Source organism: Sceloporus occidentalis, unplaced genomic scaffold (assembly GCF_023333645.1).
Source record: "Sceloporus occidentalis isolate IW3139 unplaced genomic scaffold, rSceOcc1.0.p SCAF_189, whole genome shotgun sequence".
In the NCBI taxonomy this organism is placed as follows: domain Eukaryota; kingdom Metazoa; phylum Chordata; class Lepidosauria; order Squamata; family Phrynosomatidae; genus Sceloporus; species Sceloporus occidentalis.
In genome coordinates, this window is record NW_028317169.1 from 1,200,296 (window position 1) to 1,344,474 (window position 144,179).

A 144,179-nucleotide genomic window follows, 5' to 3' on the forward strand; every position below is an offset into this window, starting at 1 on the left:
CGGTAAAAATATTAAAGGATTTGAGGCGTGGTCAAAGTCTTGTTTTTCCAAATTCAGTTATTCCCAGAGATCTGAATCTTTCTACTCTTAATTCAAGAGACATTTTAAAAATATTGTCCCATAAATTCCAGGATATGGAGCTGCCCTCGCAAAGAGTTAATGTGCTTTGTCAACATTATAGCACATGATTTAACACTAATTGTCTATTCGCTAAAACAAACTAATGCATGTAAATAAAATACATTTAGTATTTATCATAAGATCTATATTTGATAAAAGTTTAGTAAGTGTGCCGCAGGCCACACTAAATATGCAGCAAAACATGAAATCTTTTGTTGGTTTCTTGGAAGATGGTTCTATCCTTTAAGAAATTGAGGAATTGCATTCAGCTTTCAGGAGGCTGGGAAGCAGTCTATCAGATTGTAGGTATCTGTATAGAAAAAGAGGTGTTGTGTACGCTTACAAGGATGATTTTACTTTTCATGCCGTGTTCTTTGAATAATATATGCATTATAGTTTGGTCAAGGGATAAGAGACAGGAAGAAATTGTAGGGAGAGTGAGAACAAAACAGAAGTACATCTATGCTCTGGTAAAACATACTCTAATATATAGTGCTTAGTAATTTAAACAATATTGGGCTTTTTAACGTCTACCAGTCATATATTTCTTATTTTATTTTGGTGCCAATAGTAATTGAAGATTTGTGTACATGCACCAGCAATATTAATCCTTTTCCCTGTACTGGAAACCACATCGTACCCAGCTTTCTTTACACGATAACAGATACTTGGAACATACATTAAAATAACACTTGCAACTAGCACTATGCTACAGCCTTCTCTCGGTCCTGACGATTAGAGCGGGTCACCGATGTAACAGCTGCCGGCAGTGTCCACACACACAATCCGATCCAGTATGCAGCAAACCTTACTTATAATATAAATTGTTTCCTTAACTGTAATCATAACTTTAAAGAACTTTACCGACTCTTTAACCCCTTAAGGACCAGGCTGTGTTTTACCTTTTGTACCATTGGGACCGAGGCTGTTTTAACACTTTTGTGGGGTTCGTATTTAGATGTAATTTTCTCCTCACTCATTTAGTGAACCCACACAAATTATATGTTGTTTTTTTCAGGACAAGAAGGGCTTTCTTCAGATACCATTGTTTTGATCATATTATCTAATTTCCCATAAAAAAAAAAAATAAAAAAAAAAAGATGAAAAAAATGTAAAAAAAAAAATAAAAACAACATTTTCTGACTTTTACCCCAAAAATCTTTTACTCATCCAAAAAAGCTAAGGAAAAAACCTACTAAATATATTCTACTATTTGTCCTGAGTTTACAAATACCCAATGTTTTTATGTTTTTTTTGCTTTTTTCTGCACGTTATGGAGCATTAAGTACAAGTAGCGTTTTGCTATTTCAAAACCATTTTTTCCAAATCTGGTAATTCTTCCCCCCATGTGCCATTTCGGGTATCTTTGAAGCCGGCCAACACAATTTACCCCATCAAGTCATATATTTTTTAAAACTAGACACCCCAAGGTATTTCAAATGCTAGAATTTTAACTCTTTCCATGCACTAATTCCACCACCAGTCTTTGTCAAACTTTGTGGTAGTAATTTATTTTGTGTTTTTTATCGCTAAAATTGCTCTTCAGGTATGGATACACAGCTCCTGGTATACAACACTTTCAAACAACACCCCAATATGTGTTCAGCAACATCTCCCGAGTACAGTCATACCCCCCATGCGTGGGTTTGTCGGGTTGTTTGGGAGGTAAAACGCCACATCAACAGTTCCCCTTTATAGTTTTGTTATGGTTACTAATTGCACCTTAAATAAAAAAGTGTGCTATTGTTTCCTTGGAATATATCCACTTTGCTTTTCAAGCATACATTTGAACATATTAAAGGAAATTGGTATCTTACAATAAGTTATGCTGCGTAACAGTAGTAAGAAACCCATTGGGTAAAGAGAAAGGGGTAAAGACACAGCCATGTAATGCAGGAAACTAGAAGGGGCTGGGAGGGATTAGGGAAGAGAAATGCATTATGATGTCATATCCAAATTAAACATATCAGGCCATACTGTAACCCAAACCTTAGCAGGCCTGGCGACACTTATCAGGTTTCCACCCCGAGGCACACCCACAACAACCAATAAAGAAAAGTAATTGTGTGGACTGATTTTTCTCCATGCTGGAACTAGATGTTTGGCCTTTAGATCTGAAAATCGACATACGAGACCCAAGGCTGTAACATGGATATTTATCCTCCAAAAGTATATATTTAGTGTCCAATTATACCCACTTATGTGTTTATTCTTTTGGCTTTATTTGCTGGAGAAGACTTTATTTTGACCAGAGTAACATCTCATGGATCAGCTTCTGATCTGCTGTTTCAAACCCAAGATTTTTTTTTTTTTTATATCATCTAGACTCTCTTTCTTTTATCTATTTATTTAGTCTGAAAAGAGCCCCCCAACTCGCATGGTTTTGCCAAGTCAGTGCTGGAGCGGACTGTCAGCAAGCATTTCAAGTCCATGGACCTGTGTCCGGCCAAACACAACACTTAGCTGGGGTTTAGGGAAAGCAGAAAGCACATGGGGAAATTTTGCAGAAAAAAAATAAAGGGATGACACAGTTATCTTACAGTGTATATTAAAGTGCATCAAATGGATTCACCATCCCTTTAACATGGTTAACTGAAAACTCCTGTACTATGACATATTTGACATATTTTAAACTATATAATAAGTGTTCTTCTAAATGTCATACGTGCTGACAGGATAGTTTATAACATACCCAGAGTGACATTTTATTATTCTGTTCATAGTCCGACAACAATGTGTTCAGTGTGTTCCTATCTAAACTGTAAGGTATACACTCACCCCTGGTCAAAGGGCCAGGCTTCTGACAGGTCTGTTTCAGCAATTAATCATATTATCTATAGAATATTCTATATTAAATTGATTAGTCAACATAAAATCGACACTCCAAACAGTGCTTGATTGTGTTGAGACACAGAGATACCAGCTTCCTTCACCTTTCACATTAACCACCAAGCAAATAAATGGCACCTTATTAAAGGAAAGGTTTAATGCCCCACCAAAGAACAATGCATATTAAAGTACTTTCAAAGTACCACTCAGCTGCCATATGTATTAAAGTATATATGATGGCTAGAGTGTCCTTTTAAAAAGTAGTTAAAGGTAACATGTCACAGATTTTTTATTACAACTGATTTATTACAACTATCTATAGCTTGCGTTTGGCCAGTCAGTGTAATTTTGGACATATTTAAAAAGTTAACATCATGGAACCAGAGATCTGTCTCTCAGAGTGGACTGCCCTGTCTGATTAATCTCACGCCATGAAGTTCTTCCTAAGGCTGCAATGCTGCAGTCAGCAACTTAAGAGGGAATAGATAAGAACGGGAGTAATAATAATGCAGATCTTGAGAACAGAAAGCTTAAGGGAAAAACACGAGCCATTGTATGCAAGTTAAAGCATATGATCGCTAAGTGGTGCCTTTCAATTATTGTGTTCCCCCCTTGTAAATACAAATAGGGATTTCAATTATTGTGCCCCCCCTATAAATACAATCAGGGATTCTGCATTCCACCACCTCCCCTCTTTAACCCCTTCAATCCCCTAAGGACGTACCGGTGCGTCCAAAAAACGCATTCTAAGAATCCTCTGTGGACGTACCGGTACGTCCAGCACTTCTTGCAGCGTCAGGGACACATCCCTGCCGCTGCACGGGAGATCAGGCTGTCGTTTGACAGCCTGGACTCCCCCTGACAGCAGAAGCCGGCATCGCCGGCTTTCTGCTGTCTGATCTGATGTAACAGCTTCCAGCATGAAAGCCAGAAAGCTGTTACATTTCAAACTGCCCGATCGCGCAGTTTAAAATGCCTGATCGTGCGATCGGGCATTCCCTTCCGGGTTGCGTCACTGCTGACATAACCCGGAAGTTCATCGGAGGACAGCATATCCCCTGCAAGGGATATCCTGTCCACCGATGAGGCACAGACGCTGCGATCTCTATGCAGGTCCTCACAGTGTGATTGGTGCAGGGGGATGTCTCTCACCCCCCTCCTGTCCTGAAACAGAAAAGGAGGAAGAAAAAAAAAACTGTTATTCATTTAAAAAATAAAAAAATCATTAAAATAATAAAATAAAAAAATAATAATGTGAGCTAAATGATGTAATGACTGGCATGTTCAGGAGGTCCCTAAGAGGACTTCTAACCATTTTTTTTTTTTAAATAGATAAAAAAATACAAAAAAAAAAATAATATATATATATATATATATATATATAAAAAAGATGATAAAAAAATAAAAAACCTTACATCCCATTGCCCTAGCATAACATCTACCCAGTATAACCCTTCTTCCCCCGTTCACAACCCCCAAACCCGTTAAGCATAACAATTCTACAAAAAATGTACACCTTATAGTATGTTGCCTGGTGTTGGGAAAGTATGGAAAACCTATATAAATTAGGTATTTCTGAAATCAGGACACCTGAATTGATAAACTTGGAGGGGATTTTCCATCACTTTACCTAATTTTGTGAGGATTCAGACGGAAAATGTAAAAAAAATTGGGTGTTTTTTTTCTAATTTTCGCTAGCTTTTACTAAATTTCTCATTCTAAATTTTCAGCTAATCATCCAACTATGGTATCAAAAGAAAACTCTATCTCACCTTGAAAAAACGATATATAGTTTACATGGGTACACTATTCACAGGAAAAGAGAATAATCACTGAACCGACATAGCGCAAAAATGGCAAAATTGCTCTGGGACTTGAGGTACCAAAAACCCCTGGGATTGAAGGGGTTAAGATGACTGCCCCATGGTATACATATAAGGTGGGTTTTAAATACATACATATATTAACCTGTATACACTAACTGTAAAGCATAAGATTTGGAAAAGGTGATTGAAGCGCACTTTTAAATTTTCCACATCTTATTCACCCTATTTTCCCCAACTATTATTTAAGTATTTTGTTTAATCGCTGAAGTCTTTCCATTTCCACTGAGTTAGTTGAGAAGATTGTTTGCAGGTGTGTAGATATAACATCTGACACTCCTCGACTAAACTACCTATCCTGTTAAATCTTAACATTAGAAATGTAATTTCTATTGCTGCTGAAAGTCTAAACAACTTCTTTAATCAATTAACATATTTGCCTTAATTTAAAATTTAATATGGGATGCTACGATTGTCATGTAAAACAAAAAAAGGACACATTGATCTTTGTTTGCTTTGCTACAGAAACTATGAAAGCTTCGAAAAAGTGTTTATTACGCGATTAGCTCTTTCCTAAAAGAATGTAGCTGCCGACTTGCTACGGTATAAATCGCTTAATGTTCTAAAAGAGCTTAATTAATCTTTTGTCTGAGTGGGACAGCTCCTTTAACTGAACCATGAAATCTCTATTTGGCTTTGCCAGCAAGTGCCAAATGGATCAAAGTCAGTTGGAACCCAACATCCAACTAACATCAACCCAGGAGCCACCCAGGAATTCAATGATGAATTCATTAAATGAAACAGCGATCAAACACGCAGCCTATCTGTATGTCAATTTACCAATTAATCTGCAAAGGAATTGAAGTAATATCAGTAGGAACACTGACAACTTAACGAGCTTTGGCCTTTACAACACAAGGTCACAGAACAGTCTTTAGGATTAACAAAGCATCCTGTGCAGTTTGCTTGTCAAACAGAATAAACTAATTTGAACAATCAACTGAATTCTTTAGTGACCATGGCACATTTGGAGGGGCAAAGGGAATCCAGTGAGATGTTAAAAAAAAAAAGTTTACAAGTTAAACGAAGAACAAGCGACTAACTTGTATGCACTGCACCTTCATCGTAAAAACAAATTAAACGTAAGACTCGGATCTTAAAACATTCTGTTCGTAATCGAAAAACAAACTCAATTCGGTTTCATTTGATAATCAACCCTTGTAGTTTAAACACATCTGCTGTACACTGATCCCCTAGGATCTACTATGTTATTTCCAAATACTTCAGAAAAAAAAATAACATAACAGAACCACATGGAAATATCAGTTTCTTGCTCTGCTTCCAATAATGATGCAGATGTTTAAAAGGGCTCTCCCACGCTCTCTATTAAATAACCACCAGTCCAGGTGCAAGGTCTTGGGAAGGAGACTTGGCTTGATAGCCTCATGCGCTTATCCTATCAGAGACCATCATATATGCAAATTCGCTTAGAAAACCACCTGATTCATCATAACATTGCCACATACAAAAAAGACACAAACACGTTTATACTATTACATATACATCATGTTCACTAGAAACAAAACATGTAGTTATGTGTTAAAGTCACCACTCTTACTTCACTGTCCTTATCTACCTACAACCTGAGCAGTGTGTCACTGATAAATAAAAAAAAACAAAAAAAAAAAAAAACAAACACACACACAACGCTCAGTTACTCAACCAGCCGACAGCTGACGACAGATAGAAAGGATAACCAAGTTACCGTGTATACATTCATGTAATAAAAAAGATCAAACTCACACCATTCCAGTACAGTTCACCCCAGGGGTTAGAATTACCAGTTATTCTAGGGGTGACATGTGTGGCACACTGGTACAGAACAATATTACACAATGCCAGGCAACACTGCATAGAGTTTCTCAGAAAATAGGGAGGCTGGACTATAGCCCATACAAGAAAGCTTACATAAACAAACACACTGATATTGTGGTTGTGAAATCACTAGCAATGCATGTATGTATATTATATACAATATATAAAAATTACACATACACGAGAATATTTACTTCCCAAAATGTTGTCAGCTTCTGGCATTTTCAAATATGGCTGCCGAGGTGCTGCAGAAGTGCAGATGCGCATGCGCCTATACTGCCTTCTGTAGAAAGGATTGCAGGTGCACATTCATTCACCCACAGTTCACCAAGCAGCCATTCTTACAGCTATCTTACATTCTCTATACTGGTGTAATGTCTGACAATGGGGAGTGGAGGGGATTAAGAACAATTTCAAATAATGTATGGGTGAAGTTACCCCCTACAGAATTACATTTTATGGCATACTTGTGTAGAAGTGAGCTATGAACTTGTGATCTTATAGTTTTATATTTTGTGGACTAGTGTCTTGTTTCCTAGTCCAATTTTATGTACTGTGTTCTGGGTTTTTTTCACGCACAGGTGAACATTTCCACAAGTATGACTACTATTTACCCATATACAATATATATTAAACACATATTATATACATACATTATATATGTGTATATACACACGCATCAAATGTTTGGGGTAGCCGTTTTCAAGGGTATTTCTAGCTGTGATATAATTGCAAAAGGGTTTTCTAATGATCAGTTAGCCATTTAAACTTAGCGAACACAATGTGCCATTGGAACACAGGAGTGATGGCTGCTGATAAAGGGCCGCTGTATGCCTATGAAGATATTCCATTAAAAATCATCTGTTTCCAGTTACAATAGTCATTTACAACCCTAATTTCTACACTGTATTTCATGTTATTTTAATGGACACAATTTGCTTTACTTTCCAAAACTCATCAATCAAAAATTATCTGTAGAGTCAACGAGCCGTGAGGTTCACTATTGACCCATGTCACGAAATAGACTAAAAGACAATATTGTTGTCAGAGCAAATTTTGTAAAACAGAAGAGCAACATCAGCTTGTTTTGTGTTCTTATCAGAGTCATCCAGTTAGCTAGAAATTGACCAAAAATGACCTCAAGTCGTTCAGGCAGTGTTTCATTGCTACAACCCAGGTCTCAATTTTAATGGCCAATTTCAGTAAAAATGTAAATTATTTTGTCTACTTGTAATGTTATATATATATATATATATATATATATATATATATATATATATAAACATATATATCTCAACAATTCATTAAATAAAGCAAATACTTAAAAGAAACCATTTTGATGACTGCATGGCGAATATGTACTCTTGTTGCAAACTTTAAGCTGTTTGATCCCACATATTCATTCCCCTCAAGTGTGTGTTAAAAAAGGTACCCTTCACACCTCCCAACTCCAAAATCTTTTCTCACGAAATATGCATAGAAAAAAACAAAAAAAAACTTGCACAATATGACAACACAATTTTGAATAACTTATTGTTTTCAGTAAAGCATATTTATCGGACAAATATTGGACACAAACTGTTGCAAGGTCAAGAAAAATCCTCGACACAGCTCAAAAAGCTAGAGGGACATGAAAAGTCTTACCTGGAAATCATTTGGGCTGCTGCTGATCTGGTTTACGTTTGGCAGAGAGCCACCATAATACTGAGCCCTGGATTGTGCAAGTCGCAACTGTTGGAGCTTCTGGAACTGCACCTGCAAAAAGGAAAGATGGAGAGTCTAAAAATACATACAGATCAATGGAGAGGTCTAAACCTCCAAAATACATACACAGGATTCGTTAAATGGAGCTGGCAAGTAACCAGCTCTACATATACATTATATATATATGTATATATATATATATATATATATATATATATATATATATATATATATTTAAAGTTCAGGAAGACAGCATGCTAAAGTAGCACCAAAAAATTTAATACTACAGTTAAAAACAAAACAAAAAAAGGATTGCCAGATTGCTAACTGCACAAAACAAATCAAGAATTTAGCACTTGCCATTCAAAAAATATTACTGGGGATTCCGTCATACTATATGGCCATAAACGCCTCAGCCCGCCACTACATCAAAGTATCCCAAGCTAGGCAAGTCTTTTCTAGTTTTTCAAGGTTATAATGCTTAACAATGAGCTGAATCTGTGGGACTGCAGTGCATTTTAAAACACAATCAGACTCTCATGCAATGTAAAGCCTTCTCTGGACACCATTAATGAGGCACCTGTGTGGCAGATGGGGCTGTTCAACCCCAAGGTTTGGTCAGAACCTACACATAAGCACGGCAACAAAGTTTCAGATTCCCAGGTTGCCGCTGAATCCGAATGTGTAAGCCTTTTATGCATAAAAAGTTTTAGGTTCTGGGCTCCCCTTTCTGTATATATTTTTTTTTGCTTTGCCTATTAGCAGATTCTGACCAAATCTTAGGGTTGAGCAGCCCCTCATGCCAAACAAGTGCCTCATTAATGGTGTCCAGAGAAGGCTTTGAATTGCACAAGAGTCTCAGTGGGTTAAAATGCAGTGCAGTCCCCTTGATTCAAGTCCTTGGTAAGCAACTTGGCAATGAAAAATTAGATAGGACTCTCCAAACCTTGACGAAGTGGCAGGCTGAGCAATATATGGCTGCATCGTAAGGGTATGCCTTACATAGGTGGGTTTCTTAATGATACTCGCTGGGCATGCGCTGAATTCTTGCTTTGCTTTGTGTACTTTTTGGTCATTCTTCTAGCAGCAACCCGAAAATCTGAATGGATGCCTTTTATGCTTCTTAGGTTGCGCGCTCCCCTTTCGGTATACTACTTTCTCGTAGGACTTTAACTGGTGCCTGCTGCACTTATGAAACCTTGCTAAAAAAAAATTGAGCGAGCAAGCAATTTAATAATGGCCACAATTACACAAAAGTTATACATGCTTTTTCACACAAGAATGTATGCAGTGCTATTAAACATACTAAATTATAATATATGAATAGGGGGGGGGGGTGAGAGGAGTGGATTGCAACCTCCAGATTCCAGATAGATGTATTACATTACATTCATTCCAAATTAAACGTGTGGCTCGAGAGTTTCTGCGTGCATTGTAGTTATTGGCTTGTATGTTTTCAAAAGCAATGTTACTTACAAAAGAAACGATCACTTATACCAGGGGTTCTCAAACTGCGGCCCTCCAGCTGCTGCAGGACTACATCTCCCATAATGCTCCTTCAGCTAAGGGGCTGGCTGAGGAGTATGGGAGATGTAGTCCTGCAGCAGCTGGAGGGCCACAGTTTGAGAACCCCTGATTTATACGTTATAAACTTTGTAATCATCGTAAAGGAGACTGCATAGAATCATTCAAAACATGGATTTTTGGCGTCAGTCTCCAGTAACCCAACCGACAGGTTTTACTCACTATTCCCTGGAAAAGTACAGTAAATATATGCAAACTGATGCAATTTTGCTTTGATACTCAAAAACTATAATAAGCATCACACAAATTTCCCCAAGTTGTAGCGCGTGGGATATACCAACACGTTTCCACAAGCTAGATTTTATGCACTGCTGCTGAGCCAAGGAAGGCCAGGTGAAAAACGTAATAAAACACAACACAAACCTATTAAGCAGTCCCAATTTATGTAGAATTTAGTCCAAAGCACAAAAGCAACTTCAATTTAAAGTTTGAAAACAAAAATACTGAGAGGCACTTAAATATTATCTGATGCCATTTAGTTCTAAAATTGAAGCAACAGGAAGCTGTATAAAAAGCCGCTATCAGCTCCGACATAATTACATTAGAGACATCCTCTGTGCAACCATGATAAAATAAATTCCTATAAAATATCTTAAAAAATGGAAGTAAATAAGCTTTTCCTTCCCGATACCACTTATTACTTCAAGTATGTATATTTATTTTTTCTTCTCAATGCCGCATGCAATCTCTTACACTGGGGTTATTTACTAACAGTACAGTTGAGTTGACAGGGCCACCATGTTTCATCTTCTTCACCATATGATATGAAGGACCAACCCCCAGGGAGCTTCTGCTGCCGAAAAGCTTGGTTGGCCTTGTGTAAACGCTTTACAATTTTACACATTAGATTATGAAGGCCATCTTACAAACTTCCGTTAGCAAATAGATCCTTCTATCATTTTGAGGATATCTTTGAAGTATCCCAGGGGACCACCGGTGATCCATACACAACAATATATGAGCCACTGAATTAAAAACACCCGACTGCATTGCTGGAAAAGCCTGACAAGACAAAACAAGCTGGCCAAATAGTAGTGCGTTTAATATACAAGATGGCAGCCATCAGCATTAACAGCTGCAAACATAAAAAGCTAATGACAGCAGACCAAACACATCATAGAGGTTAATATCTAAATCAAGCCTTTACAAATTGGTGTAGTAGTTGGGAGCCAGCCCAAAATGAGAAACCTGCTTGGATTGGCTAGGAATGTGAAAGAAAAAGAGAGCAATATAAAAAGTTAGGAGCCAGATGTAAAAATATAGGAGCCATGGTCACCTGGCTACTGGGATTTTTCAAGCCCTGGATAATCTTCTTCTGCATCGTTCAATCAAGATAAACGCGCCATAAGAGTTTATGTCTGAAAAAGTGATTATGATTCTTGACAAATGGTGTCACTGCAACAGCTCATGAGTAATGAGAAATGTCATTTAAAACACCTGTGAGCCATAAAATAATAAGTATGGTGAATTACACATTCAGAAAAGTAGACTGTTTACCTACACGGTTGTGCTAATGACAGAAGGACTGAAAAGAAAAAAAAAAAGTAGGTGAGCTGATCTTATAAGCCCTTTTAGCAGGAAACATAGGTGACATATCCTATTTCAACTCCACACCCTCAATGCACGAACGCTCAGGGGACTCATTAAACGCACAAATCAGTGCCAGTCCACAGAAACATTCATTAGCATCCCCTCCCAATAATCCCTTGGGATCCGGGATGTTACAATCATTTTTATTTCCAACGCTTTGTTTCCTTTATGTAATGATCACAGGGAGAGCGGGCTTCACCCATCAAAATATTTGAAACAATTACAACACAACTTTTACGCACGACAAACAAGCTACGGGTAACAAATACTCAGAGTTCAATTAGGAGCATTAAGAGGACAATTTAAACACTACTCTGTCACCGACAGCCTTGAGGAGGACTAATTCCCAGCAGACTCTGAGCCCTTGGACTTTTGCCAGAACCCATTCCTCCTGCCCCACATTTTCATCTACCGAACAGTGTCCAGGTGTCTTTTCTGCAACAATCCCATATTATTGCATTGGTTAGTGCTGCCCCATGTACTATATTTTGTGTCGATAGTTTACATTGCATTACAGACGTATATTTTAAAGCTATATAAAGATTTTAAGGCATAATGATTTTTTTTTTGGTTTTTTTTTATTATCCATTGTACACGTTATGCTGCTATTTGCTTGGTTACATGGCTGATTGTTCTGAGCGGCCGCGCAGTATACCAACTGTATGAAATAAACATTCTTGGAATAAAGTCAATCAAGTAGCATTTTAACACAGTTCACTACTTAAAAATGATACAGACGTACTTATAATCTAACTAAGGCTGGCCTGTCCAGGGGAACACCACTGAACCCTTTATAAAGAATGCTTGGATTTCACAACTTGGAAAACATAAAGCCAGACGATGCCAAACGCATTGATAATCATCTAACCCTTAGGCAGGTTATGCAAAAGTGATCTAATCGCAAAACTGGGTAAGTGTCATCATGGACACACACAACATTATGAGACAAGCAAGCTTTGCTATGCCACGCTGCTGTAATACAGAGTACAAACCATGCACGGCGACCTCTTTATTAGGTCAATAAAAACATGCTGGCGAAGGAAACGTCCAAAGAGCGGACTGGATGCTTAAATGACTACCGGTCAGCGACTAACTCCAGGTGTCAAGCTATTACTCACACGGACCAATCAACTAAACATATATATATGATTTACAATTACTCACTAGTACACAAAACCATCATTCAAGGAAGTGCAGGTTTGTAGTAACTGAGGAAATCGTAACTTCTTACGAGGAAATACTTTTTCCTGTTGTTCCCAACACACTGGAAGTTTAGAAATTGTAACCCCCCAAATATATACGCAACAACACAGAGTATGCGACCTGTTGCTGACGGCTTTCCAACAAACACAAAAACAAGAACTATCACAAAGACTATGTTTTCAGACTACCGAAGGCAAGTCAAAATGACCAAAGTCATCTTAAGGAAGAGTTTTGGTTTCAACTCCTAGAGTGAACCATTCAATATGAAGGGCCAACTGCAGAGAGCTTCTGCTCCAGGAAGAACTTGGTTGGTCCTCTAAAAATACCCAATTAACACATGAATTCTCCAAAGTCTCCTCACCCACTGAATTACGCAGGGCCAGTTCGGCCCTTTTGCAGGAAAACCCTGCCAATGTTGAACCTTCATAACGAATAGCGAAGCGAAGGCGCTGAAACCACAAGCTCTCCCGATAACTTTCCCTTTAATGAATAAACCCTGTGTGTAATTTAGAAACAAGGCATCATAAAACTCTCTCCTTTACCTAATTCACTGCTTTATCAGAAAAAGAAAAAAAACAACAGACTGGGATTTACTAAAGTGTAATCTCTCTGCACTCTAACAGAAGCGATGTGCTTTCGCTCATACGAGGTACTACGTTAAAGTACATCGATAACTGTGAGCCCATTAAACTTTGGACATCTTCAGTGCGTCCACAGTGCTCTTAAGGACTGGATGAGACGACAGACGCAAGTTTCTCCAATGGAAACAAAAAGCGAGAGAGGGAATAGCCTGCGCAGACACTTCTTTTACACAAAGCCTGAGTCTTATTCATTTTGGAGAAAGATACTGTAACCCTACACAGAAGGGGGGAAAAGGGGGGGGGGCGCCTTCCTTGTTTTTGGCTGCAGGATGTACCAAAACAATATTAACCCCTTGGCTGCCACTTCAGGTTTAAAGCTAAATCCCCCAGACTTTTCCCCAAACCACTGTAATTATCTTTAATTAAAGTTAACAGTTATGCGAACACAGACACTTGTTTGATAATGGTATACTCCGAGCTGCGGCTGTCACTGCATAAATAGCTCTCGTCTTTCTAGGAATACAGCATTAGGTCTGACATATACAAGTCTCCTTGTTTCTGGGAATGCCCTGGATTTAACCACTTGTTGTGCCCTGCTGGGGCCCAGCTGTCAGTGGGCCGGTTCTCACCCGGGACATTGTCAGGTCGCTCATGAGCTCATCAAAGGCCCGTGTCTCCTCGGCCTGTTTCTGGTTGTGCAAGGCAATCTTCTCGCTGAACTTCCGCGGATTGGAGCTGCTGGAGGCCGGGGAAGAAGCCATGGCGCAGGCCTCGGCCGTCTCTCCGTCCCGGAGAAAGCGTTTAAAGCGGGGGTCCGACACAGCCTCGGCTGGTACAGTCCCTACGGGACCGGTTCTGCTCAGCCTGTCATGCAGTCCGGGTTCGGCTACTGCCCCCTTCCGGAGCGTTAGGGGTTAGGAGAGGCCCAGTTTGCACCCTGAAGGGAGGCCATCCAGGCGGGGCTAAATCCCGAGCGGGCGAAAGGTTCCGACCCTCCCCCTTCCTAAGATATCAACAGAGCTGTCGCTGTCCGCGAACCGGATGGTTCCAGTGATGGGGCCCGACGACAGCTCCAGAGGAAACCTGCAGCCAGCGACACAGAGCTCAACTTCCCTCCTCGATGTAGACCCGCCCACGACCACCGAGCCTCCCTCCGTGAAAGAAGAAGCACCGTGCCGTCCTACGAGATAAACTCACTCGCTGACTCTCTCTATGTGCGACATAGGCCAACTCACTGGCCACCCATGGCAGCAAGGACCGCCCACCGAGCTCCATTAATGACGAAAACCAACCCAGTCCCAGCCTCCCTCCCTTACAGACAGTAAACTGCGGGCAAGCCAGCCTCCTTCTCGCGTGGCCCTCAGCATTTCAACTACTAGCCATAGAGACCCGTTACTTTACTTTTAGGAGGTGCGGCGAGAGACGTGGTCCTGCTGCTGCATTTTACTTACTCAGCGTCCCTCTGACGCACAAACCCCTTACATCCTCTCTTTTCGTCTTCACGAGTCTCACTAAAGATATATATATAACCAAAATATGTTATTCTAATATTCTGTTCTAAATGCATTCATTATATAAATCGCTATTGTGGAGCTTAAAAAACATCTAAAGTCTTGGTATAGCCCTAGCTCATGTCACACATGTAAACACACCACAACAAGTTTCCCTCCGGCATGTGCAGTGTTGGAATATTAATATTTATATATTGAGTGGGGCATTATGATGGAGAATATTGTATTTTATTTACAAAGTGTACTTTTGCAAATTGTTGTTAACATACAATGCATTTGAGTGAAGGTGAGAAAGCAGTCCAAAGCACTGGCCGGAGGCAAGTTAGACATGTATGGTGTCTGCCATGTTTTCCAGGACAGATCATATGAATTTTTTACCAGCGTGTAGAAAGCGCCACCCTTCGTATGTATAAACTCATCACTTTACTCACACATAAAAGGTATATGTGTCCTTAAAAAGATGGATAATTTGGTCACTCTACCCACATGGGAACCAATTGCCATAAGTGAAAAGACATCTTAAGCCAAAGCCTGGTCACACTCGCTCCAAGGAATCTGGCTTGAGCCAGCATCGATACATTTAGCCATAGTGTAGAACACTTAAATACATGCTTACCCAAGAAAGCTTAGAAACATGAAACAAAGATTTGGGACCAGAAGGAGGGCAAATTTTTTTCAACTATTACATTGCAAAAGTATTTTTTTTTCATAGAGTTTAACTCATCTCCAAATGTACTCGTATCTGGTCTCTCTGCTCATCTGATGACCTTTGTCCTGTGGTCAGATTTCTAGTACTCATGCTTGCTTACATGATTTCTCAAAGGCTGCCCCTATCCTCTGGAATGCCCTCCACGGCCTATGCCTTTCCCCCTGCCTTCGGTCCTTCGGAGAATCCCACAGACGTACCTCCTTAGGCAGACCTGGGCAAAGCACGGCCCGCGGGCCACATCCGGCCCGCTGAATAGCTCGGACCGGCCCGCAAAGAGTGTCCTGGTGACTCACCAATGAGTCCGGTGTCCCCCCCCGCCCCGGTCACTTACCTTAAACTCCTGTGTTGGAAGCGTTTGTCTCGGGTGCCGGCGCTTTACGCTGGGCGCCGGCATATGACGTCAGACGCCGGCGATCAGCAGTGAAGCGCCGGCACCCGAGACAAACGCCTCACGCTTCCAACACAGGAGTTTAAGGTAAGTGACCGGGGCGGGGGGGGGAGATCCTGAGAAGGGGGGGTTAGGGAGTTAGAGGGGAGATACTGAGAAGGGGGGGTTAGGGAGTTAGAGGGGAGATACTGAGAAGGGGGGTTAGGGAGGGAGGTCTTACTGTGTGTGTGTGTCTTACTGTGTTTGTGTGTCTTACTGTGTGTGTGTGTATCTTACTGTGTCTGTGTGTGTCTCACTGTGTCTGTGTGTGTCTCACTGTGTCTGTGTGTGTCTTACTGTGTCTGTGTGTGTCTTACTGTGTCTGTGTGTGTCTCACTGTGTCTGTGTGTGTCTGTGTGTGTCTTACTGTGTCTGTGTGTGTCTTACTGTGTCTGTGTGTGTCTCACTGTGTCTGTGTGTGTCTTACTGTGTCCGTGTGTGTCTCACTGTGTCTGTGTGTATCTTACTGTGTCTGTGTGTGTCTCACTGTGTCTGTGTGTGTCTTACTGTGTCTGTGTGTGTCTCACTGTGTCTGTGTGTGTCTTACTGTGTCTGTGTGTGTCTTACTGCGTGTGTCTTACTGTGTTCATAGCTTATTCAGTTATTGTAATAAATATTTTAGCCCATTTTTTAGCTCAAAATATTTTTTCCTTTTTTTTCTCCTCTAAAATCTAGGTGCGTCTTATCAGCAGGTGCGTCTTATAGAGCGAAAAATACGGTATGCACTCCGAAGCCTTGTTCATTTTGTTCACTTCTGTGCTGTGCTAATAGTTATTCAGGCCTTACTTATTCAAGCACCTCTACCAATGACGTAGGCTTGAATAACTTTATTAAACAGCACATAAGTTAACAAAATGGACAAGGCTTCGGAGTTTGTAGTTTGTAGAAGTCTGGCCCTCTAAAACCATTCCAATTTCTCATGTGGCCCCATGGGAAAATTAATTGCCCACCCCTGTCCTTAGGGATACCTATGAACTGAAGGGAAACTAAATACCAATTACCGCTGCAGAAAGCTGGATTTCACCCGCGCCACACTCCTACTGTGGAAATCCCTTCCCCATTCCATTCAGACTTTCTGCCTCAAACGCAACTTTCAAAACCTCTCTGAAAACTCACCTGTTCAGGGAAGCGTACAGCATCATTGGAACCAGATCAACTCATCCCCATCCAAGCCGTCCTCTCCTATTGTCTCACTTCCCCCTCAACCACTGACTAGATTGTAAGCTCGCAAGAGCAGGGCCCTCCTCTCCTTTGGACCAGTTTGTTAGTGTATGTGTTTTTGTATGTGAAATTGTTCTACTGACTGTAACAGCGCTGCGGAATCTGCCGGTGCTTTATAAATAAATGTAATGTATACTCTAAGCCCTTCTTTCCACATTTGCTCATATTTCCAGTAGCTATCCACTACTTGTTACATCCTGTTTACCCATTGTACAATGCTACGGAATATGATGGCGCTATATAAAACTATATTTTTTTATGGGCATCAGTTGCCAGGATAGGTGTGCCGGCACACCTAGCTCCAATTGCAGCCGATGCGGCTGACAGTTTCTTTCAAAGCGGCTGTAAAACCGCCTCCGCTGGCCGCTTAATGGATTGCCGGCATGCCGATCACTGACTGGGGCTCTTCGCCCCGCCCCTTTGAAGGGGGTGGGCTCTTACGGAACAGATACTCGTCACTGCGTGACAGGGAGAAGATCACGAGGGAGAAGAGCAACGGTGTTACAGTGGAAGAATGAAGGCCAGCAAAAAAGTAAGTATTTTATTTTAAATAAATAGTGGAGGTGACAGAAGGAGGGACATTAACAAGGGGGGGGCTGCATTGGGAAAATTAAATAATACAAAAAGATGGTGGCTGGGGACATAATTACACATCAGGGGGGTTAATACACATGGGTATGTGGGCCATTATATTAACCATTACAAGGGGTTGGTGCATCAATACACAAGGGAGGGGGCTGGCTGGGGGCATCAAATAAATCAATACACAAGGGTGTATTGCAAAAATGCACAAAGGGGGGTGGCTAGGGGGGCACAAATACACAAGGGGGCAATACACACAAACAACAAAGCAATGTGGAAAGCATTTTTTATACTATTAGTAGGTTATCCCATCCGTATGTGGGGGTCCATGTGGCAGCAGAGCCTGCCCTGGGGTATGTGTTTGGGTGTCAGTGTGGCAGACCCTGTCCTGATATGTGTTTGGTCATCTGTTTCCTGGCACTTTACATGCTGTAGGGTTAAATAGAACTTTGTAATTTTTATTTATGCAGATTTTGTGGTCACTTCAGAGGACAAAACTTTCTAGGCCTAGAAATCAGTGAGAGGAAAAGTAAAGGTATTGTGTTATTTACTCTTATTTCAATCTGAATATATTATTAAAAAGGAAACTTAGATGTTGGTTCAGAGTTTGTGAAACTCAATTCTTGATTTCATTATACAGGACGCTATTCCCCTTTGGTTTCACAGTCCTTCCCTGTTAAGGGAGACCAAGTGGTATTCAGCTTAGTTATATATGCATTTTGTTATCTGTGATGAGGTGTTCATTTGGTGACGCAGTGCTAAGAGTTTTGTTGAAGTTTCATATTTCGTTTTCAAGAATATTGTTAAGAATAAGGCTATCACTGTTTTGTTGCGCTGAATAAAACTGGACTTTTTCATCTAAAAATGTTTGCAGTAGCAAATGTTTGATTCCATTATGTATAATCTCCTTAATTTATTTGGGCCTTTTAACTTTTTTGATTTTTGGGATTTTAATAATGTGATAAAAAAGAATGATTTATAGTTGTTTGGATGTCAAATAGTGTGTCAAATTCTGTTGATCTGTATCTGCTATGTTTCCATACATTATTTATGTTTACCTGCAAATATAGGATTTGTATGTCTTATTCAGTTGATCGATACCTGCAGTGCTGTTTCCATGTGTTGTTTATTTGATCTATACCTTCAGTGCTGAGTTTACATGTGATTTCCAGTTGATCTATACCTGCAATGCTGGGTTTATGTGTTCTGTTGGTTTATACCTGCAATGCTATGTTTCCATGCATTATTCATGTATACCTGCAAATACAGTTTTTTTTTGTCTTATTCAGTTGCACGTGCTGTTTCCATGTGTTGTTTATTTGATCTATACCTGAACTACAGGCTGAAAGTAAAAGAGCGGTATGGTTAAGTGAATGAGGGGACAAAGGGACTCTGGGAATGATTACGGGGGAGAGGACCTCTCAATGTCACGGTGCAGTCTCACAGTCTTCCCCTGATCTGCAGTCAGTGTGGCAAATATATTTTTTTTGGTGTGGTAGCGGAGGGAGTGATTGCATGCAAGGGAGCATTGAGCGGGGCCCAAGAAAATGCTTGGGTAGGGTCCAATTTTTTCACTTTAAAATATATTGGCAACAGGGTCTAATATTTATATATGTTTTGGCAGCAGGGGCTAATATTTATTTATCTATTGGCAGCAGGGTCTAATATTTATATATTGACAGCAGGGTTTAATATATATATATATTGGCAGCAGGGTATAATATTAATATATATTGGCTGCAGGGGCTAATATTAATATATATCGGAAGCAGGGACTAATAATATATATCGGAACCAGGGACTAATAATATATATCGTCAGCAGGGTCTAATATTAATATATATCGGAAGCAGGGGCTAATATTTATATATATATATATATATATATATATATATATATATATATATATTGGCAGCAGGAGCTAATATTAACATATATTGGCAGCATGGGATAATATTAATATTTATTGACAACAGGGTCTAGTATTTATATTCATATTGGTAGCAGGGTCTAATATTTAAATAAATCGGCAGCAGGGGCTAATATTAATATATATTGGCTGCAGGGCCTATTATCAATAAATATTGGCTGCAGGAGCTAATATTTATATATATATTGGCTGCAGGGAGAAAAAAAAGGAAAAAATATTTTGAGCTAAAAAATGGGCTAAAATATTTATTACAATAACTGAATAAGCTATGAACACAGTAAGACACACGCAGTAAGACACACACAGACACAGTAAGACACACACAGACACAGTGAGACACACACAGACACAGTGAGACACACACAGACACAGTAAGACACACACAGACACAGTGAGACACACACAGACACAGTGAGACACACACAGACACAGTAAGACACACACAGACACAGTGAGACACACACAGACACAGTGAGACACACACAGACACAGTAAGATACACACAGACACAGTGAGACACACACAGACACAGTAAGACACACACAGACACAGTGAGACACACACAGACACAGTAAGACACACACAGACACAGTGAGACACACACAGACACAGTGAGACACACACAGACACAGTAAGACACACACAGACACAGTGAGACACACACAGACACAGTAAGACACACACAGACACAGTAAGACACACACAGACACAGTGAGACACACACAGACACAGTAAGACACACACACACACAGTGAGACACACACAGACACAGTAAGATACACACACACACAGTAAGACACACACACACAAACACAGTAAGACACACACACACAGTAAGACCTCCCTCCCTAACCCCCCTTCTCAGTATCTCCCCTCTAACTCCCTAACCCCCCCTTCTCAGTATCTCCCCTCTAACTCCCTAACCCCCCCTTCTCAGGATCTCCCCCCCCGCCCCGGTCACTTACCTTAAACTCCTGTGTTGGAAGCGTGAGGCGTTTGTCTCGGGTGCCGGCGCTTCACTGCTGATCGCCGGCGTCTGACGTCATATGCCGGCGCCCAGCGTAAAGCGCCGGCACCCGAGACAAACGCTTCCAACACAGGAGTTTAAGGTAAGTGACCGGGGCGGGGGGGGACACCGGACTCATTGGTGAGTCACCAGGACACTCTTTGCGGGCCGGTCCGAGCTATTCAGCGGGCCGGATGTGGCCCGCGGGCCGTGCTTTGCCCAGGTCTGGATAAGTGCATATTATGTAGTTAAAAATGCACATCTAACGTGTATATATATATATATATATATATATATATAGTGTATATGTACCGTTTTATAATTGGCCCCCCTACTTTGGTCCCTGGCCCCCCATGTGCCCCCCTAAATATGAAAGCTGGAGACGCCACTGCCTGGAACTAACACTTTGCAGGATCATACATGCTTATTCATTGCACTAAAAACATTTATTGCCTTCTCAACATGCACAGTATCTCACAAAAGTAAGTACACCCCTCACATTTTTGTAAATATTTTATTATATCTTATATCATATCCAGAGGTTGTCTTTGGGAAATAGACACGAGTGCTGCCAGCATTGCTGCAGCCTGTCAGTGCTCAGAGCGTACGCCGCACACTGCATCAAATTGGTCTGCAGGAAAATAATGGTGGCCACACAAAATATTGACACTTTGGGTTGACACTAATGGCTGTGTGTTGTGTTATATTGATGGGACAGCACATTTACAGTGTTATATGGGCTGTATGCTCACTACTTTACATTGTAGCAGAGTGTAATTTCTTCAGTGTTGTCACATGAAAAGATATTTACAAAAATGTGAGGGGTGTACTCACTTTTGTGAGATACTGTGACAGGGCCAGGCTAGCTGCCTCATATGTAGTGGATTTCCAAACTGTAGTACTTTTATAGGACTTGCAATGTTTCTGACATAATTGTATCTGCCATAAAGAAGATGCCGAATCTAGCTTTCCATCATTATTTCAAACACGTTCAAGGGGCACTCCAGTGTTTCATGAGTTGCCTACACAAACTTTGCATGTAAAGGTAACATGTACTTATGTTAGGGTGAGCTGAAGGGGGTGCGTCTTCTCACCTTTTCTGCATGTCCTGATATTTCCTGTTGCTGATTGGTAACATAAACATAACATAAACCAATCAGTGGTAGGAAAATGTATGTCAGGTGGTATGGTTGAACACATCTCCTGCCTGGAAAATAGTTGGGGTACAGGGTAGGTGCAAATGCATATGCAGGGATTCTGCAAAGCTTCTTCATGAATTTGCAAGGGGATTATCAAGTAAATTTAAAGCATATGATAGCTGAGAAGTCCCTTTAAAGTGCATATAATGGCTGGGGTGTCCCTTTCTTAGTGCTAAATATGTGTTAATGTGGTTTTCCTGTTGTCATCCTTATAAAGTAAAATAAAGTAAAACAGGAATAACCTTGTTCCCATAATTTGTGTTATATTATTTTTTTTTATCTTTACTTTAAACAATGCTTTTCTAGAATGGGTGAACGCCAACCTTTTTCCTCTCATGTATTCTTACTGCTGACCTTTTATTTTTTTGGCATTGAAACTATGCAGCTCTAGTGCCATTTAAAGTGTAAACGCGAACATGAAAACATAGAAGCACTGACACTACTGTACGCTGAAATGTGTAATCCAATCCCTTTAGTGCAGATAAATATCACTTTCTTAATCTCAGTTTTGAGGTCACAGAATATCTACGGGACCATTTCACAGTTAAAACAGTTTAATATCCCAGACAGCCTTACCAAAGAACAATGCATATGTTGTCGCTCCCAGCCTCCATTGTGTACAAAGCCTTCATTGTGGTCCAAGAATTCTCCCAACCGATTGACCTGCCGGGAAATCTCCCGTTATCCTGGTAGGCCAACCTGGCCCTGGCATATGGTGTTTAAGTGGGTGCATGGGTTATTGTACAGTTTTAGAGCAAGAGTGTATGTGTGTGTGCTAGCGTCTCATGTGAGAGATGCGTGGTGTGCCAAACAAATCACACACCCAAGCACCAGTGATTTTTCATATGAGGTGAACATTTTAGCTTCCTTCTACTGCACATTATGAAGGGGCCAATTCCACTTCTCATGTAAGAAGGGCTAAGCTGGCCCTGCATAATACATATGGCTCCCGGTGACATATATTATGATCTCAACTAACCATTATATCGTTTATACAGTGATGCACACTCTAAAGAAAACACACAAAAATATAAATTCTCTTTTTATTTAGCTATTCCAAAAATACAGATGTAAGCAGTCATTACAATCTGCATACATGAAAGCAGAACTGTAGGTGTTTAACTGAAGCTCATGACATTGATTCCTATTATTTGCAGAAACAAATAAATATATAAAAGTAAAATTTGGAAGAAACCATATTTATGAAAAAGCAATAGTTTCGAAATAGTTCTTACAATTAGAGAAAAAGCCCTGATGTTTAATGATCTGCAGTATATAATAACCTAAGGGAAACATACTTATTGCTAATCCTATAATTGTGGTATTAAACAATCAGAAGCCAATGTATTATAATTTTCCTGCAATTAAAAACACCTATGGTGTATACAGTTCATAGCTTGTGCTCAAAAGCATTTCATATATAGCACATAAAAGCACAATTTGTAAGCACATGCTCTTCTGACAGTTAATATCTCTCTGAGATAATTGTATCCTCATTTATTCAGTTTTGATAACTTAAATAATGGTCAATATCTGTGCCATTTGCATCCCACCTAATTCAGTGTATATGTGCACTGTGCAAGGCCACATTGTCTTCCGGAATGTAAATATACATATATATCTTTATAAATGCATTTTTTAATACAGTTATGTAAAATTTGGACTTTACACAGTACAGTTTATTCACCTCCTTATTTAAATGAATGGATGTTTTTTGTCATGTGTCTGCCTTTCTCCTTGATTTTTATTGTGTATCTGGATGAATATAAGTGTTAAATGCTAATAATAAAACATTTTGAATCAATTTATAATTTTAATATATATATATATATATATGTATATGTATATAAACTCTTCCATTTATTTCTGCTATGCCTATGATTTACCATAAGCACAGGATCTGTCAAACAAACAAAGGAACCCAATAAGGTCTAGAAGAAGAAGAAAAAATGTGGCATTGGGCAAAATAAAAATATTTCTGGACATGTGTAATATAATTCTGGAGTGTGTAAGGGACTAAAACTAAGATGTAGCTGATAGCATTATGCATTAATTCATTCAAATAATTGAAAGAGAATACGCCTTGAGTCCAATACAGTATTGTAACAATAGTATCAGCTATAGTTACAGCTAGGAAAGTCCCAATTATGATGAAAGTGTAAAATCACTACACTTCTCAAAACATCCTGTCTACAAATTCTACATTGGCTGTCAATAGCGCCATCCTTGAAGTCTAGCTCCTTTGTTGCTATGGATTAACTACATGAGAATACATATATAATGTATTAAATCCCATACACACTGTAACAAGGTAATATAGGCACCAATGTAGACTCCTGAGGAGGGTGCCAATGGGCTAAACTTGTGTAGGGGACATGCTTCCACCTACTACACTCTTGGCATTTGCAAATCAGCCAGGATAGTCATACCAACTAACCAATCAGAAACAGCCTCATAATTAGAAGAAATAATTGAATTTGCAGCTTTAAACCTAAAAGCTCCAATATAAGCTTAGTATATACTTGATAAATATGGTTTTACTTTATTTGAAGAAAAAAAAAATACAACACGCATCATATGTATCGAGTTAGTGCAGAAGGACCAGTTCTGTCCTGAGCTAATCACTGTTCTCTATTGAAAATCATTCTTTAACCCTTAAGATACCATTTCATATATAACATTATAGTAAGGTGGTGAAGCCTCCTTTAGTTCCATTAGCAGGATGCTTGCTGAGTTGTGACCCTCAGAAAGGTACTTGGTTTCGATTGTAGGTATTGTACGTCTTTCTTTATCGAAGATGAAACAAAATGTGCAGTTCTCCTCTCTTCTCTGCGCCAGACTCTTGACAGTCACATCTTATTTTCCGTAGAATTTCTTATTTAGAAGGAAGATGAGGAGGTTTACATTGACTTTTGCACGATCAAACATTTTCATGACTGCAACTCCCTCATATTGAAGCTGGAGAAGATCCTATAATTCAAGACACAAAAAATTTACATTTTCAAACCTTATTGTTTAAACAGTTTTGTTTTTTTTCAAATGAAAACAAAGAAAAATAATATTGGGTAAATTAGGCTACAGATTTTTTTCAGGGTTGGAAAAAGTGTAGGGTAACATTGCACCCAGGATAATGGCATTCATTTTCTCTACCATGTAGAAGTATGAAAAATGAGTGGACTTCACTTAATTTTGAAAATATATATTTTTAAATGTTCATTTAACCACAGTCTTGCTGTCGATGCATTCAAGCTATTAACTTTTTAGGGATGTAATTGTCATTCTTAAAGGTTTCACGCCTGATGATGCACATTATATCATCTTTATTCCCTACAAGTCTTATTCCCAGACAGATTGAGATACGGCTTACTAACATGGGTATTCAACAAAACTCTTGAACGTCACTGCTAAGTGGCTAAAACATATGTTTTTGCAAAAGGATCCTCTAGTCTAATGAAGGGGTTAACATCAGTAGCGTAAACTCACCTTCGAAGGAAAAGGAAAAAATAATGCTATCTTGGCTGTCAATTGCATAGTTATAAAAATTATAATGAAAGACAAGTACCACATTAGGAATATATGGTTAATCGATACATTTTGAAGATTTTCTAACTGCATCAATCTGCTTTTGTTACTATACACATTTCTAGACATAGCTATGTTGTAATATAAAATAAAATAAAAAAACACTTTACAAAACAGATTGCATTTATCATTTAGTGCCATGCAGTGGCTTTTGGTAAAATCTTAGTTACCTGATAATGTAACATGAAAGTTTCCATCTGCACACCCATGAACTTGGCTTTCACTTCAAAATCCCCAACTTCCTCTGTTGGAGCAATTTCAAAGATCACGTTTTTGAACCTGTGGGGATCAGAGATGAACACGTGGTTAATGACAACTTAGAATTCAGTGCTTCAGCATCATAGCAGCAACATATTAACCACTCTAAGCTAAAAGTATTTCTGCAGTTTAATGTGTAACCTTGCAGCAACAAACACATAAAAAGTTTTATATCGTTACAATATCCATAGTGATTCAAGTCATTAAGATCATCCAGTAACTTGTATTCTTGAAAACGTCTTTCTAGAGGAGTGGTGTCGAAGGTAGAGGAAACCTTGGAGTCTATTCACTAACAAGAATGGCTGAGCTGGATCTGCATAATTCAATGTGTTAGGAAAATTTGACAAAATCTCAATGATTTAACTATATAGAACACAGGGATCTTCGTATTAACGCTCCTGCAAACGCTCCCTTTAGTGAATAGACCACCATAGTCTCTACAACCAACAAGGTTTAAAATGATGAAATACACTAAAAGGAAAAGGTTACCAAGAGCAGAGGCGTGTGATGCAATACACAGGGGGAAGTTGTATTGACTTAAAGGGAAGGGTGTTGCTTGAGCCTCAAGGGAAGAGTGTACAAATTACGAAATTCTTTTATGTCAGATTTCAAGTTGGACTAGAAAGCCAATCGTAAAATATATTGCCGTAATAGTGACCAAAAGAAACTGCCAAGTTTTTAAGAGAAAGGGAATGATGATGCATAGATTCAAAAAGTATTGCCGTGGATCTAATCTTTCAGCACATTGCACACATGAACATGGGCGAAAGGCAAAATGTGTGACGGGCTGCTGGCGTAGCACTTGGGCACACGTATGATGTTTATTTCTAGTGAGATACACAGCGCAGTGTTTACTAGGAAGTCGTTTTTATTACTATTAGGGGCCACATAAGGGAATATACATACAATTATGCGCTCCTATTTTTAAATGTTTTGATAAGATATTTTGTTTTCCATTTTTATTTTGCCATTTTTTAAAACAATTTTATTTTATTTAATTTTTTTGATGCAAAAACTACAAAAACATATAAAAGACAATAACTTACAATACATTAGCAGCATATGAGATTGCTTATTGCTGGTCATCTATAGGTCTCTATTATATATAGAGGTCTATATAATTTACTTAATTCAGTCTAGCTACAATTTATCTATGCATGCATGTGACAAATATGGACAACATTGTGGACATAAAAATAGCCTATGGTACCTGTAAGGTCATTTCATATATATATTTCCAAAGTGGGTTAATCTTCTCTCCTCTGATTTGTAAATATTTATAAGGTAAGTCTTCCCCATATTTCCCAGTATTTATGCATAAGCCCATTAGCTCTATAATATTCCATATTCTTTTGATTAAAAATCTGATTTTTAACATATATCCAGGAAATTATCTTTTTTTGCCTCCAGTTTCTAGCTATAACTACCAGAATCGCTAGGATCACATGATCTATTAGATTTTTTTTGTTTTACCGGAATCATCTCCCAATCTTGGAGTAGTAATGCTCTAATCGGTGACTTGTCTATCTGTTTCTCTACTAGACAAGATATGATATTAAATATCTTGTCCCAGCACTCCGTTATTTTGGTGCACGACCACCATGTATGGATCCATGTTCCCTCGGCTTCTTGACATCTCCAGCATATATTTTGTTTTGCTGGATTTATTTTATGGAGCCTTTTTGGGATCATATACCATCTATTTACAATTTTAAAATAGATCTCCTGCAGATTTAAACAGTGGACATTTTTCGTAACTTGATTCCAAGATTTTGTCCAGCGGTCTTCTGTAAGAGAAGCATTATCTATATTTAAATCTCTCTCCCATTTTTTCCAAGCAGGTGGAGATTTAAGGTCATCTAGCTCCAAGATTAGGTCTGTACAGAGTTTTAAGGATTTCTGTTTAGTCTGGTTATCAAATATTTTCATAAACTTTATCACGTGTTCATCTTTATTTTCCTTAAAAAAGGGAGTGGAGTAGATAGTTCTCTATTCTCATGTAATACAATATTTCTTTATTAGTAAGACCAAACTCAATACACAAGGTAGAAAAATCTTTAAGTTTATTTCCTATCGTAAGTTCCTCTATTCTTTTTATCCTACACTTTTCCCACTCATTAAGATTTATGTCCCGGATGTTTTTATTTAGGAGCTCTAGCGGGGCCTTTTTAGTTATAAGGTCATTAAAGCCGATTTTCCTCTTAAAGCCTTGCCAAAATAATAATATTGAATTAAGTAATGTCCCTTTGAGATGTTTCATATATTTCTTTAAATCTTTTTTCTGCAGCCAAAGGGCTATGCAACAGTTGCATTATATATATATATATATATATATATATATATATATATATATATATATATATATATATATATATATATATATATGAAATAGCATGGATGAATATCAATAATTAAGTAGTTTAGGAAGACCTAGTCCTCCTCGACTCCTAGGTAAAAATGTATTTTTTTGAATTCTAGGGTGTTTATCACGCCATATAAATTTCATTAATTTTGATTGTATTAAATTAATCCAATCTTTAGACAAAATATCCGGAATCATTCTAAATCTATAGAGCCACGCTGGTAGTATATATGATTTTACAATGTTAATTCTCCCCATCCACGATATAGGAAGAGACTTCCACTTATTTAATTTCTCTTGTGTCTGCTTTAAAAGGGCTTGACAATTCCTTTCCATTATCTTAATGCCTTCTGCCGGAATTTTTATTCCTAGGTAATCTATACCTGTATCTGGCCACAAGAATTGGAACCTGGATTTTATTTGATTTTTCTTTTCTTCCGTCATTGCAATACACATTGCCTGTGATTTCCCTATATTTAACTTATAGTTAGATGTAGTGCCATATAGTTCAATTTCTTGTAGTAGAAGTGGAATCGTATTATTAGGTTTATCTAAGATAATGAGAATATCATCTGCGTAAAGAGACATTTTCATTTCTGATTAACCGATTTTAATTCCAGCAATGTTGGAGTTATATTTTATTCTAGAGGCAAAAGGTTCTAAAGAAAAAATATATAAGAGAGGGGCTAGGGGACATCCCTGTCTTGTGCCATTAAATATATTAAGCCATTGAGATTCAAATCCCTGCCCCACTATTTTAGGTGTGGGAGTAGTATATAATGCCATAAAAGCATCAATTAAACCCGGTCCAAAGCCCATCTCCTTTAAAGTCTCTTCCAGGAACTCCCAGCTGACCCTGTCAAATGCTTTTTCAGCATCTAATGACAGGGCCAGCAAGGGGGCCTGGGTAATATTTGCATAATTACAAATGTCTATTATCTTTCTGACATTGTCACTAGAAGATCTAGATTTTATGAAGCCTGTTTGATCTTTATGTATTAATACCTCTAAATAAGGTCTAATCCTATTTGCTATTATCGCAGAATATATTTTAGTATCTAAATTTATCAGAGATATTGGTCTGTAATTTTTAATGTCCAGGGCAGATTTATCAGGTTTCAAAATAGGGCATATATGTGCTTGTAGCATTTCTCCTGGGAATTTTTTCTGATTTTTTTATTTCATTGAACATATTGCACAGATAAGGAGTCAAACTGGTATCCAAAGTTTGAAAAAATTCAGCAATATATCCGTCAGGACCCGGAGATTTACCCTTTTTTAATTGCATTATTAATTTTTATCACTTCATTTTCTTCTATAGGGCGATCTAAAATTTCAGCTTGAGCTGTCGATATTTGTGTTATCTTAGAAGATCTTAAATTCTTAATTATATCTCGCTTATAGCTATTATCATGAAGATTATATAATTCTGTATAGAATATACGAAAAGCTTCTCCAATTTGTGCTGGTGAAATGCAATTTTTATCTTTATAGATAATTGTATGTATTCTAGAATTAGCTGTTCGTATTGATAGTTGACGGGAGAGAAGCTGATCCGGACGATTCCGCAGATAATACAATTTTTGCTTATATTTAGTTATTAGCCTTTTCCATGAATAGCTCGTTAATTGTTTTTTTTGTTAATTCGATTTCAGATTTTAGTTCCGGATCTAGCCGTACCTTATTTCTCCTACATAGATCTTCAAGGTGAATATATAGATCGGAAAGTGTTTTAGATGTTATTTTATTTAGATGTGCTGCTCTACTAATCAAGTGTCCCCGAATAACACATTTATATGTGCTACTACTTAAGTATTCGCGAAGGACGTCTCACTAGGGTTATTTCCCTCAAAAAATTGTTTAGTAATTTTTTCCAATTCCTTCTTATATAATGCATTCTTTAATAAATTTTTATTTAATCTCCATGGAGGTCTTATACTTCTATTGGTTCCCTTTAGTATTATCATAATTGAATCATGATCCGACCAAGGGATCTCCTTTAATCCATATTCTCTTGCATTCTCTTATTAATGGTGCATTAACTAAAACCATGTCTATTCTGGAAACAATTTATTAAAAGTTACATTTTAAGGCTTTATTATTTTTTTCTAATGGTTCTAGAAGTAACAACTACTTGTATTCATTGTTTTAGTTTTTCTTTTTTGTATTTAACTGCAGTCACCATGTATTCTGGCATAGGTCAACCAGGCCTAGGGTGGCAGAATACCTAGGGACATATCTGACACTATTTACACTATGGACGACCGTCCCGAGCCAGCACTACACACTTTTAATACATGGAGGACTGGGATGTGAGGTCATATAGCACTCAGCAGTGGAGGAAGGGGCTGCTGGGGCCCCAGATCAGGCCTAGGGCAGTGCCCAAGGTAAATACATCACTGTCCATCACGCATTAAGCATTTGCATTTTAAGGAGTTTCTGCATGCTATTATATTGTGTTAATAGGAACACAAAATAACACGAAAGCCTCATCCTATAGAAATGAAGAAACTAGGGTTTAGGCTTAGCCCTCCTCTAGACATACACTGTTACCACAGATTATCTAGCAGGCTACACCAAGAGCACATGATACATCTATACTACCATAGCGATACCACTATTGCTCAGCCACTGTCGCCTAGATTTTACTTCAAAACTTTCTAAAAACAAAATGGCCGCAACTGTCCCATAAAGACAGCAGCAAACCAGTGAGGTGATATTACCTCAGCATCATCACTGCACTCTGCTTATGTTTCCTATGCCAACCTTGCCAGGAATGAGGAATAAGAAAACACTGGTTTGAAATTGTGGCTTAAAATCAAACATTCTATATAAAAGATAATTGGTTCAAAGTTGTATTTAATAATTTTATATTGTAAGCTTGCAATATCAAGTCCACTTCTCTGTCCGTACCAGTTTATTGCAAATATTTATATTACTAGTATCAGATCAAAAATATGTGCAGTTTACTTTTGTTAAAGTTCTAGTTTTCTAATTATTCCATATTAGCCATTTCTGTGTGTTCTAACTAGGGCTGAAACAACGAATCGATAAAATCGATAATAATCGATAACGGAAATCGTTGTCGACGATTTCCGTTATCGATTAATCGAGTGATCGATTCGTTGTTGGAGCACTCGGCTCCTTTTACTTACCTCCGCGAGCGTTCCCCGCTTCCGCTACACGCGCCTTCTTTTAGTTGCGGTTCGCTCTGTGCGAGTGGCTCCGTTCGCACAGAGCGGTTCGCTCTGTGCGAGTGGCTCCGTTCGCACAGAGCGGTTCGCTCTGTGCGAGTGGCTCCGTTCGCACAGAGCGGTTCGCTCTGTGCGAGTGGCTCCGTTCGCACAGAGCGATTCGCTCTGTGCGAGTGGCTCCGTTCGCACAGAGAGATTCGCGGGGGTGGGGTTTCAGGGGATGCAGGGCAGGGTGGGGGTGGGGATGCAGGGCAGGGTGTGAGTGTGGGGGCAGGGCAGGAGACTGGGTGCAGGGCAGAGTGGGGGTGGGGGTGCAGGGCAGAGTTGGAGACTGGGTGCAGGGCAGAGTGTGAGTGTGGGTGCAGAGCAGAGTGGGTGCAGGGTGTGAGTGTGGGGGCAGGGCAGAATGTGGGGGCAGGGCTGGGTGCAGGGCAGAGTTGGAGACTGGGTGCAGGGGCACAGTGCAAAGTGCCAGGGCTGGGTGCAAAGTGCCAGGGCTGGGTGCAAAGTTCTGGGTGCAAAGTGCCAGGGCTGGGTGCAAAGTTCTGGGTGCTTAGTGCCAGGGCTGGGTGCAAAGTGCCGGGTGCAAAGTGCCAGGGCTGGGTGCAAAGTGCCAGGGCTGGGTGCAAAGTTCTGGGTGCAAAGTGCCAGGGCTGAGTGCAAAGTGCTGGGTGCAAAGTGCCAGGGCTGGGGCAAAGTGCCGGGTGCAAAGTGCCAGGGGTGGGGCAAAGTGCTGGGTGCAAAGTGCCAGGGCTGGGTGCAAAGTGCCGGGTGCAAAGTTTCTTGAACAGTAATAGTCCACCTCTTTTCAGAATGTTTGGGGTTATTTTGTTTCATAAATATTGTGTTTGGGTTTTTGTACTTTGAAAATATTGTTTTTTTATTACATCATAACAAAATAAGAATGTTAATGTAAATTTTAAGTTGTTTTTTAACATCCAGTTCATTAAATTATTTTAAATAAACAAAAAATTAGCATATTGTTTTTTTTATCCGATTAATCGATTAATCGAAAAAATAATCGGCCAACTAATCGATTATTAAAATAATCGTTAGTTGCAGCCCTAGTTCTAACGCTGTTATCTAAGCTTAATCTATGAGACAAATACCCTGACTCCTTAATCATACTGGTCACCCAGCCAGCCACCATGGCTAATCAAAGGTTACAGAGGAACAGACTTCATTAGCATTGCCATAAAGAATCAGCTAAGTGTGGTGTTTAAGCAAATCCCCCAAAATACCACATGAACGACAACAATGTCAACCTCCTGGTCTGCAGATAAAGGAAGTCAACAAAATAAAATAAACCCAGTACTGTATTTTATGCTCAAGGAGAAAAATGTTTCTCCACGGGGCTTCCCCTTTAACATGTGTTAATGTTATTTGATATTTTACATATTGTCAGTTTTAATATTTTTTTGTAAAAGCTCTACAGAATGTGCTGGCACGATAAAATGTAATAGTGCCCTGTATATAAACAGAAAAAAAACAAAACTTTCATACATGCCAACTATTCTAACATATGCAAGACTATACAAAAAAGAAAAAAGGTCTTTAATCCAGCTCATGAGCCCCTTGCCGTGTGATGGGTTTTTCATCTGCCACCGCATCTAATTTTAAACATGCATTTTCTTACTTCATTCATTTGTGATGTTGAAAACAGGAAATGTATTGAGTAAAACAAGCCATGCTATTTTTCACGGTTGTTCTTTGTCACACAGTTTTTATCAATGTATTTTTTTTCCACTCCATGCAGTACAATGTATTTGACCTTACTCTAAACTTAAGTGTATACCCAATAAGGATTTTGGCCACTATCTAGCAATAAATGGGCTAATTTAACTTTGCCATTAATTCAGTGCAGTGCCATAAAAAAACTAGTTATGTCTTCATACCGACAAACTGAACATAGAAACATGAAACATTTTAAGCCTTCTAATATCTCTTATATGAAATGGGTATTTGGGGACGAGTTGCCAAATCTCATGTCACCCACACATTACAAAGTGTCGACTGCTACCTTTCTGCAAGAAAGACCAATGTTGGTGAATAAACACCATTGCTACTTATTGTTCTATGAATCAGATAAGGGCCATTAAACAGGCAGTTAACCAGAGAGTCATTATTAATGTAAAAGGGCAATCCTGTGCTCTATTTGTAAAACAGGCTGCAAATGTGTGTAGTCACAAGGAGCATCCCATACAGTACTGGAAGGTACTCAACACTTCATATTCATAGGACTGCCAGTCACCGCGTTTGAGGCTTCACAATCGCTAAAAATAGAGAGAGCAATGTGAATGGGGATGAATCTTGGCACACATGGCTTTTGGTGCTTCTTACGCCAAGTGATCTCCAGGAAACAACATATGCACATAGTTGTATTGGGATTTAGACTTTCTAATAGAAAATGTAATTTGTGTTTTACGTCATGTGAATCCCAGTTGGGTCTAGACTTACTGGTTTACTTGTAAATCTTCAATCTCCAGCAGCACGCCTTTCTCGTGGAGTCGAGCAGCAGAATATTTCAGGGATATCTTCTTACTCTTCTTCCCTTTCGCTTGTCCTGGTTTCTTAGACACTCTAGGTTTAAAATGAGAGAGTCATTCACAAACAGTGATGCAAATGTACACCGGATAAAACTAGACAAAATGGCAGAAGATCAGGTTACCCTCTGTGCAGCATAATGTTAGGTTTACTCTGTGAGGCCTGCCCTCAGCTACAGCAACAGAATGTTGAACTAAGAAGAACTTATCTTTTGGCCAAATATAAACAGGCTGTGTCAAAGGTTGAAAGAAAAAAAAAAACTGCTCTAGAACACTTGTCATTCTGGGAGAATCTTAGTTTACCCAAAAATGGAGATGGATTTGGATAAACGTTAACATAAAAGAGTGTGTATGTATGTATAATAGTGAGACACATCTTCAGCTTATAAGAACCTAGTACACTCCCAGTTATGCATTTTATCTCTCTTTAAACTATGATGACACTAGCAGGATAACAAGACTTGTTGTTACATTACATCACAGATCCAAGACAAAATATGTGTAGCTTGATAAATGCGCCCTGTGAAAAACCATGGTATGCGTAGAATATCATGTTTGGTTTTGCGACCAAGATTCTTGACTTCTCTCACCGAAGCAGGTCAATGTTTTCTGCATACTTACTTTCCCTTGCTTGCCAAGTTGTCTAAGCAAGTCTTTATGTAACTCTTATAATAGTCAACCTGCTCTTCATAGAATACAGTCTTCGAATTCAGAGCTGAGTGAGTCTGCTGAAGCTTCACAAGCTCTGCCTTTCTTCTCTGACGATATCGCCTTTGATTACGGATGTCCTAAGTAATAAAATAGACATTTGCCATAACTACCAGCTGTCTATATAAGAATCTTGCGATCACCTCTACCCTTTAATTAAGCAGTAAGAAAAGGTAAGTATGTAATTCATGGTTGGTTAGGCTGCTGCCCTTTCTTGAGCTAACCTAGATCAAAATATGCATATGATCGCTCTTACATAAAGAAGGCAGTGATTATGTCAGAGCTAAACAGATTGATGCTTTGCAGCTGGTTGAAGAAATTGAGTTGGCATGGTCTTAATGTTGTTTGCTAGCTTTGTTGTTCCTGAATTGTTAACATCTTTGCATTACAGCTTCTACATTGTGAAATTTTGTTGCTCTGAGTAAAAATCATGGTTGCGTTAGAGAGGTGGTATTAACACTCTTGTAAGAGGAATAGAAAGACTAAAACAAGAACAGGAGTGCAAATCTTTGTATTGAGACACAGACTGTATCCAACACCTCTTTCTAGGGACAAAGGTTCATCTTATTAAAGTAGGTGGCATTTATAGGAGAACTAATTTATCTACAGTTAGACATGAGCAGATCGTAAAGTAGGTCTGTCCAATAACATACAGTATATCTAAAATTAAACATTAAGAAGACACAGAGAGATAATGTTTGACTCTCAGTGACTCAAGGCTGTGTTACGTCCTCTGGGCAAGGCAGGTAGAAATCATTGGTAAAGGAGCTCTGTAAACAGTGAGTTGTACACACTCTGCAGTATGAAGGGCCAACTCACACCGTCTTCTAGTTTTCATATTGCATACTTATTTTATATCACCAAATATATGTATTTTTTTATATATATTAATTCACTATAATCCAGTAATGGGCTGTTTTGTGTAATGTGTCCCAAATGAAAGATGTAGTCAAGGAAAGAAAGAGGGACATCTAATGGTGGTTATGTTTAACAAGCACTTGATAAATGTTATTAAACCAGGAATAAAAAAAAAGTTTTTTCCTCCTTCAATCAATTGTCCTACATTAAAAATCTAAAACATATGGTAAAGCAAGCAAAAGTACCATGGAAAGGTAATTTTGACCCAAGTACAAAAGGTCAAGTAGTTTAAGCAGAAGTGGTAATGGAAGCGCATCCAGATCTAACTGCACAATGTTCATTAAGGAGTAATTACCTTGGCAATGTCATTGATGAGATCCTGGTAATGATTTTCTGGGTTCACCATTCCCAGCTCGGTCAGCTTCTTTAATCCTGCTTGTATTTTCTCTTTCTTCTCTTTAAGGCTGAGGTTGTTGTCTTCCTTTAAAGATTTGGCCTTTTTAAGCTTGTCTGGGGTTTTAGCATCCTTAATTGCACGTCTCTGCATAGCTCTCTGGTGATCTGCTTCCTGGTAAATTAAATGCATATGGGCCGGGTTAGATGCCAGCAGATGTTATGATAGCACATAATAGACAACACAGATCTATAGACATAATAGACAACACAGATACATTGTCTCTCATCAGTTCTAAGTCCCACAATGATCCAATTTGCTGGATGGTTGCTTTGTGAAATGTATAAAAGCTCAGGGAAACTGGGATAAAATACCTGTTCATTGCTCGCTGGAGTTTCCAGGATTTCAGTAAGGCTCTCACCAGGCTGAAATCGAATCACATCCACGATAAGACGTTTTGTACTGGGCGAAAAAATAAAAGGAAAACCATTAATAAAAGATTTTAGTGACTATACCTTTAAATATGAGTAATTTATAACCACAGATACCAGGATCTTGTTGCGTAAAGATTATTTATTTAAAAAGCTGTCCCATCTGAAATACAACCATAACTGGTCTCAGCAGTGACAACTTTGTCTATCGTCTCTGCTATGTTCCATTACCACATTATTTAGATTAGAATTTTCCAGCTAAGGCATCACATCTGCCTTTGCCAACTGCATATCCAGGGCATTTAATAGGAGACTTTCTTAGATATTTTCCTTGATCCCTCAGTGATAACTGCATTTATATCCTACTGCTATCCTAAGCAGGAAGCTCTAATTTGGCTACATATACGCCTCTAACTCTTAAAAATCATGCATTTTTTATCATCAAAAACTTACATCAGCACACCCAGCCCCTTTGCACCCTCTTTCACTGTAACACAACTCTCTTTTTCTCCCTTATGAAACAACATTTTAGGTATAGGTCATCTGAATAAAATATACAAACCCTGTATCTGCAGGTATTAATAAATAGCACATGGAAACATAGCATTGCACGTATAGCGCAACCGAATAACACACAAACCTAGACTTGCAGGTATTGATCAACTGAAAATCACATGTAAACTTTGAAGGTACAGATCAAATTAATTATGTTTGGAAATTGCAGACATGGCTTACAGGTCACAGTCCTCATAATGCTAGCCCTGGCACTCATAGGACTTGCCATCTTTTCCCCCAAACAACCTGTGTGTGCCAGTTTTGCCCTCAAACAGCCTGCCTATGCCATCTGTGTCCCCAAACAATCCACCTGTGCCATCTCTGTCCCTACTTACACATCCATGCTATCACATTTATACATACGTAAATACACACAGACTCATTAATTCATATACTCCCTCCCGCACCCCCTTAACTCAACTGCAGATTTCTCTGCGGCAACTTCTCTTTTTATGGCCCAGGGGAAGCAGTTTCCCAGTCCCGCTACATAATGGTGCTTAACATGACCCTGCTGCGTTCCTGCTTCCCCTGGGCGGTAAGAGAGTAGTTTCTCACGCAGTGTGCAAGCAACACATTGGTAAGCTGCAACGCTTGTGTGAAAGTGGTCGCCTGGGCTCCATAGAGTGGTAAACCCAGTTGCAGTTGCAACCCCAGCGACTGTTGTTGCGGGCTTAAGTGGCATTAAAGATGGCCCTGTACATCTACGTTACTGCCAGATGTATTAATAAAAGGGACGCAAATAAGCATAAATGCCATATTCAATGTAAACTCTCATGACATCAATTATAATGCCAATCAGTAGTTACGTCTTGTTAAATACCCAGTGACTGTTGAGTCTCATAACAGAGAGATCTTACTTTAGCAGGATTGTCTTTGCATCTTTCTCTGCATTCTCATCCCCAAGCACATCAAATTTGTTGGTTAACGTCAAGGAAACCTCAGTCTTTCCCAGAATCTCCTTGTTGGCATCAGGTGTAGCGGCAGGTCCTTCACCTGAGGCAGAGAGGAAATATTTACTATTTAGTAACTAGGCAGATAACATAATACATTACGATGGGAAATAATACACGTCTATATAACCTGAAACCTTTGTGGAAAGCAACAGATGTTCAAAGCAGGTAAACTCACCTATGAGAGCCTCAATGGTGGGAACTTCTCCAAGGTCATCCAACAACTCGTGAATTGGGTCATTGTGTTCTGGAGCGATGGCATCCTGGTGATCAAGCAGCAGCTGCAAAAAGAGTGCTGTTATTAGCAAGTATTGTGGGGTCTGAGCATTGTGTACAAAGCACAGAGGGAAGTTTATTTCAAAAGAGGACAAATGTTAGAACAAGAGGTCATAATCTAAAACTTTTAGTAGTGTCTCTCAGCAGAAGTTGTAGAGGCTAAAATAAAGAGGATTTAAACATGCACAGGATATGCAATGTTATCCTGAGACAAAAACGATTAAGGTCTGAGTGTTTAGAGGAGGAGCAATTGGCAGGCTAGATGGGACGAATGGTTCTTATCTGCTGTCAAATTCTACATGAATTCAGTTGTATCTGTGTATCACAGAGAGTTTTGTTATAGTAAACTTTTCCCAGTTACGTTCCTACTAAGTACGCAGAGATGTTAGTAAGAATAATTACAATATGTATTTAGCCTGTTTTGTCTCAAGGAAATAGTTTGGATCAAATCATGTTTTAAATCATATCCCCAAATGATAATTCAGTTGATAAGATCTAATATGAGCTCTGTTACAAACTTGAGTAGCCAACTACTTACAGTGTGGGTATTGACAATTTCGCCAATGGAGATATAAATCACTGGTTTTGTGAGGGTCACCAGATCAGAATATTCATCCACATTAAATTTGTCCTCCGGCTCCGGGACTTCACAGGCCGACTGGAAAAAGCGCCTAAGGACAGTAATATGAAATCATTACAAATTGACACAAGAGGCTGTAGCAACAACTATACAAAAATCAACTGCAGTCATTATAATTTGTCAAACCTATATAGAGAGATTGTGATTTTTTTACCCCACTGGTTTTTGGACCTTACGAGATAAAAATAAAACCCAAGCATTCCAACTCTAACTGGCCACAAGACCTTTCCCCAATTTGCCAGTATCCCAGTACTATCTAATGGGTACATGCAAGGCCCATAGCATTTGCTTATGGAAAGACGTCTTGCTATAGAGCAGTCACAACCTTTTATTAATTTCTATTTCACATAATTAAATTATGTGAAACAAACAAAAGTCATTAGTGATCTTTGGATGTTGGGCTCTGTATAGGTTTTGGAAACTTTGCTGAAACACATTCCCATCCTTTCAGTGGCAGGTACTCTGGTGACTGTTTAAACATGGGCACAGTGAGTATATCTTCTCCTTCCTCACATGTTAATGGTTTAGAAATGTTATTTATTTATTACATTTTATTATTTTATTACAGATAACAATTTCTCAATAGTAGGACAATATAGGAGACCTGAATTTCTGGTAGGATTGTGAGAGATATTCATTGATGATGCTCAGGTGGGCATTGTCTCCAATGAACATCTTGTTGGAAGCAGCATGTTGGAGCATCTTGGCAATAGAACCCAGGTTCCTACGTTGATCTGTGGTCAGCTGTCCTCCAGCAGATATGTCAATGATGTCAAAGGCATCAGGTGCCACAATTGCTGGGTTCATGTAGCGATAATACAGCAGATTTCCCACTATCTAAACAATCAAAACAAGGTTCTGGTTGGTAATCAGAAAAATCTCAACATTTTAATAAATACGATTTCATATATTACTATGGTTTTTGCAAGCAAAACAAGCAGGGGTTGGGAGCTTTCTACTACAGTAAAATGTTTTGTAAAAAAAGTCTTTTTTTCAACCTTTTGCCAGCGAGTGAACTAGAAATGCACACCAAGTGAAAGACAGAGTGGATTGTGCAGTCTTGCCAAGGGCAGCAAACCACAAGGGACAGTGACAAAAGATAAAGCAGAAGATTATTTGTAGATGATTCTGTGGCCTTGTGGTTTAATATTAACATGACATTTAATGTAGTATTAAATAAAATTTAACTGACACCATATTTGTTATATACACTGTGATAACCACACTTAAAAATAAAATGTCACCTGCAGAGCTATTATCGATGCCTCAGTGAACAGAAGCAGAGAACTAGAAGGACAGAAAAGAAGAAAGCAGGTTTCAGACACAGAGAAGCTAGATAGGCAGCTATAGTAAGACAGATACGAAACAATGGCAAATTAAATGAAACAGCTTAGAAACCAACACACAAGGAAGAATTAAACTGCCAATCTCATTGTGACCAGCAGAAGACACGACGCTACAGAAAATTAAGAGTTCAGAGGTTCAAGCATTTTTGTTTTCCAGAGTTTATGCATTCCCCATACTAACTTTTCAAGATGCAATTTAAATATGTGCCTGTTCACCCTGTTCTAAGATAATGAATACATACCAATAACCATATGAAAGAAACAATAAGCATTGTACATACGATCACATCAGGCTGACCACATTGACCATGTTTTTCAGGACACACATTTTTACATATTGCTGACGAGCCTGATAAAATGCTGCCCTGCAGCATGGGGGACGTACAAATGACTAATGAGTTCCCATACTGGCCTGAAAAACATGGTCGATGTGGTCAGCCTAAAATGGACACCTGACATCACATTCCGAAATCATGGGTATTAATATGGACTCCCCCTTTGTGGCTATAACAGCATTAACTCTTCTGGAAAGCCTTTCTGCAAGGCTTTGGAGTGTTTCTGTGGGAATTTGTGCCCATTCAGCCAAAAGGGATTCTTCTAAGGTCAGGCACTGGTGTTGGACGAGAAGGCCTGGCTCACAATCTTCATGCCGAAGGTGTTCAGTGGGGTTGAAGTCAGGGCTCTGTACGGCCTGTCAAGTTCTTCCACATCAATCTCATCAAACTATGTCTTTATGGACCTTGCTTTCTGCACAGAAGCAGTCATACTGGAACAGGAAAAGGGTCTTCCCCCAAACTGTTCCAACAAAGTTGGAAGCATAGAATCGTCTACAATGTCTTTTTATGCTGAAGCATTAACATTAACCTTCAATGGAACTAAGGGGTCCAACCCCTGAAAAACTGCCCCAGAACACTATCCCTCCTCCACCAAGCTTTAGATAAGGCATTATGCATTTCTGTAGTTACGGTTCTCCTGGCATCCGCCAAACCCAGATTTTTCCATCAGACTTCCAGACAGTGAAGTGTGATTCATTACTGTACTACTTCAGAGTCCAGTTGTGGCGTGCTTTACACCACTCCGACTGACGCTTGGTATAACATGTGATCTTCGGCATTTGGGCAGCAGCTTGGCCACGGACACCTATTTTGTGAATTATGTTGCTTCCAAAGGCAGTTTGGAACTTTGTAGTGAGTGATGCTACAGAGAACAGGCAATTTTTATGCACAACAGTACTGGGGCAGATCTAGCAGATATATATACAGTAATATAGTTCTCAGAATATCAGCAAAAAAAAATAAAAAAGCTTTCCAGACCTATAGTACTGACCTTCAACAATTCATCTTCGCCTGCATCAGGAAACTTTTCATGGAGTGTATCTTTAAGAACCTTTGCAATGTAACGCATGCCATATCTGGAAAGAGAAATAATTATTAGATGATAATAAAATAATTTAGCACTTTACTTATTTGGTATACTCACGGGATCTTATCCACTGAGCTGATAATGGCAGCAAGGAATTTGTCTGTTACTGTACGCATGTATTTGACGGAAGAGTCCAGTCTGTTTCTCACTTCCTCGTGTGTCATTGCTTGCTCTGGTGTGACATCATAGGGTAGCTTGCTGTAAAAAGAGAGAGTATTAAACAATTACAGTAGAATTTACCCAACGGTACAAAATTTCACACATCAGGTGAATTTCTACAGTGCAGGAACACACATGGAAAAAAAGTTCTATTTTAAGGACAAACAACATGATAGTAAGATAAACCTATGAAAAATACGGTACATATTTGGTATGTTTTTTATGAGTTTGGATTATAGGGACGTCATCATGGCATGGCTGTAATTGCAGGTTGTGAGGTGTGGCTTGTCTCACCTGGCTTCCCCAGTCTGAGATTCCATCTGATTCACCCAGGATTTGTATATATCCACAGGATCAGTTTTGATATTTAATGATTTGTCATCCATTATTTCTTTCACTACTGGCGATAGAATTTGCCTCAAAGCATTCTGGCCACGTGCTCCTCTGTTAAAACTGACCACCATCTTAATTACTGTGGGGTTTCCAGTGACGATTTCCTGAATCTGATCCACTTTAGATCTGTTTAAAAAAAAAAAAAAAAAACATTTCAAAGATCAGCCTTGCATACTTCAACCAATGAAAGCAGCTGGTGTTTTAATTAGGCACCAAGGTTCACTATGTTGCATATTTACAGTATGTGCATCATTACTCTGTCTTGCAAACTAAAGATTGGTATAAAAATATAAGCATATTCCTACTTTATCTCTTCCTGAAGTGCGGTCTTGAACAGGCGTAAAAGAAGATATTCCTCTCTCTGATTGGAAGCATAATTATAGAGTGTAAAAATGACAGAATCCATAAATTTGGTGGATTTGTTTTGCGGCATCTGGAAGATGAGCTTAGCCAGGTAAGTTGGGTTTGTCTGAAGGAAAACAAGAAGTTTAGTAAGAAACCCATAGAAAAACATTGCATTTATTTTCATGACATTTGTAGATTATCTAATGGTTGACTATTTTTATAGCAGAATGTAGATATCAATATATTCAGTAGTTATCCAACTGAAATCTGTACTATGAATTAAGACATAAATTTGAGGGCAAAACTAAATTAATCTCTAAGGAACATATGTTCCTTAAACAATGACAAAGTATCCTATACATAGGGGCATACATGCTATAAACTCAAGCTTTCAGAATACCTCCTTCCCAATATTCTCTGATAGCACAAGATAATCCTTTATTATCGTGAAACATGTGTTTCCATTTCTGGCAGGTCTATGGTAGCGTCATTAACCGTTCCCTCTCCCACACAGTCAAAGACTCCATTCACTACCTGCAGTAAGTAAAACAGATGCTGATAAGCTTCCAGTTTTTCCCTCTTCTCTTTGCTCAGCGCCTTCAGCCCTCCTTTTTGCTTATTTAGCATCATCATATCAGAAAGCTGTTCCTTGTTTTTCTTGGTTAACTTTTTACTGTGTGAGACAACATCCTATGAAAGAAGACAAAACATTTGAAACATTAGTGCCATTAAAATTACTAGTGTCAACATTTAGCTTTCTTCTTAAAGGTTTTCTCAGCCTATTTATATGCCCAATGCATCCCTGTAGGCTGTAATCCACTAAACTGTACCTGCAACGTAATTTTGTTTTTTACAAGAAGGCCAATCTTGATATCCATGAGGTTGAGATCATTCTCCAGCTGCTGGTTGGACCTGAGCAAGGTCACCACTTCTTCTCGAAGCTTCATTACTTCCATCTCCTCCTGAAAGTCTTGATCACTTTCGTCCAAGAGGTGGACGAATTTGCGGACAACTGCCATGGGTGGATCACTGGCATTGACTACAGACATAGCAAAGTATTAGAATTTTAAAAATGCATGTGACTATTTTCAAATATTCTCACTGATTTAAATATCTGTGTGTTTTCTCATTTAAGGCTGCATCAAATGTATCATGTACGTGGCCTACTTTATTTTATTTTCCTGAGGATATCTGAAATCCTTGTATGCACAGAACATAATCAGTGGTGACCATGAGAAAGTGGACACAAACCACAAAATGCTTGATAGGAGACAAAATGCTTGCGCAACAAACCACTTCTATAGTGATAAATGTAACCATTTAAATGCCTCTATTTTTCTTCTAGAAGAACGATATGAACTGTAGTTCATGATTAAACAAAAATGTTCTGCACATCAATATTTAATCTGAGTACATTTTTATATCTTTGGAGGTGGTGTCTATTTAAAAAAAGAGTTTTTCTTAGAATGCATAATATGTCAGATTTCTTGGAAATGGAATAATAAGCAACTGAAATTTTTCGCCTTAAAATAAATAAATATATATATATATACACATATACATATATACACATATACATATATACACATACATATATATATATACACACACACACACACAATTATTATTGCAGAAACCCATAGAAGTGAAGTAAAGACTTGTTAGCAATCTCCTGTAGTTAGTGGATTATGGAGATTGTTACCGGTAATGTTTCTAGAAAAAAATAAAAACCAACTTTTATGAGGTTATAAAGTTAGGCGATGTGATACACAATCAGGTGAATATAGTAATGCTTTTCCAAGAATAAGTACTATAAAACAAAATGACATTATGTGGAAATAAAATTCTAAAGCTATCACGCCGTGATCCTAAAACTTTTTTTTCTTATCTTGGCATTTTAGAGGACTAATAATGAAGATGGGAACCACCAGTTGTGCTCATGTAGAAAACTCAGGAAAGTCCCATAACCACAGTTAGTGTCTGCGAAAGCACATCCAATGAATGCCGAATGACATCACTTACTCAGGGTTTTGTAGTCATCACGAGCTTTGTTGGCACGAATAAAAGCCTGGATCTTCACAATGTCATTTATCTGGAGAAGATAAAGACGAAAGTACATCAGCAGGCATTCCCTCTCAAGACTGGATACAACACAACATGTCAATGTATCATGTCAAGGCCCTTACGTGATCATTGAAATACTTTAATCTGTCTCTGTACCGTTTCCTGGCTTGATACATTCGGGTGTAGGATTGGATCTAAACAAAAAAATAAAATAAATTCAATGTGTTAGTGCGATGTTACATTGTTATCATTTATACCTGCTGTACTTCAAAAGTGTTACAACTACACAACCTCATTGACATTGACAACATTATACGTACTAAAGATCGGACTTACACTACGTGTGTACACTCCAGATCTTTGTAATTTTTTTGTTTGATTTGGTCTTTTATGTTATGATTGCATGCATGCTTCACTAATATTACATTAGATTCCGTCACCATCCACATAGTCTGTAAATGTGTGGCAATACAGTATGTAATTCACAGTTTTGTTGTCCTGGACTTTAGTGTAAAACTGATTTTTTTTCTAATTAGTACTTTTATAGCTGAGCAACAAAACTAACTCATCGCAGCTGGTAGAACAGCCACATAGTACAGTGAATTATGTGAAGTTTAATCTAAGGATTGTACATTTTTAAAACATAGTACGGGGCATTACGTAATATTTCTTTAATGTTATCTCAGATCTTTTCCCAGTCGGATCCAACAGTTTTAGAGAAGACATACCTTTACAACCTCAGGAGTGTGGTCTTTGAGGTACTGCAAGCGATCTTTGTAATCCTTTCTTTGCTTCTGTCCTCTGTAGTGAGCCTAAGAACATGCATCAAAGATTTATATAATCTATATAAGATTGTATACTAACATTGCAGCTCTCTCATAAGGTTTTTGGTTTTTTTTACGGTGAAAATCTTGGCAACAACAAATCAGGACAGATCAGTCACTTAATGATGGCGGATATAACAGTGCTAATCCCAATTAACCATCTACAGGATACAAATGTTCGTAAGTCCTTATAGAAACAGATTTATAAACAAGGTAAGGCATTTCTGTGATTTACCTGGATGCGGGTAACAGCTGGGATTTGCGACTCTAGGAAGTTCTTCCTGGATGCGAACTTCTTGCGCATAAGGTAGCCCCGGCACCTGGCCTGCAGCTTTGTAATTAGAGTCTCATTGGCCAACCATAGCTGCTCCCTGTTGTATGCCGCAGACACACCGGAAATGGTGCTCTATGAATGGCAGAGGGGACCAAAACAACAATGTTTATGCCAGAACACAAACATGGAGCCGACAGAGCAGTGAAACCATACCATCTTCAAAGAAGGCGCAGAAGATTGTGCGTATTATATGCATGCAGATGTGCATATTATATTGTACACCAACTAGAGTCAGTAATGCTTAGAAAAAAGAACTTGAAATGAATAAACTTAACTACTTTTTATACAGCATTTCCAACCTGTCATATGCAAATAAGGTGTGGCAGTAGTGTGAATAATCAGCATTTATGGCTACATAAATGTATAGAGGTTCTTCTGATTTATGAATGAGATTGCCAATGACACGGCGGCGATGTTAGATCTGTAACAGGGAAGGATGAACATTCTACCTGTATGTGATTCACATCAATGGCATGCTGGAAGCTTATTTGTGCTAGTTTTTTTTAGCTTTCATGTTTTGCCCCAGAATGGCTCAGAGGTAAGTGGCATGTGGATTAATACACTGAGTTTCTATATTTCTCCAGTTACCTGAATATCCTCTTTGGAGAGCTGAGTGTTATTCTGAATGAATCCTGTGGGTTCTTCCCATCCACCTTCATTAGTATTCAGGTTAAAGTAATACTGATAGCCTCCTTTAACCCAGTGCTGCACCCAATCACTTCCATTGTCCCCTTAGAAGAAAAAAGTAGAAAAGGACACATTGGCTACAGAATGCTATGGGACACTCAATGATCTATTTCATCAAGTGTAGATTTTACAACTCAATTAAGATTAAAACTTCAGATGCCAGTGATATAAACAGTACTATTACCTTCTGTGGATTTGCTCTTCTTCAGGTCAGCCAGCTCGTTGTGGTATGTTGGGGCGCACTCTGAGGTTACCCCATATAGTCCAACGTCTGGAGATCGCAGGGCGCTAAGAGTCTGTGCACTGTCGCCTTTTTCCACTGCCTCGTTAATAGCCAGAATACCAACTGAGACTAGAAGAGTAAATGGTTTGATTTAATAACAAAAAAAAAAAAAAAAGTATATGATAAAATGTGTATATTGTTAATAGGACGTGGATCTTCCAAAGATTCCCAGTAGCAATAATGGTCCCACTTCTTACTGTTGTCCATGATGTTTCAGTATTACCACTTACATAAAGGGAGCTCTAAAAGCATGAACTGGTACCCTAAACTGTGCAGTTCCACTTGAAATAGTAAATGATGGATAAACCCTCCAGTCTTTATAAAGACCAACTTCACTATACATTATGACGATCCAACCTCAGTGATTTTAGTGATCAGCTGCACCACTGATAATGGTCTCAAATAATTTATATTCCTCCTGCTCCAGTGGAAGGACTTGTTACAAAAAATGTAGTGGAATCTACTGATTATTAAGTGAAACCCATTTTCTTTCCAGATGCTTACATTTCTGGGCATCTTCAGTTTCCTTGTTGGACCGTACGATTCCATCCTGAATCTCATCCAACCAAAGAACAGCCGAATCATCTTTTGTTTCCTAAACACAAGAAATGTTTACTAGAATTATTTGTTTGTTAAGGGCAGTTCTTTCTAAGGGATCCAGAAGAAGTCCACTATTTCTATGCCTGGTGGAGTAAGCTGCAGCAAAAGTAGTCATTACTGAATCTGAACAGCAGAGGGAGCTGTAGCTTTACAAACCCACATCTAGAACTGAATTAAAGTTCCGATGATGCTGTACTGGAAAAAAATGATTTTTCTAAAATGAAACCTTAATTACTTGTTAACAAAATTAAGATAAAACCAAAACCAAATTAGTCCAATTTTATTAGCACAGAATTTGCAAATGTTGTAAATCTTTTTAAATAGCTTACTATAAGTTGTTTTAAATAATTTATTTTATAACAGAACAGGTAATTTGTAACAAAAATATTACTAAAAAAATGCATTTGTTTTCCTCTTACTGATCAATTTTGGATACCGCCAATCTTGCTTTTTGAGCAAATATGTTTAAACAAGAGGATCCAATGATCATGTTTATTTATTTTTAAACATTTATGGAACATTTAAAATGGCAAAATAATTAACCTAATCCTTTGAACCTAAGCAGAGGTTACATATGTTGAAAGAAGTCTAGATTTTAAATTTTTTTTTAATTCTCATTTTAGTTTGATATCATGTGCATACTGTATTCATTAATTTATGGTGCTCCATCTAAAAACTGAAGAGGAGAATGGTAAAATGCTGTAACACCCCCCCCCACCACCACCAATTTTAATGCAGTTCTATTTCCCATAGGAATCTTTGGTTAAAGGAGACATCTCTTCACCAAAACCTGTAAAGTATTATAGGTATTTTTTTTTTAAATCTACCTATTTACATCATATTCTAACATCACGTAATGTGATTTTATTGTTATTACTATTATGAGAAATATATGTGGACACATGAGGGCAGCTGGTTTTCTACTAAGCCTCTTTAAATACCAAAATCTAGATCTTCAACCTAGATGTGTTTTGTTTTTTTTAAATTTAAACACACTAAATGAGCCATAAGATTATGACAATGTTTTTGGATGGGCAGATATTTACGTATGTTTTAATAATTTGTGGGTATATACAGAAAAGCTTGTATTGTTATGTTCTTGTGCTTATTTTGTATTCTAGACAACAAACACATTGATTTCAGTTTGGTTTCCATATAAAAGCCCATTAACTTTTGCAGGTCATTAATCAATGTTGACTGCAACTTTCTTCCTCAAGATTTTTTCCCAGCGGTGGTCAGACAAGAGCTATACACAGACCGTGTTTAACCCCTTAAGGACAATGGGCGGTCCCTAAACCCATTGAAAACAATGCATTTTGAGCCTGTACATGTACAGGCTTTGTCATTAAGGGGTTAAGAAAAGCAGCCTAAAGCTATAAGCTATAGTCAAACGACAGCAAACCTTATGGCAATGTGGGGGGGGAGTGAAATGCAGTAAGACTATTGCTTTGAATCAGTAGAGAGGAAAGGTTAATGGCCATTGCCAACTAGTATAGTATTAAAGTAGTATGGATGGACATAGGCCTAAAAGCCCAAGAGAAGTTGTAAGAGTTGTTTCTATCAGTGTTTATGTATTTAAAGACTAATGTCTAATATATATAAGTGCTATATTTATCATATAGACCTCATTTAATGGAAGCATTTCATGGCAGAAAAGGTTTAAAGGGACACTCTAGTGTTTCCTTCTGAACAGTGAATGCCTTACACCTTATGGAGAAGCTGCAGTTTCAGGCTTGAGGTTTTGTGCCACTGTTTTTTTCCCAGGGGTTTCTTCAGACCCCTGCCCGGAATGTTCGTTGAGCGAGTGCTGAGAATCGTTGGATCACAGAGGAGAAGGGGAGCTGCATCTTCTCCCTAAGGTTTCTTTTAAGTTTTTTTTTTAACAATGCATAACATGCATTCTTTCTGGTGAGGCTGCCAGGGGGCACTTTATTGCCTCTTTAAATATGAAAAACATATTAAAAAGTATCATTTATTAATATCAGAGCTGCAGATGTTTAATTCTATTTACCAGTAAATGGTTTTACACAAGATATGTTTTCCCAGTATAGATGACACATCTCATGGCTACTGCTTTTTTTTTTTTTGAAACAGGAAGCTGTGGGTTTACTTTGCATTGTAGAAAGAGTATGAAATTATCCACATAAGGAAATACATGGCCGTAATACTGTATACCCTATTCGGTCTAAGAATATATTACACCTAGAATAGCCAAATGTAAGCCACATAAGCCAAAATCACTTCCGATTTTATAAAATAAAAATACATTTTATATTAAATCCTTTGCAGTACGGTAAGGTAGATCTATCTAAAAACACCTTACACAGTCAGTCAAACATTCACAAGGCAATTGCCAAAAAAATCAAACAGTAGAGTTAAGGAATACACACATTTAAGGGTATTATACTCCGTAAATATATGAATATGTATAATTACAACAGGAAAATAAAATGTTGCATTAAAGTCATCTTGCAAACCAAAAAAAAATATATGAAAAAAGGAATGCTGAGCTGTGATAATATATTTACATAGTGTGTTTAAAATAAGTTTTTGCTTTATTTTTTTTTTTAAACTGTTGTCATATCTAAAATTACCCAGTGTTTTGTAAAATGTGCTTCAAAACGCATGACTAAATAAGGCAATTTTACTGAAGTGAGATCAGCAGCCTAGCCGGGCAGCCCCTGAGCTCAGTTAAAAGAAATTGTTATTACGCCCCGGCTCATCAGCAGGAGGAAATGCTTGGACTAGCATTCAGTTCCTGTACAAATTCACATACACCCCGCCGGAGCCAACGTGTGATATGGCTGGGAAGTTTAACTCTTTGGTGATTACACGCGAAGGACTGGCCGTCTCTCTAATGTGTGATATTGCCTTAAAAAGTTGAAATGCTGCAATGCCACTTAGGCAATAAAGAGAAGAAATGTTACACTCTGCGGACACACATTGTAGCAATCACTTGGCAAGACCAAAACACATTTCTAAAGATTGTCTACGTAGAATAGAAATTAATGGAATTGAAGAGGTAGGATATTTTTTTTTTTTTTAACTTAACCATTCCTTTATCAATTTATATAACAGTAACTCCAGGTTTCCCGTGGCAGGGCTTAGGCTTGAGCCGTGCCGGGAGGCTAATGTAACATCACCAGGTGGCTCAGCAGAAGCCATGTTAGCCTGTCTAGATCAGTGCCGTGATGGCAAGCCGGACAGCTGCTCCCAGGTCTCAGCTCTGGGGAGATGTACACGCCAATGTCTGGGAAACAGACCATCACTAAGTAAAGTCTGCTGTATTTAGGAGTAAACTACCACTCATTCAATATTTTTTTTGTACTGCCACTTTAAAAGGAACGCTAACCCTAACATTATTAATGAGCCTTCTTTAGTAATAGTTTTTAATTAAATAGCTATTCAGTTCATGCTGGGTATTAGATTTGGTTTTGCGCTTCCAAAGAATTATGTTAATATTGTTATATTTTTTTTGCATTGTATTTATAGCATTATATGATCCATGCTGGCGTGTTTTAGTATCCTTCTCAATAAAATAGTCTGAGATGTCAACTACTTCTAACCCAAGCATGTGGCAGTGGTCTGTGGTGAAGTCAGTGATAACGGGGCAAATATGACTCCATATTGCAAATCTGAAAAAATAAATATATTAAAAAAAGACATTCCAGTCATTACGTGCAGTAACGCGGTCCCCTATGAATTTGACACACACACATACACACACTCCTTGGCTTTTTAGAGATGTGTTCGGCTATACATATATCCTGCTTGCCACTGCGCACATATCCTATACCCACTGCTACAGCCCTGGCTTGCACAAAAGTTCCAGGGGCACTACCAAGATCCCCTATACACATGCGCAGAGAGCTCTCTTATTGAATTAAATGGGAGCATTTTTCTGCCACTGATTGGCTGGGGGCAGGAATACTACTTGCTCCAAATTGTCTTTTGCATGAATCATTACCACCTATATGAATTTGTTGAACATGTTCAGATACCTAAAAGGAGATACTTAATAGATCATTTTCCCACAAAATAACCAATTGGAAAGAGAAGGCTAGGTAGACAGCCATTAAACCGCGTTATATATATATATATATATATATATGTGTGAGTTGAGACATTTGAAACAATCACTCTTGACATCATCTGAAGTTGCTGAACTAAAAAAAAAAAAAAAAAAAAAGCACAAACCGTTGAATTCATTGATGCGTGCTGTCAGCAGCCATAAACTATAAATATCTAGCCACTGGCATTTTGTGAGTATACATTTCTGATCAGATATGACAGCAATTAAGAGCAACTTGGCTGTGTTTGTCCTCACAATTAAATGTAATAAAAACCACAGATCAACAGTGTAACAGACACAACGCCAGTCAACCCCAGTCAACCCCTAGCCTAAACGGCAAAGACTTTGATGAGATATTCCCCGCAGAGGGGCGCGAGGGGACTACGTTCACAGACATAAACCTTTGGCCATGCATCTTACAAGAGACAAAAATGCTAAAACAGGGAAGGTGGAAATATATGCGATTGTGTTTCTAACAATGCAAAGTTTTTGAGTCACATGCCATTTCCACCACACACAAAAACAAAAAAGACATTTAATTATGCAATTTTCAGAAAAGCTCAGAACGGTTTGCATGAGAATCTGGTGTGACTCTTACAGGCACACAGTGAAGCCGGTGGGATAAACTATTCTATCTCACCTTGAATCATCTGCCACTTGCGATTTAGCAATGTATCTCTTAACACACAACAATATTAAAAAAAATCTAAGATAATTTTCTCTCCTGTTTCAGCTCGAGTTCAATCCAAGATCTTAAGCGTACCTGGGCTTTTTCTCTTTTTGCTCGGACTAATGTATCCTGGTAATGTTGGGCGACATTTGGGTCCACTCCTTCTAACTTTGCTGCTGGTAGCTGTAAAGCTTGCAATGTCTTCTTGGCGTCGCCCTCATCCAAAGCTTCATTAATGACCCCAATGGCTAAAATCCCTAAAGTGATGGAAAGGGTACAAGGCACACATGCAGTTAATATATTATCACAATATGTGCAGAAGAGGTAGCCAAGGGCTGAGTCAAATATTTTACCGATTCATCTTAAAAGCTTGTATACTTGTATAGAGTAGTTAACGATAAGAACATTTTGAGCAAAGCAAAATGTATTTATCTATCCAATATAAAAGAGTAGCCTCGAATACCAGACAATCTCTGAAACATTTACAGTGTTGTGGCAGTCCTGTCTCTATGATGCCCAAGAGTTTTACGGATGTGACATGATCCTACTTGTTAGGGCATCTTCTACAAAGTCATGCAATTATCACTGACACACTGGCGGCAGCCAAACTGGCACTAATTGGCCTGCAGATTATATACCATTCCCGACTGATTCCTGATCTGTAGAAACCAAGCTGCTGCAAAATTCAAGCACAGCTCATCACCCGAATAAGAAGAGACTGAATAACATCAGCAAATTGTTTGATATAGTGCACACATCACAAAAATGTATAAAAGAAGAAAAATGCTGTCTTCTTTAATGTAATCTTTTAGATAACTATGAAATGCTACAATATACCCGATTATGTGTGATTTTCATCTACTTTTATAGTAATTTAAATTTAGTTATATAGATGGTTTCAGTGAATGGACTACCACTGGTGGAACAAAAAAAGACATGCACTGGCAATTACACATGTGACATACTGGAATAGGTGAAAAGGTAAGGTAACAGGACTTACTGGCATGCTCCTCATGTACCATGTTATTAATGTGGTTCACACATCCTTGAATATCATTCCATGTAATAAACTCAGTTCCTTCTTCCCGTGCCTGATGTTTAAGTCTGATCAGTTCATCGATGTACCTACAAACAAAAAATTAATTGTATCAGAATGCATACTACAAGTGGCGTACTTTAGAGGGGGGGTGACAATAGTTGTCACGTGACCCCATGTGCTGAAAGGGCCACCCTCTTCCTCTATGCTGGATCAGTATGCACACAGCATGGAGGAAGAGAGATACACCAGTCCTGCAGGTAAGTGGTGCGGGCAAGGGAAACGGCAGGCTGTTTGGGAGCGAACATGGCAGAGGTAGGCTGTTTGGGGCACTGACAAGCTGTTTGGTAGTAAGGCAGCACAGACAAGCTGTTCAGGGGCATTGATACACTGTTTGGGAAAGATGACACAGACAAGCTGTTGAAGAATACTAACAAGCAGTTTGGGGGCAAAGCCGTCCCTGATAGGCTGCGTAAGGGCAAAGGTGACACTGTAGGACATGTTACTTAGTTAAGTGGGGGAGGCTCGGGGCACTGAGGCCATGTGATTTCTAGAGGTGTATCTGCCTACAGCCTCAAGGAGTTGACCTCCATTCCTGCCGCTGCATCACAGACTCGCATGTCTATGTGCGTCTGCTGCAAAGAGGTGAACATTGAGTGTCCTGGGTAACACGCTGAGCACAGGTGTCCAGTTCACTGCTAGCTAACTGGACTCTGGAGAGTGTCATTTGTGTGTCCCCTACTACATACATCATGTAGTCCTGGTGGTGCAGAAAGGCAGGAGAAATGCTGTGATAAAGCAGGGAAATCTATTCCTGCACACATTACATTTTTGTGAGTGTTTTTTACATTTTAATGTGGGAGGGGGTGCCAAATACAGCCCCGTATACTACAAAGATAAAGCCTAAAGCTTAAGTCTTAAGACAGCAGGCTAACAGAGCTGTTAAAAAATGATTCAGCATAGCAACCATCTACAAACTAGGCAACTGAAAACCAGGGGTTTCACCAGTATGTACAAGATCAACAGGGAAAAGAAAGCCAAATTCCCATTAGCTTCATACAAACCTTTGCAAATTCTCATCCTCCACATCCATTAGTCCAGTTACCGCGTTGGTCAGCTGCCTCGAGACCGTATTGACATCACCTGTATCCAGAGCTCTGTTCATGAGAGCCACAGAGGATAGCATCTCTACAGCAACTAGAAGTTCTGGGTGAGTAAGGTTACCCTACCAGATAAAAAAGAAAAGATTGAGTGCCAACACACATACATCTAACAAATTAAAAAGTGTTTCTTTTGATCTATTAGCCTTTGTACGACAGCTGCTAACTGCTGTATGCATTAAAAACAAAAGCATATGCATTAATTAACTGCATCTAACCTCCAGTTATTTTTTTGGCATAATTTCCCTTTAGCTTGGATCTGAGAGGTGCTTATAGAACAGGGCAAGAGATGAAAATTGGACTGATACGGTCCCTAATTCTCTCATCCCAGAGAAGTCTTTGATGAATTTATATTACCTTTTGTCCACTTCACAACTCTCTGTCTACAGTTCATTACTTTCACTGGTACTTTACCCTACTAACACTGGGAGTCTATCACTACATCATTTAGGACTCCCAAGGGTTTGCTACAGACAAAGTCAGTAACAGAAAGTGAACTAGCTGGACAGCATTTATTTTTTTTTTTGAGGATCCCCAACTGGTGAAACGCGTCAGGTTTTGTTTGTAATTTGAGAACATTGATATTAAAGCATTATAACAAATTGATTTAGTATTGTCAACCTTTGATATTGTTCATTAAATACATATTATTCTTATTACAAACTGTCCATACCTTCATGCGTATATATATCACACACACACAACAGGATAGGAACTGAAGAAAAGGTGTGGCGGTTATGATATGTTGTTGTGTTATGGGGGGGGGGCAAAAGCCACATTGTCCCCAAAATCACAAAAAAACACAACACACTTTTGACAGCCTGGACTCCCCCCTGGCAGCAGAAGCCGGCATCGCCCCAAATGAAACATAGGTCTACTAAAGCAAAATCTGAAAATTTCACGTTTGGAATCTATAACGCGCATGGTCCCGTTTGTGCCCTGTAATGTCCAGAAAGCCACAAAAAACTAGGCATGTGGGGTATTTCCGTAATCAGGAGAGGCGGCTGAACAATTTAGGATAGACTTCTCTGCCGTAACACATACCCTGTACAAAAAATCCTAAGAATACTACAAAATACTAAGACGCGTTGGTGAAAAAAGTGCAGGAACTAATTTCTGTGGCCACCTTTGACAGTGATTGGTGGCCAAATACCTGCATGTAGAATGCCCAAATACCCCTGATAGGATAGCCTGGGTTGTCTGCTTTACAGAAATATATACCTTTGTGGGTGTTTTTGTTTTATTTGTTTAAAATTAGAGTTGCAGTCCCATCATACCTAATGTAAAAATTTTACGTTTTTGTATAAAGTAATGTACACCTTATAGTATATGTTGCCTATATGTGCTGGGAAAATATGGAAAATCTATATAAATTAGGTATTTTTGAAGTCAGGACACCTGAATTGATAAATCTGGATGGAATTTTCTGTCTCTACCTAATTTTGTGAGGATTCAGAGGGAAAATGTAAAAAAAACAGATTTTTTTTTCAAATTTTTGCTAGTTTTTACTAAATTTTTAATTCTAAATCTTCAGCTAATCATCCAACTATGGTATCAAAAGAAAGCTCTATCTCTCCTTGAAAAAACAATATATAGTTTATATGGGTACACTATTCACAGGAAAAGAGAATCATCGCTGAACCGACACAGCGCAAAAATTGCAAAATTGCTCCGGGCTTTGAGGTACCAAAACCCCCCTGGGATTGAAGGGGTTAAGTGATATTTGGAAGAAGAGAAGCCATACAGCCAGCCATTTTACTGCCTTCAGAATCTCACCTCTGGACTTTGTTGTTGTAATGTTGCCAGCTCGTTCTGATAAAGATTCTGAGCAAATGGGTACACCTCCGGCAGCTGAGCATCAGGGTTCATCAGCTCTTGCACAGTCTCTTCCGCAACACCTTTCCGGATAGCATTATTTATCCGAAGCACCGCAGCCAGCCCTGAACGAGAACAGATAATGGAAGCAAAGGTAACATTTTTCACTAAGATACATTCTACTGCGTGCTCCAATTCTTTAAATAATAAAAAGAGGTAAAGAAACAAACGCTCATTTCATTGAAGTCATTAAACCAGGCATTCCAAATTCTGCTTGAGGATGATATTAAATCTCTAGGATACCAGTAGGTAAATTACAAAACCGTTTTATTACTAAGTAAATCGCAGGTGTTGTGAGCATCTCAGCGCTATAGTTACTTTCACAGTAAATATATTTTCTTGGTTTATCGAATTAGCACCAGAGAGTGTGCCATCACTTACAAAGTGCATAAACGTGGTACCATGTGGATCTCTGCTTACAGGATGCCAAAACCTAATGCCATTATCAAAACACTTTAATATAACATTACCCATCTAATGGCATTTCATGAATGTTTTTCATGTTGCACCAGTCATTAAAGCAGGATGGTTTCTCGGTGCATCCAATCAAATAATATACATATCAAAAATACATGAGCGCATATCAGATCTACAAAACAGACTCACACGGAGAGTAGCTTGGGATTATTTATAAGAGTATATCTTAATCAAAATGACTGCATTTTGTGGATACTTTGCACCTTTTACTATTTTTTTTCCATTATTTTAAAGTCTGTTATAAGACATTTTTATTATTTTTTTATTGAAAGCTCTTCCTGAAAAAATTGTTGAAACAGTAGTAGCCAGACTGTTCTTGATAAGAACCCAAGCAGATGGCTTTGGAGATAAAACAAGGAAGCATTGTTTTACTGACGTGCTAATGCAGGCTGCCTACTGGCACACACCTGGAGAAGTGCCATGAGTGGAATAGTCAGGAAGGCCGACCAGGCGATGACTAAAGCCGACTAAACTGACTCATTCCTGCCTTATCCCTCCCTACTACACACACACACACAATATTTAAACACAAAGCTACTTACTCCTCTGGAACTGCTGAGCTGAACCGTTTGCTGCATCAACCCCAGCTTGTAACTCTTCCTTCTGCAGAGGTCCCATCAGGCCATTCTGAAAGTTTTACAATTACATAAGTTATGGTGGGTAAAAGGTGATGGAAACCCTTCTACTTAAATTTAAGGGGTAGTAGAAGTATTATTAAACACTCATCTACAGACACCAGACAAGCCGGGAGGCTTGTTTTTCCCTCAGAAATCTCATGGTGCTTTCACAACCACAAGGGATTCTGGGTAGGCACATGCAAATAAGGTTAATTATCACATTTGCCTCTTTATTCACTTTATACATTACACAAATCCTTAGTCCGCTGAAGGTCAAGTCACAAATTTCATACACAAATACACAATGGGATCAGAAATGAAGGCTACAAAAGGCCCACCACTCTAACAGGAGTAGAATGGTTAAAAGAAGCGTAGCATATAATCAAGTCTGTCCAATTCTTCCTTATGTAAAGCCTCAAACCTAAATCAATAATTGTCTGGTCTTCGACAATATATAGAAAACAGGGTTGATTCATGCTTGAGCTCCCTAGTAAATACAGGACAAGAGGTCTACTGAGGCAGATCGTGCAACTTTACCCACCACCCCTAGAAAAATACATGAACGGGACATTCAACAATCTGGAATTTTTATCTTCTTTTAGACAGCCAAACTCAAATAAGGGTTATGAAAGTTGTATGTTCATGTTCAAGAAAGCTGCAATGGTATGTAGGTATTTTCCAAAATCTTTCATATTATATAATATAAAAATATAATTTATAATTATAATTTAAAAAAAATATAAAACATGTCGGACATAAGTGTGGCGCATCTACATGCAAATTAATTTCCAGTACAGCATTTGCATAAAGTAACATGTTAATTCCAACATTTATTTTGTGGATTGGATTGATACTCTGATCTATATAGCACAACAATTTACACACAACATTCTCACCAAAATCATTTAAAATGGGCAACTAATATGTGCTCCAGAGGCAAGTTTTTAAAAAGATGAAGTGAGCAAAGAAAACACACACACACACACACACACACACACACACATTATATGTATGCATACACCAGGACTCTGGTGCTCGAGGAGTTAAAGCCAACTACAGCAATGTCTTTCATTCACCCTCTCAAAACACACACCCAGATTCCAGCTCTCAAAATACAGTACAGTCTTTTGTAATGTGCAAAAACCTATTTATAACTGCACATACAGGAGCCTTACATGTGTCTGCGGGTATGCAAGCAGGTCCACGCCCTTTGGTACACGCAATGGTGGACATGCCTGGTTTGAATCACACGGTAGAAGGATAGATATAGTAGTTGCAGTCAGGCACACATTACACGTTCACGCCACTCACAAAAACACGAGGCGATGGTGATTGTATCGGCAAAGGTCTTAAGCATCAATGGTGGCTACAAAAACAGAACATCTGTTCCTGAGCATAGGCTGTAACAGTGTTTGTTCTGCACACATCACAGAGGGAAGAAAGAAAAGCATATCAGGAGATCCCATATGCTACAGAAAGCCATGAGAGAAGGAACAGAAAAGTATTTAAACATTCTAATGGCATTGAGATTATATATTTGTATACTGTTGAATGTATTCAGGACTACATCATAAGAGAGGGCAGCCGGACCTCCTCAACAGTGGAATGGCAGGCACTATTTGTGCGGGGATGGCCAGAGGTGATTTTCTAAAATAAATGGTTCCAGGTCATTCAGTTCTGCCCTTCTTTGTATAGGGTAACCTTCTATGTTTGTATGCTAATGTTCAATGTTCACAGAGCTCTGATACATGCTAAGGGGATGTGAATCTGTAGCTGGACTCACCACCTGCAGCCTGTGATAGCTTGTCCATAAAAAGACTTGGGTTATCCTGCTGAAAATCTGCCTTGGGTGACCAGAAAGCTACACAACTCAACTTTATCATTGAGTCACTGAATACAGTCATTGAGATAAAACCTTATGTTTTATGTATTATGTCGGGAACCAAAAAGGGAGCAGTGGGCAAATGAAGTGCATTTAACACCAGCTTTGGTCAGAGTGCCACAAACTATACCAAGCAGCCTTGGCTTTCCCAGCATTGAGCCTTCAATGAACAGTGTTCAATTTTGAAGCTCAGGTCATGGAAAGGTTCCAGGTCCGAGTTGCCAGTGAGTTTCCCAGGAGTAGCTTGACTCTAGGGAGCAGTCAATAGTATTTTTTGTCCCCAGCAGGCTCTAACATAGGGACCTCTCTGAATTTAACCCTTAAACCTTGTCCCAAACAAACATCAGAAATAAGAGAAGGGGGTCAACTACCATTTAACTCCAAGACCTAAAATAACAGGCACTTGAAATGTCTGCCTTTAAAAATACACCACTATCCTACATAAAGCCTAAAGCAAATCCATCGTTAAATTAGTCAGGGGGTGTGGGCTTCTTATTTAATTGTGCATGTCAAGACTACCCACCGGAGTATCCCTGCCCCCTCCAGTAAACCACCTGTTTAAAGCTTTAAATTGCACAACCTGTAACTACCTGCCACCTGAGCCTAATGTTAACGCATCTGTGATAAAAGACTATGTCATCCAGAACACAATAGACAAAGATAATGCTGAATTTCTTTACATCACAGCAGACGTTTCTTTTTATGGAAAACACGTAAACTGAATACTCTTCAGTTTCAGTAAATACATCAGACAGGATATAGGGTCTGTTGATTTAGCTTTATAGTCTGCATTATAGGTAAAATATGATACAAGATCGCTAGTATGTTTTAACTCTTCCAATCAGGCCATGAGAAGGTAGCAAAAAGGAATCTCAAACTATAAAAAGTTTTACTAATAATCTAAGTGTAATTAAAGATGATCCTTCACAGAAATACTTGTAACACTAACCGCAATGCAGGATAGAACAATGCCTGGATTGTGTACAACCCGTCTATGACAAATGGGTTAAATGTATATATTGGTCATTTTGATGGCAAACTGAATTGCAAAATAGGAATTCAATCACTTTTTACTTTTGTTTTATTTAAAAATGAAAGGCCACTTAAGAGGAAGGAAGGAATTTCAAGTAGCTCATTTATTCTTCAGAATTATCAGATTATAAAAGATACCCTACGTCCGGGAATGCTTTGGAGCTCTGTGTGAAACAAACAACTTCACCCCCAAATCTCCAGTATAACCTCTGACAACTCTTCTGATTGTTTGAAAACGTGTTTAAGAAAATCAGAGAGCAGGGAAACACCGAGTTACTAAACTTAGCACATAACCTATGCATCAATACAAACTTTTTCAAGACCTCAGAGGTGTTAATTGCTTTCTTACAGTTTCCCTATAAAAGTGCTTTTGGGACTAGGCAGATCACTAAAACAGAGCATTTCGGTGAAAAGGACAGGGCTGGCATATTGTAATTAAAAAAAGTTCCAAACATAGTATTGTTTTTCTGTGGTGTGGCTTTTTCTGCAACCTCTACCGAGAGGGTGGCAGACACATGGAACAGCCTCCCAGCAGAAGTGGTGGAGGAGGCTAATACAGTGAGGGCATTTAAACATGAACCAGATAGATTCAGGATAGCCATATGCCTAAGCGCAAACCAATTGCTGATTAAGGATTGAGTCTTTACATTAGGAAAAACAGGCAGACTAGAAGTTTCTAGTACCCCTTCCCCCACAGTATTAACCAGAAGAGTAAATCTCTGAAAGGGTTAAACATGCATATCTTGCTATTTTTTTATTTTTGTGGGGTTTTTTTAATAGGAAAAACATCAAATAATTTTTTCCCCCAAATCTACATCCGCAGCCTCCTTGCTCTGCACTCCATGCGCACACACGCGCTCACACACACACACTGAGTATGTGTGTGTGCATGGCTTCAGCATCTGACACATTGCTGTATAGACCATGTAGTTCACAGCCTATCATTATTTTGTCGTACAAACATAGAGGCAGCTTTGTGTAGAAGCAGCTTACCTCCTGTTTCTGCAGCTTCTCACTTTGAAGGTGCTTCAGATACCAGTCCGAGTTGTCCCTCTGTAATGCCCGAAGTGAAAGTGCAGGCAAACTCAGAGCCTCAAACAGCAGTTGTGGGTTCTCCTTCTCCAAAGCCTGGTCAACCCTTTCTAGAGCTGCTTTTACTAGGAGATAAAGAAAATATGCTCCAGATGCACCAAGCAATTCAACAAGTATTTATACAAGTCAATGGTGCAAAATATGTATAAAAGCTGATGAAACCTTTACATGTCCCACACTACAGACAGTTTTTTTTGGTACCATTCCATCCTTAGGCATGGGATGGGAAAAGGATGAACATTCTGCACATCCCTTTGGCACATACCAAATTAGCATCACACAAGAGAATAATTAGGCTACAGGGTAAATATAAGATTTGTGTAAGTGATGACACATGAAACACATTACACGGTTCTAATGTGCAATCCAGCACTCCAGTTTTATTTTGAGGATTTTTGTGCATTTTATTCTAAATTGAGTGGGCATGGTAAATTGTATACCTTTAAGGATGTGTGTGATGTTAGCTAATGTCCTGTGTCTCGTCTCACAAAATTAAACAGAAGGTTCCAAGAAAAATTAGGTGTATAATACTGGCACAGTGTATTGACAGCTATCTGGAGTAAACAACTCCTAGATATGTTAAGTACTCTAGCCAACATAAGGGTGAATGTCTCTGTTATTCAATCCCCAAGCACTTACAATTCACTTTGTTAATGTTGCCTTGGATCTCTGCCTGGGTAAGAAGTTCCTCATAAACATCCCGTTCAGCTCCTGCATTGTCTGCTGTCATCTAAAAAAAAAATAACAGAAAAATTGCCATCAGATAATGCAAATGGAGAATACAACACTGAAAGACACCCATGGCGGCCCTTTGGTGTTTAATCTCTTACCCTTTTTCTTGCATTTTCCATTTTATGCTGCTTTGCTTGGTAAAGTGTATCCTGATAAGTAGTGGCCGAGGACTCGTTAAGGTTTACAAGCATGGCATTGGGATTCTTAAGTGCGGTGAAGGTATCGGCAGCAACTCTTCTGTCAATTGCTTCATTAATGACAATCACTGCTGCGTGCACTAAAAACAAACACAGCATGGGGTAAACAAACAAATCATTTAATTAGAGATAAATACTTCTGATGAGATGGGGGCTTCTGATGAGATGAAGACTCATATAAACGTGGATTAAGCACCTCCATTGGTCTGAGGGGTCTCATCCGTGCACAGTGTTACACTGTGTGTTATAATTATTCTTCCCATTACTTGTTTTAGAGACGGGGACTGTGACATCCCACATGTAATGCCCGGTTGGCCGGTTTCCCCCTGCTCTGCGTTGTCCTGGACGATAAGGGAAAGTCTTCTGGCCCTGTTCCTGCTTATGTGTATTGTACCCCGAAATAGTGACAACCGGGTGGGAATTGTTGACCATAGAACTGTGTGTAGGCGCCGGGCTGTCTGGTAGCTGATGGGATTATACTCGTTATATGATTATGTTTGTGTATAAATATCTGTGTTATTTTCAATAAACCTTCTTCTGTTTGCACCCTACACTAAGTCTCGACTAGTCCTTAATCCTTTGAGCAATTGAGCTTTCAGCAGCAAGGAATATCTCTACGAAGGAGCTACTTGGTTGGGTACAGGTCTCCGTCACATTTGGTGATAGAGGTGGGATCCCGGTGGTGGTTTGAATGTCCTCTAGGCAAGGAAGGACATCCCATCGCTGCCGCCAAATTGACAGGGACCTGTACTCCCACTGAGTAGCTGTAGAAGTTTTCACTTTTTTGTTTTTAGGGTACCTAAAACCCAAAACCCTATGGGGGGTGACTAGTCTTGCATCGTTTTTTTTTCCCTGTAAGTATCATGGACAATGGCCTGGACTGTTACACAGTTGACTACCGACATCATCATCATGCAATGATCAATTAGTATGGAAGAGACTGAGGCCCCCCACTGCCATACCACATGATCAGAATTACAGCCACATCAAACAAAATTATTGTAATGGTCTGTAACAGCCACCTTAGTATTTTTGATCTTACGAGTGTTTCAGAAGTTAGATTTCTGGAACATTTTAACATGTCCCGAAAAGCTTTTATCTGGGCATTTGGCAACTTTCTAATGCAATCAAAGAGTCATTTGCATCTAATGATGCCGATTACTTCCAGGAAACTGGTACCTACCCATATGAAACCAAGCTTGAAGCACCTTCAAGAAAATCCATTGCTAACGAGCACATAACACCATTACTTCTCAGTGTCCAAATACCATCATACCAATACAGTTACCACATCATCTATATCATTTACATATTTTCCTTCCACTACTGCCTAAATAAAAAGATAGTTTATAAGAAAATTACCGTATCTGCTCGATTATAAGACGACCCTGATTATAAGACGACCCCCCAAATCTGAATATTAATTTAGGAAAAAAAGAAAAAGCCTGAATATAAGACGACCCTATAGGAAAAAAGTTTTACCAGTAAATGTTAATTCATGTAACCTATTTTTTTAATAAAAGCTATGATTGAGAAAAATATTTTGGTTTTATTTCCTTCTATTTTCCAACCTGCCCCCCCAGTTATGCACATCTGCCCCAGAAATGCCTTATACCCCCTATATGCAACTGTGCCCCATGATATGCCTTATACCCCTATATGCCACTCTGGCATATTATGGGGCAGAGTGGCATATAGGGAGGTTTAAGGCATTTCAGGAGGCAGAGTGGCGTATAGAGCGTTAAAAAGGCATTTCTGGAGGCAAAGTGACATTAAGGGGGTTAAAAGGCATTTCACAGAGCACTCTGCCTCCAGAATTGCCTTATGCCCCCCATTTAACACTCCCCCCCCAAACTTACCGGTGCTTCTGAGTCCCCTGTCATGTATTCCCCGCACCGGGGAATTCTCTCTGACAATCGGGGAAGGTCTGCGCAATGGACGCAGACAACCCCCGCTGCTAACCACACCTCCTTCCGGCTGCAGTGTAAGTTGTCTACGCGAATCGCGTAGACATCTACACACTGCACCGGCTGCACACCGGGGACTCAGAAGTACCAGTAAGTGGGGCGGGGGGGATGAGACAGGAGGATCCAGGTCCCCTGCAGCTGCGGGGGATCTGGATCTTAGTCGTCTCATAGTCAGACCTATTTGAGGTCTGATTATAAGACGACCCCGATTATAAGACTCTCGTCTTATAATCGAGCAAATATGGTATATAGTTTTCATAATGTTCGGAAACAATTGTTTCATCCAGTCTACTGAATAAATTTAAATACTATTTTAAATACTTGTGTTAGCCATATCTTCAAGTGATAAGCCCCGATAAGTGTCAGCTCAACGCATGGCTCTATATTATATAGGATATATTGTATACGTCAATGGAGATTCAGTTTCTGGTTAATAGGGGGAAAAAAAGTTAAATCCTGAAATGTCAGATATACTGTAGTTAACAACCGATTGCACCATAATGTCAAGCAATATTTTCATCACAGCTGCCCCACATAGAGGAGAACAAAATTCACCATATGCTGAATCCTACATTGTGATATTATGAAGCTCTGTGCCTTATCTTTAGAAGACTCAGGATGCCCTATCCCCATAATTAGAGCAGGATCTCACAATCTGTACTCACATGCGGCTTCATCCACAGACAGCTCACTGGCCAAAATTCCTCCAATTTTACCGAAGGCCGGCATCTGAATGCCATATTTCTCCAGCTCGCTCTTCATTAGGTTAATCTCTTCAGCTGTGAGGAAGACAAATATTACATTACTGAAAAGCCCTTGGAATCCTTGGTGGTACATCCAGCATTTAGTCTAACTGTAGGGAATGTTGGCTACTATTTAAAGATTTTTCACTTTCTCTCCATTGTTTCACAAAAGGTCAGAGAAGGGATTAGCCGCATAAGACATTTTTGCTTGCATTCCCTATTAAAGCTGTGATACAATAAATATATGCACCTATACTAGAATTGTTATGAAGCCTCACTATCCCCGTCTGTCTTTCCATTTTTTTTCCTTTTACCGAAGTCCTTTGGTCCACCTGCCCCTCTCTGCAGAGAATCTTGACCTTTTCCCTTTATGAGATGCCTGCCTCCTTAGCAGGCACAGGTGAGAGACAGAGGTTTATGCTCTAACGCATTAACTTGCAAGTGAGTTCTGCAGGAGAGTTGCAGTTTCAACTACCTGGCTTAATTACATTAAGGGTCAGTTCCCATGAACTTTGGTCCCTGCATATTGCATAGATCAATCTGTGAAATACGAAAGGAAATCTCACCACATTAAGTATGCACTATTCAGGGCCATCATGGCGCATCTTGGGCCAGACGTTTGCTGGACCTGGCATATTGTAATCAGAAACTTGAAGCTGCAACTACCCTGCAAACCCTTTAGTGAAAAACCATCAAATAGCCAGTGATTGGCATTTCTATGTAGCACATGGCTTAATTAACCAGAAAAAAAATAATAAAACTGGAAGTCTACATACAATTAGGGAAAAATAAGGAATCATTTTTAGTTCGGCTATTAACAAAAACCAAACATATGCTCTTTATCTCTTCATACTATAAAACCAGAAATGAAGAGAAATTTAATAAAAATAAACATAAAAAACATGACCAAACAGAAATGAAGAATAACTTCTTACCTGTAAATTCTACCTTCCCGTAAAGGTCTTGAATTTGTGGAGCAAGGCCCAATTTAAACAAGTACAAGCTAGAATACAGAAGGAGCATAAAAATTGGCTTATTTTCTAAAAGAAGAAAAGCAATATGCCAGTTAAGCATTTTGTTGTTTTTGTTCATTTATTGCTCCTTGGTTCTTTAGACCTTCAAATACCAGCATATAAATAAGTATTAAAGCACTTGCATTAAAAAATCAGTGTAATATGACATTCATTTTCCAGTGGTTGAGCTTTATTTCTTTATGAGATGAGCATTATGAGAGTTGGAGCTGAGCAACTACTGGATAATCAGTGCTGCCCAGCTCTGCCTATTAACACGCATCTAATATTTTTGCCTATGTGTGCTTGTTGGGGTTTGGAACCACATGAGACGACAATGAAGACGAAGAAATGTTGATTTGATAATAAATAGAATACTGCATGTGACATACTCCAAAATGTCAAATTGACAAAAGGATATGGTTTTTTTAGCCTGGAGGACTACAGATATATATATAGTTATTACATGTACAGTTAGTTGACTGGTCTGAAAGTCATCATTAGCATTTCTTCTCAATGTAGAAGAGTTTGTGTAATGTGTTTTTTTTTTTCTTCACTGCCATCATCTTCCTCATCAGAGAATTAATCAAAATGAGTATTTCACTGGGTTCCCTCATTCATGTTGCATGTGATTTATTAAATCTCAGTATAAAAAAAAAACATGAAAACAGTATAACTGAATTGCGGGGTTGAAGTGGATACCTTTTATTGAGCCAACATAACAAAACATTTACATATGTTTTTGGGAAATCAGAGGTCTCTTCTTTAGATGGAATAAACTAAGGAGAGGCGAGTATTAAATACACAACACAAACAAAAGCATGCATTGGTTAAAGTTGCCCGACCTGCAGATGCATATACCTCAACGTCGACCAATTTAATTAAAAAGCATCAAGTTATCTCTGGAGTGATAGAACATTCCATCAAAATCTAGAAAGCCAAAGGGCACCGTGCTATAATCTGGGGTAATATCCTATCAGGCTGCCGCTCCCTCTGAGCGCCTTGTAAAGTCTAACAAGTTCCAACAGGATACGCAGGAGACACAGAGATATTTTGCTAACAGCAGAGACTCGCTTCTTTGCAGCAACCTGCTTAATGTCTCACAATCACATTGGAAAGGCAATAAATGAAATGCTATATTGCATTTAATGGGAAAATCTAGCTCCTGTGATTTCAGCAGAGAACATGTTTGTACATAGCGAGATGTATTAGGTGTGGACAAGACAAATATCCAGCTACAGCATATAGAACATAGGAACATCCGAGCAGTAAGTGAAACACCGGATCTACAAACTCAGTCTTTAGAAGCATTTCCCAGTTATAAAAATATGCTTGATGAATAATGTAAGTATTTAAAATACATCTATAAGCACATGTTCCTTTAATCCTATCAGTACTCAATGCTCCTACAGAACACCAAAAAGAGCAATAAATACAGCTTCTTGCAATCTGTATATTTCGGTATAAAACATATGTTATAGCGACGTAATAGCATGCGCTCCATAACTTAAGGGACATATGGAACACAGAAGGCTATACGTAAACGCGTGTTGGAGAACTGATAAGCTACATTGCAGAATTCCAGTCAGGCTTCCAGTCCAGCTTTATAACAAGGCTTAGTTGCTTTGACAGAACATGGCTGAAACGTATTCCAGACGGTTTCACAGACCAAGTTTATTGAAAATATTTACCTTAAAGCATGGATGCAGTATATACAGCGAGGCATGTTCTTCCTGTCATAGATATCTGTCGTCTCTGGGTAAAAGATCTGTAAAGGATGGAAGCATCAATATATGCTCAGTTCACTTCCAAGCAAGTCATTCAAATATCTTATAATGTATTATGTTATTGTACCTTTGGAAGACCTATTTCGGACATCGCATTGAGCCACTGAATCACATTGTCTGTGTGTCTGAAGTGGAGACCAGTTGCCTGAAATATGGAAAGGGACAGGAAGACCAGTATTAAGTGTAACATAGTTGTCCAGAGGCCACTAAATGTAGACATCAACTGAACAAACGCGTCAGCATACCACACTCTTAAACTCTTGCAGCAACTTGGCAAGTGTATCTGGTCGGTGACCACACACTGAAGGACTAGATCTTCTGCTCAAGCAAAAGGTCAGTATGTGTCACCATAAGCCAACATCCCAAAAATGCATTTGACCTGTTAGTCAGTGATTACTTACACAGCTGGACCCATTTGAGCTAGTCCCACTTGAGCTAGCCTTTTCCCCCAACTGAAGTTATTCTCCAAACCCATTATAGTCTTAATCATTTATTCTCAAGAAATAAACAATGGACCCCATTATAACTTTATATTTTATCCATTCAGCCTCTTGGACCTTACAAATAGGCTTAAGAAACATTTTCCTTCTGCCAGTCAGACAGCCCAGAGTATCTAGTGCCATGCCAACTGAAGAGACAAAGTGATTCTATTCCATTACTTTCACTCAAATAACCTCTATAAATAAAATAATTACATTGTATCTGGTTTGTTCCCGGTCATAAATCTTCTTCAGGGACACCACTTTAGGGCTGAAAAAGTTCCCCAGCTTGGCAAGGTAGACTCCATTCCTCAGACCTTCCTCTAGCTCAGTGGTTGGTGGCAGTTCCTCACCCAGACAGGCCTCCATCCACCTGAAAGGAAGACACGGTAAATGAATTCTAGTTCTGTTCTAATTTTAAAAGATAATTCTAAACCCTTCTAACAAAATATTGTTCTAAACAAAAGGCCAACACTCATTTCATTCTTCATCATGCAGGATTTAAACAATATCTTATTGACATACATTTGCAGGTGGTATGGCCGATGTGCCAGCCAACAAATGCTAGACAGATACATTTTAGGCAATATTTGAATACAGTAACATGGATTTGTGGGGGGTATACCTCGTGCATTAAGGATTCAGAAATGATTATGAATTATCACTTTCAATGGACAGGCCAGGAAGGCGGTAGCATTGTTTCTATTAAATATTTTAATTGTGTGCTCCCTGGCATTTGAAGTAGGGGCCGACTTGACTATTGGAAGGGGGATTACAATTATATATGTATGCTTTATTAAAATGAAACTGTCATTGGTGCAAATAAGGTAAAAGGGTCCTCAGAAATACAGATTTATTCTTTTTGTATTTGGTTTCCTTTCTCAAAATCTAATTAATCATCAATATGAATTTTCCAGATTGGAGCACAATTCATTCCAGACCAGTGAAGTGAATAATTTCCGATTTTCATTCAGAAAGGTTATTGAGATCATCTGAATAAAATGCTGGCTAATATGAATGCGTCCACTATTTGACCGAAATTGGAAAGTTCCTGCCAGCATCAAGCTATGAGTCAAACAACAAAAGGAGGATTACATTGGATACAATGCCTAGATCTACACAATGCAGAATTAACCAAGTTTAAAATCCAAGAGAAAAGTCATACAAATGAAGTCATTACATGTAAAAATAATGTGGCAAACAACTATCTTTCCTCCTACGCAGATCACAAGTTAATGCAATTCCCCCACTGCTGCATCAATAGGGAGAACAGAAATATCTTTTGTTGCGCTATCAATATGGATTATAATACGATAATATTGATTTTTATAGTAAGTTTGTTTTACATAGACCCTATGGTTTTTACAGCTTTAGATCATTTTGGCCAAGCAGGGAGAATATAATCAAAACACACAGAACCAAATCATAATGAAAAAAAAGTGTGTATGTTAGGGCCAACTAAACCTAAATATTGAGCATAATATTACCTTCCAACTTTCTGTACAAGCAAGTTAGAAAGTAGTTATATGTTGATATAAAATCTGCCTAAATCTCAGTATTTTTATGTTCTGTGGTTTCACTATGAGGGTATTGCATAACAGCTCAACTAACCAAAAGCATCATTTATACGCAATGTATCTATAAAAGCACTGGGTAGCCGGGTTAAGACGGCAAATATATTGAATTTATGAAATTTAACATTTTCCATCCAAAGTCACGCATAATGGAAATGAGGACGTAATAAAATATCTGTAATAAAAACACATAAAATGTATGCTTAAACCGCTGATTCACACTCCAATAGGCGGCTGATAGCCTGGACCCATATTCACGGATGCCTGCGTGTCCCTGAGCAAGCTTGGTACGTAGCTTTTCTCAGTAGTGCATTACAGTATATTATGTAACATGTTTATTCGTTACTTAGTATCGTAAAAAGAAAAAAAGTGTGATTATTTAAATATTTTTTTTTTGTTTTTTTTTCTTAAACCAAAATTTCCGAAAGGGGACAGTAAGAGGGGGAGAAACACATTTTCTGCAGATGCTGCTGTGGAAACAAGGCCAGTTCTGTAGACTGGGACCCTGCCAACAGCAGATTCTTGGTCTAAAGGGGGCTGCGAGCACCGAGAAACCTCCCATCTCAGGAATGGTCGGCCGCCAAACCGTTCACATGGAAAACTTGTCTAATACTGCTGTGAGCTCCACAAGACTCAGCAGAAGGGATTGAAAACAGACGGTCTGAAAATACTGGTCAATTTGTAACTCTCACTTTGTCATACACGGTATATCTGCCAGTTTTGTTATTAAGATTTGGAAAAGCAGCTTTCACTGTGCTATTTACCTACAGAAAAGCATTCATTGCTCGTTAGCTGTAAAATCGGTGTGTCTGCCCAAGTATTAGGTCTGCAGATAAGTTTATTAGAGCAAAAGTTAGATAAAACCAGGTTTCATAACCTGCATTACTGTATTTTATATTCAAGGAGAAAAAGATTTTCCATGGGACTTCCTTTTTAAGTTAGTGATTTCCTTCATTGAATTTATATACCCCCACACATTACAGGGTAGCACTATAGGTGGTGGTCAGAAATATGTAACCATTCTGACTTGACAACCCTGAACAGTATGGAAAGACACTTCTGTTTTCATTCATGAAAGCGACGAGGCCTCTAACAAGTTGTCTAGCGGCATTTCTCACACTAATCAGCACTAAGCCAGCAAAGCATACATGACTGTCCCTCTAATTGGGGACAGCCCCGCATACCTTATCAGCAGTTAATAAATAAACCACAACTATCGTGTTTTGAAAAGCTTGAGTGAACCTGAACAGTTAAAACACATTTCAAATGATTATTTTACAGGCTCTATAGGGAGATCACAAAAGAACTATCTTGTGTTAAATCAAGGTACAGGCTCTCATTCCTACACTCTGGTATAAAAGAAATTCTTCATTCTTTGCAGGGATCTGGAACGTCACACTTCTAGACATTTGTAACCATGAACTTAGCTACTTTTTTCTGCTTTTGTCAAGCGTTTGTAAGACCAGATCCTCACTTAATTTCCTAACTGTAACGTCCTTGTTGAGATTTGGAATGAATGTAAATAAACCTTTTCAATGAGGCATTGGTATTTAGTTAACTACAAGAGCCAAGTATTCCAACGCTTGCCTCCACAGCCAAGAATTGGAATACGTGCATTATACCTTTGTACCAATCGGCATTTCCCCTTTAGTTAAAACGTTTCTTCTGTCTACCACCCAAACAAATATACACACACACACAACATGCCTAGTTTATGGATTTAATTAAATGCAATACTACTCTTAAGCATCCTTGTGTTTTATCCATTTGAGCCAAGCTAAAAATTCATTAGCCAGCCTTGCTGCTTTAAAAGAGCTTCAAACTGGAGTGATATGCCTCGTTTGTTTTACTCATGTGCTTCCCTGCTCTGCTGGAGATCAAAATTCTTTTCACATGAAAGCAGGGACAGAGAGATGTACTGCTGAACTTTGCTTAAATGAGGGGGGGGGGGGATGCAAAAGTTGGAGCTCTCACAGTACTTTCCATAAATCAGTCAGTGCATGTATTTATTGAGATAGAATATGGACATCCATACATAGACATACGCACAATACAACACGAAGGCCAATCTATCGGAATACATACCAACAACTTAGTTATTAATACTTTTAGGCACGGATGTGTAAATATAAATGTTAGAACAGCCAAACCCTGTCTCAATGTACATAATGTCCCCGTTGTCAGATTTTGTTACCTCATATAACTCAGCTCTAAAATTAGAGCCCTGGCATTTCTTTTTTTCAAAGAACTAAGTTTTTAACTATTAAAACATAACCTAGCAAGGTGGTCGGATGATAGTATATTTAATGTATAGTTGTAGGCGCTCATACCCCCCCCATATCCATTTGCCCCTTTCCCTGCCCACAGATAATTTACTTTCTACCATTCAGCTCCAGCATTGGCATGTGGGGTTCTATTTAGACCCTTGTACACATGCGTGGCAAGTGCCCCTAATAATTTTAATGGAAGCGCTTTCCTGCCACCGATTGGATCCTTCAAGCAGTCAATCAGCATACCACTGGGAACTCTCCAGGTTTGACCCGGAGATTGCCAGGTGAAGCACCGGGTCAAGACCCGAATCCTCCGGGTTGCGGGAGCAGGGTCTAGAAACACCTGCTCCCCGCCCATTTTTCATTTAAATAGGGATGTTTCCCGCTGCCGTCAGTCCTGGCCGCGTCCCGAAAGGGAAGGCTCCGGGTAGCCGGAGTCCAGAAGTTCCCAGGTATGTCAATCAGTGGCAACATATGTCAGACCATGGTTTTCTCTCTTTGCCTCACTTTGAAGAATGCGTATCAAAGTACTCAGATTACTCCTTTTATGTGGCTGTTCAGGACCGTAAACAGTCCCTTTAAAGTATTTTAATATGCATTCTTGATTTTAAAGCTGCAGCTCACCGGTTAGGATGAACAATGAAATAGCTTGGGGCTGTCAAAGGGGCTAATGCACACAGGGATATTCCATATAATCCCCTTGCATTTGCAAGAGGTACACCCAGAAAATGTAAAGGGACCTCTCAGATATCATATGCATAGGATGGTTGGAGCGTCCCATTAGATCACAACTTATAATGCATCACATCACAGAATACTACATTATCTTTGACTTCATAAACAAATCGACTGTTTCACAGCATGGGGTCTTCCTTTTCTAACGTCTTCGTAGCATTTTTGTAACTATGCATTGGGGGAGGAGGCAGCATCCCTTTAGTTTCCTCGCCCACACAGTCATGGTGCAATGCAGTGATTACTTCAAACAGGAAGCATTGTTGTCGCTGGAAAAATTGATGATAGATTTCATTGACATCACAGAATGTCTTGAATGCACCCAGTATTTTGATGTTTACAGTAATATCAGGTTGCAGTATACAATTAGGCTTTGTTTGGGGTTTCATCAGTATAGTGATGAAAAACTTTTTCATATGGAGAGAATGACACACACACACACACACACACACTTGTTTTATTTGCATTACTTTATGTAATGTGGGCACCTATGGCTGAGAGTTGTCCTATACTGGTAATTTAGCAAATATGGTAAAAAAAATTAAAAAAAATAAAAATAAAACACGGGGTCTGTTCAAAAGCCTTTGTAGAGATTCCCAGTGTTCTGTATTACCCCGTTGGCTTCCTATTGGCGAAGGGAAAACCTAAGCAGAAGGGACAGAACAAAACTTGCCATGAACTCAGATCCGCAGGCTTCTATCCCAATGTACGAATTCAGATCTTACAGCTCTGGTTCAAGGTCACTGAATAAACCAATATAGCATAACTCATTGACACACAGCTTTGAATCCCATTTGGTTTATGGTTACAAAAAAAAAAAAAAAAATCCGTTTAAATCTGAGGTATAGCATCTAGTTTACTAAAAATATTTTATGATCATTATTCTGGGACCATAAAAGCTTACCAGTAAAAAACCAGTCCTATGTTTGGATAACCATGAGCTACAAAATATAACACAAGTACACGTATTTAAGTGTGTATGCGTCCCTCTTTACAACTGGCCATGAACCTGCATTTTTTATGAATAATTAAAAAAAATAAAATAAAAAAAAAAAAGATTGTAGGCGAAGCATTTCAAGCAAATTCTTGCAAGGTGATTGTGACGGAAAAATAGGAAATTAAAAAAATATATATGTCCCACCGTTTCTCCCTAAAGCGGTACCCTCTGTAATATATGACATCAGTTTTTTTATATAGTGTGAAAGTTGGAGGTCGGCGAGTTTATCCAGCATGTTGGAATTGCAAGAACAAAAAGGACATAGAAACTGGCAGCAAGGAACAGCAGCCCAGGTTTTGTAACCGTAAGACGTAACAGGTTAAACCAGTTTTAAACAAAACATGTCAGTCACACAACCATTTTGAACATAAAAGCAACTGAATCAGGTACTGAATAAATATCCTGTAAATGCATAATCCCTACGCGTCACTGTTTTGGACTCAAATCCCCCCTTACCTCCCCTGATGTCCCTCTTTTCTAGGAGCTCAGAATGTTTGATGGGTATGAGTGTATCAGTGTTTTAAAGCCCTAAAGTCATCATACTGTGTTATAGAAAATATAAAATTGCATAAATAAAATTCAGAAGGCATAAAAAAAGTCTTGTATCCAAATATACTTCTACCCATTCCTCCAAAAACAAAATCCTTTCATACGTGAATGGATTTTAGATTGCAGAATTTGTAGAACGATTCATTGTCCGTAGGTGTTTAATGGACGGTAAAGTATCAAACCGACTCCAAGGAAGCAGAAGGTGTACGCATCTCCGGCAGGCCAAGGAGCTGAGGGCAAGGGTAAAAAAAGCAAATGCATCGGGTGGATAATGGATTTGATGGCCTTCCCAGGACAATAAACATATATATTGTGGATACATTTAAAATATACCAATTTCTCGCAAGGCTACAAAAAGAATAACTATGCTATGGTGCTTCTTTTCCATGTGGTGGTAATTTTTTTTAGAAACACAACGGATTCTATCACCACCACTCAACTCTGAGCAATGCATAGTATATTCCTTGGGCATATAACGGGTTAAATGAACAGCATCTGAACTATGCTCACCTTGGTTAGAGAGTTTGTCTATTTTAACAAAAAAAATTTAAATTTAAATGGCTTTTAAATTTTAAGAACAAAATTAGTTTTTTTGGTGCACTAGACTTCATCATTGACCACCTATTTAACCCAAATCTGTACACGCAAATAACACGGCATATGATCGCTCTTTAGACACATGATGGGAGGCTTATATTTCCTGAAGTACTTCCGAGACAGTGATTGTACACCACACAGGAAATAATTGGAATTGAGGAAAGGTCAGAAGGTGACCAAAAGGAAACAGGATCATGACTCCTACATCCTCATGGGAATGATACATGAAAAAAAAAAAAAAAGACATATACATAATGTACAACGCCAAAGTTATGGAGGCAGGAATGGCCACACAGAGAGGGTCTGGACCATCCACAATTAGACTTCAAAGGGTAAGTGGACAGAAAGTGAGTCCAAAACACCATTCAATCACCCAAAGATAATGCACTGACCATACAATGAAATCATTCTCAGTTAAGCAAGCTCTAATCTTTTTTCTCATACCGACTCAACCTCTTAATATATTGTTAGCAATAGCAGAACCCTATTCTCCTCCAGGTCAATTCGTCTTGTGAATTGTCAATTTCTTATGTTATCAGTAATTTTAACTCCCCTCTATTGTTATAGCGCTATGGAATTTGTTGGTGCTATATAAATAAGAAGGTAATGATCTGGAGGTCTAGTAGCCAGTTCTGTTTTCCAGAGCATTCCAAAGTATGGTTATCTTTCAATGAGCATCGGGCAACAGGTGACATAGACTAGCATACAAATAAAAATTTCAATGTTTCAGTCTCTTACTGGCAGATAAAGATTTTAATCAAAGTCTCCTGTGAGTCTGAACCGTGGATTTTTGTGAATAAACCACAATTAATATTTTCAGCAAACCCCAAGAGTGCTTACTATGTGGACTGTTTAAGTGAAGTAAACTAGGCTTACTTTGTCACCTTCCTTCTATCCATGCAATGTATCACTCATAAATGCTCTGTTACTAATCCAGGGCTTCCTCCTGACATTACAGCACAAAATAGCCAGCAGGGCACACAATGTTGGGTGGGCTTGTATACACCCTAAAAGTACACGTGAATGAAGTCTCCATACACTTCACCTTGTAGCTCATTCAGCAGCCTAGTGGTGCCCCATTTGTGTCATTGGCACAGAAGATTGTTACATGGGCTAGGGCAGACCTCTCAAGTGTCGCTTCAACAATGTACATTCTTTGGGACCAAAATTACTCTGTCCCTCTTTCCACCCGTAAGGGACGTCAACATTTCATTAAATATATTAAAAATACTGTCATGACAGTTAAATTAACATCGTACCCTTAGGCTTGTTGAATTATATTCCTAACAGTGAGAAGTTTAAATTAAGCCTAATTTCAACAACTTTCTAAATACGGTTAATGATGGCTTCAGCATTGTTCAATATGAAAATGAACTAAGGAAGATAAGTGGAGGTTGGCCCCAGTTCAACTGGGACATCCAAGCTTAATATATTTTATCACATTTTGATTTACCCTTTAGCAGCAAGTTACTTCCACATGAAAAGAGCTCTGGAGATGCCTAGATGGATAGGTGACCTTGCAGGATAACTTCTGCACATACTGGTATGGTCCCAGAGAGTGAGGCATGAGCACGGCATTTTTGCTGTAAGTGGGGCTTTTGAACAAAGAGTGGGCACTCACATGCCATAGTATTTTTGATTCTGCAAATTTCAATACAATTCCTGTCCTCACACAATTTCCTTCCTAAAACACTCCTACTTTAATTGAAACTAGGCTTTAGAACACAAATTAAGAGAGAAGCACACAAAGTCTGTGACACTGAGTTTAGTGTTCATGTGAACTAATAGGCAGAGGAACTGCTCAGGGAAAGAACTGGCTGCAAATCAAGGACCCAAGGGTAAGAAAAGATAGAGAGGAAAAAAATATATGATATATCCCAGAACTATACAGTAATGATGGTAGTTAAGAAAACGTAGGCTGTCCTGGGTCAGGCCTGAAGCTGCACCCAAGGTAAATACATTACTGGGCATATTGCATACTCTCCCTCAGGGTTTTGAAATTCTTAGAGGTAGAATTTATAGTCCCTGTGCTAGTTTTGCAACCTCCTACCCTTTCAGATTCATTCAATAAACATAGTCAGTAAGGAATGCTGGGTTTCAGCACATGCGGAAGCACCAGAAGCTCATGTACCCTCTCCAACTGGTAGTCAGAGTCCAGGACATCTGAAATGGTGCTGCCAGCGGCGAGAAGCTTGGACTCTCTACATAGGGTATATGAAAACTATGAAAGGTGAAGGACATCACCAATTATTGTATATGTAAATTATGTGAAACTGTTCCTTTAAATAGACAGTTATGGCAATTTTCTTTACGGGTCTCAAAGCAAACTGCATTCATCTGACCTATATGTCTTTCTATAGCTCCCTGGTGTTACTGGATCAGTTACTTACCCCAGTGAACAAAGTCTATTATGTCACACTAAATTAAATACGCATTTAAAACATCATTCTCACTATTGTTGAATACCCAAACACTCCCCAGAGCCAATGGTTATCATGTAAAAGTTTTCCTCATTCAGGTTTCTTTGTAATTTTCTAAATCTTCATTTGTCACGTACAGTTAAAAGGTGCAATTGCAAAATGCTTTTAGGATCTTAATTATCAATCATTTCATTCTTTATGGCTCCAGATCTTCAGCTACTGAAGGAGGATGGGGTAAAACAAAAATGGCAGCAGTCTGTTTCCAAATAGTTTCATTATATTGATTTAAATTGAAGTATCATTATGATGATACTTCAATTTAAATCAATATAATGAAACTATGTTCAAAAATGCTGGACAATATTAAGCTTCTTCCGGACTTGTCTAATTTAATAGGTGTCTTATACACAGTTCATAGCAAATATTTTTTCCATTGTATTAAATGAAAAAAATAATGACCAAATTGCTTAACTCTTCTGGTCTATGATCTGTCTTTAGAGAGTCATTATAATACAGTAGTATACATAATACTTAAATAAGTTAATATATATAAGCTTCTTTCCGATATTAAAAGCTAACAATGGCTAGGAAGTCAAATAATCAAATACAATCCTATGATGATTGTAAAGGTAAAAGGTCATGGTTGGGCTTTGAATTGCATTTTATAACCCTGGCAGAATATTATTCTGTTATAGTATATCAAACAAGGTACACGTTCTTAAAGTAAATCAGGGTTTTTCACATCAGTGTCATAAAGCTCTTCCATTAGACAAGTAACGCAATATACTCAATTGTCAGCTGAAAGAAAATATTTTTGTTTCTGGACACTCCCTAGCATTATCACCTGCATTTATCAAATTCATTTCCGTGTAGATCACTGTGATAACAGACGGCAGCCCTTCACCCGTTCCAGTGACAACCAAAATCAACATGTGTTTGGCAAAATCTATTTTCTTAAAATTTTCAATTTAAAGAATTCTACAGCTCAGTTAAACAGACACTTGATACCCGTCTTCTTGCCCAAGATGAAATGCTGCTCAGTTCATTGATAGACATAGCAGACAGATTGTTACGCCACCAAAAATGGTATAAAGTGTGCCATATTGTTTTGGACTCCAGTGCATTTTACTGCATGGAAGCCTGCTGGCATTCTTCCGTTATTGGAGTTAGAAAATGAAACTTCAGGCTCATTAAACGGTTTCCCTAACTACCCCTTCTAAGAGCAGGGAGCATTCCACAGATCATGTGCAAGAATTCTACTTACTAATGGTTTTTGGTTTCAAAAGAGGCAGCCAGGGGAGCACTTAAATAAAATAGACAAGAACTGACACATCTGTAGCATTAAGTCACTGAGCGAAGACTGGCTGATGTAAGTAATTAGGCTACTTCCAAAACATCTGATGTTCTCTCCTGTGCTGCATATTTTAAGAAGCTAAAAATGTCTATTTTAATCCTTAAAAGCTAATGTTTTGAAAGAGAAGTTCACTTTTAGGTCAATAATAGTCCTGTATAAGAATACATACATAAATTTGATGTATATGTACCGATACATTCATTATTGTGAAGTACGAAAAAAAGCACACATTTTATAATTTATAATTCCATACATGCACATAGACAGGAGGGTCCATCTCCAGTCCTAGAAGGTCACAGCAGACCAGGATATCTGTAATATTATTGCATGCCTGTAATTCAATAAACTTTTTCAATAAAAAAAGTAATGTCAAAAACTTGCAGAAGATATATAAACCCAGAGGTAGACTCTAGAATCATACAAGGATGAGAAAATTAGAAAAATTCTGATTTACGAGAAAACCAACCAACACCTTGAAGCTGGTACAACAAGTCAAATGACATTCATGTCGGCACATCTAAAACCCAAAGGGAAAAAAGGGGTAGAAATCCAGTTTTAGTCACATAAATACAATCTGAACGACGAAGAAGCAAATTACAACAAATCTCATAGTAATACAATAAATCTTAATCATCAAGCCATTAGGTTATCTAAAATAAATATGTATAGTTCCAATTTTATCTAGAATGAGGTATTTGAACTGGAGATGATCCAATAAGTTGACGACTTATCAGAGGAATGTAATGGTTAGAATTACTAGAATAGCTAAAAAAAAAAAAAAAAGATCTTAGCAATATTTGCACTTCTAGCTAAGATCTTAACCAACACTTTTTGTTTCTTTGTATAGTTACCTTACTTGGCAAGCTGCAAAATTTGCTATAATTCATAAACAGGGTAGTAATTCTTTACAACACACTTTTGTACTTTTAACAGGTTTTTACTAACCAAGCTGTTGAAATAAAACAAAACTTTCATAAAAAAAACTATTTCATGCAATGTTGGATATCTTGATCTAAAATTCTAGCAGGTGAGATGAAACAGATTACTGTCCCTGACACCACCGACTAAAGGAGAACAGATTCTAAAGTATGCATTCTTGAAAAATCAAGGAGCTCCTTCCTCTCTGGTCCGATTGACTGCTTCAAAACAAATAAGAGCGTTTTCCAAGCATGCGCATGGGGGTCTCAACAGACCATAGTGTGTAAGAGAAAGGAAACAATATGGTTACCATGACTGCAAAGTCAACAAACTGGTACAACTGCTGAAGCAAATAAGCCGAACCACTTATTAGACTATGACAAGTTAAGAAGATGCTGATGTAAATAAGATCTCAATGCAGAAACAAAATTAAAATAAATAGGTTGAGCTTTCCTGTGAGTTCTCTCGTAACACAAAAAAAAGATGTGAATGTATTTATGGTACGCACAAAAGTATACGGTAACATAGTGGCAAAATTATATCAGTTATTAAAAGTAGCAACAGACAAGTGTAGTGAAGGATTTAATATTAGAAAAAGAAACTTTTATGGATCTAGCCTGTCCCTGCCATGTGCATAACTCCTACACGCAGAATTTCTTAATTACTCATTGCAACAATAACCCACTTCCTCCTCGGCTATGTCTAAAACGATGGGCTTTGTGTACAACATTGTGTCTCCCACTGTCAAACGGATAAACAACTATGTTGAAATGAGTTTTCTATAGAACCTTTAGGTAACTTGCCGACAAGGCAACTTCCTTCACTCTCAGCCATGAGTCACTCTCAGCCATGAGCTCAAAATTTAAAGTGAAAAATGGCAGGTGTATTAAGTTCAGCTACTTATCAGATTCTAGGGGGGGTCGCTGAATTGTTAATAACCCCTTATTTACTTATTTATTATTTACCCCTTATTTACTAATTCGAGTTCAATAATGCTTCTGCTACCCCGTAATTTTAAGCGGAACGGTTTTCCATCACCTTTACCCCATCATAACTTTTGTTATATCAGATTCTATATATATATCTCCATGACTTTAACATCTTGTGCTTTCACTGTTTGTGACAACAAGTAAATAGATGATCACAAGCCTCTGTCCGGCGGGTTAGTCTCCAAGCAACAAATAAGTTAACCGAAAGTGCCAGAGACCGGCAGCTGCAAGGAGGTGAGTCACATCCTGTCAGTGTTACATTTACTCTTCATCACAATGTTCACACTTCCTCTTGTCATGTTCCAAATGAGCGGTCTGTAGTAGCACATATACTGCTCTCCTTACACCTGCACATCACACTAGTCTTTAAACAAATCAAGAATTCAGCACATACCATTCAGACATCCAATGCATAAATATTGGGGTTTCCGTCATTCAATATGGTCATGTATTGCTTAGCCCGCCACTACGTCAAAGTACCCCAAGTACGGCGAGTCCTATCTAATATTTCATGGCTATATTGCTTACCAAGGAGCTGAATCAGTGGGACTGTACTGCATTTTAACCCAAAGGGACACCATTAGAGGCATCATATTACAAACAGGGCCTCTTTAGCTAGTAGTTTTCTGGTGCTCTGCTTTGATACTTTTCAAAATCAAAGGTGGGACAAGGAAAGAGGACAGTCCACTTTTGAAAGTCCTGCCTATTGCTTACTGCAAATAAGAATGTATGGATTGCCCAACACGAGATAGGGCAATGGGTGAGCCATTAACTGTTTCTGTACCAAAGCCGTAAAAGTTTATCAAAAATTCTGTTAAAAACATCACCTTCTGTACACTCCTACTTGGCGTTCTTGCTCCACCTTTAAAGCTGCTTGTCTACGTTAACTAGGTAAATTTAGCAACAAGACAAACTTAGGCATGTGATGTTTTTATTAAGAGCCAGGACATATGAATTCTTACACTTGGTTAAAAAACCTTCAGTATGCCTTAGCAGCCATTTAGGAGTTGGACAAAGAACTTTACTTTAATCAGTAAAGTGACTCTGATATAGGAAGTAAAATAAACCAAAAAACATACAGTGTCTGCAATTAAATGGAGCAGACACAACACCCCTCTCACATGACTATATCTTCATGTTAATCACAAGGCTTAGCTTTCTCTACTCACATGAATAAACAGATCACTTGTAATGTGAGGTCTCATCTCTCAAGCAGTGTATGCCTAGACGGGCACATCAGTCCATAAATGTTCACACAAAAGACAATACTCTTCAACAGGAAATAAAGTATAAATCAGACCTTCTAACCAACATCATTAAATATTTGAATAGTCATTTTCCGCAGGCAGCTAATTTCCATGCTTCCCTGGTCTTGCTCCAGCACTACTATTCTGATGTGATCCCTTGTGAAGCCTTGGTAATGAAGCCAGGATAACCAGCAGGTAAATACGTATCCATCAGCCAAGGTCACGCTGGATGGTAGAACACGACATTAAAGCTTTCTAAGAGACCATATTATAAAGGATGAACATAAAAGAGTGCAATCACAGTCTGAATAAGTGAAGCCCTGGATATCTGTCATACCACCCATCCACAAACATCTGAAAACACTAATTAGGAGGCAAAGAAAAAAAATTAATCCAGAATCTTGATTTTTAAATGTGTTTTTGTCCCTCATACGGAATTGTAATCTGTAATCTGAGCCAATTAGACTGTAGCTGTGTAATAATGTTCTTCTTTGGGACCAATCATAGGCAACAGAGTCGGACAGAGTAAGAAAAGAGGCCCCGGGCACTTGGTGCAATCTTTGTTCACGGACTACATGGCCCACGGCCACACATTAAAGCACCGGCTCTGTCGCTCACCAGTCATATTTGTATGGGTCTGATAGGCAAGCTCTTACAACTTTCACAACCTTTATTAGAATAATCTATGTTTAGGCGGAACTGTGCTTTTAAGAAGTGTAATAACACTAGGCACCAATTCCTCTGCTTGTCCCTGTGCCTCTCAAAAGAGAAAAACCCAGGACATGTATGGTTATCCTAAAGCCATGTATTTCACAGATCATGTCAGCCGTGGCTCCAGACATCACAGCTTCCTTCACTTTAGACATTCTTAATCATCGCTTACCTTTTGGCTTCCTCCAAATGACACAGGTACTCATAGGCCACATTTTGTGTTCGCCTCTCATCCATCTCTTCCGCAGTGAGCCTCTCATCATCAAGAACAGCTGCAGACAGACAATTACAAGCATCAAACACCTATTTATTTGCTGGCTGTATTCTTGGTATGGCAGATATAAAACCATTTGTTAAATACACACTTCTTTTGCTCATAACCATCAAATAACAAAATTAATGAATGTTTACGGACCTGAATAAAACACATATTTACGCAAGAGGAGTACCTTTGATGCTAGTGCTCTGCTGACCCTATATAATGCATTTTTAATTCAGTGAAAACCTTCAAGATATGTCCCCAGGCCCCTCTTGCAGAAGATGCAGACTGGGGTTTGCCTTTCATAATTCTTAACACAGTCTCACCTGGAAAACACCTGATATCGTGAATACAATTCTATGCCTACAGAAACATTTATTTTGGCACTGCCCAAGGCGTGATCCACGTGCACCAAGTCACCCCCTCCTCAAACACCATCATTACTGCTGACCCATGATGTCTTATCATAATTCAAGAATTAGGACAAGACCAAACGCCACTCTTTCACTCTGAGATTTACCACTCTGACCTGAAGGCCTGGTTATTAGCTCTGGTGTCCAGAGACTCCAGAAGGTTCTCATGTATGGTGATTCTGAAGTCGGAAATGTGTATGCCCATCAAAAACAATTAAATCCAACCAGCAGATATTTTTTATTGGTTGATATTGGGTGATGTTAGGCACGTCTTGGCTTGGGAGCCCCCCTAACTAACTGCTGAGATATCACCTCTGGGTTAAGCAATGCTATACTTGCCTCTGTAAGCAGGCAGCCCAGTTCCAACAGGCCCTGTTTGAATTAGTTGGTTCTATGGTAATAAGACCATTTAAGTTGTAGCAAGATCCAATTTTAGAGTATTTGGGGTTCCATTAGTCTAGACATATGCAACACCATCAGAGCTGTCCTGACTAAAGCAGGACTGTTGGTAACTACTCACAACCACATGCACAATGTATGCAAACTAAAAAGCACTCCTGAGTATTCTATATAACCGAGGGAGTAAAGCGAATGCCCCGGCACTGGGAAACACAGCGTTTGATTTAAAATATGAAAAATGGCAATTACATACATAGTCTTACTCCCAATATGATTTCAAATTAGATTTCTGCACCGTTTTCACAAATCCACAGTGTAAACACAGCTTATTCAACAGGAACACCATATGTGCAGGTCTCAGGTAACAGAAATTTACAGACGTTAAGTAAACAGTATGTTATCCACAGTAACAAGGTGACATATTCAGAATAAGCGGAACTTAAAGGTAAACACTCCCCAAGTACAGCATATTTTGCCACTATATCCCACCAAAATCTGCCTCTGTACCGCAGGATTCAGGACCCCAAACCCACTTTGGGGATTTCATTCTTCAGTGTCTGAGACACCACTGCCCATCAGTATAAGGGATGTAGAAACTCATATATTCTACATCCCACATTCTGAAGAAGGGGAAACTGCAAGTGCTGGTCAGCAACACGTGAAATTTATTTTCACTCTCTTCACCCCTCGCTTCTGTTAGTTCAAATTGTTATGTGATGCTCTACCGCAGGCTACCAGAATGGTGAATGGTTTAGGGCTGCAACTAACGATTATTTTAATAATCGATTAGTTGGCCGATTATTTTTTCGATTAATCGGATAAAAAAAAATATGCAAATTTTTTGTTTATTTAAAATAATTTAATGAACTGGATGTTAAAAAACAACTTAAAATTTACATTAACATTCTTATTTTGTTATGATGTAATAAAAAAACAATATGTTCAAAGTACAAAAACCCAAACACAATATTTATGAAACAAAATAACCCCAAACATTCTGAAAAGAGGTGGACTATTACTGTTCAAGAAACTTTGCCCCAGCCCTGGCACTTTGCACCCGGCACTTTGCACCCGGCACTTTGCACCCGGCACTTTGCACCCAGCCCTGGCACTTTGCACCCAGCACTCAGCACTTTGCCCCAGCCCTGGCACTTTGCACCCAGCCCTGGCACTTTGCACCCAGAACCTTGCACCCAGCCCTGGCACTTTGCACCCAGCACTTTGAACTGTGCCCCTGCACCCAGTCTCCAACTCTGCCCTGCACCCAGCCCTGCCCCCACATTCTGCCCTGCCCCCACACTCACACCCTGCCCCCACACTCACACCCTGCACCCACTCTGCCCTGCACCCACACTCACACCCTGCCCTGCATCCACACCCCCACTCTGCCCTGCACCCCCACCCCCACTCTGCCCTGCACCCAGTCTCCTGCCCTGCCCCCACACACACCCTGCCCTGCATCCCCACCCCCACTCTGCCCTGCACTCAGTCTCCTACCCTGGCCTGCCCCCCCACCCCCACTCTGCCCTGCATCCCCTGAAACCCCACCCCCACCCCCGCGAATCGCTCTGTGCGAACGGAGCCACTCGCACAGAGCGAACCGCTCTGTGCGAACGGAGCCACTCGCACAGAGCGAACCGCTCTGTGCGAACGGAGCCACTCGCACAGAGCGAACCGCTCTGTGCGAACGGAGCCACTCGCACAGAGCGATTCGCACAGACATGAAGAATACTTACCTCCGGAACGCGTCACATCCGTCACGCAGTGCAGAGCGTGTAGCGGAAGCAGGGAACGCTCGCGGAGGTAAGTAAAAGGAGCCAACAACGAATCGATCACTCGATTAATCGATAACGGAAATCGTCGACAACGATTTCCGTTATTGATTATTATCGATTTTATCGATTCGTTGTTTCAGCCCTAGAATGGTTTTCAGGATAAAAATGATGAGAAAAGACTAAGGGAACTCAATATGTATAGCATGGAGGATAGAAGAAATAGAGACACTACAGAGTACCTAAAGGGATTTCACAATAGAGAAGTTTATTTCAAATGTTAGAACAATAATCCAAACCTAGAGGGTCAGAGATAACGTAAAAAAGTTTTACTTTACTAAGAGGGTGGTAGAGGCTACTACAGCAAGCAAATTGCATGTATTCTATGTATTACATATTTTTTATATAATACCATCATATTTTCACAGCTCTGTAAGCAGGGAGATAACAAGTAGTGTATAACATAAGTGACTTACAGAAACAAGACATAAGAAGGGTCCTACTAAACTAGCTTCTATGTCCTTTTTACCCATTGTAAAGTCCTCCAAAATATGATGGCGCTATATAAAAAAAAAATCAATAAAATGTGTGTCCTGGGAAAAAATGGCTGATGTAGTCACCTTGGTAATGAGTGGTGGCATTTTAGTTTTACTTTCAGAATGCCAACACCCTGACATACTACCTACTAAAAATTAGATTAAAATAGGTCATGCAGTGGATGCTGATGTTACCAGCTTAGGGCAAATAACTCTGGCAAAGCACAACTAGTGCTTTTACCAAGACACGTAGACGAGATATACGAAGACCTACTTCTCACAGGCCTTACTCAATAGTCTGTCGGAGGAGATGCCCTTTGCAAGATAGGGAAGTTGAATCCTGCAGGGGTTCAGTAACCATCCACACCCTCCATCTCAGGAAGCTTAACAGTCAATGTTAAACTACTTGAGTACTGCAGAAGTGAGAAACCGTTTTCTGAAATTCAATACAAAAGTGGCACTTTAAATCCATGTGATAGCCAAATGGACCCTTTACATTTTCATTGCAATCGCGTAAGGGGATTCCGTTCACGCTAAAACATAAGGTATGTGCAATGCTTGGCATTTGGTATAAGATGTTTTACCAGAACACATGAATTCTAGTTTATCTTAAGAATTATAAAAATGTCCACAGGATTTATTTACAACATAAGAAAGATTAAAAAGTAGTAAGTACAGTTTTTACTGCTTTTCTGCTCCAAATATGAAACTCAAAAGAGATCCATGCAAGGCCAGACTGGGGATGACCAAGACCGGAAGCATGAATGACATACACTCGGCTGCACGTTACATTATTACACTCTCACAACGTGATTGTCCATATCCATTCGGTGACTGCAAAATGCAAGTCCCTCTCTGCCGGGCATTTGCCAGTGTGTCAGATGGCCAGTACATGCCTGGATGCATAGACGTGTTCACAATCAGGAACATTCGTTTTTCTCAATGTGTAATTACAAAAAGCATTCTGTTCTCCGATGCTAAGCAAAATGCGCACTTTTTCTTTTTAATTGCTGGGTAAAATTAAACTAGGATCTCGTTACAAAAATCAGATACAGATCAGCTCAGAAAGATAACGAAAATAATAAATTTGAGTTTTGCAGTAAAAAAGAATAAAGCAATGCTTACTGACAGCCACTCATGGAATAAAAACGTTTCATACGTGCAAAATGTTTGCGCTAAATAAAAACACATTTTTGTTACATTTATAATCATTATTGTAGTAAAAACACTAGAAGGTACAACATTTTAGCTCAAATGTAACGATGTAAATGTTGAAAAATCTGTAATTTTTAAAGGACCGGCATTTAAAAAATGCACCATGTTTACGGTTACTTACTACTCTCCAGGTTTAGTAAGGTTATTAATATTTATCAAAAAATGTCTGTAACAATGAATCTCTTGATTTGAAGCCCAATAGTGATTAACAACGAGGGCGGAATGGATTGGCAAACCACTACAGGTAGCAGTCACTAACCAACGGTGGCTTGTCATAACTAAACTACTAGCAAGTTTTCAGAAGGTATGTGATAAATGATTACAAATCATATTGGAAAACTTACATTTTTAGCACAAAAGTTAGTAATCCGAAAACCTAATAAACTGTCAGCTCAGCAATGGGTGAAGATGCATTTTGTGAAAATAGATTTTATTATACAGAAGTACAAAAGGATATAAACGATAACACCAATGCCAGAGGGAGACAGGAATTACAAGACTATTTATCTTCTCTGGTGAGGAGACATAAAAAGAATTCAGCCTTATTGCCTACTGCACAGAATATGTGCACTAAATTATTTACTAAATTACTGAAACTGTCAATCACAGACCCTCAGATATATCTGGAATACCAGGCACAGCAGATTATTATATATATATATATATATATATATATATATATATATATATATATATATATATATATATATATATAATATATACAGATGCCTTGCAACTTAAACAAATTGTGTATGGCCAGGCCTCGTTAAGCTGCAGTGACTGTGGCTGGGTGAAAAATAAAAATGATGTCATACATATTACTGATGGGAGTGGCCTGGATGTAGTTGCCAAAATCCATGCACAGAAATGTGAACTCCTCAGCCCCGGGCAATCTCCTTCATTCACACTCCTACTTATTAAAGAGGTAGTTAGGCAACAATGCTAAATGTATGGTACAAAAAAAAATTCGGCTTAATGGCTCTCGGAGCCCATTACCTCCTGAAAAAAAAATTATGATTTCAAAATTTTAATTTTTTTCTGCCCACCTTGTGGGTTACTGGGCAATTCATCCTGTGTACGTGGTGCATTATATTCTATCCTCATGGGAGAATAAAACTAAAGTTTACACATTTAGAGACTTAGGAATTCTTTGCTAGGTCAGACCACGACATATTAATCTGAAGTGCTAGAACCATTTTTGAGAGTTGCGCAACTTGAAACTTTTGGGAAACTTGTGGCAACTCATGCAAGCCTTTGGGTGCAGGAGAAGCTACATTGAAACCATCAAGCCCTGGACTGTCTATGATACATAACGGACAAACGCCCCTACCCCTGTTATGCTGCTGCAGTAACTACATCTGCTGGACACGCACAATCACATGCTACCTTTCCACATCTGGGTTGATGTAAAAGTGTAGTGTGCAGCTGCCTGTATCCAAACAGCTGCAAACCAGCGCTCTATATGCTGCTGGGATTGGAGTCTACATCCCATTCTAATCTTGGAAAATAGTACAAGCCAGTAGTGAACGTTAGTTGTTGATTAATTATCATTTAATTCTAACCAGTAGCCTAAGCATTTGCAGTGGCAAATGGCATGTGTAATGGCAGAACCTGCCTGGGATTTGAGGGATAGGAGCTGCAGTTCTCATCTCACATTATCAAGGGTAGATTTTCCTATGTGGGGATTGGGTTCCCTGCTGAGCTGCAGCTCAATGGGCCAGTTGGGGAGACCAGAGATCTCTCTTATAAGTGGCCCATGTGCACTATTTGCTTAGTTGACACAGACTTCTACACAATCTCTTCCCTGCAAGGTGCTATTTTTTAAGGTGGCGTGCTGGCATTTGCTTTAATACAAGCATTTCACAAAACGAAAGCTCAGCACAAGGAAGAAGAACTCTCTTTCTTAAGGTAGATCCTAAGAGGAGACTGCCATCAACCTTACGTAGGGTAGTAAACACAGGAGCACATCAAAGATAGCAATATGAGAAAACGGAAACCAAGAATTAGACAGGAACAATAACATGGGACATAGATAACAGTCCCTGTGGAAACACTGACAGCTTCTGATCTCGAGAAGCTTGGTAGAGTAAAGGAATGAACATAAAAATACGTTCTAGTATTGTTGCTTTTTTTAAATAATTGCATATTCTGTTTACAATATGTAACTAATACATTTTTTTATTTTGCACGTTGTTGTGGCTTTTAGAGCTGTGAGACACCAGTACACTCATTCCCATGTAACAGTTATTAGAAGAGAGGGACAGAGATATTTGGGCCAAAAACGGGAATATTTGGGAGGTACAGAGTGTGGTTCAAAATAGCCTGCAATTTCATTTAGTTACACATCATGATAACTTGCAGCATTTGCTTGTCTTCACATGATTTACGGTGTTGCTATCTTGCATCACTATTCAAAACTTTGCCAAAGTAAATTGTGCAACAACTTCAATACTTTACTAAGAACTGGGCTGCGGTGGACCATGACTCCCAGTATGTTCAGCCAGCCACAGAATAGTCTTAATTATCTGTAGTGTGTCTGGTGGAACTGGGAAAATGAATTAGCTTAAACAGGTGAAAAGTCCCTAGACTTACAACTCAGATGATCACTTCTCCACTGAATGGGTTTATTTTGATACTTAAGCGCTTTTTACTATTAGCGAAGTGTGTGGCCACCATACTTTAGAGGTCACTAGTGGATTTACGCGTCAGGAAGGAGGTGGTTTTTCTGACGCATCAGTTTGCCATCTGACGTGTTCCAAGTGATTCTCATCATGCTGTACACAGCATCAACCCACGAGTAAACAGAAAATCTCAGTCTGCAGTAGTGTCTATAAAGAGAATATGTACAATATGGCAACATTAGAGGGGAGCACACAATGTCACATGTATACCGAGAGCAGACAATGAGGTGCCATTCAAACGGATTCTATACACATCCTATAGACTGGTTTAAACACTCGCAGCATGTCCCAGTACAGTGCAGTGTTGTGTAGCACGCTTAGACAAGCAGTGTCAGGGGAGTTCTGGCTTTGAAAGACAGCATGCCTGGGCCAAGAAATAATACAGACAAATGCAGTTAGTTGCCGACTAAAGGAAGAGTATGGCCAGTAACTTCAATTTAGAAAAAAGAAAAATATCCAAAACCAAAAGCCTTACTTGGCTTGCGTAGTGTTTACATGGGCAACTAAACGAAGCCAGAAAAAAAAAAGGGGGATATTCACTAAAAAGTGAGAATTGGCAGGGAAGTTTGCTGGAGAGCTGTGGTTTCAACTCCTATTCACTACGAAGGGCCAAAGCCAACAAGTTCTTTAAGCTAGAAGGTCTCATCTGGCCCTGTATAATGCATAACTCAATTCACTAATTTAACTATGCATTATGCAGGGCCAGGTAATTTGAGAATCAGTGACCAAAGGCCATTTCTTAAAAAGTATGGGTAAGCATTCAATAATACTCGAAGCCTATGTTCTTAAAGTTGCTACGTTTGATATCAAGGAAGGTATAATATTTATTTACTGTAAGTGAAACTATAAATGGACCCCACCTCTCCTCATATTTAGGAAACGTGGCCTCCACCTTAGAACTCACTATACCTGATAAGCGAGTAAAGAACAGGAATATGTGGAACATGGCACCAACTAAAAACAAGTGTCCAATGTTTTTTAATAATTTCCACTTTATATATTAGGAATAAAAGGTATACCCTACATTTTGACAAAACAGATCAAAATGCCACCAGTCCTGGATCATACAAAATCACCTAATAGGACACAAATAATATACAACATACTCCACTTAAAGAAGGACACAAATTCTTCCTTTTAGGATTGTAGAGTGTAATATGATACGGTTTAAAGCATGGCTCGCTGATTACCATGGTGGGGTGGCCGATTCCAAGCAAAGGAAGAATCTGGGTTAATGTAAGCGGTAGAGGTCACATAAATACTGAGACAATGACGTACTTTCGGAAAGTGAAAGCAGAACAAAGAGGAAAGTTGCGGACACCCTGACTAGGCAATGATCGAACGTACTGGACCTGCCAGCAAGTAGTTGACAATTTGAGATTTTAGCATAGTTATTCATATAGAGTATATGCCATCTAATCACGTACAAGTCAATGAGTATACTTACATAGGAAATTGTTAAAAAAAGAAAATCAATCACAAAAAAACAAGCCACAGACCGCCTAATATCGTGTTTGGGGCAATTACTCGGTGAAGCATGTTACTAGAGTAATATATTATATGCCCATGGCTGGCCCAACCTCTATGCTTAGGCAGAAAATTATCATGTGAACACGCACACCCTTCCACTAAGTCAATTCTGGGATGTTACGGGGAAGGGCCAAGGTGAAGCAGTATACAGAATACTGCAGGGCAACACCGGACTTTCAGGTCTCCTTGTTAAGATGAAAATACAAGGGGGTTTTATTATTCCATTTGGATCTTTAACTTGCAAAATCAGCTAGTTTGGGTAAGCAGTCTCAGATAAAAAAGGAAAAAACTTAATAACTAGAAAATAAAACAGCAGGGATCCGGGGAAACAAGCGTGCTCTTATCGTATATCCAAAAACCACCAGGACTTATCATAAGCCCCGTAAGAGGTTCTTACAACAATATAGCTGCACTAATAATTCAGCATTTCAAGCAGAAACATGGCACACAGGACTCAACTACCCTGACCAGTGCAAGTGTTACATCTCAGGGTTAGGTGCTTTACACATAACTGTGTTAGCACACAAGAAGGGCATGATCAATATAATTACTGGTATTAAACATTTTGTATTTTCTTTCTAAATTGGTGGCAGAAAAAATGGTCTGTAAGTTCCCAGTACTCGCGCCATGCCTCCAACGTCAAATGACCCCATTACTCACTGCAAGTTTATTAAACACACTTTTAATTCAGCAATCTGTCTATACATTTTCTAAAATAGACCCTAATGCCAGGCTCCAGAAACAGTCAGCAACGCATATGAGTCGGCAGCTATCCCCAACCTATATACAGGGACTCTAGATACACATAACCATATTTATGGCCCTTGGTATACCCTATCTGTACCATGGTAGGGGCGGAAGTGGGAAAACATATGTGGACATGAAACAGCAGAGTATACTAATAGCCGCAGCATCAATCACTTCTTGTCTACTGTATATGATGATGGCAGTTATAGTAGGATAGGGAAGCGATCCTGTAATACAATAATTAAAGATTTAACCTGACCACAGACTTTTATTTAACTACAAATTATTGCCTTTTGAAGCCCGCATTAAAGATATTAAAAATCTGCCCCGACCAAGAGACATAACTAATATAGAACTAGTCGTTTGTAGTTTACAGATACCAGTGATGCAATGCCTTCGATAACATCTGCATGGTGTTCGTCACAGTGTGACGGAATCAGTAGAGTAAACCTGAAGCATTTGTTTGTAAATTGTCTTTAGAGAAGAATACATTTGTAAATTTGGATTTCATCTTTCAGTGTTTGTTTGTAAATAGTATATTACTGTCTTTTGATCATTGATGTAGATGGTAGATCCCCACCCTGTAATGCCTTGAGTATTCTCAGTGCTGTTAACTTTTTGGGAATTCCTGCTGTAACCTGTGAGCAGGAATCCGATTTCTGAATCACAGACGATAATCACTGGAGGACTTTCTTGATTTTTTTTTTTCCTGTCAACTCTGTTAAGAGTTTTAATCTCCAGAGAAAGGAGTATCAGCACCTGGAAACCCCGTATTTCCACTAATCTGCCCCATTCTGACAGTATGCTCTACCCTTTACTCAGACTCTCCCCTCGGTGCACTCAGGATGCCTCCTCCTCCCCCGTACACTCTGACACTTCCCCCGCAGGGAGAGCTCCGTGGCAGGAAGCGTCTCCCCGACCCAGCCCTCAATGCACTGCTGCCCCCACATGCACCCCTCTGCCCCCCCAGTGTTACCCCTGATCACGCCACGGGCAGCTCCTAAAAGCACAAGTATGCGCTAACCAAACACGCAGTCCATCCACTCCTCTCACTCTCAGGCAGCCTGGACAACTTACAGCCATAATGAGGACGAATCAGTCCATCCACTTCATCCGAGGTGGACATGGTGGCTGCAGATACGTCGAGTGCCGGGTCTGGATCTGGTTCGGTTCGCCCCAGTGGAAAAAGGGAGTGGGGGGTGGTGAGGGCAGACACGCCGAAACAACTTCACAGGAGGTGAACGAGACTCCTCCGTCCCTGAGAGGGAGTTGGGTGTGTCCGCCCGCCCCTTACCATTTACCCTATAAGAGAGAGAGCAGAGCCGTTCAGCCCGTGTCCAAAAACAGGGCAGTCACTCTCAGCCTCTGTGGCTCTTACTGTCAATAGTTACTGTGAGGCTGTCACTTTACCAGCTCTGGGTCTCTGTAAGACGCCCCAAAAACAAATAGGGCTCTATTCACTAAACGGAGAGTTGTGGTTTTAACTCTTTCACTTCACTATTCATTGTGAAGGGCAAACATTGACAGGTTTCTCCCACAGGAAGGGATAAGCTGGCCCTGTATAATGCATAATTCAGTATGTAAGGAGACTTAACACATCTGGCTGGTTTAACCATATATTATCCAGAGGCAACCAAGCTGTTCCTGCAGCAGAAGCTCTCTGGGGTTGGCCATTTGTAATGTACAGGAGCTGAAACACAGCACTCTCTTAAGTGAATAAACCCCGGACTACACAAGATATTTTTATTTAAATCCCTTCCGTTCTAGAAATTTGAATAGACACAGCTTTGCATTACACATGCAACTTGTAAAGATGGTATGGTTTGTTTTAGCACCGAGTTGTTACTGTGCCTTCTTCTCTTGTGTCTCCGGGCTGCCGGGGGTGTTTCACAATCGCTCACGCCTTACAGATAAGGAAGTACATACAGCCTTTTGGGATTGTATCTAAAGAGACAATGTATCTGATAATTTGGAGATTTCCCAGCTTGTGACGTAAAAGTCATGATTTTATTAAAGACAGGAGGCGAATGCGGCAAAATATGAAGTCTCCTGTCTGCCATAAAGTGACCTATTTGCTGAATCCCCCAAATAATGCATTTTATGCATGGAATAGACGGCACCGTGTTGTCTCCTTTCACATTGCATAGTTCTTTAGGTTGATGTCACCTCCCTAGCCTGTTGGGCAAGGACCGGGTGCCCCTGGGGCCAGTGCTGAAATCAACAGTCAGAGTGGGATTTAGTGGGAGAGCGGGCTTTTGTCTTTACCGGATGAAAGGGTTAATTCAACATGAGGGTTTGCACAATAAAACACCCCTGCTCCTTTAAGATGAACAAGAGATGATCAAGAGATGTGAGGCTCCTGGCCTGGGGGCGAGCTACAGGATAGCTGTGTCTGACAAAGAATGACCACGAACATGATATAAATCCCTCCTAGTTACAAAATGTAACGTGTAATAACAGTCGTACATACAGTATCTACCTGTATATACCTGTGTGTTTAACCATCTGAGCGCTGGTTATTTATGGGTTTACTCTGCTTTTCTTTGTAACTACTAGTTACTTCTCAGTTGAAGGTCATGCAGTGTGTGTGTGTGTGTATATATATATATATATATATATACTTTGTTTGCTAAGTAAGGAGGTGCAGACTGCATGCATGCGGTTCGGAAACTGCCGTCACCGACATTTTTGTGTTGTTGCTGTGAAGCTGATCGTTGCCGTGGTAACAATGACGTGTTCACACATGAGTTTTTTCTTGTGCCACCTTCTGGAAAAGTACTTGAAATTCACCTCATTTTTTTGTATAATGATCTATGCAAAATGTCACAAAATTATTATACCTTGATTGTTAAGACATGGAAACATACAATATTTTTTGTAAAACAAACTGAACCATAGTTTTTGCAGGAAAAAATAGAGAAACAGTTAATTGCATAAGCACTTTGAGTTTCCATGTCCCTTAACCCTTTCACATCTTCTTTTTAATCCTTAAATTTCCCTCTTTGCCTGTCACTTATTTTTTTAATTACCCTTTTTTTTCTCTGCCCTCGCCCCACCTTTTATCTCTATACCCCTAGACGCTGGCCTAGTTGCAGACTTTGGATGCCAGCAAGTTCTGGAAAATTAGCAACAATCATGCATCACTGCTTTGACCATTTTTACCCCACAATGTTAAGAACAGCTGCAAATATTTTGTGGTTTTTATGAGCCTTTATATATAGAATTGTTTGATTTTTTGCCCTTTTCTATGCTAAAGATAACAACAGCAAAAAAATAATAAAAGCCATCATTTGATGTACACAAGTGTACCCAATGGGGACCCTTGCCGCCAGGCCATCTGGCAGAATATGCCCATTCTCATGCCATGTAAGCATAAAAACATAACATGCGACCTATCGTATCTGGCTGTTGGCCACTCTTATGTCACTAGGTGGCTGTCGGCCTTAAAGTGCCAGAGCCATCTTGTTATTTGCAGTCCGGTCCTGCTTGCATCTTTATGAATTTAAATAAAAAGGTAGAATTTGACCAGGTCCATTTACTCTGCCATTTTTCCTACATAAGGATCTAATCAGTTGCTGGTCTTGTCTTAGATTCAGAAAATATCTATGCCTATCCCATGCATGTTTAATTTCCCTCACTGTAGTTGCCTATACCGCTTCTGCTGGCAGGCTGTTCCATTAATCTACCACCCTCTGAGTAAAATAAAACTTTCTTACATTACACCTATGTAATGTTGCCAGTCCTTCTATGCCCCTCTTATTTATCTAGCTGTGCCCATGATTTAACCCCTTGAGAGAGTTAAATAAGTTATTGTTTGGTACTAAACAGCACCAGAGGTGAATGGCTTACAACAATAACATTCTGTGTGTGGTCCTGTACGATAATCATTACTAATATGAAGTGTACAGTAAAATAAATCATTATAAAACACTCTTTTCAAAAATTCCAGACATTCTTAGACTATAGCACCAAAACAATAGAACTTTAAAGAATCACTAAGTATGTTAAGTATTCAAAGCTTACTGGGCTATTGTTACAGCTTATTTCTTACATATTTATAGCTTATATTTGAAAATTTAAAAAAATACCGGTATATATAATTATAATAATTAATTATACTCTATAATAAATATATATAACTATAATAATTAATAAAGCTCTATAATAAAATACATGGCTATTTTTTAAAAAGCTATATTGTCCAAATGTCTAACTGCTAATATATCCTGGGCAGTAATGCATTTAAAATCATATAATTCACTGTGCACTTATTGTGAATAATAATAATAATAATAATCATAGTATGTAACATGTCTTTGTCAGCCCAGTGTTAGATTTTAGAGTTTAATTACAGGAAGCGTTGAAAGAAAAATTCATACCGGTAGTGAAACACACTAAAACTAGAGAACTGGTCAGTGTGACCAGGAATTCTGCAAACATTAACCAAATGTATGTTACATATTAAAGAACTTAATTCCTAGACCTGTTAGTCAAAAGGAGTAATTGCGGATTGAAACAATCATTCTTTCTTCACTGCTGAAAAAAAGTCACTATAAATACAATCATCCTCCTAAGTTTGAAAACTATTTAAGATGAAGCAAAGCAAAGAAAATTATTTTTCTAGTTCTCACTGGAGGTTCCACAAGAGATACCTGGCCGTCAGTGTTGCGATTGAAATCATGATGGCAGACAGTGGAACCTGGGTAGGAAGGGTGCATATTGAGGAAAAATGGCTGGACTAGAGTTATTATTATTATTATCTTTGATAGCGCCAACAAGTTATGTAGTGCTTCTTACAATACATAAGCGTATGCCGAGACTAGAATTGACAGAGTAAGACCGATACATTAGGTGGAGAGAGACCTGCTCGCAAGCTTACAATCTTGGGGTGAGGACAAATAATAGGGAACAGGGAAAGGTGAGAGCTGTGGGGGTTGTATCATGGAAAATTTAGCAACTAAGATGGTATACTTGTGGTATACTGGTGAATGCTGAAGGTTCGGTGGGAGGAGGTTCCAGATGTATGGGGCCTTAGCCCATAGGAAGAACGTAAAGATTGCGTAGCGGAGTATTTGCTTATGAGGGCAGAAATATATATATTATCAGGGTTATGGAGGGCCTTATATGTTAGTATAAGGATTTAAAATGTTATTCTAAGGGTAATAGGGAGCCAGTGGAGGAAGCACAAGAAGAGCGGTGTGCAAGGAAGTTAAGCCTAGCTGCAGCATTTAGGACAGACTGCAGAAGAGAGAGTCGAGACAGTGGAATGTCAACCAGAAGAGTGTTGCAGTAGTCAAGAAGGGAAATGATAAGTGAATGAACCAGAGATTTTGTGGATTCTTGGGTGAAAAATGCAGGATCTTGTGAGGGACTGAATGTGAGTGATGAAGGAGAGGTTTGAGTCAAGGATGACCCCAAGGCATCGGGCCTGGATAGTAGGAGAGATAGTCGTCGTGTTACTGGTGATCCAGAATTCGGGTACTGGGGGCCAAGGACTGATCCTTGGGGGACGCCAACCGAAAGTGGAAGAGGTGATGATGTCTTGCCAGAGAAGTAGACAGAGAAGGAACGGTTAGACAGATAGGAAGAGATCCAGGAGAGAGCTGTATCTAGAATGCCTGTTGAAGAAAGTCAAGAGTCAAGAAGAAGATGGTGATCAACAGTATTAAAAGCAGCAGAGGGATTCAAGAGTATTAGAATGGAGTAACCTTTTGCTTTGGCAGAGAGCAAGTCATTGGAGACTTTTCTTAGAGCCGTTTCAGTAGAGTGAAGGGGTTTGAAACCAGACTGTAGAGGGTCAAGGAGGGACTTAGAGGATAGAAAGTTAGTAAGGCGATTCTACACAATCCGTTCAAGCAACTTAGAGGTAAAAGGAAGCAGACCGATATAGTGGCAGTTAATCAGACAAATGGGATCTAAGGAAGGATTTTTTAGGATAGGTGTGATTAGTCCATGCTTGAAGGTTATTGGTACAGTTCCAGATGATAGAGAAATAGGTTGGTAAGTGATGGACCAAGGGATGGGGATAGAGACTTCGCAAGATGGGATGGGGTCAAGGGGACAGATTGTTGGGTGAGAGGGAGAAAGAAGAATGGGGAGCTTTTCATTTGTAGGGGAAAAAGCAGTTAGTATGGGATGAGTAGGGGGAGTGATGGTGGGTGGTGTAGGAGGGGGTTGCAAAGAAGAGAGGTCTTGTCTAATAGTTTTGAAGTGTCTTTGCAGTGGGTATCAAGATCTTGGACAGTGTGAGAGGTTTTTGGTGGGTATGGAGGGACAGAGAAGGGTGTTGAAGGTAGAAAAGGCATCATGGGTTGGAAGAAAGAGAGGATATGAGAGCAGAGGTGTAGCATTGCTTAGAGAGAGGTGTAGGCTGTAGAGTTGTTGGTGCGAAGAATGAATTTGTAGTGAGTAAAGTTTCTGAAGTAGGGTTCAGCAGTGTGGCAGCATTTTGTTATGCCATGGTTGGCGTTTTACTTGTGAGGGTAATTGGTTGATCAAGTGGGAGTCAGTGTGTGTAGGGGAATTAGTCAACTGAGAAAGACTAGAAGAGGATCAGAGGAGGTTCGAGCTAACAGAGTTAGATATGTCAAAAGTAATGTTAAAATCACCCATAATAAGACAGGGGATATTAGAAGAAAGAAAGAAGGGGAGCCAGGCAGAAAAGTGGTAGGACCTGGAGGGCGATATATTATTGCAATTTGAATAGACAGAGGGGAGAAAAAAGACGAATTGTGTGAACAGAATGTGCCGGGAGAGAGCTTGGTATATGGTGGAAGGTGCAATGAGGTCAGAGAAGTATGGCTACACCAACACCCTTTCTGCCATCAAGCCTATGAGTGTGGCTGAAGTGTAGTGTTGTAGGTAGTTGCCATTAAGACATGTCCAGAGCCAGTGTAGACCACATGCCACTGGGACACTTTTGTTGGCTAGAGAACAGAACATATGGCTACATGTACTCAATGCTGTCCCTCTGATGTTCTGATCTAAACAGCCACCACACTCTATAGCAGGGGTGTCCAACCTGCGGCCCTCCAGCTGCTGCAGGACTACATAATAATGCTCTTACAGCTAAGGACCTGGCAGAGGAGTATGGGAGATGTAGTCCTGCAGCAGCTGGAGGGCCGCAGGTTGGACACCCCTGCTCTATAGCATTTGGATCCTGCCCGTCCCTGGGTGTGAATTTTTGCATTATGGATGATCACATTTGCCTGTAGCATGCCTTGAACCAGGGTCCTCATATTTGTAGGCCCGCTTGCTATAAGTCTGCTGCCACAACCACATTCCCAGCTATTTCATGCAATTTCCTGTTGGATGCCTTCCACTTACTTTCCTCAAGCTCAAAATCTTACCCATGGCACCTGCTGCTTATTTCGGCTGGCTTCACAAGCCTGTCTACCACTGTGCTATCCGTTTGATATTCTACAGTCTGGTGCTGCTAGAACCTGACCAACACTGTTTTGAACCCTTCTGCAGACTTTCACTATATGATGGACTTCGTAATATTAAAATTGAAAGTAGTGCATCTCTATGTAGGATTTACTATCAGATTGTGCCATTTTGTGTGCAACTGTGCAGATGTTTAGGTCTGTTTTTTACTAACCCTGTAAAATACTGAAGTCTGGAGGTGATACGTATGTCTGAAAATATCTGGATCTAGCACTAACCAAGTCTGCTTTTAAATAGCACCAGCACAGACGGGGGTTCTTTACAGTAAGAGCGGTGAGATTATGGAACTCTCTGCCAGAGGAAGTGGTAATGGTAAACTCAATAAAAGAGTTCAAAAGGAGCCTGGACGTGTTTCTTGAAAGCAATAATATTACAAGTTATGGATATTAGATTAATAGGGACAGAACGTTGATCCAGGGATTTATTCTGATTGCCATATTTGGAGTCAGGAAGGAATTTTCCCCCTGGTATGGGGCAATTGGCATCTGCTTCATAAGGGTTTTTTGCCTTCCTCTGGATCAACACAGTAGGGACACAATATGTATATAGGTTGAACTTGATGGACTTTGGTCTTTTTTCAACCTTATGAACTATGTTACTATGTAATAGCTGCACAACTATATATCATAATGAAAAAAATCCTCCTTATTATTTCTATTTGCCTTTTGGCTCTGGGTTCCATTCACTCCTTCAGTACCACATTTGGTTCTACAATTATCTGTCAGCCCCGAACTGTTCATTGTTTATACCTCTACCGAATCCTGTTGTGGTCCAATTGTGTATAATCTCGGCTATCCCAACAGGACCGCCTTTAATATTGTTTGCACCTGCTGCTACGCAGCTCCATACGCAACAAACTGTGATGCACTGTGTGTTCTGGCACCTTTTTATCAGAACCAGCATTAACTTTTTCAGCAATTTGATCTACAGTAGCTCATCTGTTGGATTTGACCACATGGGCCAACTTTCACCCCCACGTGCATCAATGAGCCTTGGTCGCCCATGACCCTGTCGCCAGTTCATCGCTTTTCCTTCCTTGGACCACTTTTGATAGGTACTGACCACTGCAGACCGGGAACACCCCACAAGAGCTGCAGTTTTGGAGATGCTCTGACCCAGTCGTCTAGCCATCACTCTTGTCAATGTTGCTCAGATCCTTATGCTTGCCCATTTTTCCTACTTCTAACACATCAACTTTGAGGACGAAATGTTGCTGCCTAATATACCCCACCCACTGACAGGTTCCATGATAACAAGATTATCAGTGTTATTCACTTCACCTGTCAGTAGTTTTGGCTTATCAGTGTATGTATAAGGCCGCAAAAGAATCTTTAATGTTTTGTAAGAAATCCACAACTCATTACAGCCAGCGTGTGTAGCATTTTAAAATAGTGTTTAAAGTGTACTTTGCACTCATAGAAAGTACTTTATTTCCCCCATCTCCAATGCTTTTCATTTACTATGTTAATGCAAGCTAACAAACTCAATGGAAATCTATAACAAATTATATTACACATTTGCTTGAGGTGTTGACTAGTGACTTTTCACTAATGGAGAGTTGTATGGTCACATTACATTCGAGAAGGACTCGCAAATGTTCAGAATAGATTAAACTGGCCAAATATTTAAGTTTTCTATATCTGTCACAATAATATGTATAAAAACTGCAGAAAATGTGTTTCTAAATAAAATTGGGTAAATAAAATACATTATTCTCTTTCTAAACACCTTACTTGGTTATACAAATAAAACCTAGGCATGCCTCTAACCCCCTTTCTACCGCCAACCACCAAATGGACCTTGTCTTTAGCCACTTTAAATGTTGGAAAGTATGTATTTACAAGAGACTAGTTTCCACTGATTTGATGACATGTATGTGGAGACCGTTAGCAATATTCAAGGCCAAAGAATGCAAAAATGATCAAGTCAGTTGCTAAAGAATGGAAGTTGAAGTTGTCAAGCTGTAATATACAAGACTTAACCAAATCCCTTGTATTTAGGATGCTGTTATGGACAATTTTCTTCAGAATTCTCCCTACAATCCGCTAATGTTGAAGTTACATATATAGTTACATATAATGTTTTAATTGATTTGACTAATTTGGTAGACAGTCCTGAAGGTCCTGTTTTACACAGCCTTTCAGTTTTTAGAAATATGTTGTGCTTTCAATGGGCAGGAAGATTGGAGAGGTAGGAAGATACATGGAGGAAGAAGTAATTGTATATGGACTTGTATCAAACTATTATTATAAAAAAAAATGTAAACTCAATAATTGTATAAACACAACATATAGAAAATGAGGGCATAATCCTAAAATAAAAATATATAAACTAATATTATGTTGTTAAAAAAATAAACAGAAAACGTGTCCACTCCAGATTGTCATGCTACATACACCTATCATACTTGATGCAATGGTAATAAAAAGTGGATAGATAAAAGGCAAGATAATAAGTATTCAAATAAGTTTTATGTATTATTGAGGGTTTTTTTAAGTTAATTTATGTTCTGAGTATATGTACAGCAGATAGATTGTTTGAAAAGTGTCATGTTGTATCGTAAAGAGAATTAACCAGTTTATTTGCATTCAAACAGAGTTATGGGTTTAATTAATTCTTCATTAAATATGCACGTATACATATCCTACACCATAACATTTTCACCTTCCTTGCTTGTAGAAATGTATTGTTACAGGGTTAAAACGTATGTGTGTATCCATGATAAGTTAATGAGCTGCAGCCTCTCACATTAACAAAGACCAACCCCGGGCTGTGGCTGTCACGAAGATTAGGGATCCTGCGGTGATCAGCAGCCTGGATGAGGTAGCATCCAGATAAGAACCATTCGGCCCATCCAGTCTGCCCAAGTCCAGTCCTGTATTTCTTTAGGAACATAGTTATAATATTTGCTTTTCACAAGATCTAAACCTGAACTACTGGGTACTTTGTAATTTGCCTAATGGTATACGGTATAGAGTATAGTTTTGTTTCAACCAGGTATTTATTACTATATTTACAGTTTCGTTAATGTTTTTTATAAACATGTATTTTGGTTTTACATTGGGATGCTGCATAAAGAAATATTAGGATATTTCAGACATTTCTATGGCTACATTTTTATATCTTTTAAATAACTTAGATTACCCCTAAAAAAAACAGGTGGCATTACCTGCTGCTCAAATTTTGTTTTCCTTTTTTAATATTTTAAGCTAATATTTTTTTAATTAATTTATGACTTACATAAAGCCTGTGCTGTCAAAAGTCATTAGGTATTACATGCTCTGTGGTGTATGATACCTTTTGATGTTAGGGCTATGCACAGCAGTACATCTGGCAGAAAAGCCAGTTAAATCAGGTCTGTCACTCTTCCCAAATGTCACATTTTGCACTTCAGTACACTACGTAAGCTCTTGTCGTAGTGTTTACAGCATGCTTTACATATACCACTGGGATTCATTTTTTAATAGCATTATTAGCCTACTGTTACCAGTATACACACAAAAATCCTTGGCAAGATCCTCCAAAGGAAACCATATCCCTATAAATATATTTAGCCATGTTGTTCCCCTAAAATTGACCTCCCAAGTGTGGGATCCATAGCCTTAAAATGAGTGAATAAATCTAAAAGTACCAAAGATGGGAAAATGGGCCACACTTTCTTACCCCTGTTACTCAATTAATTAAATTTGTAACATTGAAAATTTATTATTTAGCTTGTCCTATATAAACCATTTACTGGAAGAGATGATCGTTAAGGGTAAGATAAATCTCTCGGAAGCACAGTTGTTATAGGCAATCCCCGAGGTATGCAACATTAGTGATGAAGCACTGTATTTCACTATTGTACACGGTCTACTCATGTTACTTATTGATGACTGAAACAAAGAGCAAGATAAATCACAGCTACACTAATCAATGTCATATATCTGCTCTGCCTTTATATTATACACACACTCCCTCTATCCAAAAAATATATATGTAAAAGTTTCTCCTCTGAGAACCGGACATGATTCTAAATGTGCTTATTCCTTCGCTTCCTAGAATACTTCATTGTCTGGTAAAATATTTAAAAAGTAGTGTTAAATATCTTTTTTTTAGTAGAGTTAGGTTTCATATAAGGCTAAATGATAGTGGAATACATGTTCTTCTAACCAAAAAGATTTAACCGTCTATAACAGTTGAATGAAAAGCAATTGTTATTACATAACTTATACGATATATTGATTACACTTTTTTCCGTTTTGGTATTGTGATAAAATCCAAGAATAAAATAGTGCACAAGATAAGCCAGGCATCTAATTTGCTAATTTATTGGTTATTAAATCATCACTTACACTATATGGACAAAAGTATTGGGACACCTGACCATTACACCAACAGGAACTTTTATGACATTGCGTTCTAAATACATAGACATTAATATGTAGTTGGTCCCCCCTTTGCTTGGATAAATCATACCAACAGAAGAGAAAAGACATCATAGAGTAAACTTCCAGAAGTCCAAAGTAAGTATAAGACTTGCCTTATGTGTTTGTTGTCTACTTCCCTATATTTCTGCATAATATTTTGGAAATAAACTCATGTTTTATACTTGCTTTGGACTCCTGGAAGTTTACTCCATGTTCCCTTTTCTCTTCGGTCGGTATAATGGGCACCAATGCCTTGGTAATTGCAAGTTTAAGCTAACTATCAAGATCAACATACTAAAGTTTCTGTATCTCAATATCCAGAGGAGCTATGAAGACGAGGAAAGTCAGGGCTGCTGTCATCTGCAGCACCAATCCCCCCCCAGCTGCAGGACTTCAGTTAAAACAATATCATTGAAAGACTATGGGGCTATTATTTCCTGTTCTCAGGGTACAGGAATTCTGCGAATGTCTTTTTAGCCGTGTTTATAGCTCAAGGGAAGGCTACAAAAGAAAAATAGGACAAAAAGGAAATTACAGTTTAAGTAATCGAGTGGCATGTCTTGCCAACATATTGTCTTGTTAGCACTCTAAAAAACCTAAAAGGGGATGGAGGTCTATATCTACTTCTTTACAGGCACACTCATCGTATTTGGCTATATTAGATGAAATGTTTTAAATGGAATGTGAGTTTGACATAATAATGTAGTGTTGTTCGTTATGAAACATGGGGCAGAATTTCTGCCACCCCCTTGGCACTCAAAGGATGAAAAGCTGTCGGAAAAAGGGTGAGCACTTACTTTTTTAAAGCGAGCAATGATCCACAATGATCCACAATGATCCTTATTTTTGACCGAAGGAAAAGGGCCATCCGAAAAAGAAAAGAAAGAAGCCTGACACATAAGAGATAAAACACTGCCCCCAAAATTAAAGTAATAAATAAACAGATGGCAGCAAATTTGAAAATGTGAAGATTCATTATATCCTCTGTTGGCATGAATGGGCCTCATTCAATTCTATGGATACCACCAAGATCTATAGAGCAAACAGCTACAACGGGCTAGAGTTTTTGCCATATAAAGGGGCATTCTGGTGCAAAAAGGGGTTATATTTTTGCACTCACCATATAAGAACCCCTTTTGATTAGTTTTTCCCCTAACATAATCTCAATTCAAACACTAAACTGCACAATTCCTGGCATACACAGTAACCGCGTGTACACTGGATATTGATACAGCCCTAAAAATATGAATATTTATATAAACTGATATAAGACCTTTGCAGCAATCTTGACTATGATTGAAACTCATTATCTAGAAGTCACGTTTTCCAACTAACAAACACATATTTAACAAAATTAATTGTGACTCTTTTCTAAAGATTTATTGTGCACAATAAACAGCAAGGATTTGTAATTATTGACAAATGAATGCTTAAAAGTTAATTAATGATTATTAGGACCCATCAATTTAAGTGCTTTACCCTAAGAGAATAGTACATTTTCCAATATTGATTCCCTCCCGCTTGCCTCATTGGAGGTTTCGTCTGTATCAATGGTTAAACCACGAATCACAGCATTTTGTATGCCTCCAGAATAGGTTTGAGATCACAAAACAGGAGGGGCTGTCTGAATTTAAAAGGAACATGATCAGGGGCAAAAAGTCACCAGATCACTGCACTGAGCTGAGAGGGGAACACTCTCTGGATCTGGGGAGCTCTGCATTCAGTACCATGGAGAGTACAACTGCTCTCTTCAAATTACTCTGTGCCAGCCTTCTTATCATCTGCCTGTGCCATGGACAGTCCTCAAGGGAAATGTCTTCAGAAGATTTTGATGACAAGAAACCTCCCTCCTCAACTGAGAAAGAGCTGGTGAGTAGCATTTTATAACTGTTGAATTGTCAGCCGTATGGGCAAGCCCAAAATGTAGACACTGCAGCATAATCTAAGTAACTAATAAATGCATTCTAATACATATGTTTATTTCATGTAGCAAATTATTTTACATAGAGTACAATGAGTGTCTAGAATATTGTTAAAGGGTTCTTTGTATGTGAAGTGAGTTAACAGTTTATAATTAAGTATAATTTCATATTCTTTAATGACTCTTTTATACAGTGCAAGATTATTATTAATAGTGATGTTACTATTATTAATACTATTTGTTATTATTACGCTTTCAATATATGGAACTTACACATGCATATCGTCCTTTGTATTCCTCCAGGTAGAGGCAATGGAAGAACTTCTGGGAAAATTTCAGGACAGATACCCCACATACCAGAAAAAAGCTCAGATTCCTTTGGTGAGCTGCTACTGTATTATGTGACACTATCATCCATTACATTACATTTATTTATGTAGTGCCAGCAGATTCTTTAGCGCTGTTACAAAAGGGGTTAATAGAATATTAAAAAAAAACAACCAACAATTTAAAATGACAATAACATTATCACATTTTAAAACATACACTTTTATAGAATATAAGCACAGTTGGTAATCCAGCTACTTTTAATGAAGATATATGCAACACAGTTTAATAAGGAGAATAAACAACTAGTAAACCACAAAATATATATTTTTAACCATTATATTCTAATGATAAAATATATCCTATATCATTAATTAACCTAGTGCATGAAGGCATTAAATTATTTGAAATTGTATGTAATTCTAATTATTATATATATATTTATATTATTATATAAATATTATATATATATATATATATATACAAGCACAATGCTTGTGTATATATATATATATATATATATATATATATATACGCACAACTATATTTTTTTAACCATTATATTCTATTTTTTTTTAAACCCAGTTGTGACAAAATATGCGTAATTTGCTTTCATCACACACAAAAATCAACTTTAAAAAAGCATTAACTTTTTTTTTTTTTTGCAAAATTTGTTTTTGCAACAAAGAACAATGTTTCTTTCTTAACCCTTTATGCATCCATAAGCCAAAAATGGCCATCGCCCTGCTATGAATGGTTAAACACATTATACTTTGCAGATCCTGCTTGTAAGTTCCATTTATTCGCAGGCATGAGCACACTGTCCTTCAAAAGATTAGTAAAATAAATACTTACAAATATTAACATTATTCTATTAATGCATTTGTATACTCCATAGATACAGACATAAACTGAGTTTAGAATGATGTGATTTTATACAACTCAGCACTTTTAGCTGCTGATGACATAGGTACATTTTTTCTGTGTAAGTAAACTAATATGCATTGCATCTATAAATGCTTAATTTTCTAAAATATGGTTTAGATATTTTAATAATAATAATAATAATAAATGCATAAGGTAGGGTGTACTGAGTTGCAATAAGTGCCTTTTTACATACTTAATCCTGTTTAATGAAAAAAGCTACATGTTTTGCTTCTTTCCCCCTTGCTCAGTGTGACATTGGAGAGAGATGTGCAGTGAAGCAGGGACCCAGAATCGGCAAGCTGTGTGACTGTTCCCGCGGATCATCCTGTAACTCTTTCCTTCTGAAGTGCATTTGAAGACATGCGTTATTTGGCATCCCCGAAACTCCAGAAACAATCACACTTTAGATATCATTGAGCAAGAGATCATCACTCATAGTGCCTGCTTTCATAAAATAGTCTTCTTTACTTTGAAGCAAATACACAACATGAGATTTGCTGTTTCCCCCCAGGATATGTACCCAATGGGTCAGGAAAATGGCCTAGGCATTAGTCTTAGTATCATTAAAAATAAATGCATTTTCTTCCTCGGAGTATGTGTTTTTATTTCATGACCTAAAACATACAAAAAAAATGTATGGATATATAGTACTATATATAAATGTATTCAATTCCTATGATAAAAGTTCACTAGGACTGCTAAGATTGCTACATAAATAGGATAATTGTGATTTTACCGCTGCTGCGTCATGTTGTCAGAACAGGTCTGTTTTTTTAAAAGCTTTACATTTTGTATTTGAATTCACCCACAAGGATTAACTCCAAAGATACACTCAAAAAAGGCTCTTATTCTGTAGTTTACATAGTCCATAAAAGTAAAATTTCCAGGAGAAAAACAAGTAGATTATGTTCAGGTAAATTCGGGGGATGACAAAACTTATTAAAAGGGGACTGCCAGAATCACACTTTTTAGACTAAATAAATTAGTTTGCTAAAACTACCTTCAGCTTATTTTTGTTTTTCAGTCAGTGTTAATTGTTTGGAAGAGTCTAAAGTAAGGTCGTATTTCAGGGAAGCGGAGAACTGTGGCATAAGGTGACAAAATCTTTCTCCCCGGCCCTAAGAAAACTGTCAGATCTTCAAACTTCAATGAGTAACTTAACAAAATTGGAGCAATACATTTATGGAAAATGAACAATGACAATAATTACAAATTACAATTTGACAACGTGATTAACACGCATTAAGAAATACAGGTAGAGAAGGAAAAGATGTCCTGGAATCTTATCAACGAGTCTAATTTATTAGGAGGAGAACAGCAGAACAATACAACCGATATAGATTTGGAGTTTACATTAAAAGCAATTATTATATCATGTTACTGTTATAATTGTACATATTTTTCTTTTAATAATCCATTACCTTTCATTTAATTCGCTGGGATTAAAACTGTTGTTACTTACTCTGATTCCTTCTAAACTCACCTTCTCTAGTCACCACTAACATAACCGAGTGGCCATATCTCTGTTTCTTCGCAAAGAACTATGTTATTGATTCTTTCCAATGTATTTACTAGGTTGTTATTTACCAAGCCTGTTCTACATGACTTTACATGTAAAATGTTTATGTATCCTGGAAAACATAGTTTATGTGATCATCCTTAACTGGACCTGTTGGAACGTTTAGTGAACTGAGGATTCCAAGATGTCTACGCCTGGCTTTTATCAACCCACTGAGTAGCATGGCTGGCTCACTGGACAATTATGGGTTAACAAACAATTGTAATGAATAACATAAGATGACTAAGATACAAATAGAATCAGTTAAATTTTTATATCTAAAATGATGCAAAATCAAGTACCGACAATTTCCATGACCCAAGAGGGCAATGTGAAAGAACAGCGAATTCCTTGCAGAGGCTGATTGCATCTAATTAACACATTTCAATGAGTTCTCTGACAGACTTACAAACAATACCTAGGGTGTGTATCTAAGTGTCTAACCTTGCTGTATGCCTATTACTGAACATAATTAAAATGAAGTCCCATGTGACCCAGTGCTTTGGTATTGGCTTCTGAAACGTATGGTGGTTTGTAAAATCACATCAAAGGGATTCCGTTACTGTTCATTGTCAACAAAAACCCATGAAAGACAAATAGAGAATAAATGGAAAACTAAGATGTGTTAGAGTAGAACCTTGGAATGTCTGACAAACTCTTTCTACATATACTTAGATACGTAACCAATTTCAAGTAATTCAATCCAGAAACAACTATTAATGATAATTTAAATGTTTAAATATGTTTTGGCTATTATTATAACCCAAAAGAAGAACAATTGAAACATAAATTTAAATAGTGTTTTATTCATGTGTTCCATGCGTTATAATTGGTGCAGAAGACAGGAAGTTGTCCTCAAAAGTAGAATGTCAACATAGGTCCAGAACATTTTGCATTAAGTGGTTGGAGTGTCGATTACACAGCCAGCAAATGCAACATTTGATTTCAGGATACCTAGAAAAATAAGTGGTAATGACTCACTGGCTTCTGAGCCTGATTATTTCATGCACATTGAAGGCTTGTTCAGAAATGTCTCAGCCAAACCATATCATTTGTTGGAAATTAGGACGACGCTGTGCAAAAAATGATTTCATTGTTATCAGTCTCATGTTACTGGATGTCTGACTAACGATGCATCACTGGAACTGGAATGACTCCATCAATAGACTTCTGATTGATATACTATATGTTGTAAGCAAACAAGCACAGCTCAAATAAATTCCCTTTTCGCTAAAAAAAAATAGTGAACTAACCACAACTATTTGTTTTCACATTCTAAGATTTTCATTTTATACATTCATAAATTGCACTCTCCAGCTATGTAGGCCAGGCCCAGACACATTTAAACACAAAGAATTGATTTTGTTGCTCTTTCTTTTTACTTGCGTCCTCTGCCAATGTCTACACCACGATCAAGTAACACAGACTTATACAGTGGCAGTGTTTTAGAGCTCTTATACTTTAGGATTCACATAAAGTTTCATCATATTCCACAGTTCTGTAAAATGGGTAAACAGAACATAACAGGCAATGTATCTCGTATACAATATATGATCATATAATATGTTGTTCGGTATACGTTCTATTATTATACTGCTTAACATGTGTATATTAAATATCCGTCCATTAAGAATACATGGAACAGCCATGATAATGATAATTTATTTTTTCTGCTACTATTTCAAAGACTGATTGATGTATCCAGCAAACAGGCCCCATTAGCATAATGTTTTTCCAAGCGTAAATGGACAGCTGGCAACTATATTTATAATTGTCCAGACATGGCAATGTGTCTTTTTTTGTGCAGTTATATAATGTCTGATAAAAAACCTATTCCGCCTGATTGCCCAATATTCTGATATTCCAGTTGAACCCAAAGCATCTGGTATAACTAGATCCACTGGTTTCTTAAATGTCACTGCTAGGAGGTTGTTTGTTAAATGAAAGAACACCTTTCTTTTAGATACAAATTACAAATGTGGATTGTCAAAGTCAGTTTAAAAAATTTAAACTTTAAACATTTTAAAAATCAAAAATTCTAGACATACTGCCAGAAATGATCATTGGTGTTTATTGTGTTCCTTTAAGAAAATCTTTCTAAAACTTTTACTGATGATGACGTGCTGTAGCTGGGCTATCAAAAAGTAAGTCTATGGCTCTCGTTATCCTCACAGAGCCAGTTTTTAGCAATGTTTTAGACATGGGTCGAGGGTAATCCTACATTATAAATTGCTTTTCTAGATGATTTTGCTTATATTCTTCTAACTCCCACTCTTTTACCCAGAGGGCGCTGTCAGTTACATGGCAGATTTGGGTTATTTCTTCTTACAGAAACTTTGCATTAGGAAGATGATCTGTATTCATGTAAAACTTTTAAAGAGTAAGGTATATTTAATGAGAAAACAAGAGAAAACATTGTAAGGAACTAAAAGACATTTGGTGCCAGCATGTCAATGAACAAAAATGTTTCAATGTTTTTATCCATCAAAGTGTTGTTCTACTTAGACTCAATGTTAATTGAGCTCTCTACTATGCAAATAAACCTTAGCAGCAAATAACCAGTAGCAGTTGTTCTTTAAACTGAAAGTTTAATGACATTAAACAACATAGAAGCAATATACCAATGCCTGCTTTTGTTTCACAAGACAAATATCAATGCAAGACCATTTCACGATTAAAGAATAATTTCTGGGAAGGGTTCGGGTATATCTCACTGTGTGAGGATTTGCCATCAAACCCTTGGTTAGAGAGGAAAAAAGAGAACATAGTATGTTTTCTGTCTATAGCAATCACGTTTCCCTTCGGTTGTTCCTGTGAGTATTATGAAAGGGCCTAAGGAGTCAGGAGAAGCAGCAAACCAGGGATAAAGACATAAAGCTGTGGAACATCATCTGTGCCTAATACAGTGCAATGCTACCATAGCCACACCATATGAAACACGGCCCACAAGAGTAGATGGCGCACCAGCTTTAAGTCTATAATTTCATCACCTCTTTGAAAGCAAATGGGGAATATTTGCCACACATTTTTAAGGTAAATCAGAAGTTTTATTTGCGTTTTCAAATAGGAAAAAATACAGAAAAGTAAAAAGGGGGGAGCATAGCAAACAAAAGTGGTTACAAAATCAGAGAGCATGACACATCATGGCACAGCAAAGGTTGTACAGCATATTCGATATATTAATCGAGGAAGCATACCAGTAGCATTAACAGACCCCGCAAAGTACAGGGCGTAGTGTCCAGCTCCGAACAAAATGGGCTCGGGGCGGAATAGCACACAATAGGAGAAGTAGGATGGGAGAAAGGAAATGGGAAAGACAGGGAAGGCATAAAATAAATAAGTAAAGGTGGGGGAGAGAGAGAGAAATGGGGTGAGATAACCGCAAAGTAGGTCAGTGGGTGCAAAGACCTTCAAAGGCTCAAGCAGGCATGTCACTCAATCAGGGTCAAACCTGGGGACTAGAGGCAAACAAAAGCCAATGAAACCAGGTCTTCTGGTATCTCTCAACAGCACCGTCAGCCGACAGAGCCAACTCCTCCAGCACCCGCGTACGTTCCACTCGAAGAAACCATTCTCCAAACGTAGGAGGGGATGAATCGCCCCAGTGTACAGGTGTTACGGCCCGTGCCGCCGCCACCGCCACCACCACCAAGTGACGTACGACAGACTTCTTATACCAAGAGATAGAAAAGGGCATGTGCTGGAGAAGAAAAAATTCAGGTGTAAAGGAGATAGCTTTGTCAGTAAAGGACTGTATGCAGGTACGAACAGCGGACTAGAGAGGAGCTATCTGGGGGCAGTGCCACCATAGGTGCAAAAGGGAGCCCGGGGACGTCCCACATCTCCAGCATTCATCAGTCACATCAGGTCTATAACGCAATGTCACCGCGGGGGGTCTGTTCCAGTGAGCCAAAAGTTTATATGACATTTCTTGGTCCCTAATACTCAACGAACAGTGAGGAGTCAAAAGACAAACTTTCTCCAACTGCTCCTCCGTGAGGACGACCCGCAGCACCGTTTCCCATTTTCCCATGCCACACATTTTTAAGGTTCCTTTGAGTGACAACCTTTACACACTCTGTATGAGAGGTAATCTGCCTTAATGAGAAGCAGAATGAATGAGCAACATACGTTCTTGTAGAATCTGAAAGTTGGGTGATTATTGAATCATTGAATATTAAATTATTTTGAATCAAAAAGATTGGTCTTCAATATATTTTTAAATATATTCTAAAGAGTCATTGTTAGATTTTTTTAAAGTAAAGTTCAACCTACTTGTTGCATATATTGTATGGAACACTCACTACATTCAAATAGTTAACCATTTTTTTTTTATTGTTTTTTAAAAAAAATTTAATAATCTAGTTGGAAGCTATGAGAATATAGACCTAAACTACCATTGGAACAAAAGGATTGCTCTTTCTTCCAGATATACTAACAGCTTGTGATATTCAAAAAAAAGACAAGAACACTCACCATTACGAGCAAAGTGGAAAAAATAATTATTCTGATGTTCCTTTACTCATGGTACAAAACATAACAAAAATATTTAAGATTTAATTAAATATTTATTTTTTTATCACCATGATAATATTTTAGCTGTTTTTTCAGAAATATATATCCCATTCAGTTTTCTGTTTTTCATGCTCTTGAACAAGAGTCACATTCTCTTATAGAAGGATTCATCTTGTTGTCAGTAAACAAACAAGTGAAATGAACGAAAACGAAAACATCCTATAATTGGAAAGTGGAATCTCGTCAGGAAGAGTTCCCTGCTAATGACATTTCACAAACAGACAAATGGGCTCTGTAAAATGTTAACATTTCACTGAACACTGTTACTATTTGCAGAAAAAGAGAGGCACGTATGTATAATGTACTGGGCATTCAAATTTGGAGGGTCAGGGGGAGGTCAAAGCAGGCACCGCCATTTTGGTGGAAGTTTCCACCGGGTTATGTCCGTGGAGATGTGGACGAAGATAGCAAAGAGGAGAGAGAAGATGCAAAGAGCAGAAGGTGCAGAGAGCAGAACATGCAGAAGCGGTCCTCATAGAAGGTAGGGAAACATTTAGAGAGTGTGAATAAGAATGAGAGTGTGAGAGAGTGAGTGAGAGTGAATGTGGGCACATTCCCAAATTTTAAATGCAGGGAGGTATTAGGTAGTGTGTTTTTAGGCCAGCAAACTACAGCCAGAGAGGTCTCTGATTGAAGCTAGACTTTATGTTTATGATTTTGTTTTGAGGTTTTTCATGTGTACCTGTAAATAAAAACACACACAGTTTGCTGCAAAATTGGTGTTCCTGAACCTCATTGCCATAAAGGATTGTGCTTAAGATCCCTAAAAGTGAAATTTATGACCCTCACCAGAAACGGTTTTGTCACAACTACTATAAGTGAAAAAAAACATTCTTCAAGACTATGTGGATGATGTTTTGTTCTTTGTACAGTCCTATAGTCCTATTAATGAACAGGTCATCCCAGACTGTATTACTGGGTGTATTGAGTATTACCATTTTAAGATTTATACATTTTACGTTTCCAAGAACTTTTTCCTGCAAGACTTTCATCTTCACCCTACCCCGATTACACTTCAACCTTTTTTTGTTTTCAAATAGCGATACAGAGTGTCATAGTAGGAGGATTATGAACTGATTCTAGATGGATTCCCAAGTTTTTGTTGAAACCTTCACTTGGGAGGTATACATTGAGGGTAAATTAAAATACATTACAACTTTGATGTATCAGAGAGTTGGGTGCCCTGACCCTGGCTCGGTAAGACTTAAAAGTTGCTCAATGGGAGTCTAATTGGAAAGTGGTGTTCAGAAACTGGTTGGATCAACGCAAGATTTAAATAATTGGACAAGAAAAAATAAGTTAGAAGACTTTCAAGGTTTTTTAAAGCTGGCTTTTGATTTAAAAATCTTTGCAGCAAAATGTGGGATTAGAAAAATATTTTTTTTTGTCTGAGGAAGTTGAATTCATGAAGCTCAAAGATGAATTAAATAGGTCTCCTAGGATTGTTAGAACGAACGTTCAGAACGTTAATTTGTAAAGCATTTGGCTGTACTTGCAGGTTGAGCTTGTGTGGATTTTATGGTTTATTGATTCAATGTATTAATTGCATGTGAAATATATCCAAATCCCTCAGGACCAATTACTAAGACTTATATACTTTGGTTGGAGACAGAGGAAGAATATCTTGACACTTATTTTAAAGAAGAAAACATACAGTTGCTCTGCTGTTGGGGAAGGTGTTTCAAATATTTTGAAGATTCTTTAGTGCTTCTTGTTTCTACACATTGTGTTTACCTGACTGCTTAGCTGGATCTGACATCAGTAGGGTTCTGATATATGGTCGTCATTCAAGTAGAGCAGGGAGACCTGCGCCCCATTGGTTGATATTTATTTTCTTTCGCTTCCTGCAAGTGGCGGAAACAGGTTGTTCAATGGCTGGAGCATATTGGTTTGGTGCAAGTTCACCCACTTTCACCACCACCGATACTAATTCCTGTGAATATATACTTTACTTAAGTCATAGCCTTAATAAATCCAAAGCATTATACTATTACACTCTATCTAGTGGACTGAAACCCAGAGTTAATGAGAGAACCAGGGTCATAACGGAGGCCCCTACTGCCCCCCGATATGCAGTGATGGATCTAGTTCTTGGCACCCCCCAAAGGATGGTACTGAAGTGTATTGTATTTAACGGTAAAATATATTTTTCAAATATTGATTCTTAGTAGGAAAGTCAGGGAAAAGTTCTAAACAGAGAGAAAACCCACTCGTAGTTACCACTGTCATTATTGAGAGTTGTAAACAATGAAATTAACTGTCCATCAAACAAGGCAATCATTTTGAATATCTCTATTTTTATCTTCATTAGTAATCTAATTAGTAATGGTCCTGCAAAAGGATAGCAAATAAGTTATAGTATCCCTAGATATATTTGATGAAAAATGGGTCCCAATTGACATCTTTCCCTGAGAACGCTATACTGTTCAATTACTTTTCAATTTTTTTACACTCTCTTACCAGAAAAATATATTCCATTTAAAAATGGAAAAATGCCAATTTCAGTTCAGCCTGTCATCAGGATAAAACTACACACTATAAACAAGAAAAAAAATGTCAATAACGATTAAATAAAATATATTTTTCTAGTAACGTTTTTTTTTTTTTCTTTTCATATCTAAAGAACGTTTATTGACAGTTGTGTGCTCCAGCCCTCTTTTTTGTTATACTATTAAATTAGCCAATAATGAATTACCTTTTTAGTGGCCGTTATTAACCTAAAAAAATTGAGCCTATGTACTTGGCATAGGATTTTTCATACTTTACTGGTTCAGGGCCAGATTTGGAACAAAAAAAGACCCAGATATTTAAAGCACATCATCGTACAGGACCCACTGGCCCACTGGGCATTTGCCCTATGCACCCTATGGCAGTGTACCATTAATAATTATTAGGGAAAGAAGGGAAAGAAGAAACATTTAAAATAAGTTTCATGGATCCAAAAAGATAGTGTTCGACCATGACATACTACTGAGTATCTAAGACAAGTATGTCCTTGATGATGTGTTACTACACGAATATACCTTAACAAGAACATCCAACCATTTCTTTATAAAACCTTTATTAACTGTAGTTCCCCTTGGGGATAAGGGAATGTGTATTCTTACAAGCTGTCCCAAAACAATAAAGGTATATGAACCACATCATTTATATATAAATTACAAAAGTCCATATATAAGCTGATGTTTTACAACCGTAAAACAGAAAGACTTTACAGTGAAGATGAAAGCTTCAAAACATTAATAATGTATCTTCCAAATCGTTGTTGGGTAAACACATTGACAGCTCCCATAATTTATGGGTAGAACATAAAAAGGGTAAATTAATCTGTCAGACAGTTCTGTCCTTAGGGTCTGATCAATAACAATTCAATCTGGTATCATTAGGACACTTTGTATAGGCAATAATTAGAAAACCAATGGATATTTTTGATTGTACTATATTGCATTATGTTGTTACCCTAGTCAAGTATATGGTCTCTTAGGTGAACCTTTTCTGTGTTATATTTCAGCTCATTCACAAGATTGATTCAGATTAGATACAATGTACAGAAGCAAGGGCTTAAAAAAATAAACAGGTAAGCAAGCATGGATATTGCATACTAAAAACCGTGTTACTATAATTGCACAAAGAAATCATTTACTTTACAGAGAAGCCTCAGGTCCATTTTGCAAAGCTTTGATCCAATCATTCTCGTGTTCCAAGCACGTGCACAGAAGGGTCTCGCTGGCATACCTGGGAATTCTCCAGTTTTTTTTTCTGGACTCAGGGTAAAGCACCGATTCTCCGGGTCATGGAGCAGCATTTAGGCATTTATTACACCTTCTAACACACACTAATGCTAATACACACTTAAACACTTTCATGCTGTATATGAGTGTATATGTATTACACTGGTGATATACAGTAGATAAATAAATATATATATATATATATATATATATATACATACTCACCCCCTCCCTTACCCTTTCACTCTCTCACTCCCTCCCCCACCCCCTTATGTTGCCCAACATATCAGGTTACATGCCCCCACTGTATTCCTACCTCTGTGAGTTGGCCGGTCCAAGTCGGACCCTCTCAGTTGGTGTACCCCAGCTGAGTTTCCTCCCCTGACATCTCTCTCTCTCAATTTTAAATTATGTCACTAACTGCATTGCCTCTGTTTTTTACTGTCAGCACAATTCCTAAAACTCAAACTGGCCGACAATATTTTCATACCTGGGAACTTCTGAGCTCCGGCTACCCTGAGCCTTCCCTTGCGGGACACAACCAGGACTGCCAACTGACGTCAGCGGGCGTTCCCGCTGACATCGCAGGAAACACCCCCATTTAAAGGGGAAAGACCTCACTCACACAACCCGGAGGATTTGGGTATAACCCTTGGCTCTGACCTCTCATTTGCCTCCAGTCTTTTTAAAAAAAAACTGCTGCCTACATCTTAAAAACATTGGCCGCTTTCACTTCTTTATAACACAACATGCAACTAACGCTCGTTCTTCACGTCCTAATTATTTTCCATCTTAACTACTGCAACTCTGTTTTAGCCTTCTCTCTCATATCCATCTTGCCCCTTGAAATCCATCATGAATGCTCTTGCCAGACTTATCTGTGTCACCCATCACTTTACTAACACCTCTCCCATCAGTCATGTCTTCATTGGATGGCTGTATGCTTCAGGATATAACTTAAAATCTTGACTCTCACTTTCAAAGCTTTTTATAGCAATTACCCTGCTCCTCACTTGTCCCAAATGCTCTCCTACCTGGTCTCTGTACTTATCTAAGGATCTTCATCTGTTCTCAAGGGTCCTGTTGTAATTTTTACCTCACGTGCACTCATACACGACTTTGCAAGTCCTGCCTGAATGCTAAACTTAACACACCTTTCTCTAGGCTGATGCCATGGCATTGTCAGGAGATGTAATATGTAGGAGGGGTGTTTTTCCTCTTTCTTCAGATTTAGGGATATTCTAGGGACTATCAGTTTTAATTATTTGGGGAGGTATTCCCATTGTACATTTGTTCATTCTAACTAGTATTTTTCTTCTTTCTATTTGATCTCTCCATAATCATATTGTAGTTCTTTGTTGCCCACATGGTGACCATGTGCTGAATCCATTCCTCCGGCTTTCTCTATGCCAGAAACCACTGGCGTAACTACACTGTGCACGGGCAGCTGGAGAGAATGCTGCAGGAGCGGTGCGAGGTAAGCGGGGGCAGGATATATGTATATGTGTTTGCATATATGTATATGTATCTATTGATGTGTACTTGTGTGTGGGTGAGAATGCATGTGTATTTGTGTGTGTGTGTGAGCATGGATGTGCACTTGTGTGTGTGAGCATGGATGTGTACTTCTATGTGTTTGAGCATGGATGTGTACGTGTGTGTGTGTGAGCATGCATGTGTACTTGTGTGTGTCTGTGTGTGAGCATGCATGTGCACTTGTGTGTGTGTGATCATGCAGATGTGCTTGTGTGTGTTGAAGTTGGGGGGCAATTTTTCACACCAATGGTTTCTAGTTATGCTCCCGCCAAAAATATATACACAGATCAGATCTTGTGTAGCATATTTAGTATTAATAATTTCTATTAGAAATGGCATGAAAGCATTTTCAAATCAAAGATATTTTCAATATATTATGATTATACTATTGTGATTATGCATATGCATCCAGGGAGGAGCCTAAGGTTAGCAAAGCCTAGCTTCAGCATTTCAGTATACACTTACACACACAGTATCTCCCTAATCTCCCTAACCCCGGGCTCGCCTTTGACACTCTCCCATCATATACTGACCCCATACACTAACACCCACCGTGTACTCGTGCTGATACCATACATTAACACCCACACTCTAACACCACACAATAATATGCATACACACTGACACCATACACTAGCACACACAATCTCTACCGCCATAGACTTACACATGCATGCTCACTCTGACCTCATGCATTTACACACACACTCACTCTAACACCTCACACTTATAAACATGCTCATTCTCACAGCTCATACTTATACACTGGCTCTAACACAATACATACACACACACTTATAGTGCAAGAATATTTGATAATATAGGTACCATAAATGCAAATTCTAAAGTTAATTTGATAAGTTGACAAATGAATTTATATACATATTAAATTATCCTTTAGAAGAAATATCTAGTAGAAGGATATAACAAAAAAAACCATGACTTTATGGGTAGACTAGAGGGCTTAAATGCTGTCAAGCTCTGTGTTTCTAAATGGTTAATCCGGTGTTTGGAAAAAAGTAATTCTTCTACACAATTAAATCCCAGTCCACAACAACTAAGTTACTGCTCACTGGACAACCTAGATATAAAGCTTATCCCTGTCGCAGAAATAGCAGAATTATTAAATCCGCACAAGTGGCTGGATACTTTATTACAGGATCCGAGCAAAGGAGATGTAAGCCTAGGTTTCAAAAATAAATGAAATATGAATTATAGATTTATGTTGGTGTTTGTTGCAAACAAATCATTCATATGGTACAAAAGCCTAGAGAATTGCAATGTAACTGCAGCATATGTCATTCATCATTAATAAACTGCATAGCGCTAATAATGTGAACGGCGTGGTATGGGAACACCATTGTTTTATATACGTCTACATACTGTTTCATGAATTGAATCTCCAGAGGGATTTCTGGGAACCACTAGGATTACCCACATGCTGTAAAAACCCACTTATAGCACCGTATACTATTTTTATTGGGACCAGTAATTATCTGCCATGGATAAAGATAATTACTACTCCTTCCATGTCACTGTAGTAATGTCAGAGAACCAAAGTTCTGATCCTTTTAATTATTATAATTAGTCCATAGAGAGTAGAGGTTAAACAGGAACCATTTCATGATGTATTTTATTTGAATCATGTTATCTGAAAGCATGTGTCATGGGTGTTTATATATAAAAAATATCAAATTGTATAAGAAGAATACGGTAAATATGTGATAAAAATAGTGTTAGCAAGGTTTTTTTTTTATCAAAAAATGATATATAACACTACAATCAATGTGTAGAAAAGACCTGAAAATAAAGCAGTCTTGTCATGTACACAGTCCTAATAAATGTATAGATCAAAACTAACTTTACATTTCTAACATTTGGGGTCATTTAGGTCCTTTTTTAAAAAAATAGCTACTATCAATACTGTACATATTAGTTATCACCAAGGAGAACCCTAATTGGAAAGAGTGATAAATAAAATCCTGTAACACGCAGTACATTCAGGATAGGGAAATAATTTCATTGTTTAGATTCATAAATATTACCGATAATAACGATAATTGAACCTTATTGTCTAACTTAAAAACATCGGCATTGCTTCGTTTTAGCCCCTAGAGTGATAGCTGCTGCAGATCAATAGCTCATTTCAATGTGGACTCCCAAGGGCCATTTCCATGGCCAAGATTAAGGTATTAGTTTCATGTCAAGTGGAGACAAACCCACTAATGTTACTAGCTGCATCAGCCTTTTTACTTAGATTCTTAATTGATTTCAGGTATAGACAAGCCAAGTTTACTATAATTCCAAGAGTTCTGATACTGAGAAAATAATTTATTTCAGAATATCAGATATCAGGTGGATTAAACCCATTATAATGCCAAGGGTACTTAAAGCTTTAAAGAAGGCTACTTATGAATGGCAAAACTATTTGCTATCAGTCCTACCACTGAAAATGGCAAGGACTGTGGATAGCTTTTATCAATTACCTTTTTTAATTGTATTTCTTTCTAAGTTGTTGCAAAGGAGAACTATAACCTCCTGTGTCATACAGCCATGGAGTGTGTCAGTGCTGTGTACTGTGGGGTGTTGGAAGAAAAGCACAAGCTAGTTATATGTAGCGTAAGACCCCTTTTCTATGCGCTCTCTGGCTTTTTAACCATGGAAGAGATTTGTGATTTTGAAGATTATAATAAATATATTTTTTTAAGAAAACATCAGGATATTTAATTAAATATTATTATAAATGTAACATCAAAAACATAATTGCTAGTACTGATCAATGCCCAAACCCTTTTTCGTCAATCAGCAAAATGAGCACAGAAGTCCATCACCAGCCATGCGGGGAGATAACGTTTGCTTGCTGCTCCAGACCATCTACAGACCAGCAGCTAATTAGTGTTAGTTGAAAGTGAAAAAAATAAAAATAACCCTTCACCAGGTATTCTCACCCTAGAGACCAGAGTTTTTTTGTCATTTTTACTATATGTTTGTACAATTGGGATTCCCATTTTTATGTTTAGTGTGTCGAAACAATATATATATATATATATATATATATAAGGAGAGGTAGCCATTTGTTTTGATGCTATTTTTTATATATATAATCCATAATTTAGTATAAAGTATAGAGTAACACTATAGAAAGTAGAAAAAAATGAAACCACATTTTTGCAATTTTACTTAATATTTCTTCCACAAGCTAGGTGACTCTGTTTAGTAACATCCCCCAAGTAATAATACCCCACAAGCATTTACATTTTTCACATATTATACATTATTTTTGTCACGTACAAGTAGTTTGGAGATACCGTGGTCAGTTAGGACTCCAGGACAGAGCAGTTCAGACAAGCCAAGGTCAGGATTCCGGAGAACAGGATAGCCGGTATACGTAGCCGAGGTCAGGATTAAGGAGATCAGGATAAACGATAAACAAGCCGAGGTCAGGATACAGGATAACAACGTAGTCAGGCAAGCCGAGGTCAAACACAGGAATCAAGAAGGTAAACACTATCTGGGTGCTAGCACAAGGCATAGACGACCATCAGAAGGCAAGGTGAAACTGGTTTGAGGGGTTTAAATGGAGAACCGCACAGGAAGTCTGAATCTCCCATCAGCCCCTCATGACATCACTTCCGGTGTCTGTGAATCGCGGCCATCTTGTGGATGGCGTAATCTCCCTTCATAAATTCCCGCAGTATGCGCGCAGCAGCAGGACGCCGTGTACCAGGAGGTCTGCCTCTCCTGCGCGGCACTTCAGAGGAAGGTAGTGGAAGCGGCCTTGCGGTGGAGGGAGGTCTCCCTCTCCCTCGTGGCGGCTGCTGCGGAGGTGGACGTGCGGTGGAGGGGGGTCTCCCTCTCCTTCGTGGCGGCTGCTGCAGAGGTGGCCGTGCGGTGGAGGGAGGTCTCCCTCTCCCTCGTGGAGGCTGCTGCGGAGGTGGCTGTGCGGTGGAGGGGGGTCTCCCTCTCCTTCGTGGTGGCTGCTGCGGAGGTGGCCGTGCGCTGGAGGGGGGTCTCCCTCTCCCTCGTGGAGGCTGCTGCGGAGATGGCCGTGCGCGGGAGGGGGGTCTCCCTCTCCTGCGTGGAGGCTGCTGCAGCAACATGGGAGCCGAGGGCAGGTGAGTAACAATTTTCTGCTATATTTAAACCTTTCACGGTTATCTAAGTGTAACCAGTGTTCACGCCAAGCACCGTTATATTTATTCTGTCAACACAGAGCCAGTGATTCCGGCTAACGCTAACAGGTTAGACTTAAGGAGTGATACCTATGCTTTGAAAGAAAGCTTAAACAAAACTGCAAACGGTGTGGGAAACATGAAAAATGCAGTTCTGGTATTGAAACCTCTAAGTAAACAAAAAGCTTAATGTAAAACATAAATTAATACATACATCAAAAACCCTAATCTGACCTAGCACATAGGGAGATAAAAGTCTGAAAAAGAAACATAGAGCTATCAATTGCCTAACCAACTGTTATATACTGTATTGCTCATCACAAAAACAAAAGCTGGAAAGAGAGACTAATTATACTGCAGCTATTCACAACAAGAAGGCCCTCTCTAATGCCTCATGAGTGCAGATCCAACTCATAAGCGGTTGGGGTGTACAGAGCGGGCCCCGCTGTTTATACGGCTTAGTTAGGGGACAAACAGTGCCAAGGACACTAGGGATATGAGATTTTTCATAACTATTTATATACATAGTACATTTGTATTAACTTCCATTTGCAGATTTATAATGGGTAAAACTGTGACATCCTTTTTTTCTTCTATTTCTTCACTATTTTTAAGATGTTATTCATACTTAATATACATTATTAATATGTGCATAGTTTTTAAAACAATCTAAATTGGTAATCTAGATGAGAAGGAGCCAAATACTGTTCAACAAAGACATCAGGAAAATACAAAAAATTATTTCGGAAGTGAAAACTTTAATCCTTAATTGGTTAATCCTGCTGACTCATAATTTTTCATGGAATGCTTATTTGACATGTTACACAAAAAGCAGGGCATGATCATACCTCCCAACATTTCAAAATGTGAAAGACGGACACTTTCTTTTTTGTTATAAATCGCTCTTGCGGAACTCACCAATACAAGCAATTGCGCTTGCATCACCACTTAAAACACACTTCATTTTTGTCAACACAGTCATGCATATTAAAAATAACACATTGAACTGAATTCTGATGAGGCTCAGCCAGACATACTACTTCAATGATGCTGGCTGAGCATAATGGGAAGTGCAGTTAATGTTAGCTGTGAACTACAATTCATGGGAGTCGTAATCCAAAACTAACACCTGTCATATCATCTGCTGTTAACTACAGTTCACATGAGGCTCAGCCAGACATACTGCTTCCATGATGTTGGCTGATCGCACATGAAGTGCATTCAATAGTAAAGCTGTGAACTTTGAACTACAATTCCCATGATTCTCAGCCAGGTGTCCACCATAATGCTGGTTGAGTATCATTGGGAGAGTAGTCCACAGCAGCAAAGATTTTTTTTTAAATAAAAAAAAGGCTAATGTAAGCCTCTCTCCCAGGATCCTTACACTCTGTCTTTACACGCACCTGCCCATAAACACACATATACACATACACTGCCTTTACACACACCTGCCCATAAACACACATACACCGCCTTTACACACACCTGCCCATAAACACACATAGACACATACACAGCCCTTATATAACTGCCCATGAACAAACATATACACATACACTTCCCTTACATACACATATGCACTGCCTTTAGAGACACCTGCCTTTACATACACATATACACTGCCCTTACACACCAGCTTACAAATACAAGCTATATTGCAACCACTCCACCACTTTGGGTGCTATTTAAAAGTAATTATAATGCATGCGTTAGTAACAAAATGGCCACCACACATGCACAAACTATCACATACAGACGGGGACGTGCATCTTTAGTCAGATGTGACAAATATATTACTCAACATGGATGCATGATATCTGCATGATATTTCTCATATCCTTGCATTAAAGTTTTACAACACTTATGTTGTTATTAGTGTTAAAGGGATTTAAAGAAACATTTTTTCACTAGAGTTGTCTTTTAAAGAGGAGCTCCCACAACCCTGATCAGTGTTTTTAAATAAATCATTTAGTATAAATTATCTTTATAAAAAGTAGTTAGTTTGACTTACCTTTCTCTTTACCATGTGTACTAATCGACTTATGATACTCTGGAATACTTTTGTCTTCTACCTGTATCTGCAACAGATGTCTGACACCAAATGGTGCTAGGAGAGGTGACACTGGAGGGCTAAGAAAAAAGAAGGCTGCTACACCTAACACTAATCTGCCATGGACACTCTGCTAGGTACCCTACTGACTATATAACCATACCACTGAAAAATAAAGGGTCTGCCACATTTGAAGGTTTTAGGATAACTTCATTATTGTATTAATAACCTACAGCTTGTATTTTCTGGACCCAAAGTCTGTGTCAGATGTTGACAGAACAAACATTTCAACTAATTTCCTGTTCTGCTGACATATAAAAAAAACAAAATTACATTTTGTCATCTGAAAAAAAAAAAAAAACCCAAATCCTGCATCACTGAAGAGTAACAATAACTTGTCAAAAGGGATAAAAATTTGAACTAAAATCACGAGAACAGGCTAATATGTCGGCATTCTATGCTATATTTGTAATGTATGTTTCTAATATACTTATCTGATACATACTTTTTGGAAAGAAAACATCTAAAAATATACCGGATATGCATCCTAATAATAGACATGAACAAACTGTAAGTCTAATTTAGCTCAAAATCAGTTTTAATTTTGCCTGCCACTTGAAATAACAGAATCTAGACAAACGTGTAAAGAGAGATGCTGAAACTGACGCTAAATGAACTTATTACAGGACAGAGACAAGCCTTGTAGCATTGTAGCATTTATGGGAAAATGTTTCAGCTAGCTGTTGCAGTAGTGCTCTCTGGTGGAATTACAAAGATATCACATATATATATAAGAGAAGGGTGGATGTATTTATAGTAAATTAACAAGTGGCATTAACAAGGGAGATTTAATTTATTATTAACCTATGAATGGCATTTTTGTGTTGTGCTATATTAACAATTCTACAGCCAGGGCAATTAATATCCTGGCAGATTTGCTGAAAATGAACGTGCATTTTTGGGGATCTAAAGCCACTTGATCTGTACCTGGCCCTACAATTACACATGATAGGCCACTATTATTATCATGAAAGTTGAAGACACATCAACCGAGAAGAGAAACGTGCAAAAGGGGATTAAAGGGGTTGTGAAAAAGTGAGATGAAGAAAGGCTGTCACAGGGAGTGGAGACTCACCTATAACTGAAGTCAATGAATCAAAGTGGGAACTGGGATGGAATTCCCAGCAAGATGAATGGAGGTGGGCGCAGGTAAATGTTTGGAGGAGAAGGACATGGACTAAGATGGATGGTGAATGAGGCATTTTTGGGGGTTTGGTAAAGTGAGGTTTTAGGAAAGTAAAATATTTTGATACCCTGATGGTACTTTGCATTATAATGTACCAAGTGAGCTTCTCATTCAGAAGATCTTGGCTGGCTAAATCTATGAATGCTTTTGAAAATCTTTGCACTAATTTTACTATGCATTTTGCAGGGACATCTCAGTCATCCAGCAGAAGAAACTTGTCAAGGTTGTCCCTTCATGACACATAGGGAATTCTATGAGTTGAAACTGCAACTCCCTTGCAAACTCTCTATTTACTAAACTCAAAGAAAGCTGCATACTGTAGATCATACAGATGGAGAAAGTCGGGCTTGGACAACTTGTATGATGCCTTTACCAACTGTGATAGAGTAAAGGGGGAGCCCGGACATCTGAAATTAACTCAGCAGGGCTTTGGACTGGGATACAGGGAGAGGGAGAACGCAGGGAATTGAGATGGATGGAGAAGATTAAACAAATGCAGCGAAAGCAAAATTAAAATATAGCGGGAAATAAAGAGCTACAATGAAGATAGGGAGCTGAAAAGCTATTTTAAATATTTAAATCGAGGTGTCTGGTCACCTGACCTTATTGATCAGGATGTAAGATGCGATGCAATGCTATCCAGAGAAGTGCCATGTGCAAGGACATTAATAATTATGTTTCTGGGGACAGATGCTGCTACAGTAGTGGCTGGTTCTTGTGATGGTATATGGAAAGTGTTTGGCAGCCTTATTTTGCTTTATTATCTTGTTATCAATATGAAGAATTCAAAGTATATCATACTCTCCATTTGTTTTTTGCAATTGCATCTCTATTGATTTTTTTCTGTTTTTATACATGTGGCAAGTATAATTATAAAAACATGTTTCTGCATGTTACTCTTAGATTTGGGCATAATCACTCCAAGAAATGTGTAAATCAAGTTTCTAGTTTTCCGCTTTGAGCTAACTTAAAAAAAAAATAAAAAAAAATAATAAAACATATATTTTAATTATACTATATACAATGAGGGCATATAAACTTTAATTAGTTAGCTACTGTATTACTGCCTTGGTAGATAAAATTTTTATATAATTAGCATTGAGGGGTTGAATAAATGAATAACATTTCCTGTGAAGTAGGAAAAAGATACAACATAATTGTGCATTAATATGTTTTGCTGAATGACTTATGTACGTAGTGTAGTTGCCAACAATCCTGATTTGTCAAGACTGTTCCTACACTTATGTTCCAATGGCATGTTGTCACCGGGGCTACTCACACTCGGCACGAACATGTTACAGAAACGGATTTCTAAAAATACAATATAACATCATATAGGTAGCTAGTTAATGCATACATTATGTTGTCTAGATTACTAACATATGTAGAAGTCACATCTTTTCTTGGATCCTCAACATAGCCTGACATAGTATTCAAAGAGGACTTGTGGGCGAGCTTTAAAAGAAATCAGATTCTATGACCTATGTAATTTTTACAATACATTCTTATTATATTTTCAGTGGTAGATACAAAATGAACTATTAAGACAACACCAAACAGTCTTGTTAATTTGATGTTTGACAGTATGATTCAATGTTGACCTTGTACTGTTGCTGTGCGAAGGGACGGATGAGTAAAAGGGCCTACTGTGTTTGTTAAGAATCTTCTAGATTTAATAGAATGTGTTGACATTTGATTGATGTTCTTGATCTTCTTTTAATGCAAAACAAAACAAAAATACATACCGTACTGGGCCATGTTATAGGATGCCCTGATTACAGGTAGCATCCCTAGATTTCTTGTTTTGGAACAAATTGAGGTGTAGTTGAATCTGATCATCAGCCATATATTTTATTTTAATGGTCTGTACATGTATGGAAAAACTGCTCTAATATTGAATGAAAATATAAATACAAGAAATGACCATTATCACATTGGTCCTTCAGCATCTTCATCTTGGTGACACCTTTTAGCTAACATTTTCGATGTAAGATGAAGTCTGAAAAACACGGAGGCTTAAGATAGGACAGTTTGCAGCATGATACCTTCATATTGATACCTTTGTGGCAATTAAGTTTGTTGTTGCCCGGTATGCCAGATGACCAGATCAGGCAAGGAGACCTCCGATCTCTCCAACCTGCTCATGGAGCAGTGGTACCAGAAACCCTAACCTCACAATATGGAGATTCAAAATATACCATACCTGCTCTTCCCACTTTTGGTGATATATTTTTCCCTTTTGCTTACATCCCCACCACCCATTTTTTAGCGTATCTACAAAGCTCTTTATTTCTTTTTTTTTTTGTACATAAGGGTGCCAGGGGCAATCTGCAGTCCAAATTATCTGTACCGAGACTCCCAAATAATGCAATCCACATTTTATTGTGAATCTGTAGATGTTCAAGTGGCATAAACATTTATAACTCACCACAAAATATGTCCAAGTTAAAACTTTAATTTTGACAGCCATCTCTGGTGTATTCATACTATTGCTTGTCTCTTTTTCCTGCAAAGGTTAAACATGGAGAGGTTGCAGATTGCTTCAGATCTCTAAGGATTCAGGAAACATCTAACTCTCAAACTGCAGGTGAAGCAACTCATTCCTAAAAAAGCAAGCGATGGTATTTGAAGACATCCACTTAAACTAGCAACAAGAAGCTAATTATGCCTTCCGAGAAAGCAGTCAAAGAGTTCAGTTCACACAAATGTCTGGGCTCCTGTAGGTCAATGATTACATGCCTATGACGCACGCAAACTAAACTGGTGCTGCGCATAGAGCTAGCCTGCTTTAATCAGAGTGGCATTGTTTGCCCAAAATCCGAGAGGCATTTGGTATCCAAAGTCTTAGCCTGAGGCTCTTTTTATATACCTTTTATTGCTGCAGACTAAGGGAAATGTGCAATGATACACAAACGCAGGCATTCAGAAGAAAAATGAAGACAGGGCACAGTGCCTCCAGCTTATGTGTCATTTTTTTCCTATTCTACCCAAATCTCTTTAATATACCATCTATCACTTGATCCTGCAGCTGTCTGCTTTTCCCCCGTAAGCAGTGCTTCTCTTCAATAAGTTTCATCTAAATTTATCCACAGAGTCCTACTCTAAATCTCTGATCAAGCCCTTCTTACACATATAAATTCTCCTTGTTTTCTGCCTGGGCTATGAATGCAACTGAATCATGAGAACCATCAAACATCCAGTTTGCTATATGCTGGCGTATCTATAGCCAAGAGGAAAATTCTCACCCCATGCATTTCGCTCATTATCTTCTGCTGAATGCTTAGAAGTATATGTTGCTATAGTGACTTATCTACATCCCAAAAATTACCAAAAATTAGTTTAAGTTAAGTGTCTACGGTGAGCTGCAGCGATTAGGAATGCTTAGATGGAACTTGTGATGAGTCAAACTAAAGTTAACAAAAGATTTCAGCAACTCAACAATAGTAAATGTATCTGCTAACCCTTTAAGTGACAGATCTATAGGGTTTTTGGGAAGGAGGTTGCAGGAGGGGTCTACTGTAGAAGCAGCATTTGCAGAAATACAAATGCTTATTCACAAGCATAAGAGAAAGCCAACACATATTGTACATTTAAATAAACATATTATGTATAAGGAGCATGGCTTCGACAATGGTGTATGGGATTCTTCAAAAACCATTCCCATGATATAATATATAAAGTCATTTTAATTATTTAATTACTATATCATATTCACTTTTTCTTCTATACATGCTGAAATCCTTTAAACTTTTGCAGATAATTTTGAATTCTGTAAACAATTTTCCGCCATTATAGTAGCCTTCTTATGAACTAGCTCTATAATATTCAAATCCTTCTGGAGAATTAGGAAATGTATGATAAGCAAGGTCAGAAAAGTAAACTTCAAAGTGGCCTATTTAGACTCAGGCCAAATGATCGTATTTCTTAGAGAAGGTAGAGGGAACAGAAAAAAACCTATCATTTTGAAAGAGTGGGATTTGTGTATAAAAGGCTAGTGTGAATTCTAATGTTTTTGGATATTTGGATGTCTCCAAACAGCTGTGTTTAATTTATACAAAAGATGTTTTTTGGCAGGGACATTCAAACCTAAATATAGCAATATGAAGTAACCTAAAGATTCCTTATGTTCTCTATGTTTAGGGTGTGGAAAGCCAAAGCTTTTTGAAAGCCTGACGTACGCAGTTTACGGAAGGGCATGGAGGGGATTTCAAATGAACAAAAGAATTCAATATTCCATGTAGCTGCAAAACTTATTCCAGAATGAAGAAGAGAAGGCAGGGAAGTAAGTGCATGGTGATTTAGTCAATAAATTTAACCTAATATTTTCCCATTGCAGTCTATGGGGTGATTGGTTTTTTAATACTTTGAATCTAGCTTAATTTGTGTATATTATATCTTTTTGGTACTTAAATAATGCATTTACTTCAATCTCACCACAGCAAGTACTGCTAATGTACAACATACATCTATGGTCAAATGACCACGCATCATGCGAGTTGTAGTCGACAGCAGCTAGTGCTCAGCTGTATCACTTAATAGTAAAACCAAATATTAATTCAAGTAAATTGATGTTCTAGGCAAGCTTTAAGATCCACAGAGCTGATTTATGCAAAGAGGATGTCATCCATTCAGACAAAAAGTCTGTTTTTATTGCCCACCCAGTTCCATTACATTTCTGAAATTTTAATTCACACATAAGTGCATAGGGGTTGAAGACATGTTTATGCATCATCACATGTGAAAACATCTTTCTCCTAATTGTTACTGGTTCCCACTTAAAGTGGTGAAATGTGTTTTTAGTTATTTTAAATAGCAGATGACTCAGAATTTAATGAAAAGGTAATTGCAGCTTATATTACTAAAACATTTCAGATAAGCAACAAAGGGCTGACATTTCAGCAGAATTAATTTATTCTAAATTCATTCCCCCAAATGGTATACCAAGGGTTTAATATAGATGCTAAATGACACGTGCAAGGATAATTAAATCTAATCTTTCTTTCCAAATTTCTGCTGCTTTAAATACACATTATGTAATTAGATCTTAAATAGTTCTATATAAATGTATCCTAACAAATCTAGATCACACAAAATGTTTTACTACAAATCCATCCAACAGTTTCCATGTCCATGAACTCTTCTGAAGAGGTACAAAGCATGTACACGCAAGACTTCCACTTTAGCTGGATGTGTCTATTACATTAGTACCTTTGTGCGCTCAGTAAATCCAAAGGAAATTCTCACATTGCAGATTATTCCTAGTTCCCCATAATACCTTTTAAAGTACTGGATGTGAGGGCATGGGCATAGGAACCCCTAAAAATCTGGGGGGGGCATCATTTTCCCCATCAGATCCCCACTTTCTCCCCATCTCTCACACTATCTACCCCCTCTCCACCTTCTCACACTATCTACCCCCTCTCCCCCCCTCTCACACTTTCTTACTATCTACCCCCTCCCTACCCTCCCTTCTCACACTATCTACCCCCTCCCTACCCTCTCTTCTCACACTATCTACCCTCTCCCTATCCCCCTTCTCACTAGCTACCCTCTCCCTACCCTCCCTTCTCACTAGCTACCCTCTCCCTACCCTCCCTTCTCACTAGCTACCCTCTCCCTATCACCCCATTCTCACTAGCTACCCTCTCCCTACCGCCCCCTTCACACTAACTACACTCTCCCTACCCCCTTCTCACCAGCTACCCTCTCCCTACCCCCCCTTCTCACTAGCTACCCTCTCCCTACCCCCCCTTCTCACTGTCTACCCCAGGGGTGTCCAAGTTTTTTCTGCAGTGGGCCACGTCATCAGAATTATATACGTGCGCAGGCCGCACTCATTTTTCACTGTGAGAAAATATGGCCTTTAATAAAATATGCAGATTAAAATAAAGTAAATGACACAAAACCTTTACTTTTCCTCTCACTGATTTCTGGGCCTAGAAAGTTTTGTGACTACAAATTCAGGACTCAGGATAATTAAAAATGAAATAGTTCTATTTATTCTAGGGATGCACCATAATGAAAATTTTGGACCAAAACATTCACGGTTTACTTAGCCAAAACCGAAAATGACCCCCCACTTTTTTGGCTAACAGCAATCACACTCCTATCATACCCAGGAAGCCAGTACATGCTGGTACAGGATGGCTGTAAGTGATGTGCAGACCCCATATTGCTGGCAGCATCAATACACAAGGGGGGCAGCTAGCTAGGTTTCAGCATGTACTGGCAGACTTGGCATGATAGGAGTGTGATTGCTAAAAGCGATCACAGTCCCATCATGCCTAGGTTCCAGCACTTACACATCCATTCTATCTCACACACACACTCATTCATTCACAGATTCATTCCCTCAATCACGCATACTGATTCAAACACCCTCCCCACCCCCTTACTTGCACTGCAGCTCCTCGATGTCGCTCACAGACTTCAGCAGGGGGCGCGGCCTCCCTCTGCGTTCTCTGGTACTGCACAGAGGAAGCAGGATGTGATGTGATGTCATGTGAACTCTGCTGGGTTCCGCTTCCTCTGTGCAGTACAGAAGACCCTCCCACAGGTAAGTAGCAGGGCTCTTGTTGTAGCATGGCTCGAGGTGCGGACCGCGTAAGATCGGTTGCCCTGGCTGCCGATCTTACGCGGGCCACACCTCGAGGTCTCGCGGGCCGCATTTGCGGCGTTTCTATTGGGGGGGGTTCCTGCGGCCCTGGGGGGGATTTCTTCATTATCGGTCCCCCCCGCATGAGTTACTGGGGGGGATCTGTCCCCCCCACCCACCCCGGTTCCTACGCCCATGTGTAAGGGATGAAAGGGAGCAGAGTCAAAGGTGACACCAAGGCAGCAAACATGGTCTGTTGGGTGGATTGGGGAGTTGTCAACCATGTTGTGGATGAATCTGAGCCATAAGGAACACCAACAGATAGTGGTAGGGGAGAGGAACAATTTCCATAGAAGGAGACTCTAAAGGTATGGTCAGAAAGGACTACTAAAGGACCAGATCTGCTGCCATAAAGATGATTGAGCTATACCTTGGCCTGGTTTGCCGTATGGCCATCGGGTCTGAGTTGATGATTTCTTCATATTCATAATCAACATCTCATAAAGGTTCATAATACAGCACATGCAGTAAAACAGATACATGAGTTATATCTTTCAATCTCCAGTTCTGAAAAACATTTCAAACATTTTTAAACAGATACTTCTATACCAGGTAATGCAAATTTGGACTATAAGTTTCTTTTCTTGCATTTGAGGTGAAATAACTGTTTCAAGTTAACCTTTTTCACATTCTTCAAACAGAACTGTTTGAAATATGAAATTCTGACTCTGGTTAGTACTGTATGTCTTACAATTAAGAATGTTTAATTAACCACTTTCTCATCTGATGTCAAAAAAGGAAAGAAACATCAAGAAAAAGGTGAAGGTATAGTTAAAAGAGGGGCCTCATTAGGATGCTCTTTCTCACAGCAGAAGTCATGCATACGCACATCTTTTTATCATGTAACACACAATTATCTCTTCAAACAAATAATTTCCTTAAGCGGTCTGTGGACTTGTTTGAGGCCCCACCATTCTCCGTAGTCCTCACAGGAGTCAGGAGAGTGCTGAAGAAGTGGTGCTAGCACCATGGAGAGTAAGGAGGAGTAGGATAAGATGATGTGTAGGCAATTAAAGACTTTGAACCTTCCTCTCCCCTGCCCTTGGTTGGAAGGCCCATGTACAGGTATCATTATTATTTTGAGATGTTTATTGGGTCATAAAGATTGGAGGTGAGACATCTAAAGCCATATATATAGATGTATGTTTGGTGTTTTATACTTGTTTAGGTATGAAAAGAATCATGCCTATTTATAACCCACCCAGCCCAGCACAGCTGCCCTGTTTTTGTGCTGTAATAGTTAGCGATTGACAGTGAAAAGACAGCGATATAAAGTTTTATGCACTTCAAATGTAAAAAATAATGTATAAAAGTAAAACATAAAATACAAAATAACCATACGGATCCCAGTGATGTCACCCTGGCATAATTTGGGGTACCCACTAGTTACTAGAGATCTCTCTAGTCTATACAAAGACCCTGAGGGGATCTCTAGTTGTGTTGGATTAAAAAACAAATCTTTAAAAAAATATTTAAAAAGTCCCTAAACACATCTCAGTAGAAATATGAAACAAAAAAATAAGCCATTAAAAAACCTATCCATTTGGGATATTACTGTAATCGGAGAATGGTGTTGAAGATATATAGGGTTTTTGTTTAGCAGTGGCATCTATTCTGTGAAAGAATATCACAATTTAAAAAAAAATCCACATCTTTGTATATATTAGTATAAATGAATTTTGTTTTATAGTTATGAACAGAAGCTCTGAAAAAATATAATTTGTGGGGTACACTGAATATAAAAAGAGGGATCATGGTTGAAGGAGAAGCTAAAAATGGCTCTGGTCTTAAGGTACAAAATACCCTTGCTCAGGACTGAGACAGTGATGGCGAGACGGCCAAAGTTAAGCATGCAGACTCCCTTCTAAAGACAAACTACGATTATTATTAGTACCCCTTATTTGCCCCTTGCATAACTGCTCCTGTCCTGTAGTGTGCAGCTGCCTGCTGGATTCACATGACCACATAGTGCGAAAGAGTCTAGTATGCCGTCTTGAGTATCCAGTGCTGATTCTAACCCCCAGTCCATTCCAGGGTATTTCCTTAGACGTATACACTGATATAGTTACATAGTTACATAGTTCATAAGGTTGAAAAAAGACCTAAGTCCATCAAGTTCAACCCTTCTACCTAACCTTCCTATTCTTGATCCAAAAGAAGGCAAAAACCCCCTAATTAAGCTACTTCGAATTCTGCCATCAGGGGAAAAAAATCCTTCTTGACTCCAAGAGGCAATCGGATTTCTCCTTGGATCAAGAAGCTCTAAAATATTAATTTTATTCTATTTATATCCCTGTATGTCATGCTTTTCTAAAAACAAATATCCAGACCCCTTCTGAAGGCATCTAATGTATTGGATAACACCATCTCCCTTGGCAGTGAATTCTACACCTTTATTGTCCTCACTGTAAAGAATCCCTTCCTTTGTCGTCTATGAAACCTGTGCTCTTCCAGTCTCAGAGGGTGACCTCTTGTTCTTTGTATATTTCTGTTAATGAAGAGGTCACTGAAGAGCTCTTTATATCGGCCCTGCATATATTTATATAATGTTATCATATCCCCTCTGAGACACATATAAATGGTTTGATCAAAACTTACTCTGTTTTATCTTTTTTTTTTTCTCCACTTTTTATGAACTGAACTATATTTAATAAATTTTTCCTTTGCAGCTCAGTTAATTATCAGATTTAATGCTGCCTATTATACAAATCACATCGCCCATTTTGTCTCCTTGTTTACACAAAACAGTTTTGTGTATTTTTGGAGCATGTCATCATTTTTTACACCTGCTTTATATTAAAAATAACAAGGTTAGCAACAGAAAAAAAATATTACAACTCTACCATGTAATTATCAATTAAAATATCTGCCTAGCAACCAACGCACTGCACATGATAAAAACCCCATCATTCTTTATGATAAAACTCATCATTCTTTATGATAAAACCCAACATTCATCATGTTTTAAATGGTAATATTTTTTTCTTTTGACGAACAGCAATTATTATAGCAGTAGCTGATTATTATAAGTTTATTATTTATTCTAATTAACTTTCATCGTCAGTGGTAATTTTGTATATGTTTTGGCCTTAAAGGCTTTATAGCTGAATATTGTATTTATCATATTTTACAGTAACATGGCTTTACTGTTAATTCTAAATAACATTAGCACTATATATAATTAATATAACCATAATATATGGTTCCCAGGGGATTGCAGGAACTGGATGTTTGGACAGGTAGTTGTTCTGGTGTTACAATATATATAGGCAACCGTCCGTTGAAACTGTCATTTGCCAGATTCAATTTTACTGTAGCCACATTTTTCATCTCCTTGAAGACATAATGGTTACACATATTTTCCCATCAAATTATATCAAATACAAAAGCTACACAAGAGTGATACTGAAGACAAGCAATCTCTGCCAAATAAACTTACAATTTAACTTCTCAAATATAAAACCCATAGAGAATGCTAATATTCATCACATTATCTTACCATTATCAACCTACGCCCAGACCATGTTATTATTATTTGTTTTATATAGCACCATCATGGCTGTACCATGTGAGACCCGCCTATTGCAATGTTCCATCATAGATGTGTTGAAATGGGAAATCTCTCAATTTGAGAGTGGTTTGATCAGCATGTTGGATATACTGCTAATGCTCCTGAGTAGAGCCCTGCGCGGGACTGCTTTTTCAATCCCGCTCCTGCCCCCTCCCGCTGATTTTTTGCCCAATCCCGCCCGCTCCCGCAATGTGGCTGTTCCACTCCCGCCCGCTCCCTCCACATTTGGCCAATCACGCCCGATCCCGCCACATTTGTGGCCAATCAAGCCCACCTCCTTACCTGAACTGCAGATTTCCCACACAATCCCGCATGGCTGCCCTCAAGTTGCTCCTTCACAGTGTCTCTTCTCTTGCTCCGCCCAGGAACAAGGCGGAGTCACGGGAAGTGGCGTCACATCACGTGACTCCGTTTTGTTCCTGGGCGGAGCAAGACAGGAGACACTGTAAGGGAGCAGCGAGAAGGCAGCCTTGCGGGACTGCACGGGATTACCGGGACCCCCAGGTACAGTGCCTGACCTCCCGCTCCCACCCGCAGCCCCAGCAAGACCGCCCACGCCCAATGCAGTCCTCTACTCCTGAGTAAGTGTTGTATCTCTATCTCTGCCGATTCAAATTTCATATTACCAGCTATCAACTGGGTCCTGGCCAGACAATCCTCCTCTTTCTGCCAGGTACCATTTCCATTTTTGTAGTTTGTTACCTTTTGGTACATCAGTTTATACTGTGACTGGGTTCACACCAGTTGTTGCCTGTGCTATAGTGCTGTATCTGTAGCCAAAGGTTGTTTTTCAAGAGGACTGCATTTGCCGTGTGTGTGTGTGTTAAAAATGCCTTGGCCCAGGGTCCTATTGGGGTCTTTCTGGGAGATTTTTGCCACAGTCCCCATGACATTTCACGCTCTGTCACAGACACATCCAAAATGAAAGGTTGATTTGGCAAGATAGGGTCCAGGCCATAATGGACACAAACAGCTTCCTTAGATGAAGCACAAAGGACAGCCAAAATCCAAAGATACCCATTGGCTAGGGTATCCAAAACAGATTGAAGTAACATTTTTTAAGAGTCATGCTATACGATACCCATAAGTATAACACCCTGTATGAATATAGTATGTCCCTTCAAAATATGCATTCCTAAGATGTTATCTGGTAGGTCTAAGCGTAGTATCTCAGCTCTGAAAATAACATCTTACCCTATTCACAATCATCATTTTATTTAAAATGCAGGTACATACATCATTACATTACATTTATTTATAAAGCGCCAGCAGATTCCGCAGCTCTGTTATAGTCAGTAGAACAATTTATAAACACATACAATAACAAACTGGTGCAAAGGAGAAGAGGACCCTGCTCTTGCGAGCCTTCTACCATGACACATCGCTTTGTATATTTTGTATTCTGTGATTTTCTTTGGTTGATGTTATCTGCTCGTCAACCAAATGAGTTATGCCACAGTGATGGAAAAGGACTTGTTGTGACCAAAGGATCTGCATTATGATTAGGGAAGTCTGGAACTGGCAAGTTGAGAATGACCATATAGAATGACCAACCCCTGGCATATTATGAGACAACTGACCAAAGATTGATTGCTATTTGCATTACACACATTTATTAGGGCTGTCTTACCTGTTTTACACTTTGTTTTCAAGTTTATCTATCCAACATTCAACTAACTTTCTCATCTGAACTAGGAAGTCTTGAGTGCACATTGTACATACCCATAATCCCCATTAATATTTGTTTATTTTATTATTTACTTGTTTTGTACCATTTCTGTAGACTATTTCACGCTTTTGTTTGGTTTCTAATTTCCTGCATACTTAAAGCATTATTTTGGGTCAGATGTTAATATTATTTGATTCCCATATATCCTAATACATTTTTAATTTTATATTGTTGGGTTTAGCTGTTTCACTCATGTTTTCACTTTCATCCTGTGCTCCATTGATCAAGGTCTCTTGCACATTTGTTGATGTACAGCTTGCCTGGTTAACATGTTTTGGTTCATGTTGTACGTATTCAATGTCTTTAATATCTGCCACTCAATCAACCTTGCAATGCATTTATACATTTTGTTCATATTACTCCATAAGCACATACATCCTTGACCATTCCAATCCTTTATACTTTGCAATCTCTTTTGTGATATTGGTTTTGTGTATGTATATATATATATATATATATATATATATATATAGATATATACTCATTGGCCACTTTATTAGGTACACCTGTTCAATTGCTTATCAACTAATCAGCCAATCACATGGCAGCAACTCAATGCATTTAGACGTGGTCAAGACAACTTGCTGAAGTTCAAACTGAGCATCAGAATGGGGAAGAAAGGGGATTCAAGTGACTTTGAACATGGCATGGTTGTTGTTACCAGATGAGCTGGTCTGAGTATTTCACAAACTGCTGATCTACTAGGATTTTCACAAACAACCATCTCTAGGATTTATAGAGAATGGTCCGAAAAAGAGAAAATATCCAGTGAGCGAAGATGCCTTGTTGATGTCAGAGGAGAATGGGCAGACTGTGCACAACATGTCGAAACTTGAAACAGATGGGCTACAGCAGCAGCCAGTGGGTGCCACTATGTCAGCTAAGAACAGGAAACTGAGGCTACAATTCACACAGGATCACCAAAATTGGACAGTGGAAGACTGGAAGAACGTTGCCTGGTCTGATGAGTCTCAATTCCAGCTGCGACATTGAGATGGAAGGGTCAGATTTTGGCGTAAACAACATGAAAGCATGGATGCATTCTGCCTTGTATCAACGGTTCAGCCTGGTGGTGGTGATGTAATGGTGAGGGGGGCATTTTCTTGGCACACTTTGGGCCCCTTAGTACGTAGTATTGTTGCTGACCATGTCCATCCCTTTATGACCACAGTGTCCCCATCTTCTGATGGCTACTTCCAGCAGGATAATGCACCATGTCACAAAGTTCACATCATCTCAAACTGGTTTCTTGAACATGACAATGAGTTCACTGCACTCCAATGGCCTCCACAGTCACCAGATCTCAATCCAATAGAGCACCTTTGGGATGTGGTGGTGATTTCAAATGTTATTAATCCGCTGCTCACAATAATTTGTGTAATAATTCCAACCTTAATTTTATACTTACATGAATGTGTCATATTTAAATCCAGTGCATGTCAATTAAAGGATGTAAGCTTTCTATTGGTCATGTAGGGGAACACCGGTAAGTCAATCTCCTACTCTGACAAATCCACAAACATATAACGACATGATAACTTTATGGTGTTGTTCACTATCTTATTCCATAGTCTTGTCATTTTTCTTTCTAGAGCTGCATACACCTACTCAAAAGGTGCGTGTGCAATAACCTTGATAATCTGTCATGCAGCAGATATAGTGCTTTTCTACTATTTATCTATGTATCTCTAAAGAAGGGATCATAAGAGAGATTGTTGAAAAGGTAACAGAGAAAAAGCTCATGAAGCTGAGAGAAGAAGGAGGTAGTTAAAGGGGGACCTCCATCACTAGTTTATTAATAACTCTTTGAGTGTCAGGAGGCCAGGGCAATTTAGTAGTTTTGTTCTATATAGAAACAAGTGACAACTGTATAAAACAGCTTACAATTTACCAAAGGCAATATACATAATAAATTCATAATCTTGGGAAATTGAGAAGAGCTATCCACCTCCTTTTATTACGAGGATTAGATTTAGGATTAACCCAGTGTTTTGGGTAGGGAGTTTGATTTAGCACAGAATCCCCTGTGTGGGTTTTATGATTTTACAGGGTGGACCAATTTAGGATTGCACCGAGTTTAGCTTTATGTGTGTCTGGACAAATATCTTACTATCCAGAAGGTAGCATTAAAAAATCTATTAGCCACCAAACAGCAATTATAATTAGCCACCAAACAGCAATTAAAAACACACCTTTTACAAATGTTTTAAACAAGAACCACAGGCTTCACAGACCTCGCCTGCAAACACCACCCTACTATTACACTGTCACATGAGGAAAGTTGAATGAGTTAAGACCTTTTATGCAGTGTCAAACACCCAATCTTTAACTAAAAAAAATTTGCATTGCTTATTGCAATGTTTGTGATCGGCCAGTAGGGGAAGCAATCAGATATTCCAGTAAGGTCTAGACCAGGCATGCCAATTGCGGTCCGCGTTCCGGACTGATAAGGCCCCCAGATAAGTTGCCCAAATATAGATCTGTTTTTTTGATATTAAAGGCAGAGTGATTTAACACCTGTTTAGATTTGTCATCCAAGTCACAAAATGAAAAGTATGCCGTTTTCAATAAACTTTGCATAAAATAGATAATTTGCATTTAATTTTAATGGTTCAAATAATGTCAGGGAAAATGGTCGGCCCTCGCACATGTTCACTTCATCAAATCTGGCACTCTTTGAAAAAAGGTTGGACATGCCTGGCCTAGACAGACCATATTCACATGGATCATACCTACAAATGCCATGATATCAATGAAAAGTATTTTCAAAAGTATACTTCTAATATACATTTTTAAGTCATCATCTATATGGCAATGTCTATTTTATTTTTTTTTTGTTAATCCTATTATAGTGAAAAAATTACTAGAGACCTGATCCTACAGATCCTTTGAAGCAATGCTTAGTATTTCTGCACATCCTATTCCAAGAAAAAGTTTTACTATTTTTCATTAAATTAAACTTCATTAAAGATGAAAAGTGTATGCTGTCTTGAGCGAAGAAATGCCTATGGTTTTTTTTGTTTTGTTTTTTGATCTGTGCATTCATTTTATTTAAAATTGCTATTTCAGGTCTCCCTTTCAGCTCAGGCCTATATGGAATCATTAGAATTCGGTTTATCGAGTACTTGGTGGGCACAGGAATTAGATTTCATTTATTGGTTGGAAAATAAATGTCTTACTCTGTGGAGAATATTCCCCAGGCACAGCAGTAATTTAGATTGAAGCCTAACCTTTAAGAAGAATGATTAAGTGTGACAAGGGCAGTAGGTGATAGCTGGATTCCTTAACATGCTACTGAAAAGCAACAAACATATCTTTCTAATGAGACCACCGTTTAGAAACAGTCCATTTCTGGGCTATTTTTGTATGCTCTCTTTCTCCTCAATGAACAGGAATAATAAGGAAAATGTAATGAATTGGTAACAGTTCATCTGGTGAAGGTAGTAAACTTAGTTCAGCGTTATTTTAGTATTAGAGAATTGTTACTAATATTCAACGCATCATTAAACGCAATCAAAAATGTACAACTCCAATGCAGGGGTCAAAGACTGACAGCTTGATGCAGTATAAAATATTGAAGAAAAGGAATATTTTTAACATTTTACACAATTTCATGTTATTGCATATATTACAGTACCACGTAAGAAAAATGTTATGCAAGAGGATCATGCCAAAGGTGTGTGTGTGTGTGTGTGTGATTAAATTCAATTGAATCATTGGTTTTAATGCTTGCCATTTCCCGTGTTTAAGAATTAAAAATTAAGTGAGATGAGTAAATGTGTTGTAGAAATAATTTTTTTTCTTTTTTCTTTTTTTACAAAAACTAATAGTACCATTTTTTATTGTTTTAAAACCTGTGTAATTATTATAATGATTTGATTTCAATTTTGGTGTAGGCAACTCAGGCCTCAGCGCTAAGAGGTGCAAAACTTACTTCGCTTCTTAGGACTGCTAGAACCAGGCAGCTTCAGCAGGGGAGAAACAACTTCATGTGGAGGATAATTACTCAGGTCATGGGACAAGTAGATAAAACAGCTCTTCTTATTCTCAAAACCTACAGAATATTTTGTAATTCATAGAAAAAGTAAAAACAAATGTATATTTCAAACTGTAATTTGAAAATCATAATGAATGTATGATATCTACAATCTATACCTTGACTTCATAAACACTTAAGATTTTAATTTTAAAAAAACAAACATACAAAACATGCCACTAAGGCAGACCACATATTTTTAGCAAATGGCATGGATACAATTTTTTCCCACTTTTGAGAGCAATAAATATAATTATAGAAGCACCATAGAGTACATCTAAAGAAGTAAAGAATGGAAGACAGTGATCAGGTAAATTCTATAGTGTGCTAAAACATATGGGTGAGGAAAGAGTATAATAAAGAATAAACGATGGAAGATATTTATTTACTCATTCCCATGTGCATAGTTGTTTTGCTTTTAAATGAGTACTCAAAAATCTGATCTGTAGGCTGTGAATGGTGACACAATTGACTGGAAAAGGCATTATTTAAAAATAATTTTTACATAGTTCAGCAAATCTCTTTGACCATAGTCTTGTCATTTACAAATTCTACATATTGCCAGGATGTTTACATAGGAAGCTAACTATAAACCTAAAAATACACAAACACAATATATATGGACCCCTATGTTTATGATTTTGTCATAATGACATGTAATGTCACAAATATTTTTGCTCATGAATAATGATGTAGTAAACATTTCCGCACGAAAGAAGAAAGCTGGAAAAATAAGGAGTTATGTCGATTAATTCCAAACAAAAACAAATGTCAGCCAAAAATGTGCTATTAGCAAATCACCACTATATAAAAAATATAATGTAAGCTCAGCGGCTTTACAGAGATAGCCTGGACAATCAACAAAGCTTTCCAGAGTCCATGGATGAAATATCCAGGGAGTACATAAGGCAACCAGAGAATGTTTCCTGATTCACAGTACATAAAAAAAAATAAAAAAAAATAGAAATGTTATATATTCTTATTGTTTCAGAATAGAAGAGAATGATGGAATTTAGGCTTCCTACACCAATAGGACAAAACAAAATTATATAGCATGCTACTCCAGGGAAACATATTCATCAAGACATAGCTGCTGGGTGTGCTGTGCTTCCAATCATTATATGTCCCAGATGCAAGTTGAAGCATGGAAAGCTCCATATTCTTAGCTAAACAAAACTAATAAATCAGCTATAACAAATGTTGTAATTTGGATTCCTCACTATATGTGCCCAGCAACAGTAAACAATGCCGAAAAGTAGCTTACAATGATCTTCCAAAGAATTCACACGATAAATTAGCTTCCTAATATTTTAAAATTGTTCTTTGCATACAAGAACACATCACACCTTTTAATGAAATGTTACCCTGTAAATTATTGTGTTTTAGTGTTGGTTTCTGTGACCATATATCCCAATTTATATTGTATCCCCATTACATGTTTGCTGTTACACAAAGGGTAGCCAACAGGTACTTCTCCATCTTAAAACTGGCTCAAAAATGTGGGGTTGTAGTTAAAAAGCTTACCCCATGTTCACAGCATGCCATAGAAACACATACTAATGAATCAATTTAATTTAACTGTCATGGTCACTAGGATTTTGGAACTCAGAAGGAGAAATGTGCACAAGAGTAGTCAAAGGCAGGCCAATGTCAAACTAGGAGATCAGATGGCTGGCAAGCAGAATTGGAATCCAAGCATCTAGGTCAGGAGTAGGTCGAGATCAAACTGGATGATTAAATGTCAAGCAGGTTGAATCAGAATCCAGAAGTCAGGAACCGTCCAACAAATAAGAAGGGTACAAGAGGGCAACAATCCAAGGAGCAGAATCAGGAACAGATCCAAGGGCAGGGCCAGGGTACCAAGCTGGGTCAGCAACTTGTATCAAACTACAGGAAGTGGAGCAATACAGGAGGCACCTGAGCACCTACTGAGTGCACCTGGAGTGGTCCTGAACCGAACATGATCAACCCATGCAAGAGCTCCATCCACAGACACGTGCCTTGACCTTTTTGGTGCCTGGATTTGCTGTTATTTCCCAAAAAATGAAGGTGGGTACACACACGGCAACAAGTTTAACCATTACACTATTAAAGTAGAACTATAACATTTTAACTAACTTATTTTTATTTTATTTATTTTTTAATGAATATGTGCTTCCTGAGTTCACTTGTAATACAAATGACTGTGAGTTTCAAAAGGGGGAAGAAAGTGCTATTTTCCGCCGACATGAATATACAGACAAAACTCTTCACCAAGCTGTACCCAAGCCTATTATGTTCCAGGGCTGATGTGTATCACCCCAAACAGCAGGAGGCAATCAGTAAAGAGCATTAAATCTTCAAGGTTGATTTTCCAGTACCAGCCAATAACCTTGACTGAAAACCCATACCATGCAATAACATAAGTCCCTAACATCTTTTAAGGGCATCACACAATTTTTTTGTGTTCC

The 144,179-nt window shown here is 38.6% G+C and overlaps 2 protein-coding genes across 3 annotated transcripts in view; both read right to left on the bottom strand.

Moving 5' to 3' along the window:
- Positions 1-14,070, bottom strand: part of CRTC3 (CREB regulated transcription coactivator 3) — a 55,924-nt gene extending 41,854 nt beyond the window's left edge. The window contains exons 1-2 of the mRNA XM_089501973.1: positions 13,939-14,070; positions 8,292-8,402 (exon numbers count right to left, since the gene is read on the bottom strand). Of these exons, the coding sequence (XP_089358099.1) occupies positions 8,292-8,402; positions 13,939-14,070 (243 nt within the window). The remainder of the gene's footprint in view (positions 1-8,291; positions 8,403-13,938) is intronic.
- A 10,680-nt stretch (positions 14,071-24,750) lies between these two features.
- Positions 24,751-82,552, bottom strand: LOC149278439 (ras GTPase-activating-like protein IQGAP1). Of its 2 annotated transcripts, XM_089501953.1 has the most exons (38): positions 82,461-82,552; positions 68,147-68,303; positions 67,519-67,596; positions 67,356-67,432; positions 65,590-65,657; positions 64,577-64,690; positions 61,846-62,024; positions 61,655-61,745; positions 60,917-61,080; positions 56,935-57,019; positions 55,817-55,980; positions 53,945-54,105; positions 52,845-52,969; positions 51,938-52,101; positions 47,007-47,097; positions 46,404-46,571; positions 46,121-46,263; positions 45,434-45,604; positions 45,103-45,186; positions 44,497-44,568; positions 44,333-44,402; positions 43,141-43,349; positions 42,845-43,000; positions 42,271-42,434; positions 41,867-42,091; positions 41,471-41,611; positions 41,318-41,402; positions 39,250-39,482; positions 38,544-38,676; positions 37,908-38,010; positions 37,637-37,772; positions 36,168-36,255; positions 35,755-35,967; positions 34,455-34,621; positions 34,208-34,209; positions 33,748-33,847; positions 25,647-25,755; positions 24,751-24,864 (listed from the first exon to the last, which is right to left on the bottom strand). In XM_089501953.1, exons 1-38 carry the CDS (start codon positions 82,523-82,525, stop codon positions 24,751-24,753), a joined length of 4,869 nt encoding a protein of 1,622 aa, XP_089358079.1. In that variant the 5' UTR covers positions 82,526-82,552. The 2 variants fall into 2 exon arrangements, with proteins under 2 accessions (XP_089358079.1, XP_089358078.1); XM_089501952.1 differs by lacking the exon at positions 34,208-34,209 and having other exon boundaries at positions 33,748-33,870.
- Between the last annotated feature and the right edge of the window lie 61,627 nt (positions 82,553-144,179).

Bases quoted from the DNA above. Each gene is read 5' to 3' on its own strand.
- LOC149278439 (XM_089501952.1), bottom strand. From the start codon at position 82,525: ATGGATGAGAGGCGAACACAAAATGTGGCCTATGAGTACCTGTGTCAT. The intron at 54,106-55,816 runs GTGAGATTCTGA...TTTATCTGGTAG, and splicing joins TACAACAACAAAGTCCAGAG to GGTAACCTTACTCACCCAGA. The intron at 52,970-53,944 runs GTTTGTATGAAG...TTTTGTTTGTAG, and splicing joins GAGGATGAGAATTTGCAAAG to GTACATCGATGAACTGATCA.